Source organism: Electrophorus electricus, chromosome 4 (assembly GCF_013358815.1).
Source record: "Electrophorus electricus isolate fEleEle1 chromosome 4, fEleEle1.pri, whole genome shotgun sequence".
Classification (NCBI taxonomy): domain Eukaryota; kingdom Metazoa; phylum Chordata; class Actinopteri; order Gymnotiformes; family Gymnotidae; genus Electrophorus; species Electrophorus electricus.
The window spans coordinates 21423138-21558888 of record NC_049538.1 but is presented as its reverse complement, the minus strand read 5'-3'; the positions used below and the strand labels follow the sequence as shown (position 1 = coordinate 21558888).

Sequence of the window (135751 nt, the reverse complement as noted above, 5' to 3'; positions counted from 1 at the left end):
CTGCAGTCTGCTTAAACATGTTAAAACATGTATAGCTAGCTGTGCAATATAGCAAATACATGTCAATAATAAATAATAATAATAAATTATTATACCTTACTGAAATGTTAGAATTCTCTGGTATCCTTAGTGTTTTTAGGTCAAGCTAATAAACAATAGCTTTTTTTTTTTTTTTGCTCATATTTACTAAGAGTAACAATAATTCTGTATAGGACACTGTACATGTATGTAATACCAATACACACACAGAGGAATAGCAGATTCGCCTTGGCACAGTGCAACAGACAGAGGTAGTGCTTGTGACACCCAGAACATCTGAAGGTGTGCAAGGCAGATCTAAGAAGCTGCCCTTCCCCCATGGCCCATCAGCACTACATATCAGCTAACCTACACTACAATAACGGTCCATTAAACATTGTATTCCTCTTCCTAGTGATACAAAATGATCATTTATATATATTTTTGATGTTGTCTAATGTTTTTAGATGCTGTTTGACAAATTGAAGCAAAATGTATGCTAACATTTACATTTATTTAAAGTTCTATTATCCAGACTGATGTATATAGGCTACTAGACATCATTGCAGCCCTTAAACTACACCTGCACTCAGAAAAGGCCTTGTGGCTAGTTTAAGTTTTCACCTTAAGTTAGAGCTAATGGGGAAAGGAAGAAGTGGCTAGCAGATATTAATACATAAGACTTCTTAAATGTCTTCTACAAAAGTGTAATTACTCCCAACTAGAAATTCTAAAATACTCATTACTGTATTAAATGATTAATTTCCTGCTCATCACTGCATTTATTGTTCTTAATATATCCAGACTTAATTCTATTTATTCTACAAAAACAGGATTCAAAAATTCTTATGGACCATATCCCCCAACATTTACAGAAAGAACTGACAAGAATATTTCTCCCGGATTATGTACTGCCCTCCACTGGACACAGCCACAATTGCTCCTAACCTTTCCAAGTTCCTCAACTAGTGACTGTAAACAACGATGAATACTACAGCAAAGTAACTTTTTTTTTTTTAATTAATTAAAAAGATTCTCATAGCAAACTGTCAAATTAGATTTAATTGCTACTGCATAGAAATCCTCAATACTGTTACAGCAGACATAAAAATGGAACATATGGGTCTTTAACAGTAAATTCCCATAAAACGTAAAAATGTCTTCAAATGTACAATTTTGTTCATTCTGCTATAATTTCCACTTAGTTTTCTTGAAAGCAGGGCTTTTTCATATAAACCTTTTTTTTTTTTTTGGTACAAATGCTTGGTTGGAAACAAAACAATTATATATATATTTTTTAAATCACTGAATACAAATCATAAATGCTTTAGATGTGGACAGCAAGAACATCAACAGACAATACAAAATAGTAGAGCTTACAAAAGTTTATATATATATATATATATATATATATATATATATATATATATATATATATATATTTATATTTATATATATATATATATATAAAAACATAGCTACACCCTCAACCTCAAACTGCATTTGTGTGTCAAATGTAAGAAAAAGGAAAAATAGTCAAGTGTTAGTTCTGGACATGTACCAACACTGCAAGTTTCTGTCTAACTTTCCAGCATATTTTTTGTGATGGATGATTCCTTAGACCAAATGTGTGTGTCTACATGTATAGTGTGTTAGGGAATGGCAACCCAGGCCGAAGCAGTTTTTGCTTTCCAGCAAACCATAATCCCCATTCCTACTGATAGAGAACGACTACAGCCAACATGCTGCTCTTCAGAAGGAGAACAATGGCTGGGGGAAACAAGTTATTCCCCAAAAAGCTGAGTTTTAACCACATATACAAAAGCAGTATAGCGGGATTTAAAAAACACAGCAAGAGTGGAAGAAGTGGTTGTAAACACTTGTAGGCTCTAGGAAAGACTATTCTGATATATGTAAAGTGCAGGGCACAGCTGGTGCTGAAGGAAAATGAAAGCAGAGAGAAGACTGAACTAGAGGAAACTTCCTGTCCTCCTTTAAACAGTGTAAATACAAGTGTTCATAAAACGTAATATGAAAATACTGCAGGCTGAAATACTGTCATCTACTGAGATTAAAGGCACTGGACCTTGGCCATCATTACCTCATCATACCCTAGAGTTAATCATTAACAATCTACACATCTTCCCTCAAGTTGAAATCAGGGGGGGGGGGGGGGCTTTGCTGGGTTGTGGTAATCTTTTACACAGGCTGTTTGGGTGTTTCCCAAACAGCAGGCAGGGATTTGATATACTTAAAGTTTTCCAAATTAGACATTTGGCAGACAAGAAGGAATTGTGTAACAAGGAAAAAGTTAAGATAGCAGTGGGACATCACATCAAACTACGACCTGCAGAACCTCTTTCCATTTTATTCCCAAAAGACCCAAAGCTATAGTTCTAATTTGTCACACTGAAATGGCATATCATTATGATTTTTGAAAATTCAGAGAAAAGACAACACAAATGGAAATCTTTTTTTTCTCCAAACAAACAATCAAACAAACAAATACAAAAAAGTCTGTTCATACCATGTCATGCTTTTAAATAACTTCCACTCCAGTGCATCTTTGGAATTGTAATCAGTATTGAGTTACACAGTATAACAGCTACTGGGCAATATAACTTAAACAAGTAAATGGAGTTTTATAGATAAAGGCCAGTGCTGAGCCAAAAGGCCAAAACACTGGTAAATGCGATGCTGGATCATTTAGCAAGGTACCTGAATGCAGTCACTGACAAAGCAAACCCAGTCACACTAGGGACTATGGGATGCACACTCGGTTAACGCTCATGTCTACCCATCAGTCCCATAATGACTGTACTCAATGTACACTGAATACAGTGCCCCGTAATACCTCACCCTCGCCTCTCTCATGTCTCTCCCTCTAGAGGTCAGGGGGGTTGCATATACACAACAGTAACACCCTCATTAAGTGCTCTATCTAATTTTCCAAGTGTCCTGGAGATCCCAGACCACCATGTAATTGTGATTTCCAGGATTTTCTCACCGACACATGATACTGGCTTATCATACTTTTGACAAAGATATGCTTAAGGAGGCTTTTACGTTCTCTGTAGGAAAGAAAACAGAAAAAAAAAACACAAGAATAAAAAAAAATAAGAGGATAAAAAGACAACAAAAAGGAATGCAATAAAGCACACTAAGAAGAAACCATAACACACCAATACAATGTTTTTTTTTTCTTCAATTAACAAAAGGTTCAAATACCAAAAGAGACACACAGGACAGGGTGTAATACCAATAATTAAAACCAGGAGGGCCATAATATAAAGAATGACTGAACTGTTTAAAATACTCGACTGCTGTGGTGAATGTATTTATTGGCGTGTGTGTGTCTGTATGTACGCTTGTGTGCGTGTGTGGTCTTTGTTCTCAGTATCTGGGGACTTTGGTGTAGTCCTCCTGGTGGACACGCTTGCACAGGCACATTGATAGAATCATACCGAGGAGCTGTAAGAAAAAAAAGCTGTGATTAGTGATGCTCACACCCCCTCTCTCACACTCACACTCCAACAAAGGAACCAAAGTTTGCCATAAGCTAAAGTTTTCTAATAAAGTGGTTCGTGAATGTATATAAAAATATTTTCTTCATGTATTGACGAGCTGTAGTTAAGCTGAAGGTAAAACACACAAATGCACTACACAAGGTGCTGTTGATGCTGAGGATCCAGTTAGAACTTGAGTTTCTACCTCAATCACTGCCACGCCGACACACAACCCCAAAATAACGCCAGAGTTGTTCAGGAACCAGTCCTCCACACTGGATATGCAACCCTGGACACAAAGAATGGAGAGAGTAACATAGCTGAAGTAAAAAAGCATGAAAAACAGAGGTGATCCTGAACGAAAAGAGGAGAAGCTTCTCTAGAAAGACCAGTGGTTTCAGGACAGGAGCAAAACAAGAGCACAGAAAGGGAAAATGTCAGGAGAAAGATATGAAAAAAGCTCAGTGGTACAATATAAAGACTTTTGGTTAAATTACACAAACAGGCTGTAGACATGGTTGAAAAGATCAAAGAACATCTACTTATTTAATAGTCAGGCTTACAGCATTTGGTGGGTGTCTGATTTCAGCATGAGCCGTCCGTGAGAATGCGTACCTTGGTGTAGACAGGCCACTCAGAAGCTAGACTGTTGCACAGACCCATCTTCTGCATTTCCGTACCAGGAATGGACTCGTTCCTACAGGAGCATGGATACATGGCCTGTGTGGTGTTCTTAATCAATACATTTTCAGTCCAGTTAGATGGTCCAGTCCAACCACAGCATTGGATCTGAAGAGAGGGAGAGAGAAAGAAAACAGAAAAAGAATGCAATAATTATCCCAAATATAAACCTTAAAACATACAAAAACCAACACAAAAAAATGTAAAATTTGAAAAACTATGTTATACACTCACCATCCAGTTTATTAGGAACACCTGAACATTTGCTCATTCATGTAACTATCCAATCTGCCAGTTATATGTCAACAGTGCAATGCATAATGTCATCTGCGTATACATCGACATTCATTTATGGCCACAGTTTAGTCATCTTATAATGGCTAGGCCTACTACCAGTTTGATAATGCCATGTCACCAAGGACAAGTCCTCTCCAACTGGTTCCATGACCACTGGGGAGGCTACTGCCTCCACAGTCACCAGATTATGGTGTTCCTCATGGTTAGAGAATATGGTGGTTAGAGAATATATGTTCAATTGTATTGGTGGACAACACAGTAAACAAATACCACATATTAGTAAGCAGTAAGATATGCATTCTGTGCTAACAGTCACCCTGTGTCAGGGGTGCCTGTTCATTAATTAGCATAAAATAAAATGAATGAAAAAGAAGGGGAAAAATTCCAGGGTAAGCCACACTCAGTAGCTTGGGAACAGGCATGAAAAGGCTTACCGTTCTCTGGATGTAATCCCATGCACGATCTGTGGTGCTGTTCTGACCTGTATAATTCACTATTATCTTGTTCACAATGCTGGACATCTCATGCTTCAGCTGAGAGAAATGAGATAAATGAAGACAAATAAACAGACATTTCCAAACCTGCTATGGAAGTAATATAGAGAACAGTTTGTCTTTAACAACCATATAACAGCCAATATATTATGTTTTCAGATTTGCATTTAAAAGACACATTCATGTGATCTCATTATGTAATGTTACTTTAGGCTAGTGTGTTCAAATAATTTGAATGTCAAAAACCCCCACAAACATTCAACACCTTCAAACCTCAACAGAACCATTTTTTGAAAATGAGGAAACCTTTCCAGCAGCAGAAAGTGTTGAACTGATTGGTTTAATTAAGCAGGCGTGAATAAACCAATGCTGCACGTTATATTGGAGGGATGAGGTGGCTCCAGATCGGAAGGGGACAGCTAGGAGTCTGTGCAGAGAGGGATGGGAACCTCACCCTGCTGTGGAAGAGCGCTGCACCCTGCCCTTTGGTGAAGCAGAACTTCAGGAACAAGTAACATGCCCAGGCAAAGCGCATCCCTGTGTCATTACTGCAATTGTGGAGGAGCATACACGCCAACTAGCAGGCTCCCGTTAATACAGAATAATCCAAACAGAATAAGCATAATGGAAGGCTAGGCCCTTCCTTAAAGCTTAATGTTTGTAAAGGCTTTCGTTAAAGGGTGCAGAAGCCAAAGTTGGGACTAGAAATACTCACAACAGTTTTCCTCTACCAAGTTGGTAACTGCCAACTTCCAACTACATGTTTGCACTTATATTGGGCTTTTTATTTTTTCTCTCAAATTACCTCACCATATTTATTACTATTTTATTCAAAACCACAATCAAATCACAGCTCTGCCAATTGTACAGACATCAGTTGCCTGAAATGAAAGAAAGCAAAGTTTCCAAAGTAAACCCACCTTTGCCCAAAAATACTAAAAAAAAATACTGTACCTCAGGTTCATCTTTTCACCTCCCCTAACTCTTAGTGCTTGAGCACATGTTGATGATAAGAATAAAAATTGTAATCTCACCATCCTAGCACTTATAGAGGACTCTATCAGGAATGCTCAGTCTTTCCTGTGTGTGGCTGGTATATGGAGGGAAGACCTGGAAGTGACCTCAGTCCGGAAGTGACTCCAAGGTCTTTTGCTTTCATATATTTTTCACACAATATATTCCAGATGATCCATGCCAGAGAAACATGTTCGATCAAGTAATGGAAACTGACAGTTAAGCTATACACCCAAGACAAAAATGTTAGGATGTCTGATTATATAGTGCAATTTCAGATAGGACAGGGTGGGACAGCAGTGTTCATTAAATCTCAGTACAGAGAATATGTAAGAACAAATAGTAGCACTTTGTGCCATAGCACAGATAGTGGTACTGCACAACAAGTTCTACTTAATCTGTGATAGACAGGAGCATTCTATGACTGAAATAAGTAAACATAACTGCACACACCCAACCTTAAAGCAGGGCCTAAGAACCTGTTCAATACAACGGTCCCAATGTGGTCAATAAACCACACATCATTCACATCAAAACGGCTTAGATTACATCATTTCATAACCACTGTTATATGACTCTTGGCTCTTGGAGAAGCATGCCAACAGAATAGCAGAATGGGCCATTACTCCCAGAACACTTACCAAGTCTCGCTGAAAGTAAATGAGCACAGCTGCTGTAACCTGGGCAATGAGGATCAGCAGAAGACACGTGAAGTACTGACAGGTGTAGAAAAGAACACAGAACACATGACGTTAGAACGCATACACATTCATTCAACAATTCCCCATACACCCAATTAATGATGCAATCTGCTTGAGAATAGGTGTGTCTGAATTACAGATGTATTCTTGATATTAATTTAATATATGATTGTATTTCATTAATGGTGAAAGAAATGTTTATCTAGGTGTGCTTCTGTGTGACAGGGGAGAATGGCTGTACAGAATCCCATATACAGCACAAAAAGGCAGGGACAGCTGGCTAACCCAACTTCACATGGTAATTGAATCAAACGGTTCAAAGGCACTCATCAACTCCAATGCTCGTTTAACCCTCTAGAGGGTATGGGTTCTGATGAATCCCCACCGTAAACCTCACCAGCTCATCCCAGTCACCCAAGCTCAGCGAATCCACTGTCATTATCCTCAGAAACCCACTTCACACAACGTCTTTATCATGGTAATAAACATCGGGCTCGGTGACATTTCCGTGCTGGGCTACAGGCCCACTGCTGTACTTGGACATGCTTGGCAAGTGCAGCATTTTGCAAACTAGCATTCTCAATCTAAAGACAATTATGCTGTCCAGTGGCATTGCCGAGCTGAATCATTGTGAAAGAAAAATGATTTCAAAAAGCTTTCTTTAAAAGAGTGCAGAGCTGTTTTATTCCTTGGGCATCTGTGAACAAAATGAGCGTAAAACTAGTAAGGAAAATGGCCTTTAAACTGACTTAGAGGATTGATGCTGCTCGTCTCTGAAGCCATTCTGTAACCTCACCAGTCCTAGTAGGCAGCGAATCTCGTAGATGGCCCCAACGCAGCCCAGGAAGCCCATGAGCATAGAGAGAGATCCCACACCAATCAGAATATAGGATCCAACCTTCAGTGTTGTGGAAGACTCCTCTGTGTAAACATGTGACAGACAACAGGAAGAGGTTGGCTCAGTGGCTCCATGCAACTCCCCCACACACAGCACAATGCCTGCATGACATGCTCAGCTGGTCAGAAGTGTTTGTATATGGAGGCTCTTTTATACAGAGGCACCCTGAATTTGGGGGCTCATCAGAAGGTTGTATACATGAAATGGGTAACTAATAAATACATTACTTTGTTCATTACTGCACTCTGGGTTCTAATCGAAAGATCCTCCCACTATATGCAAAAAGCATGGAGGTCTTTGAGATACTCCACTTTTTCTTTGTTATGTAAAAAATTCCATAGCATTACATTACCGGCTCCTTTCAATTTCATAGGAACAACAAGAGCAAAAATGCATCAGGTATGTTTCTTTTGATGTTCAAGTGCAAGGTTCAAGTGGGTCAAATGGTATTTTCCATTTTTTGACAGCACTTTAACATAGTATAGTATAAGCACATATTTCAGGTTGTGTGTGAATTGTCATCAACCTTTTTGAATCAAGAATAGTAAATGCAGAGAAGTTATCTGGCTCTTAAAATATATTGTTACCTTTACATTCAAACTGCTCATCTTTTGTGCCCCCCCCCCCCCCCCCCCCCAAGTAGTGCAGAATAAGAAAACCACTTCTACCTCAAAACAATTTGCACAAAAAAGTATATTCTTGTGTAGTTTAGAAACTAACTAAAAATTTTAAAAGAAGTAAAAAATGTTTACTTCCCATAAGCTGCGTCTTACCTGGTATCCTAAAACACCAGACAAGGATGACGCCCAATCCAGAAATAAGTAGAAATAAGTGAGGAAGAGGATCATTTTTGAAACAACTGAAAGTGGACTAGTCTTTGATGAAGGTACAATAGGAGGAGAGGCACAGGGACACAAAAGATGCAGGTGTAGTGGGCTTGTTATGCATTCGGGGGCTCATCGGAAGGTTGTATATACACACACAGCAGAGATTTACAGATGGATGTGTTCAACAATAAGACCTACAATTTTTGCATGTAAGCCAATAATTCTTGCATGCAAGAACACTATGGTTATAGATCTTACTTTTAAAACTTTGTTATAGTGCATTAGATTTTAAACTACAGTAATCACTTAACAGAAAAGGGTACATTAAACATTCAGCTAAAATCCAGTATATCCCATGTATTCCTGGACAGCAACACCACCAAAACTAAAGCCAATTCAATTCATAGGACAACAGCAGCACTTTTAGGACGGTTTATATTTCTCTCTGCTTAAGAAACAGCAAGGTTACCTATACAGCAGAACTCCATATAGCCACATCCAAAACACTTCTGTCTCTGTTAAAATATTTAACCTAGAAAGGACACTTAACCAGTGCTATGTATAGCTATATACAAAATCAGAGGCTTTGCAGTAATTAGAGGCAAAGACTGGTACTCAAGAGAACAGGGTCTGTGCAGGCTGGGTGTGTATGAGTTTGGGGTGGGGATATAATTTAAAGGAGAAACAAGTCATCTCTTCACTTGTTCTACTTCTAGTATTCTAATATTAGTAGAGCTCTTTTGGTGCTTGTACAGAACCAAAGAGCAGCAACAAGTGTGGCTCTGCTAAACCACAAACTGACAGTTCTATTTCAGCAGCCCAATGTACACAGACATGCCTAGTATGAAAGTATGCAGAGCAACGCCTCATCTTCAAACCTGCTCGAAGCTTCTGTCCTTACCACATGCCTGTTGGACAAGCTGTCAAAACACAGCTGTGTGTGCAGTAGATTTGCTGTGCTACCTGTTGTGCTGTCACATTATGAAACTTTACTGACAGCCCAAGTAGGAAAACTCAATGGCACACCATCAGTTAGGATTAAATTTCATAAATATTTTTGTTTTTATCAAAATACTTGGCTTAAGAATAAAGTACAGAAAGACATACATGTCCAAAAGGATAGGCAAGAGGAACTATGACACCTTGTTGTTTGGTATAACATTTGTTACATGTTATCTTTGCCCCAAGTGAAACTTGTTTTTCAAGTTAGGTTGCCTTTCAACATATCTGAAAAAGCTATTTGTTAGGCTAAAATTCTTTTAACAGCATGTATTAACTTAACCATCTCACAAATCCTGGACAGAAGATTAAAATGATCAGTAATCAGATAGTATTTACATTCAGCAATTTACTGTAATGGATGTAGATGTTTTTTACCAGTATTAAAACGTTATCAAATCTTTAAATGATATTGCAATTAGTACATTTATTTTGTTGATTATACTGTAAGCATTTTTTTTTAGAAACCACTTTGGACCGTTTTGGAGTTTCCTTTAATCACAACCATTTTACAATTTTTTTTCCTTCTCTAATCTAGCTGTTCCTCTGGAGAGAGCAGCGGATGTGCCACTTGCTCAATGTCAGTAACATGAGGATTTCCTCAGCTTTGGGGCAGCCTTATGATGTTCCCAACCCCATGCTCATGCAGGTCCAAACTTCTGCTTTATTTATGTCGTCAAACCATTATACACTTCGCCTGCACTGTCTTGTATATGTAGACCTGCTTATTTATTGACTCAAGTCTTTACTCCCAGCTTCCATTAAGCTCAGCCAATAACAGGATCTCTGTGTTCAAAGCCTCCACGTAAAGTTTTCTTCCACTGCTTTCAGCCGTACGTTTATTTACAGAGTGCGCAGCAGCCACGCTGGACATAATCTGTGAACTTACTTGTTTTGTTTTATTTATTCAGTCTTTCTACATTTGCTTTTGTCATAAAGGTTTCATGTAATCAAATTTATCAGCATTGCCAGCATCATATATAACATTTGTCCAGAAACATGCTTGAGCTCACTGACGTACAGTGCTTAACCCAAAGGGCCTCTGGAAACTGCGTCGGTGGCTTGAGTGTGAGAAAATGCAGATGTTCAAGACTGTTGTGTAGGAAATAGGCACTGCTGCAAAGACAAGCAAAACACCTTGCCTGATCAATATAGACTCAACATGTAGATTCAACAAGTACATTAAATTACAGATAATATAATGAACAAGTGTAACAATTTAATGTTACCTTAAAAACATCCAAAGGGGATAGAGACCATATTTAATGGAGACCAAAAATTACAAGTTTCTAAGAGTCAGTCAAAAAGCAAATAAAAACTAATCAGACATCCATGAGAACATAGAAGGTAAAAGGCTCTCACACAACTTTAAAACTGGTTAACCTCTTCCAAAACAGTGTTTTGTTAAGCAGTTTATGCTATGTATAGACTTGTGTAAATCTAAAAAAAAAAAAAAAAAAAAAAAAAAAAAAAAAAAAAAAGTCAATGGATGGCTTTTCCTGAGAGAACACCTGATAATGCAGATTTAAAATCACTTCCATAAATGACTCATGCTCCTACAATATGAATTTCCTCAGCAAGAATTAAACAACTGCAAAACACTCATATCTACACATCTGGATTGAAGTGGAGAGTAGATGCTGTCAGAGCAGAGAAACAGAGAGCCACTTCCCATGGAAATATGCACCCAGCTAAAGGCAGCCCTGAACCCAGGAATTGCTTGCGTTTAAAAAAAAAAAGAAAAAAAGAAAAAAGACAGGACAAATAACAAATGAGTGTCACAGTTCTACACAGATCCCAGCAACCTTCTTGCAATTAATACACAGGAAAGGGAACAGAAGCAGGTTGAACAGTGACAAGGACTCTGAGAATTTACTGTCCCCTGCTCATTTAGACTTTAATCATGTCACAAAATATACCCTGACATAGGGTTTAAAGCTGTTGACATATGGTATAAAAACATCTCAGCGTGCTTTGCACTTACGCAGGACTGTGATAAAACTCTTGTTATCCAGCAGAATCCACAGTCCAAAGCCCAAGATGAGAGCTCCAAAAACCTGAAAGATCAAAAGAAAGAGCGAGAGAAAGAGACATTAATGCATGCAATGCTCATTATTACTCAATGCATACGAGTTCATGTTTATGTGACCAGTAGTCATGAGTGGGGAAGGAGAGAAGAAAATAAGAGACACAGAGGCACAGAAGGGGAGGGGAGAGAAAGATTTTCCTTTATGGCCTAAGCCATCCTGCCCTCCACCCTGACCTTGTCCCTTGGGCCCAAATCAAGTTCAGGTTTGGTTTATTTGTCACATACATAGTCATACACAGTATAACTCGCAGTGAAATGGTTTTAGAGTGCTCGGTCCAAACTGAGGGGGGGGGGGGGAGAAAAAAAACCAAAAAAAAAAAAAAAAAACCAAAACAAAACAAAAAAAACACCCACACAGGGGTGCAGAGAGGAGAGAAAAAAAAACACACACATACATACACACAAAATGTTAATGTACATACAATATATGTATGTTTATATACACAATGATCTACAGTCTGATTACAGCGCTTGGCGTCTGAAAGTTCAGTCCATGGAGGTTGCCTCCATGGTTAGGCAGGCAGTAAATTGCTGGCCTGCTGGCTAATTAAAGGGCTCTGCCCTAGCAAGACAGACATCATGCACGCACACACACCATCAGTCTATGGGTAAGGCTGTTCATGAGCTTCTCGGTACATCTTCGTTAGCTTCTGGGTAACATGTCTTTCACACACATCTAATTAGTCCAAGCAGCCCAATTCGCTACTTTACTTTAACTCTACACATCAAGTATCTGGGAGAGAAGTCAAGCTCAGGGTTTTTCCTGCATAGAGAATTACCAGGCGGCCACCTCCAACTCTCAACAAAACTCTGTCTTAAAGAAAACGCTCTTTTCAAGCAAGTGTTGCACTCTGTGGACTATTTTTTGTCCAACAAGTGTTGTATGTCTTCAAAGCAGTTTGAGGCCACAACAACAAGTACAAGGAAGGTGTAATGTGATAACGGATGTTTTTACCAAACTGATAAACCGGTCAAGTATTTCCTCTGCAAGACATCTTTGCTTTTTTTATTCAATAACAATTTGTATAATATTCTTGTTTTAGTCAATAAAATGAAACGCATTATCAGAAAACATTCGTGCTTATATTGTGTTTCTTTGATTATGATTATTTCTGTTCATATCATTACACTGTCTAGTCTCAATCAAAGGAAGACGCATCCACTTTGAGGGAAGTTAGTTCTTGGTTGCTCTTGAGGTTTCTTCCTACAAGCCTCAGTTTTTCTTCAACACTGTCGCCTCTGGCTTGCTCTCTTGGGGCTTGGAACAGGACATGCGTAAAGATGTTATGACCAAGGCTGTTGTAAAAAGGTTTCAAAAAGCTATAGAAATAAACTTTTATTGTGGTGGCCGGGAAACAGCACAAGTGACATTTTGTGAAATGGAAAACTGTTTTTAAAGTCAAAAAGAGACAAGAAATATACAAGTATATTTTAAAAATCAATAATCTTGACAAATGCGGCCATAAAACCTTGTGAACATTTCTTAAATTTATGCTATATATATCTTAAAAAAAAATAAAAGTTGCATTTAATTTTGAACAGGGGACTTAATATACTTGAGCATAATGACTCATCAATTCTCTCATTATTAGAACTCATAAAACAGGCCTGTTGCTTGTAAAAAAAAAAAAAAGTGTTTGAATTAAAGTATTGCTGTTGAAGGCACTGTACGTGTGCAAATATGTAATCAGGATGGTACCACCTCTGCCTCATTTTGAGCCAGGAGTTTTTTAAGACTTTGTTTCATCAGAAAAAATAGACCTGACAGAAAAGTCTTGAATATCAGGTCATTCGCTTTCTATCTTTCCATAAAAAAAAAAGTTCACTTTTACACAGGGCTGTACAGTATATTGCTTGGTAATCAATATTGCACTATTGACCTCTACAATACTGAAAAGGGAAAATGTAATATGTAAATGTGGTGTCCAACACTCCAGCATTTCTTCTTGCTGTGTGTAAGCATCCTGATCGGTCCCAGACAACACTACATCTCTGAGTGTTGTGATGAATCACAGCATTCACAACTAACAAAAAATGGGGACGCTACTGTGTGCTTAATATATAGAGAAGCATATGGAAATCTCATTCTTGTTGTATTAATTACAGACATGCCTGTGTGTCACTACAAGTCCTTCAGTATAATCTAATCCTAGCTGCTGGGAGATGCAAGACACTGACAGAGGAGACTGGGCTAATTGGGGTAGACCAACTGGGCATGGGCTAACTGGGACTAAGCTAAATGGGGCTTGTCAAAGAGGTGGGAGATGGTGTATACTTACAAAGAAAAGGAGGTTGAACAAGAACAGGAAGTATTTGGTGGCTGTAATGCATCCTTTCCCCATAGCTGCAGCTCTGTGTGAGAGAGAGGGAAAACTAAATTAGCACTCAGAGGAAAACAATGGCTGAAAAAAAACATCACAGCAACACTCTTATAGCACTGTGGCATCAGGGAGCATGGCTACAGAACAGCTGTCTGACAAATGTGAAAGCTTAAAATCTTGAGTAGTGCTCAATGCCATCTCACCAGTGAAAATACCTGTGAATTTGTCAGCTTAAAGGCTGCTGTGTTTAACAAGAAAGCCAGATGAAAAGCTGTGATTACTTGATCACTTACTGTAAAAATGACAGGAGAACCACTCTTAAGGAGCATGTGGCCAGGCCAGTGGGCTTGTGACCACTCCACACACTATCAATTCACACACACACACACTTCTGCAGACTCCCTCATTCATTTACATCATCTATGCACAGAGCACTTGATTGTCCCTCTTAAATGAACACCAAGCACAGAAAAGTGAAAATGGTCAAAAAGTCTGAAGCAGTGAGCTCCCTTATCCTTCATTCCTCCATATTTACTCCAAGCATAAGAACTGCGGGTCTGCAAGTTCTAGTAACGAATGCTATATTTTATCTTTGGTTATGTAGACTGACACTATAGCCAAGACACCAGAAAACAAATGTCAAGACTTGATTCATTCTAGAGGTATTTTTACCCTAAAAAAAAAAAAAAAAAAAAAAACCACTAATGGGGAAGAAAAAGTTGCAACACAAACAAGTTTCTTATTTTCCAAATTCTGCTTTCCCCCGAACTGCTTGAGATGCAGAAAATTGAAAACGAGACAAAAGAACATCCACAAGTCCACACCATCGAATCTCTGTCATGACCACTGTTGGCCAAACATACATGGAGAATGTTACCATCCTACTGTCCAAGAGGCACCACATAAGTGCACATCAGTGCAAGCCAGCAGCAGCTGAAAGGGTTTACCCCACAGCTTCTACTTAAACCCGCTTGAGTCAAAGAATGCTCCGTTCTGGATGCAAGGGTGCAAAAGTTAGTGACAAACACCTTTCCTCCCTGCATGGGTACAAAATTAAGCATAATATATAAAATGTGAACACTAAGCATTCACTGTCTGCTATATAAATAAATAAACAAACTAAATCTGACCACCACAAGAACACAGCACATCAACTGATAGCACCAATTTGCATGAAGCAAAGAACAATCCTCCATCAACCCCACTGACTTGTTTTTACTCATAATAGAGTATAGTACCCATTCCGTCCTGTGGGAAGTCCTGTGAGAGTCATGAACTGAAGTGATGGATCCCGAAAGGGAAAAAAAACAACAACATTTCCTCATGTACAACAAAATGATCAAAGGAACACGTTAGTTTTTCAGAAACAAGCAATATGCCTCAATAGGAGTGTCGGCTACAAACAGAAAAACCCCTCACCAAGATGCCTACCTACACTATGGGAATTTCCCTTTAGTTGGGCTTTTATAGGAAATCAGCAAAATGAAAAGTGAATGCAACAGCCAGCCATTTTTGAAAGCAATTAAAAAAAATAAATGAAAACCAAAACATTACGCTATAGCGTTAAGCCATATCTTACAAAATACTTGTTCTACCCCAATTTATGTGCTAGGCAGATTACCTAAGCAAAGTTGACTGATTAATAAATGGATTAATAAAATAAAGGTAGTTTCCCAGAAAAGTAGCGAACAGAGTTGCTGCAGATGCTGAATAAACTAAGATAGGTTAGCGTAAATTTAGTTTCGAGTTGTAAAAGGGATTTTTATTATTGAATTTGGCATGCAAACCATATTTGGCGATCAATTCCGTGGCTCCATTTTTGTTTAAAAAAAAAAAGCCTTATTAAATGGATGACTATTTATTGTTGGTTTTATTTGTATGCATTTTAGAAGGATGAAACTCAGCCTTTCATCGCTGACAAAGATGGAATACAACCTTTTAACTCTGCAATCCAATATCAGATTTATTGTCCCGATTGTGTCCGTGGTAGTCTAGCTAAGTTAAATACATCTTTAAAGCGTCGTTGTCATTCATTGAGGACCACCCAGTCCTACGCAATATGAGATCAGTCCAGTCTAAATGAAATGTAACTAGCTAGAGATAGCTAACGTAAATCATAGGTCTGCGTTACAGTACATAGTCACTTTACAAAGTGCCTGACCCATTTCAAACTGTTGTCATTAACCTAAATATTTTAAAAGACATAGCCTAACTTCAGAAGTACAGTGAACATAACAGCTACCTAGCTAGCTAGTTATACCGCTAATCCTAGATAACCAAACTACAGCTTGCATTAAGACAGCGCATTTTGCGTCTTTAGTTTTTTTTTGGCAAACGCTGATGATTGAATGCTTTGAATATTTTGTCGTAGACACAGACCAGGCATCATCTCATTCGAGTTTAATACCAGATTAGCACATCTCCTCGCCAGCGAAGCCAAAGTTATAACGTCGTCGCAACCAGAAGTAGCAAAATATCCGAGTTAACTTACAACCGCAAATAAATCACTAACTTAGCTAGATTTGGTTAGGTTGGCTAACCAAGACACGCCAGAAAATCAAACCAGCCATGGGCAACGAGCTCCGGTTATAAGATAAACACATCTTCACGAACATTAACGTGAAACACACATTGCTAAGTAAAACGACACACCAGCATACAGGAAATAAAGCTGAAATTTACTAAACTCTAACCTATTTAGCCAGCTAGCTATAGTCTAGCCGTGTATAAATTAACAAACACGGTAACTATGAAACAGCGAACGAGCCCTATATGAACTGAGACAAACTTTCAAGTCTGCGCATAAATCAGGCGAATACCTTCATTTCAATTCTAGAGCAACTACTATGAAGTGAACTCATCCTAAGTAACTAGCTAGCTATACAAGATTAAGAGTGAAGGCTTACCGTTTCAGTTTTAACAAAAAACAGTTTCCACAACTATCAGAGTCTCTGATCTCAGCAAACTGAGCGAGTAAATAGTGCAACTGAGTCTACGCACACCGAGTATCTTCTTCCGATAATTAACTCCTTCACCACCCGAGTAAAACCATGCGGTGGTTTTTTTTATTGTTGTTGTCTTATTTATTGCAGCTGTTTTAAATGTCCGGGCATGAACAAAAGCCAGGCCTCAATCTCTGGAAGTTCATAGCCAAGGGTGGCGCTATACAAAAATTGCTGGCCAACCCACTTGCCCCCTTAGGTTCAGAATTTACTTGTGGTGGTGGTTTAGTTTAAAGGGAGTGTGTGTAACCCGGATATTTTCTGTATCTACAATTTATAAACGTCAGACACTGCTTCTATGAAAATTTGATTATATCTGCCGAATTTATGACTCAAAATGACGCATGAAAAAGCAAATAACTACGTCGAATAGATAAGACGCGTTTTTGTGATTGGTTGAGAGCATGACGCAAAGAAAAATAGTCTCTGCTGGGAGAGGCAGAGAAAAGACTCGATATTCAGATTTATTTCACCCTCTTATCATCCACCCGACAACTCACATTGTTTGCCCTACAGCCAACTTTATTTAAAAAAAAAATAAATACTGTCGGTGAACGTCCCGGGGAAATGTTTTAAATGGTTAAAGATAGTACTGAGAATTTTTTAAACCAGAAAATTGTTTATTGAGGAAACGTCATTTGCAGATTTGAAGGGGTTTATGTGAGTGTTGGTACAAGTCAGAATAATGAAAAGGGAAGTAATAAGCTTAATCAAATTCTTCACAACAGGAAGCTTGCCTTCCTAAAACAACAGCAAAGTAAAGTCATTTAACGCTAGTTATTCAGTTCGGTCCATTAGCCAACATGGCGTAGGAGAGGTGCCTCACGGAGTCCTAACTGCTGTTCCACGGCCATGAAAAGTCTGAATGATTTTACTCGGATAATGTGGCAAGGTGCACAATACTGTCTTCTTCATGGCATGCTAAACCTAGTTGTAAAACCTAGTTATTACCATACATTATGTAATAAGGTCTTTCAGCCTGGCATTACATTGTCACGGTTGCCCCTCTCCTAACGGCGCGGTACCCACGCAGATGCCTGCCATGCGGTCCTAGTATTTCGCTTTTTGCTTGGAGGACCGGTTTCCGTGTAGCAACCATTTTCCCCCAATTCTTTTCACATAGGGAAAGCATGGAATGTTCGAAACCTTCGCATGCACATGGCCACGCTCACTCGAAACTGGTAAACGTGTCATCAGCCTCTTGTAAGTCCATAGTAACCACTTAACCAACTAACAACAACATATAGCAACATAGCCACTACTTACGGTACCATAGCAACCACCAGGCAGGCCATAGCAGTTACCCGGGATACTATGGCAACCACCTAGCAAGACCCTAGCAACCTTTTGGTAGCACCCTGGCAACCACCTGGGATACCATAGCAACCGCTTGGTAACACCCTAGAAACCACCAGGGATACCATAGTGACCACGTAGCAACTACATGGGAATCACTTAAACTGCACAACCACTCTGCATTTACTTCAGGAAATGCACTTTTCTAGTTTCTTTGTACTTATTTCTGGTTTTTGTTTTGCCTTGTTGCTCTTGTTTCATGTTTGCTTTTGTTGTTAGATTGCCTGTTTGTTTTGTTTATTTATACATCTTTCTCATTAAAATGCCTCTCAGTCATCCTGTCTCTCACCCTCGTCACTGGATGACATTACATGTCTAAGCATGTCTCAAAAATGGGTAAAGATGTAAATTATAGAAACAGTTCATATCACAATATATGGCAGATGTTTTTTGAACATTTCTTTACTCCAAAAGAGAACACTGCAAGTCCCCAAAAACTATGCTTTGCACAATAAATTACATACACATTTGAAAATAATAAGCATCCTTGTGATTCTGCCGACACGTGAAAGATGCCGTCTAAAGATAGCAGTAAACCCGAAAATGTTATTTGAATTGGTTGTGTTAGAACGTTCGTTCCTGCAGGAATTAATAACAACCAGAAAGTAAAATTTTCCATGTATAATCACAATCAAAATGCCTTACTCAGAAAACTTACTGAAAATCAAACAAATCAATTCTATCAATAATAGATTAATGTGTATATTTGAGACTGTAACTAGTCATGTATTATTTGTATGTTTTGTAGTCTTATTTATTATTTGTGCTTGTTGGCTGACAGAGAAAAACAACATGCTTGATTTCAGTTTCCCTTAACTGTATTTTTGAAGGAACAACACTGCTCAAAAACTGTGAAATAAATAAGCAATAAGGAAAAAAAGAAAAGGAAAAAAAAAAGAAAAAAAAAACAATTTTCAATTTTAACACAAATATGCAATTCTTTAACAATGTTCAGAGATCCATACATAATATTGGCAATCCACATATGGATATATGAATGCTACTTTAAGGCAATATCAGATTTATAAAGGAAAGTTCTGCTACATTCATAAATAACATGAACCAAATGTCTTTGTGCTACATTGCCCTGAATCTCCAGGGTGTCATTACCAACAAACACACCAAACGTTACCAAACCTACTCTGATCTTTTATAGGCAATCCAGTCTTTAATACTTTAACAATAGTTCTCACACAGGGTTTCAGAAGTTCTCTGTGGTTCTAGTGACAAGATTTATGGGTTTTTTAAAAATTAATTGTATTATTAAAATTCATACAAATTACATTGTCAGAATAACTTATTTTATTCCAATCAGTGAATTAATACTTTTACTTCTTATAGCCATTTTTCATTTCAAAATTTTATTCAGTGTTGACAATAGACATGTGGATTTCCCCTTATATTCTAATGTGGACGTGTCGGAATTAAGTTATATATTTAGCTTAGCAAAGAGGTGTGTTTGTTCCCCTACTTTCAAACATTGGGTGAGTGGATAGGTAAAAAGTGGAACCAGTACATATAAGCTGTGTTAAATGACCATTCTCTGCTTTTTAAATTTGTTATAAACACAAAAGCAGTAAAACACAACTGGTTAACACTGGATCCTTACAACATGTTATGTGCTATAAATTTATCCCTGATAAATCAGTATTCAGGTGAATCATCACCACTGAAAATCAAATTATTTATTAAATGGTCCAGGCAGTCACTCAAATAAATAAGTTACCTTTGGGATCACCCTTTTCTACTCAAGATTACACGAGGGATTTATCTTTTGAAAAGGCCCCAAGAAGGGATTAAATATGTGCTGGTTTTATATAGAGATGTACATAATGAGTTAAGTGGACATCAGTGCCACCTGTAAAAGAGCAAAGCTTAGAACTCAGACTGTATGCATATAACTCAACACTGTCTGCTCTTGAGTGAGAAATTGTCCCATGTCACACAGTTGTCTTTCTCTTTCTCCTTCCTTCTTTCTCTGTCAGAAACAGAACCTTTGGCCCTCAGTGTGTGACAGGAAGCCATGTTTGTAATATTGGGATATATATACACATGCACATACACACATACACACACACCAGCCACTTTAGGTGCATTAGGTACACCTTGCTATTATGTACACCTTCCAGATTGGACCCCCTTTTGCCTTCAGAACTGCCTTAATTCTTCATGGTATAGTTTTGACAAGGTGCTGGAAACATTCATTGGGAGATTTTGGTCCATGTTGACATGACAACATTAAGTAATTGCTGCAGATTTGTCAGCTGCACATCCATAACGTAAATCTCCTGTTCCACCACATTCCAAAGGTGTTATATTAGACAGAGATCTGGTGACTGTGGATGGCATTTGAGTACAGCAAACTCACTGTCTTATTCAAGAAACCAGTTTGAGATTACTTGAACTTTGTGACACAGGGCATTATCCTGCTGAAAGTAGCCATCAGAAGATGGGTACACTGTTGTCATAAAGGGATGGACATGTCTACAACAATACTCAGGTAGGCTGTGTTGTTTAAACGATACTCAATTGGTAATAAAGGGGCCCAACCTAAAGTGTGCCAAGAAAATATCTTCCACACTCTTACACCACCATCACCAGTCAACCAATGATACAAGGCAAGATGGATCTGTGCTTTCATGTTGTTTATGCCAAATTCTGACCCTACGATCTGAATTTTGCAGCAGTAAAATGCAAAGAGACTCATTAGACCATTCAACATCTGCAAAATTTCCTTTGGGCTCAATAAAGTGTTATCTAACCCATCTTATTTTTCCGAACTTCTATTGACCAATTTTGGTGAACCTGTGCAAATTGTAGCCTCAGTTGCCTGTTCCTAGCCAACAGGATTGGTCTGCTGCTGTAGTCCATAATACTTTAAGATTCGACATTTGCATTCAGAGATGCTCTTGTGCATGTTGGTTGTAATGATTAGTTATTTGAGCTACTGTTGCCTTTCTATTAGCTCAAACCAGTCTTGCTATTTTTCTCTGGCATTAACTAGGCATTTTTGCCCAGAGAACTTCCACTCAATGAATATTTTCTCTTTTTCAGACCATTCTCTGTAAACCCTAGAGATGGTTGGGCATGAGCATCCCAGTAGATCAACAGTTTCTGAAATACTAAGACCAGTCCATCTAGCAGCAACAACCATTCAAAGTCACTCAAATCACCATTATCCCCCATTTTGATGTTCGCTTTGAATTTCAGCAAGTCATCTTGACCATGTCTACATGCTTAAATGTATAAATTGCTGCCATGTGGTTGGCTGATTAGATATTTGTGTTTATGAGCCTTTGAACAAGTGTAGCTAATAAAGTGACTGGTGTGTGTTTATTCCATTACTATAGACAATAACGCCAGTATATCAGGCTCAGCTATGGTGTACACTAACTATGATTCTGGAAGGCTACATGGTGGCTGCACAGAGCAGGAAATAAATTATTTACTTTATAACCTTGTAATTATTCCCCAATCAAATATGTACAAAGGATGCATACCAAAGCCACATTTCCATTTGATGTGTATATGTGATGAAAGCATACATTTAGCAGCACAAAGGTGAAACCCAGTGGATGGATTCAGATTTGAATCATTGATGTGCCCCACACCTTCCATTCCCACTGGCCAGAACAGATGGGAAAAAAATGTGAAAAATGGGCCAGATCCATGCCATAATATGTTGATAAAGTTGATCATATCACTGTTAAACCTTCCCACTAAAACTCGAATGAGGTTTCTCCACACAGGTCCACCACTCCTTTAAGGATGGGACCTTCAGATCTTTTTGGGCCGACGGCCAAGGTGGTAGTAGTAGAACAGGGTGATGATGAGAAACAGTATGTGACTGAGGAGGAGGAGGATGGCAGGATTTGATAGCAAACCCAACTCCACAAGGGTGACTGAGGTTACTGAAATACACAGAAGGATTTTAAGACATTGATTAATATACATAAGTATTGAACACTTATGTTAGTAAGGCATCTTATTTGACCACACTGGTCAATAAGTATTGGTAAAGTTCTTGTTACAGTTCTTTTGTACTGTAACACTTTTATAGTACAAAATATATTTTTTAAGGGAAACTATGTTTAAAGACAAAGGCGTGCTGTGGTGTTAAACTGCCACAAGAGGGCAGTGTTGATACAAACAGATACCAGATACGCCAACTTGGCGCCATGCAAACCTCTGAAATAAACACAAAACTAAAAGGCCAACAAACCTATAAACTGGATTGCAAAGTAGCATGCTTCACTGAGCAGTGTCCATTGGATAATGACTTTCTCAGCAGTGTAGAGACCATTCCACATGATAACAGAAAGACCTACAGAAAAATAAGTGTTTGTAAAGAACAGAAAATGATAGAGTATGCCAGCTACTTTCAGAGAAAACATCTGGTGCAATAGAGGTAAAATATACACTCTAAGGAATTTGGATTTGAAGACATAGACTGAGTTTACCAAATGGCACCATGGTAAAACTGAACAGCAGCCATGCAATAATGCTCCATTACAAAATAAACCAATCAGTAGCTTAAGAGCAAATAACAGTGGCAAAAATGGTAGATCCCATTTCTGAAGAACACAAACCTGAGTGACTCTGATCCATCTTTAGATTTGCATCAGCAGTTCTGGGCTCCTTGATTTCTGACGTTTGAACTAGAAATCTAAACTGCTGTATTAGTTGAACTGCAAAGCTCATCTGTATATCCTCTCCAGTCGTAGTGTAGCAATTTGTGTCACTGAAAGTGCTATTTAACTGTACCTTCGTCTGTTTCATCATTTCACATCTTTACATCATCTATACATACTTTTGCACTGTAACAAACATTTTTGGTAGTCACCTACAAAAATGGGAACATTATTTTGAGAAACCTAATTTTAAAGACAAAGAAAATAGAGCAGGACTTACTCAGTAATGCCCCACCATAAAGACGTATGGAGATACTGATGGCAGTTTGCTCCTGGTCAAATACAACCTCATACATCTGGTTAGGGAAGGCCAAGGCCTACACGTCACAGACAGCAAAGGCAAACATACATCAGTCATAGCAGTTAAAATTCATGTATACATAGAGGGGACCTTAAGAAAAGAATGGGAAACGCCGTCAAATGCTCCAACACTAATTAACACACACACACAGGGCTGGGGGTCACGCAGTTGCCTTCCGTTTACAGCAAACCTAACTACTTTTTCATTACCTACATACCTATTTATTCTCTCCCGTTCTGTACATTCTCTGTCAAGTATTGCCTCTACTCTATTGCGTATACTAAGCGTTTCCCTGTGTATTGTCTTACTGCTAGCTACTGACCTACTTTGGTTTCCCTTGTCTCTTGTATTCACCCGCTTGTTTGGATTTGTTTGCCTTCTGGATATGCTCATTGAATGATTTTTTTTCTGTATTTTTGTTATGCCCCTTGGATTTGTTCACCTGACTGCTCTGGCTTTGATCCTTGCCTGTTTCATTATTACTATTGCTGATCGCGCCACTATAAATAAAACCCCCTTTTATATCTGCAAGTGGTTCGATTACGTCACGGAGGGGGAGTGGAGATTGTGCTCAGTACAAGGTAAACATGGTTGGAATCTATAAAGCATAATGATTATACTAAACATCAATCAATTGAAAATTTGGTAAATATTGAGGATTCTGAGCTTGTAGACAGGACAACGGGAAGTCTATGAGGGGAGAAGGGATTTTTAAAATAAAATTGATTACCTTGACCAAGGTGAAATTGTATCTCATATGAAAGACTGAAATAATACTAAGAAAGATTTTGGTGGTTTGTCATTTTTAGCAGTTAAATAAAGAAATGTTTGACGTTTTATGTGCAAGCAAACAATTTTCTAATGTAATTTTTATTTAAGTGTACAAACTTGCTGTTCTCTGAGTTTTAAACAAAAAAAAATAGATGTTTTATGCATATTGATTTTTAACACAGATCTAATTGTTTGTCACAACTTATAATTTAATTTGGATTCCTCAGAGAGTAAATCTGTCTTGACATTGGCAAATAAAGTCTTATAGCCTACCAAAAGCACTGGACAAATTTTAAATTTAAATTAAATTGTCCCTGTGGGGCAGTACATTTCATGATGATAGAAGAGAGATCCTTTGAAGAATACAAATTGTATTCCTTTTTTAACCACTTAACAACAAAAACCTGTCAATGAGTCCTGAGCTTTTTTAAGGTCAGAGTGTTTGCTAAAATGCCATTATATTAAAGGGATACAATTATATTAAGATATATAAAATTATATTAAAGAGATAAAATTATAACATAGATCTTTCAAGCTATTTTCTAGGAGACCTAGAAAGTGCTTGAAATTTCAAATAATCCATTGGATTTTGCAAATGAATGCCTACCAAATTATCAAATATACTACAAAAACTGTAGCATATGTAATCAACAAATTTCATCCCAAACTATCCAAACCATCCAAACCAAAACATTAACAATTGGCTTGAATATTTCCTGTTCTGACTTACCATTAAGGCCATCAGAGTGAAGACCACAGCAGAGAAAAGGATCCAAATCCTGCATCAGAAGAAAAATTTTGAAAGTCAGAGGGAAAAAAAAAAGAAGAAAAAAGACAACTGGCATACCAGCTCTGGCAGGATTCAAAAGATATCAACCATTGGGTGCCTTGGGTAGTACAGACTTCTTGGTGCACTTTTATTTTTTTTATTCCATGGTGGCTGGGGGCATAATAACACTTCCGTGCTTCCTTATGAAAAATCTGGAGAAACTGCCCAGAGAGTTACCAAATTATACCTAATAATGTATATTTCTGCACTGCAATACTTGTAACTCTTAACTTTTTGCAACTGTTGCTAAATGTATATCCAAGCATCATTTAAATCATCTGAACAAAAATGTTCATGTACAAATATAAGTAATATGGCATTACAATAAAAACTGCATTGTTGAAATATAAATTTTACATCAAAATGACACAAAATGTAATATGTTAAGGCAAAATCTCCAAACACTCAAAAAACATCATATAAACCAGTTAAAATGTACAATTAAAAACATTTCCTTTAAAATGTTCTTTTTAAATTTGCCTCAAGTGCACGCGCGCGTGTATGTGTGTACTTGCAAAAAACTGTGGCACATTTTTGAGAACATGCATTGTTGTCTTACCTCAAACCCACAGGCTCACGCATGGCAAATTTGATCTCATTCCCCAGCATTTGACTGATCTGATAGAGACATGTGGATTGGAAGTGAGATAGAGAGAAAGACAGAGAAAGAACGAGAGTGAGACAGTATGAAAGCAAGAAGGAAAATGTTAAAATATAAGACAACAAGAAAAGAAAAAAATACATAAGAAATTGTTAAATTCAAAAATATATTTTGAATAAATTCAAAATATAGAATGAAAATATCAAATGTAACTAATTCAACAATTAAAATGAGTGTGATGTGTGTCTTGATCGTGGCAAGATAATTATGTGTGGGTGCTAGTGACAGAATGTCTAAAGACATTCTTGAGAGATTAAGCAGAACCTGACTGATTTGCATCAAAGCAACCATTACTAAGGTCTGAAAGTTATGGGTGGAATAATAAAATGTCTTTATTTAGCATAAAACCCAATTTGGCAACTACTAGCCTCTATAGCTAACCACCCACACTAGTCACTGCTGAATCACACATTTACAACGAAGTGTGCAGATAACACTCTGTATAGCCACCTACACTGCCTACAATTTCAAGATAGCAAAAACATGTGACTTCAGTTACTGTTTAATAAGATTTTCACACCAGTACACACTGATATATTTTACCTTTCTGTACACATATATTTGGTATGAAATGAGCAGGTCACCTCAATTTAATGACAATCCTACTCTGTGAGATTCTGTGCCAATTATTTGCCATCAATCTCTTTTTATTTATTTATTTGTTTGTTTAGCATATTTCACACATTTGTCTTGTTATTTTCACAGTGGTGCAGACAAGAGTAGAAAGAAAAACACAACCTAATTTTAGTGTGCAAGGTAATTAAATATAGCAACCTTTGCTATGATAAAGCAGTAGCCTTGTCTCATTAAATCAAACCAGTTGTAGATGCAATGCTGATCTTTTGAAGCCACTTTTGAAACCAATAATTTCTGAAATAATACCTGGTACTTAAAAAGTTAGTGTTAGTAAATTATCTCAGTCCTTGTCATGGTCTGGTATGTTCCCCCAACTGTCCAAAACACAATGTAAAAATAAATACTGAATCTCCATAGAGTCATCAGTTCTGCCAAAATATCCAACCCTGGACCTAATAAAAAGGTGATTCAACAAACTAACTCATATAGAGAGTGTGTAGTGGGTCAGCATCAAAGCAGACTGGCTGTTTTAAAGACCAAATTGGGCAAACAGGTCATAACTGATCAAGTGCAGTAGTTTTCTTTCCTATTTGATATTGCACAATAGCCATGTTTATTATATAACAGAGATGTTAGAGACTGAAGTGCACCCTCTCCATATCACCTAGCTCTTTGTAAGTGGACGTTTTAGCCTACCAATGATAGAAAAACTACTCCTTGTATCTCAGAGTGCCTCTTTGATCACATGTTAGTCAAATGACTAGTATTCACTAATGTGAAGAAGGAGACTGGTCTCCTCTCTGTGCTCAGCAGGTAGATGGAAAGTTCAAAGTTTATTTGTCACATACATAGTCATACACAATAGAACTGGCAGTGAAATATGTAGTTATTGACCGCAGCAGTGTATTCTGTCCTAAGTCATAAATAAAAAGAGGGGATTGAGGGTGGGGGGTGTTGTCAGATAATTTTTCCACAAGTACTACTGTAAGATTGAGTAAAAACACAATACACACAATAATATGTACACAAACACACACTAAAAAAAATCAACTGCACTATCAAATATAAATAGATGATATTTGAATCATATTACACCATTACACCAAACAGCTAAATTAAAAACCACATATGCACAAAAGAATAATTACTAGATTCCAGCTGTATGTGCATTCACACACATGCGTACACACAGGCATGCTCACAGATGCACTCAAAAACAGAATATAACCTAGTTCTTCTAGAGCATATGCTTCAATCATAGGAAGGGGATTTTGCTTAAAAAGTAATTAAAGGATGCGGAGGCAAGAGAGAAAAACAGCAGCCAAAAAAAAAAAAAAAAAGCAAAAAAGCCTAACATTGCTTTATGATTGACAATGCCAACACAACCAGGGAAAATCTATTTTATGCATGAGGATGCACAAAAATGGAGTTACTGTACTATAAACATTCTCCTGCAAGGGTGTACCCACTTAAAGAGCTGTTCAGTGCGTCACACTAAAATTGGGATTGAGGTTTAACAGGTGGGAGTCTTATCGGCCCGACAGGTGGTGTTGATGTTGAGAGGCCTTCTCACCTTCTCACATGCATTACATTAGAAGTCAGTCAAGTGGATGACAGAATGGCGTAGGTAATGTTACACTATGCACATGCTCTTCAGTTCTGTCTGGCAGCAATAATGCATAACAGTATGCTGTGACTTGTATGGGAGGGGAGAAGTCTTCTTACTTTGCGCAAAGTACTGAGCAAACTTAAAGCAACAATAAAAGAGGATGTCTCCACAGCTGTTGAAATACAGTAGGTGTTAATTAAACAAATTCAGCTGGATAATGGTTAGAAGTTCAAATGCTCAAAATGATGTGTAAAAACTAAACAAAGCTTTCACTATGAGCATTTTTGTGCCTAAAAAAAATTAATTACAAGTATTTAACACTTAATTTACTACCATGATGCCCCTCTACTTGCCAAGCATACACCAGTTATACCAGTTAAACAAAGACCTTAGTAGGAGTATCAAAGCACAAATGAGCATAAACACCATTTATACTTAGATATCAGTAGGAGAAGAAGGAACTGGCAGGAAGTGGACTGTGCGCTGGTCTTAAGAAGCGGAAGAGAGTCATTGCTGAAAAAAATAAAGCGAAGGCTCATTGTTTAAAACAATACAAGAGAACATGACTGAATTACCCTTACAAAAGGGTGTTGATTACTGCTGGCTTTGACCTCCGTAGCTAGATAGAGATCATCATAAAGACACATGTCTAGAGAATACATATCAAGAAATAGCCAGAGAAAATTTTTTAAATATCTATATTTTTAAAATTTGTTGGCAAAACTTTGACTACTGCTCAATAGCTACTTGCTTTTACATTTAAATTATATTTACTGTATTTAACAGACACTTGTATCCAACATACAGGACAGAACATTGCACAATGAACAAGGTTTTTTTAATGAATACTAAGTGCAGGATTAGTGATCAGTCAAGTAGCTACCTTTAAGTGCCTATGGGTTGTTCAAGTGCCTTTTGAAGTGGTAGGCCTTTGGTCTACCACAGCATGGGACTCCATCATACAGGTAGGTGACAGACATTCATTCCACCACTTGGGTGATTGTACAGAGAAGATTCTTTAGGCTTATTTCCCTGTCCTTTGACGAGCAGTGTAACGTGAGGAGGCAGAGCAGGATGCGGGGACGAGTTGCAGAACACAGAACATATGTTTATTAATACACACCACAATGACAACGTAGCTCGCAGGCTATCAGGGTCAAACACATACAACAGTCACAATCAAACATGAGACTCATATACATGCATACTAATGATACATAATGAGAAGCAGGTGTGAAACACAAGGGGGGTGCATGGCAATACAGACACACAGACACACACAGAGACATTTGGGAGGAGGGGCCGTACCAGGACAGAGCCCCTCCGCAACAACGTGACTCCTGGCGCACCAGCCTATCAGACTGAGCGTCCCGACATGGGCCAGCGCGAGCAAGACAGAGGGTAGGGAGACAGGGACGAGGACGACAACAGACACAGGGATGGACATACTGACAGGTACAGACACAGACACAAAGAGTGTCGGACATTTTAAGTGTGACTGAGACTGGCACAGTGACCGGGACAGGTACATGAATATAATTAGACAAAGAGTTTTGAATAAGTCCGGGGAAGCTAGAAGGAGCCCCAGCCTGTCCCCCACTTGTCGGCTGGGTTGGAGTCTGACTAGCTGGAGCGGAATTGTCCTTCGCCGGCTTGGGTGGCAGCTGCTCAGGCTTTGGCACAGGCGTCTCGGGAAGCGCACCAGCTGTTTTGCCTATTTTTTGGGCAGGCACTGGTGCTGCTGCCTTCTTGCCTCTACGAGGCTTAAGCGTAGGCACATGTGCTCTGGGGCTATTTGCTTTAGGGGGAGGAGTGTCTTCCTCAGACGACAACGACGCTTATTTGAAAGTCACCTGGGGCAGCTTGCTTGCTCCAGAGTGGCACGCCTTGGGTGCTGGAGGCTCGTCGCTCTCGGAGTCTGCAGTGTCGCTAATAGAGCTCAACCTCCACTGATGGGTCCTCCTCACGATCGGACTCGGAGGCCGACTGCAGACTAACGTCGTTGTACTCCCCAGTCGTTCCATAATCTTCATAACCCTCTCGGTAGTCCTCATACAGATAAAAGGACCCTGCGGAGTCCGTACCTGGATACTGGTCGTATTCGTACCAGTTCCGGTAGTATGTTGAGGGTCTGTCCTGTGCAATACACAGGGTCCCCCCCAAAGTTTCCAGGAGCACTCTCTCCTGTTGTCCCAGTATGGAGAGTGTCTAAGACTATGGGGGGGGGGGGGGCGGGGGGTTCTCAGTAAGGGCTGGGGAGGAATGATTACGCGCTTTCTTCCCCTTCTTCGTCTTCTTGCTCCTCTTCCCTGGCATCCTTAGGCGGTCTGTAACATGAGGAGGCAGAGCAGGATGCAGGGATAAGTTGTGGAATACAGAACATATGTTTATTAATACACACCACAATGACGACGTAGCTCGCAGTCTATCAGAGTCAAACACGGACAAAATTCGCACTCAAACACAAGACTCATACACATGCATACTAACAATACACAACGGGGGGGGGGGGGGGGGGGGGGGGGCATACAGACGAACACACACACACACACACAAGGAAATAAGGAGGGGCCGTACCTTGACACGTAGTGGTTCCAGATGAGCAGTACAGAGTGTGGTGTGACCAGTTCTTTAAGGTAGGTGTTGGCTGGTCCATTTTTCTTTTTGTAAATCTGATTCTGGCGACTACATAACATGACTGAACATAACACAGCAGTAGAGTGATATGGGAGAATTTGGAGAGATTGCTGTGCAGCTTCATTCTTGATCAGACTGTTGTGCAACTCCATTCTGGATCAAATGTAAAAGTCTAGTGGAATGTATAGGATTAATGGCCAAAAGTGAGTTGCAAAAATCCAGTCTTGAGATGAGAAGGGTTAGAACAAGCAACTGAATGTAATAGAATTCCCTCAGAATAAATGGCCAAATTCTCCTGATGTAATTAGAATCCTGCATGTCCAGGTCATGTTAAGAACACGAGCAAAGATTGCTGGTTGTCCAAGACTTGTACAGATGGGAGTTCTCTGTGCAGATGGGAGTTCTCTGTACAGATGGGAGTTCTCTGTACAGATAACTAATTCATGGCATGGACACGTTTCATCATGAATATTCAAGAGCTCTGTCTTGCAAGGGTCTTGTTAGGATTCAGATATATATACTTGAAGCAGGAAATATTACAATTCCTAGCCTATGTATATACATTTTCAACCAGAATAAAGTAAATTGAATACTGGTTTCTGGACATTATAAAGTTAGTAAAGTTGGTGATAACAACAAGCTAAGCAAATCTCATGTATTTCTTCTCTATAAACATCCTGTTTAGGGCTATAAAACAAGAGAAAACAATAACATGAAATACAACATGATAAATAGTAAATTCTATGACTATAGCCAATTTCATGCCTCTTAAACACCTACTCTAATGACAGAATGGGCCAAATATCACTTTACACTACTGGTAAAAAGTTTCAATGCAATTGTTGGAAAGTCTTTTTCCATAAATTTGGGGATTTTATTATATGCAGACTCCTTTTTAGTTTCAGCATTTAAATGAAACTGTAGACATGTCTACATAATTTAAATAGTGTGAACTCAAACCTTTGACAGGAAGTGTGCATTCTGTTTATACACTGTCCCCATTATCTTACAAAACAAGAGTGGGCCTTTGCAGAGAGCAGTGAATCCTCACAAACAACATATGACTATTATTTCAGTCTTCAAGCCCAGTTGTCTGCTAGTGTAACCATCTGCAGGGACTATGTCTTACAGACTACTCCAGCTCTCAGAATGAACCTCCATGGAAAAGGCCAGACATTAACAAGTTAATACCCGGTGACTATTTACTGTCTTCAGCATTCTCAGAGATCTCTGACATTAAAGAAGGTGTGTTCATTACAAGAGGAAATGGAGAGATTAGAGAGAAATGCATCATGGGGGAAATGTGAAGATTTTCTCTTCATTTTCCTCTCCTGCTTTCACAATAATCTTGGTATCTGGGTTCTCATTTGCGAGGATGTGAGTTTAATTAAGTTTTAGCTCTATCTGTTCAAAATCAATGTTTAATCCATAAAGTGTGCATGTGTGGTGTGTGTGTGTGGCGTGTTCTGCTCCCAAATTTTGCCTCTGGCAATTGTGCTTATGTTACTGACTCAGTATTTAGGCGAGCTGTTGTTCACAGGAACAGAAGCTGAGCTCATAGCACAAATGACACACAAATTTAGTAGAATGAATGAGGCAGACCTCTACAGAGATCTCTACAAATTTAGCATGGTGAGGCAGACCTACAGACAAAGAGGCAGATTTAGGGGAGGATGGCACACCTAAAAAGAGAGGTGTAAATTTAGCTGAGGTAGCCTCACTACCGGGAGGGGGCAAATTTGACAGGGTATCAGGGAGGGCGAGAGGGGAGATTGGAGGCAGGAGAAGGCAGGAATTTAAAAAAAAGCTGTTTTGGAGGGAACAATGAGGCGTGCTTAATTGCCAACCTGCTCATCCATCACACACTGGCGCAAACATGCAGGGACAAAGCCTTTTACGATTGGAAGCGTTCATACGTGAGGAGGGTGGAAAACAATGGAGGAAAACGCATATTGTGAGATCATGCTGTTTAGACTTTTTGTTCAAACCTGTAATGCTGCTGCATGCTTTATTATTCAGGTGGAACTGAATAATAAATATTTACAGTGGTGGAACTGAATAATAAATATTTACAGTGATAGAGGGAAGGCAAAGAAATGCTTAATATGTTATACTAAAAGGATCCTGAAGCACAAAGTGTAAAGCAGCATAAATCTTCATGACAAGGCCTCCATTAAACCCCTACAGAATCCAAAATTTTCAGTTCATAAATGAAACTCACATGTATTAGAGGATCAATGTGCCCACTCAGAGAAAACACATTTTCCACCCCCCCCCCCCCCCCCCCCCCGAGTCTTTCTCCAGCAAGAAAGGAAAGGGTGATGGCTGAAACAGGCATGTCTGAGCTCATGGCAAGGAAAAGCCAGTATTTCACTTGGTCTAGCTCAATAGAGTTAAAGTAAGTTACAATCTTTAGTTACAATTGTACTTTTTTTTTTTAAGTAAGTGTGTGTGTGTGTGTGTGTGTGTGTGTGTGTGTGTGTGTGGTGGTAGGGGGGGGGATACAACATCACAGGATCTACATAATAGCTTTGTATGAGTCATAGAAAGCAGAGTATAACTAGAATAACATATACCAGGAAAAAATGTAGGACCAAATGTAAGCACTTAGACTTACATTTCTAGACCTTTATACATACAAACTAGGTTATAGCTCTATTGTTCCTTCTATATCAGAATTGCCCCTTTATTAATTATCACTTTATTATTTTACCCATTATTTATTAATTGTCCTTCATAATGAATTGGTCATTCTAAATAATTAGAGATCTTTCCAAAAGATTTGCCCAGAAATCCTTGACCTTTTTACTTATGGCTGACACTTAACAACATGTAGCATGTCACAAGTGTCTCATTTAACGTTAATGTTTTATGGTAGCTAAATTAATAAGCATTAAGTGCACCAGAAATATATACATAGCTAGAAAAGATGTAGAAGATTTCTGGAGTAATCATAGCACCCATAGTAATCTGAGTACTAGGGGCTGTATATATCTTTGAATATTCTAGGTGAGTAACTGCAGTGTACTGTAGTAAAATAGTAAAAGATGTAGAGATAGACAAAATTGTAATGAACTATACAAGGTTCCAGAGAAACAGGATCATTCAGACAGAGCTCCTTTATGAGCTGGGCAAAGTGCTTCAGAATTTGTAAGAGGAAACAGTTTATATTTGAAGTAGATAAAGTAGATGTTTAAATCATAACGTTCATCCCATGGGGTTCTAAATTTCCAGGAGTGTAGATCAGTTCTTTTTCTTTGAGTTTCCTAATTTAATTACTGCCATAGCAACAACTGGCAATGCAAAAAGAGATGTCATTAATGATCACATCCTTTTTTAAGGATCCTCCACTAATCTCCAACAGACAAGACAAAAACATCATACATGCTTGTAGATAGATAGATAGATAGATAGATAGATAGATAGATAGATAGATAGATAGATAGATAGATAGATAGATAGATAGATAGATAGATAGATAGATAGATAGATAGATAGATAGATAGATAGATAGAGTCTTTGTTGCCACATCTTTCCCATGTGTCACACCTGCGCCTTGTTATCTCACTTGTTAGCATATGTATTTAAGGTCCTGTTTAGTTGTTAGCCTTTGTCGGTATTTAACCTTATGTATGTATAGAGTCCTGTTTAGCACTTACAACATTTTGTCTTGTTACATGTACTATTAGTGATTGTGATTTGTTTTCTGTTTTTGCAAAGGCTTGGGAGCTTGAGGGTCCTGTAAAGTATCTTAGCTGTTCCTAGGATTGCATTCTTATGGATGGACATCCCATATGTTGATCCTGGGATCTGCTAGAACCACTCTCCCAGTACGTGGGTCACAGCTGCTAGTGCTCTGATTACCACTGGAACCACTGTTGCCTTCACCTGCCACATCTTTTCTAGCTCTTCTTTCAGCCCTGGGTATTTCTCAAGCTTCTCGTGTTCCTTGTTTTTGATGTTGCTAATCACTTTGGATTGCTACATCCATCACTATGGCCCTCTTCTGAGGTTTGTCCATCACTACCATGTCCATCTGTATCTAGAAGTCCCACAGAATCTTAGCTTGTTATAATTTAGACAGACACACACACACACACACACACACACACACACACACACACACACACACACACACACACACACACACACAGAGTATATATAACTTTGAAGTGAGAAATTATTAAAGGTGATTTCTCATTCTCATTCTAAGTTTCTGGGTTCTGGTGCAGTGACAAGTGCTCATCAATTTGCACTTTAATATGATATAAATGTGCTGTGAAAAAAATGCTGAAGTGCTGTTGAAAAAAAACCCTAAATATTTTAGCTGAGTATAAATTTAAGAGAGTATAAATGAGTGCTTTAAATCGGTGGCAAACCTCATGTTTCAAAGTCTAATGAGTAACTGCACCAGTGTCTGTTCCAGGAGGATGTTATTAGGGAGTGCAAGGTGTGACACAGTGACTTCTAGCTGTACAGCAAAAACACAAAAAAAATGCCGACCTTTGACCTGTGCACCTCCCCATCGTCATCCTCTCCACCAACTCCTAGTATCTTGCGGGTCTTCAGTCGGCTAACTAGATCAGTCTGGCTGTGCTTCTTCATCAGCGGTGGATGAGGTTTGGCAGTCATGCTGAAACTCTGGATGGGGCAAGGGTAGAAAGAAAGGGGAGGAGTGTGATTTGTATAGTGTTAAAGTGAGATTTGAAAAAATAATTATAAATTCTTAAACAATAAGAATTCCACTACGCTGCACACAGCCTGGCATGAAACACAGCATAAAGCATAGTAAACATGCCAGTATGTTTATGACACTAATGCATTCCAGGGTTTACACCACAATAACTCATCAGTAACTGCAACTGCAAACCTTCCATTACTTAAATAAGTAAGCAAAATGAACTACTCCATACAGCCAAAACTACACAAATTCCACATCATGTATTTCTTCCTGCTCTTCCAAAGCTTGCAGGCAGATTTAGTTGAGAACCCCACAGTACTGTCTTCCATCTCTAATGCTCATATAGGGATTGCCTTTCTCTGCACGTCCAAAGGTGTTCTGCACCAGAGCAGTCTGCTGGTCTCTTCTCATCATGGGGAAACAGAAGTACCATGTCCAAAATCAATAAAGGAGAGGAGGCAAGATTTGATGCCCTAATGCCTGGAGGAAATGTGAGGCAAGACACATTTTCTGAATTCCTACCACAGAGTAGCACTACAGACTACCTACCTACTATCTATGGCTGTATTTCTGCATACACATGTAGGTACAGTACCACAGTACATTTACATTTATGGCATTTATCTGATGCTTTTATCAAAAGTGACTTATAATTATGACTGAGTACAACTTGAGCAACTAAGGGTTAAAGGCCTTGTTCGGGGGCCAAACAGCAGCAACTTGGCAGTGGTGGGGCATGAACCAGCAACCAATCCAATAACAAGTCAAGTACCTTAACCACTGAGCTACCATTGCCATAATCACCATAATGTGGCTGTGTCAGACCCATGTGAAGTAAATATTTTAGCACAAAGTAAAACAAGTACTGGTAACTGGACTTCCCACCACCTTGTGACAATAGACAGTATCCTTGAACCTGGCATCATTAAATAAAAATGTCATTTTGAGTGTCTTTGCCTCTGTGGCAAGACTTGCCAAGGAGGTGTAAAAGCTGAAGAGAATGAAAATTGCACCTCACAAGCTTATAGCTTATCCAGGCTGTACTGCCAACGAGAAAGCCAGGCTATTACATGCTCGAAAGCGTCAAACAGCTGTTTACTCAGTCGTCCTAGAAAAGAACATGATGAGGAGTCTAAAGCCATTGTTGATTGTGGAGGTTGTGATCTGGAAAACTGACACATATTTAAGGTTTCTTGCCTATAACCTGGCAAACAGTCAGTTAAAAAATGCACCGCCTCTTCCCATTTAAAAAAAAAATAAAATAAAAAATAAAAAATAATAATAATACAGGCTCCCTCTTTAAAAATGGGAAGACAGACTGCATGCTGATTTAGCTAAAATCAAGATAAAATGTAGTCTAATTCATCCCTGCTGGAGCAATAACTCTAGATGGGTTTGTTTTTGTTTTTTTTTTTTGGGGGGGGGGGGGGGGGTTATTGTTGTTGTTGTTGTTTTTTAAACAGAAATAAGTGATGGCACCACATTTCTAATCATTCCCCATTTAATTATTCTGTGTACTTTTCAAGAACAACTTAAAAACCAGCCTAATTTGCTGTAAGGCCACTCTGCAAATTATAGTTAGTTCTTCCTTTGCTCATCCACTTGTGGCTGTTCTTTCTCTCAGCCCTCCTTTGATAAAGCTCTATGCTGTATAATTAGAAAGACACTTCCTTTCTGTCTTTCAAGACCTTCAGTGGCATTATAAGGAACTCCCTCCCACATAAGCAAGCATACAAACAAAGTGGAAATACCTTATACAACACACCATACCACTGACTGTTCCTCTGTGCTCACCTCAGATCACATAAATACCACCCCACCTTGTAAGGCAAAATAAATGAAGAAAATAAAAATTAAACTAAACCATGTTTGCTAAACCCAGGGAACTGCTTGCAAATTCAAACAAAAAATGATCTGTATTCAGATTTATGAGATTTTCAGATTTATGAAATTTCTCCCCAGCTAGATCCTCCATGGTCATCTGTAACTGCTACTCTAAAATGTCAAGGAGCAACAACAGTTGAGCGACGAAGCAGTAGACAATGGAAATTCACATAATGGAGCAGCAGACTGCTAAAGCATCTTGTAAATAGATTGGGAAAGGCCCTTTCCTGTTCTTGCATGACTCTGCCCTTGTGAACAAAGTGATGTCCTACAAGCTCATACACGTGTGCTGATCAGCTGTCCACATACTTTTACTTATTACAGCATATGAGGAATTTCTATTTGCCAGATATGTTGTCAAGTGTAGAGAAATAAAATATATAATTGGGAAATGTATGCCATCAGTGTTGATAGAAAACATGTGTAAGGTGCAAATTACTTATAATCTTATGTATCATTTTAAATTAATTTATTAGATTATCAATTCAATAAGTTATTCTGCAAAAACATATAGCCAGTACTTGACCACTAATGCCTGTCCCCTTGAGCTTTTACTCAAGTGTCATTAACAGATGGCTGTGTCAGACAGCTGGCTTGCTCTGAAGAGGAACCAGGCTCAAAGGAATCCTTCACCTATGATACACTAAGCCCACATCAGTTAACCCACAGATGCTCATCATACAGCATTAGTGATGGTGTCACTCATAATTCACTCCACTAAGCCATGCAGGGCCACATTTCCAGCTGTGCTTCACAGCCTCTGTGTAACCAAGTTATCACAGATGTGAGAGATCCAATACGGGTATGCTTCAATCAATGTGCTGCAAAATCGCATTCCACAGCCATTCGGATGCCTATTCAACAGCATAGCACCAATCTGTTTCTCGCCTGCTGGTGTGATGCTGATGCAGTTGCCTAGCAACCCCAGACTACATCTGACAGTCTCTCATTATTCAAAGTATATTCCTTGGTGATGCTCCTTTCCTGTGGATGATGCTCTCTTCCCTTGTTATCATACTAGTAGTTGTAAATGATGCTTTTAAGGACACTTAATTGACCACTCATTATTACAATTTCACTGTTGGGATATGTCTGGTCATTGAAAAGTGTCATTAGGAACTCAATGTCACTGAAAAAGAAAATATGAAGGTCAGGCTATCTGAATTTCTTTGATCTGTTCAAAGAATGAGAGATTTGTTTTCCCATCATAGAACCTCAGGCCAAATAACCTCAGTCCAGCCCACAGACCCACTGAGAAATATTCAAAGACTCAGTCTTTACACTGAGGTGTTCTGATAACAAAAACAGACAAATTGCATCAATTATTAATAATTGGCTGCAGATGCAGGAAACCTAATGGCAGGAAATCCATGAACAGAAGAACTGAAAAAGTTCTTCCACACAAGTGTTCAGAGCTGGCCTGAGGGCATTGTCTTGGTTATCGTTCTCAGATAGACTGTAACCCCTCAGACTCACCAGCCACAGATGACATGACATGTAACCTCAAACTAACAACACACAGTGACAAGGGTTGAATTCTCTGTACCCACCTATTAGTAGGCTGTTCACTCTTGCATATTCAGCATGGTCAGTATTGAAGTACATACCAGTGGTAAACATAAACATAAGTAAAGGACATATGTTTCAAAATTCCTTATCATACTGTGTTTAGAAATAATAACAGCGCATACTAAAAAAAACAGGCATTAATAAGTTATGTAAACAGTTCTGTTTAGTTCATGATTTTATGTGTTTCGACTACATCAAAGCACCAATAGCAGGTATTAGAATCTATGAGGCTTTTAATTACAGTTCATAATGAAAATGAGTCATGAAAGTGGTTGGTCAAGAAAAAGAAAAAAATGTTAGGAAATATATATGCACTATATGAGTCATCATGCTTAATTACAATGCATAATTGAACATATGAACAAATTAATAAAAAGCTATTATTCTAATTGATAAGGACAACACTACACACTTAGGACTTCACACACTTCATAATTAGTCGATGTGGGTGTGTAACACCTCTCCCCTGTTTTTCCTGGTTTGTTTGTTTTGTTTTGTTTTTTGTTTTTGTTTTTTACATCCAAGCAGAGATGCTTGGGCTACATGTCCTGAAATTTGCCCACTGACACTGACTAAACACACTGAGACTCTTCTACAAAATAAAATGTTTCTGCATCCAAATAAGCTTCTGTAGTGCTTTGAAAGCTAGCTCTATACAATCCTGAACTGATTAGCATTAGCACAATTAACTATATACTGGAAAAAAACACCTATGTTCTAAAGAAACAATTTTGATGGTCACAAAAGAAACACAATTTTGATAGTCACAAGCTTCACTTACAATTAAACACATTAGTTAATACTAGTTGGAAAATTCCATTACTGAAATGAACCAGCATTCCTCCTCAGAACCTCTCACAGGAAACCAGTTCATTTGGCCCTGAAAGATATACTAATTGAAACCATGTACGACAACTAAAAATTAAAGATGATCATTTGCTCTGGGAAACAAGGGCAGCTACCATGAAAAGTATTTGGAATTTGCATGAAACTAAATTAATGCATGTTATGTAGCAGATAAATCCACAGCTTTACCACACAGTGCACTTTCTGAAGCCAATGCAATCAGTTGGGAAGGATCTAGAATTGGACAAATACTCTTTTCCAGAGCATATTATTATATTACATATTATCAAGTATGACAATATATGTGCTCCCTCAGGAATCAAACCCATGACCTTATTCTACTTGCTCTATCAGGTGAGCTACAGCAGCAAAAATTGCTTTTGCATTATAATTCCCACAGCAGTTTCTTCAGGTTTTGACTAAATGTTCAAAAAGAAAACTACACTTTGTGTTGTCCTGGACTGTTAATAACAACATAATCCACTACTTTTTGATGTGTCCTTCTCTGTAACACATATAAGGGGGGGCTCAAGCAGACAAATTTACTTTTAATCATTAAACCCAGTCATTTTAATATACTCTAGTTAAAATGTGTAGGCTAATGGATAGGTTCCTTGCAGGCAAAACCTGAAGAGCAAAGAAAAGAAATATGTGAGATGTTGCTCCATTGCCTGAGCAGTATCTCTGGGGATGGTATCATTCAGTTATATTATCTGCAGTTGTTTTACAATTACTGAATTGCCTTATCTTGTTAATGTTAAAAGAATTAGCAAACAGCCTGTCACCAGTGCTGAAGACAATACTTATGACCACAACAATGCAACAACATTAAGAGTCACAAGAAGTTCCCAGGTGGACATGTTGTATATACATTAACCCTTGATCGGTCTTTTATGCTGTCTGAATCAAACAATTGCTATTTTTAAACCAAGCCTCATCAAAATACCTTTGAGTACTAATGCACTAACTTGTTTATATTCTGTGACAAAATAGGTGATTTACACTAAAGGTGAACTGACTCATCCAGTAATGCCAAATGGACTTTAGCTTTTTGCAATAGAAATTGTCTTCAGACTAACACTGCTAACAATAGGATCCCTTAAGCTATTTGATTATAACCCTAAAATTGATTAAGACAATTGAGACCTTTCCCTGATTCATTTCCTTACCTTCAGATGATGCATGTCTGAAATGATTAGTTTTCCCCTTGAATCAATCACTAGTTTTCCAAACAGTAATGCCAATGAATGACATATGTTCGGCTGCACATCAGGGGCTTCAGCCAGTTAAGCAAGAATGTAGCCAGCTGCCAGTAACAGGTCTTGACTAGACCTGTTGCAAACTAGATGTCAGTGTAATGACAACATGGCATTTGGGAGCTCTTGCTGTCCTAATCCAAGTTACTGCTGTCGTCATTCCTGTTGCCCACTGGAGCACCGTGAGCACTGGAGGAGTGGGGAAGCACGTTCAACAGCCCAGCAGAAACAAAACTATTAAAACAGCCTGTGACAGTTTTCATTAAACACAAGACAAAAAGCACAGCTGGAGGATTCTCCTCTTGATGTTGGCCAGGCACAAGTGCTGGCACTGGGACAGCAGAATAGAGATGCCACAGAGATACCATGATGCAGATCTGGCTTCTGTTTCCTTTACTTTCCAAATGGAAAATGAGGCTGAGAGCCAGGGCTCTGCTATGCTCTCTGCTCCCCTAAGATTATGAATGTTTAGTCACATGCTAATCTTAGGCTTTTTATAAATCAACAAACAGATGCTGTTAGTTCTCCAGAGTAAAATATTTGTTATTTTGGTACCTGATATTTTTGGTTGTACTTTTAGCCTTTGAAAAGATTTAGTTGCTTTTCTACCACTACCCTTAGTTTGCATATCATAAAAAAGAGCACATTATTAAACACACTCCAGAGAATTAACTCTTCCCTTTCTCTGAAATGTAAAAATGCTTTATCATATTCATAGGCATGTTTTTTTATAAGATATTCTCTGTTTTCCATAGATAAAACATAGGCTTCATGCTTTAAGAGAGGCCCTGTTCATTTTTATGTTCTGCTAGTAGGTTATTATTATTTGGATTTGCTTTTTTCTGCAAGGAACAATGTTCAGATATACCAAACATTATGAGTGCAGTTTAACATTGAACAGCAACCAAAGAATTTACAAAGGCAACAGGAATGAATGAACATTTAACATAACCTATTTCAACTTGGGAGGAAGCTGATTCCAGAGCCTCATTTACACTGATATAAGAATATATTGGAAAGTACAGAAATGTTATATGGCAAAAAACATACAGCAAATATAACCAATATACTGCATATATTGAAATAGAACAGTGCTATAAAAAGCTTAAATATTATTCTAAAATGGTCAGCAAACACTGAACTGCTCTGAACTGGCTCAAAGGCTCCAAAGGTCAAAAACTTAGCCATATTTTGAACTCTCTTCAGTGGTTAAGATATCATTTGTTTTATTAAAGCAGGTTCAAATACTGATCACTTAGAGAAAGAGTCCCTTCCTTTATAAAATATGTCTCATATATGGACATATATGACTCCATCTTCTAGTCTAATCATTTATGTAATTTCTCAAATACCTAGTTAATCATTAGCACAAAAGACCAACAACAAAATAATGTACGTCAACGCAATGTACATCTTTAAAATACACATCAACTCAGTCATCCTATAATCCCATAATCCCAAACCTAAAAATATTGGGTTAGAATCACAACGACTGAGATATCCTTGTCTTGTAAAGATATTGTATAAAAAAAACAAAACAACAACAACATAGAATCAGAATTTAATAAACAAAAACATTTACAATACAAACATTTACAACACTAAACGCTTAAATTCAGTCCTTGTAGGCTGCCATCATACCTGAAAGCAAGAGGACACCAGCTGTGTATCAGCTGTCACAATGCAGGTGAATGGGGCATGGGGCTGGTGTGTCTATTAATGGAACAAACACAATTGCACCTGTCAGCCTACTTCATTATTCCCTGGATAAATTGCTTTGGTCACAATTCAAATCACTTCTCCTCAGACGGTGACAGTACCTATTGACCAAATGTTCAAAGCTTGTGGATCCATTTTCCCCACAGTTGAATGAGAAGATACACAAATGTGCAAGAAAGCCATGTGCTGCAAGTTTGTATATCTATCTCCGATGAGTATAAAAAAACAACTTTCCGTCTATTATTGAACAACTAGAATTTTATGTTATGTTAATAAAAGTCAACATGCGTATACTCTAGCAGGTAACCACAAAAGCAGGTAACCATGAAACACTATGCAAGAGTGAAGGATGAGAGAAGAATCCTCTTGTATTTCTTCACTGGGACAGTAAAAATTCCTAGAGTCATGGAAAAAGATTAGACTCCTTAAATAAGATCTTAATAATACAGCACAAAAAGGATCAGTGAGAGACATGGAGACAACAGTGTGGAATCTCCATTAAGGAGAAAAACAAACTGTTTAATAATTCCTGTCTCACCCTTCCAGTGGGTGGTCATATCGTTTTTCTTTATAATTGGGCCTTCTATTAAAGGCCTAAGAGTTTGAGGCTGTAGCACAATATTTTCACTGTTTCTAGAACTGTATTCGTTTGGACTGAGATTCATCTCATTCCAAGGATCTGCTGGAGCCATTTTACCAGCTAAGGGACACAGCCACTAGTCACTACTGGGACAACCTTGGCTTTAGCCTTCCGCATTTCGTTTCCTTTTTAAATCCATGATATTTTCTCAACTTTTTAAATTGCTTTCGTTTGATGTTCCCATCATTTGGGACTGCCACACCTTTTACCACTATTTTTTTTCTGCATCTAAACTATCACGATGTCTGGTTGGTTCATTACTACTTGCTTATGTTATGCTCTGCTGTTTGTGTTTTGGATGTTGTGTGTTCTTAGTTCTGTCTTTTCTTTTCAAGTCCTCTAGGTCCTGCAGCTCTGAACCCTTTACTCCTTTTTTGTTTGTTTGTTTGTTGTGATTTTTGTAATACTGCTTTACGTGTCATTTGGATTTAGTTTGGTTTGCCCCTTTTTCATACCTTTGCTGAGTTTGCAAATAGTCTTGTCATCCATGCTAACTTTGTATATATGCCTTTTGTATGATTACTGTACAGTATATAGTAACACTCAAGTGTAAGGTTGTGTTGGGAGGGGGTTTCATATATGTGTATGTGTAAATAGGAAGTTAGGGAAGTGGCTGTCTTGTTTATATTTTTTTTCAGTAGCTGGTAAAACTTAGTTAACATTGATGTGTGCTTGTTGATCTGTGTAGTGTTCCCATTTTCAGTGTCTGTGTCTATTCAATTTCTCTTTTCTCTCTTCATCCCACTTAACCTTAGCTTTAGCCATTGTTAGTCATACAGTTAATCTAGCAATACACCTCCATTATGTTATGGCTCAAAGCCAAGACTTGTTCATAACACTTATGTGTCTGGATCTGGAGGTCCCACAGGATCTCAGACTTGTTTCTTCACCACGCTCTATGGATTCTACATTCAGGACTTGGAGTGTCCAGGTCATATGCCTTGCATATGTTTATTTATATAATCACTGACACATGCTTTCCCTGCCAGCATCTTGCACATTGGGTTCTGGATAGTGTAATACACCCTTGCTTCGACTGAGCTACTGCTTGACCTCATTGTTGTCCTCCAGTTCTACTTTTTCAAGCCATTGGTAGGATTGTCTTACATCAACCACCTCTGCTATCTGTTGGTGTTACATTCCATGGAGAGGTTTATCCTTCTAAGGCACCTCCTCTGCTTCCATGGTGACCATGTCCCCCATATGTCTGAGGCATTCCCTCATCAGCTCAGCCTTGGAAGCCATGTCTTGGATGTATATATAGATGTTGCACGTCTTAACTTGGACAGTGGATCTTACACTTTGTAGGCCCCTTCCTCCCTCTTTCTGGCTGGGGTACAGTCTTTGGATGTTGGATCTTGGGCGGAGTGTCCAATGTACTGTGAGGAGTTTTCTTTACATCAACAGCTTCCAGCTCTTCTCTTTGCCAGCTTGTTGTGCCTGCTGGGTATCTGATGACTGGCAGTGCTCACATATTATTCCCCATTCATCTGGCACATGAAGACCTGCTTTACCCTATGGAGGTACTTAGATGTTGCTATCCTCATTTCTGTCTTATGGTTCCTGTGTGGCTGCAGATTCCCTAGTTATTTGTAGCTAGTTATTATCTTCCAGCTCTGTTAATCAGCCTTGTGATGGGGGGAACTGAACTATGTCCATCTGCCCGCTTCCTCTTTTTAACATCAGTCAACCACATTTTTCCTGCCCAAATGACATTCCTGTGCTCTTGCTGTAGATCCTGGTCAGATGGTTGTGAATGTCCCTTTCCCTTTCAGTGTATAGCTTGATGTTATTCATATACAAGAGGTGGCTGATAGTACAGTATTCACATTTTATACAGTATATGTGTGTCATATATATATATATATATATATATATATATATATATATATATATATATATATATATATATATATATAATTTATAGACCTGCCTTACCACATGGAGGTACACACACACACACACACACACACACACACACACACACACACACACACACACATATATACACACACACATATTTATTTATTTACTTACTTATTTATTTATGGACCTGCCTTATCACATGGAGGTATGTGTGTGTGTGTGTGTGTGTGTGTGTGTGTGTGTGTGTGTGTGTGTGTGTGTGTGTGTATATATACATGCACAGTAACCCAGGAGCAAATACTATCAAAATTAGAAAAAAGAAAAAGAAATACTTTGCTATTTTAAAATCTAAAGAATATACTTTTGAAAGTTATTAAACAGTCCCAAATAAACACAAACAAAACAAGGAGGGTCAGCGAATCAGCACTTTAAAAGACTAAAGAACTAAAAAGACAATCAGCAAACAGCAAAGGAAAAAAGGACATTCCCTACTGGTTAAAAATAAACACAAAAATATTTGCTAAGTATATGTGATTGCCCTTAACACAATATCAAAATAGTAAACTACCATTTTATTGCACTCCACATCCTAGCCTCTTTTGTCTGACCATGATGATCTATGATTATAGAAAGCATTTTAACCTGCTGCCTACCACTACTACAAATGTCAGCAAAAGCAAAGAAGCACAGCATACTCCCATGGCCTATGTGAAAATTCCTCACTTCAAGTTATTGTTTTGTTTTAGTACACATAAAGTAAAATTAATTTCTATTATCTGAAACGAATGCATAATAATAAACTACACAACACTATTTAAAAAATTATAATAAATCTAATTCTAGTCCAAAGCAATATGTCTTCGGTGTTCAGAGATCAATCTCTGATCTCTCATTATGAAGCTCACCAGAACAGGCATGACAGGCTCGGCCTCTGGTTTAGTGGTTTACTGGTTTTCTGTGTAACAGCTGTTCAGAGGAGATCAGAGGACTCTTTTCCATGATCACAAGACAACAATGTAATTTAACCTGTCTTCTTCCTCACAATGTGTTTACTGCTTATTTACTGCATGGTTTAAATACTGATAACATTTGTTTAATCGGGTAATGTTTACAGTTCAAGAGGTCATGTTGATAAATCAATAAAATATAATTATTCCATAATAGTTCAATCATCGCTATTCTAGAAACATAAGCATCCAGAATTATTTTCAGTGGCTATGTTACAAAACGTATTACAGAGCTTTTTTTCACCAGTGATTTAAATGGCCAATGTAGGAATAATGCCCAGACGTTCCACTGAAGTGAAGTTTGGAAGCTGAGCTGTTAGTAGCAACTCAAAACAAGTAAGCTTGTGCACACATTTATCATTTAAGTGAACTGGCACTAGAGGATTGGACACATCAGATGGGCTGGGCCTACTGTATAGGATCAGAGTTTTCCTGTGTTGGGCTTGCTGTATAGGATCAGAGTATTTAAGCCATGTTATGGTCTGTCCCAGGAGCTTACTATGAGTGACAGGCCAAAGATTGGAAAAGTCCTGGACACCAGCTGAGTATGCCCCCACACAGTACAACACTACAGGAGAGCTACTTGCCAGTGTGCACACACAGTCTGAGGGCCAAATGCAAATAAAAATAAATATGTTAAAATGAAATGGCCAATAAAATGCATGTTGAAAAGCTAATGATTAAATCAAAAGTCTGATGCACAAAAGGTTTTGCTGTTTTAGCCAAAACACTTGATTCAAACAATGTGGCAGATACTTTTCAAATAATTCAGAAAAACTATAAAAACATCTCCTTCAGTTCAACTTTTTCATACTCGATAATAATATGCAGAAATTGGATTTCCATATACAAGTAATATTAAATAGCAAACACAATATTCCAGGATTAGGGTAAGAATATCTATTTTTGCACAGTACCCTTGATAGATAGGTACATGTTAACTGACAGATAGTGATACACTAAAAGTAACAGCTCAATTAGTCTCACATTTGCCAGACTTTACATCAATGAGTGCATTTATATGCACTTAATAATCCGTTAACTGCAGAAATCAGATTTTGCCAGTAATCCGATCAACGCGTTTGCATGTACTTGGATATTCAGATAATGGGAAAACTCCAGGAATTACTGGATTTCTACTATGCAACAAGACAATAATCTCAGACATGGATTCACTTTAGCAGCAAATATGGATATTGGGGAGGGGGGGGGTTATTTGGTTATCAAATTTTTTTATGGTAATTAATATAGTGTGCAATGCTGCCCTTTTTACAGCCTTCCCTATATTGATGCAAAGACAGATACAAGCTCCCCCCCACCCCCCCCAAAGAGTGGGTGCTGCATTTAATTCTGCTAGCTGCTTCTGAGACAACTCTACGTTCTATCTGGTTGCGTTTGCATGCAAGCACAGATTGAGAAATCTGAAACAAATATGAGTAATTGTATACATGTTCGGAGAAATCAGATTACTGAGCTAAAATCCATCTCTCTTTATTGGATTTCTTAATTTGATTTCTAGGCCATATCCCAGTCTAAGAAATAGGAGTATGCTGTTTATATGACCACTTGAATAATCAGATAGCTGGAGAAATCCGATTGTGATCGGATTATTAAATGCATGTAAATGCACTCTATGTGTGTGTCTGTGGCTGAGTCTGCATCTTAGTAAAACAGGTGCTCCATGATCAAAATGCACTTCTGAGTGAATGACCTTTTGACATTTTAGTAGGACCCAAAAGCCTTTCTAAGATCAACACCTTTACAATGTTATAATTGTAATGTCGTCAAAATTGTAATGTCGTCAAAAATGCCGTTTTGACTGATTCATATTTATACCTCTAAAATTTGCATACACCAGTCCATGTGCTACCCCAGGTAATATTAAAATGGACCTGCACAGGCAAAACTTCCAGTTCTGCAGGTATTGTGAAGAAGAAAACAATAACAACAGAGCAACGAGCATGAATGACGTTCATAACACGATCCCAAACAATTTGTTAGTTTACGCTGCACATTTCACTCTGAACAGTTTCTCAAACCATATTGGAAGGCTTTGCTCAGCCTTTGACACTGAAAAGAGGGACAGTTCCAACTTCATTGGTGTAACAAAGAAGATACTTATACAGAGGTGGGATCCATTTGCAGGTGAACCTTACTGACAAAAGGTAAAAAGAGACAGAGGCAGTATACTGAAACCTGGGCAGGCAAGATTTGATAACCAGAAACATGATAGGAAGCAGTACCAAAGGGGATGACAGTCAACAAACACAAAGATTAAACAGAGGGTCATACACAGAGAGATCCAGAGAAAACAACTGCTTGGTATGCAGACTAGAGGTAGACTGGCAATGCTTCACAATGGTTGGATGTTGACATGGGTATTATTCAGTGGACTATGGTAGAGCAGTGAGTAGGTGAGGTGAGTATGATTACTATCCATAGGGACGTTCAGAACTCTGAATGAAGACCTCTGGTGGTCAATGGTGGGATTTCCTAGTTCAGCTCTGACAAGTGGCATCAGAGGCCTGACCTGTAAGTGGCTAACTGGCCATGCAATGTGATTTTGTCCACTTTTTGTTGATGGAAGCCAGAATATCTTTTTTTCAAATATTTTGTAGTGAGCTAACAAGTTTATTTTGTGGTGCTGTTGAGACTGAAAACAAGCAGCTACTATAGGTAAGGTTAACTACTAGCTAGCTCTAAGTAACTGGCTAGGTATTTAATAGTATAACGAATTGAATGTTAATTTTCCTTCCTGATCCTCTTTCAAAGAAATAGCCCATGTTGTCACATGAGTTTACAATACAAGTTATTTGTTGAGAACTGAAAGGTCCTCCAGTGCAGACTCAAGCATATACAGCTTGATGCCTAAACGCTCAATGGTTAACCTCTGGTTCACAGTTAACTAACAATTGGTTTTGACTTGTAGGGCCAAATCACAGCATTTGAGAATGGGCATGTAAAACCACGTGTGGGCAATTTTTGTCCCAACCACGTTAGGGAGGCGAGGCAGGATGCACAGACTAGCCTTGTTCATCACATACAGACATTTATTAGCATGTACAAAATGGAAAGCAAAACACAAAACAGTGACACTACGTATAAATGAGACAAAAAAAAAAAACAACAAAAAAAACCGCACCACGCGATAAACACTACTACAAGCATTACTATATGGCTCGTAACTTTATGCTACTATAAAGATAGATGTTAAATGATGACTAACAAGGGACAGGTGTATCACACAACCAACTAACAAGGGAGGGGCGTGACACAAACACACACACACACACACACACACACACACACACACAGGGGTCGCAGTTGTGGGGGCTGTGCCGTGACACCAAACTCCAATTTTAATCATAGAAAATGTATATAGACATCAGAGAACAATTTAAAAATACAGAATATGTGCATTTTCACCTTAAACTGGAAGTTAGACTTGCCTTACATTTTTCTGACAAGATTAAACTCAATATTTTTGAATGTTTTTGCTGATCTAATAAGGATCCTAACGATTTATCCAATATACTAAGAAATAATATAGAAAGATGGCATGTATAGAATATAGAATAGAATCTATCTATATAAATTTTTTTTTTCTTTCATAAAAATAGTATCTGAGTAGCTATATTAGGTTTGATATCTCTCAGTCATGACTATGATTAACACAGGCTGGGTTTCTATAATGCACTGGAGATGAGTGCAGATGAGGGAATAATGAATTCTTTAAAAAAAAAACAAAAAAACAAACAAACAGACATCCAACAATATGGCATGCCACCATTTATCCAACAAGAGCAACAACCAGCAGAAAGGTATTGACCATCATCAGCTACATCCACAACATGAACATGCAGATTACATGCTCTAAAGAAAACACATTACCAGTAAGACCCCCTAGTTAAAGAGTTAAAGTAAGGCAGCCAGCTTGAGGACCACTCAGGAGAACAGCTTTTGCAAGAAACCACTATAAACAGCTGTAAAATTGGATTTTCTTTTCACAAATTCCTAACACAAACTATCAAAAATGATTGAAGAAGGCTGATCAGAGTGAATGACTGTAATCCTATCATAGTCTATCTTATTACAATCCTTCTAGAGTTTGGGCTTTCTGGAACAAATCTGATTGTACTCATGATATAATTATCTTTTTATTAGTTTAATAAACCATGTTGGATCCAAGAAAAGAGAAAACTATCTAACAATTCTCTTTGTCATATTCCCAGCAAAATTGAAAGGAATTGCCACAATCAGATGACTCTTGTGAGTGTGGCGACTGCCTGAGAGGTCTTATCTTGCGCTGCAGCAAGTGATTAATACAGCTGCTGTGGTTTAAAGTGAGTGACAGTAGGTCCCTGGAGTCTAGATGACATTATACCTCACACCACTGGGAAAATTATCATTGCCACCATCACCCGCCTTCCCTGCAGGATCACTGACAGACAGCCCATCACAAGCAGGCTGAGAAATGTCCCATTTCTGATGACTGTGCATGTTTGTCCTACTATGAGGACTCTTTTTGTCTCGGCAGTCACCCAGAGAAAAAGAACTGAGTGAGTCTTATCAAGACTTTGGGAACTTCCAGATTAGAACTGCAAGTTAAAAACAAAAACAAAAAACATTTCACACATGGTCTTTTCAATATATGAATTAGTCGGGCTAGTAATATTCCTGTTTCTCAAAAATCCACAAAGCCAACAACATGCGAGTACTGAGAAACAGAATAATATCACATAATGCATTGAACACCCTCTGTGTGGTGTGAAAGTCACATGGGTATCTGCAATTTAGAGTTCTGGTCCTTGCTAATCCAACAACCAAGTTGTTTTATTCACAACCTCCATGTCAATTTCACAACTCACTGTACCATCATCCGTCCCTGCACTCACTGTCATTCTACCTGGTTACTAAGCAGCCACATGGTTGACAGACAACAAAGCAGTGGGATGCCTGTCACCTGGGGGCACTCCTCAGCAGAGTGATTAATTGCTTGATAAAGGTCAAAGACGTGGCTCCAAGACAATCTGCCTTGTTCTTATTCTAGAAAGGGTTCTTGGCAAGTGCAAGCATCCTTTGCCTACTGCGCAAAGAGCATATAATTTCCAATTCAAAGCCCCGTCCTGCTTTCCTAAAGGAGGCAGCAATGTTTTCTAGCATTTCAGCAGAAGCAAATACAGTTGCTCTGTATTTATCTTATTCATATCAGACATACCACTGGAGGCCTGAGCAAACAAGATATCATATCCATTGGACTGTCATTCAGAGAGTCTTTCTGAACCTTGCAGCTCACACCACAGTTAGAAGGAGGCAGCATAGTGATACAAATCTAAATTTACAAAACCGCCAATAATAAACACCTACTGAGGAAAAGAAATACACCAAATCCTTATAAGCAAAGACAGGCTTTTGGGAACACCCAACTTCTAGGAACAACAATGCCACTACCATGTCAGTGATAATGCCATGTTGAGAATGGAATGCTACACATAATATCCGGTTAGCAGGGGTTCTGTAGTCTGAATATGACCAGATTTGAATGGGGCTGAGGGGGGCTATAGTCTTTTTTTTATTAAAAAAAAAAAAAGTTAAAATTCTGTCGTCCGGTGTAATAGATTTAGTAATTGTATATTACTTGTATAGCACAAGAGATATTGAACAATGTACAATGGTAGCTATGCTTTCTTTGTCAAGTCTCCTAGTTGACTAGGATAAGAATTTGATTAATTAAAAGCAGCTTTTTATTATATAAACATTTTTAAACAGGTAATGGGCTAGTATGTTCTCTAAGTTTTGGTATGATAACACTTTATTGATCCAGAAGGAAATTGTACGCTTCACTGTTAAGGCTTTAATTATCCTATACCATTACTAAATGTATTAATTACAGCTAAATGCATTTGTCTCCAATGATATTTGTACTCCTGTAGCAGCTGTGGACAAGCTTCTCCAGCTCAGACTGAAAATCTGGCATATTGGCATATTGACCAGTTCTATTCTATCATGACCTTACTTCCTAACACACATACACACACTCACACTCACAGACGCACATGCGCACACAGAGATGCAATTGGTCCCTTGTTACTTACAGTGCAATAAATTGAAATCAGAAAGATTTCAGTTTCCCTGGCCAGTACAATCTGATATAATTCAAAATGGCTTTACATTAGAATGTACACAGTACCTTTTCTTGTACACTTAACAGCCTTAGCAAATCTGTACACACCAACACATCTAGTTATTCCTCAGAAGGATGACTGTAGGACTTCTGGAGTTTCCTGCTTCTGCATGAATATTCTCAGCCATTCTGTATTTGGGGGAGTGGAGGGTTGGAGATTACATTACATAATCTGAGTTCTGCAGAGTTCAGATTCAAACAGCAGATTCTCCTCTGGGATCCCATCAGGGAAATGTTGTATCCAAAGAGGAGGCAGACTTGCTTTGAAACAGTGTGCAGAAGGTCTACAGTGCATTTCCGTATCTCCTTTCTCCATGTTATTTGCGAGATGAGCAACATTACCACCCCTATTAGCTACCAGTGTTCACTGAGTGGCCTTATGAGTATTTTCTTTAAATATGGAATGTGAGCATTCACCTAGACATACAAAGAGACCTGAAGATGAGCTGAAGTATTACAAAGACAGTGTCACTCTTCAGCAACATGTTGGTGCAATGGGGCAAGTACTAAAGGCTTCAAAAACCAAGATAAACCATGTCTTCAAAAATGGGAACTGTCAATATTTAAAGACAACTCTGTATATTTTATGTTTATGCAGAACATGTTTTAGATAACAGCTGGTCTTCATGTCACTTTTTTTGGAACTGTTTAGAACTGATGCAGAATGTCCCTACTATCTGTAAATTACAACACAAAAACAACAAAACCCTTACAGTCAGTATATTATGTGTCTTTGTTTTAAGTAGAAGGTCTAAAGGTACATATGGCTGCACTGCAATTTCTTGCCTTTTAAAAGGAACTTTATATGCGTTTTTGTGAAGGATTAAACAATTGCCACTTTCTGGACTATGCTTCAGTCAAATGGGAAGCTAGAGGAGTGAAAAGATTCTTGGTGGTAAAGCTAACAGTTAACTTATGCCATGCATGATTATGCCATTACAAATACTGGGCCAGAAAAAAAAAAATGGAAGCAAGAACCGTAGGTGTGTGTAATAACGGAACAGCTGCATAAGAGCACAACTTGAGTATAATGGTTGCATTGCATCTAGTTCTACTCATTTGTATAATAAAATCATATACACAATGATTTTCTTTGAAGTTAACAGGTGAGGTGTGTACATATGTGTACATGAATGTTTGCACGTGTCTATGTGCTCATTGTGATATAGTTTTCCACAAGTGGATCCACACAGCCCAACCTTTTTATTAGTAGCTATCATTTTTTTTAATATGAATCAACTTTTTTGGATAGGGCAAGTAGCAAGGCAGTCACATTAGCTACAAACTATCTACATTCAACCAAAAACTCTTAAGTAAGACGCATTTTAGGTTAAAATTGTTTCAAATCAAATTCATTTTTCTGGGAGCACTTTGCTGTCTACACAGTAAAATAAATCAAAATGAAAAAATGCACTAATATGATTCAATAAAGTCACTGATTGTAATGGCATGGCATGGCATGGCATGGCATAACACACACCATGCTCCCCCAAGGTATAGGATATATTATATATATATAGGATATATATATTATTTAAAATTACATTAACAGAAAGGAACATTTCCAAGGGCAACTTAAGAAATACTCATTTTCTTACACAGAGAGAAACCTTATGGTGCAAAAAAATCAAAATGTATAGGACCCCTTAATGCCTCTCAATTCATTAAAATTTTATCAGTCTTTCATGAGCATGGAATACATGGATGAGGTTAAAGCAGCAAGAGGAAAGTCTGTAAATCAAAGCCCTTCAGAAGCAGCCTAAAGTAGGCCTAGAAGCCCTCACCATCCCCGTCAGATGCATGCAGGTGTCTTTCATTTAGGACTCTCCTTTAGAACTCTCAGTGTTTTGCCTCCCTTTCCTCATTTACATAGCTCACATCTTTTCTGTTAAATAAATGGTCTTTTGCCCAAAAGTTTAAATATGAATAAATAATGTAACTTTGTAACTAGTTGATTTGAAGGTACATAGTAACATGTGGACTGCTTGTTAGGCTACATTCACATACTTATGTTCAGATTTCCTCCAATTTATTCAGATGTGCTACAATTGTTAAAAGACAGTTGAAATAAATGCATTTAAAAAAAAACAAAAAAAAACATTATAGGTCAGAGTAAGGCTTTTATGTTTAGCATACTGAGGTATATACATTGTCTCATTCAAGTGAGAAAGACCACACTGGTGGAAGACATTAATGCTGATAGACTTCTGGCATACTGAATGCTCAGGAGGAGTATTCAAGAGAGATGAAAAGTTAGGGCTCAGGGAGTGTATGAATTACCGATACCACTGACTGAAGAGACATGTTACAATCCCTAGATTTAAACTGGCCAGTGAAATTGTTCTAATAAATAAATAAATAAATAGATAGATAAATACTGCTCCGTGGCTATTTGTCCAGAGAAATGTCCAACTCCATTGAGGAAATTATTTTTTTTTTAATAAAAAAAATAATAATAATAAATCAACAGAGAGAGAATGTGTGACATGGTTCTTTCTATTCCTCAGGACTTTCACACCTAAAACAGGCTACAGATGTAGCTTGGTTGGTCAACAGCACTTTGTGATCTTTACAAGGATGTATGTGTAAACTGTGTCAGGAAACTGACTGCATTCCTCCAAGCTTACTGTATGGATAAACAGGAAAGAGAAGGGTTCCACCAGCGTATGGAGAAATGGGAAGAAGACCCTCTGCCAACAGATCAGATTAAAAAAAGTTTCTTAAATTACACATCACTGCAACAGTATATTTATAAAGAATGGTTAGGCATTAGCCTTATACACAGAAATGTTTTCCTTTATGGATTAACATTTTGGTTTGGAGGAACATGTGAGTTTTTTAGGCCTCAGCCTTCATCTTGAATCCATCTTTATCCAAACAAAAGATTTACTAAATAAACACATAAGTAAAATATAAAGTTGATTTAGTCAATCATACTACAAGTAATTTTTCTAATTGTAATGTTAAAAGGTCTCCACAATCTGGTGAAAACCAGATGATGTGTATTTTTGCTAGCACCTATACTTACGAATGCGATTGCAATGTTTTCAAGCAAGCAAAATGCAGTTTTAATAGTGCCTGCACTACCTAGGGATTGTAATCTAGCCCAAGAAATCCAGGGGAGGACATCTGCTCCACATTGAGGCAGAGTGGTGCCCTGCTGACACACAAACAGCATAGGAAATTAAACTGGAAACTACAGAGATATATAGCTTCCAGCTTCCAGCTCCTCCACCCTGCTCTCTGCCTGAGCTCTGTAAACCGAATAAGGGCAAGATCAAAGCTCACAAAGCTGGTGATTAAGCAGGGGCCAAGCAATTAGTTTAAACTATTCTGTCTATGTTTCGAGTAGAAAATACACTGCTTATGATTTAAAAAAAACAAAAAAAATTATTTTAAAAAATATCTAAAATATTTCCAGTACTGCTCTATTTTGGACAGATATCTCAGATGTTGTTCCTGGGACCTGATGGAGTCACTCTCCCAGCTTGGGGGTCACAGCCCCTAGTGCTCCAACTACCACTGTTGCCTTCTCCTTATATTTTTTCTAGCTTTCTGCTGCTGGTTATTTCTTGAGCTTTTCTTGTTCCTTATGTTGCCATCACTTGGGCTCTATACATCAATCACTACAGCCATCTTCTGATGTCTCTCCATCACTACTATGTCCAGTTGGTTAACCATTGCCATTTTGTTATTCTGTTAAGTCCCATATGATCTTAGCTTGGTCATTCTCCAACACCTTTGGTATATTGGAGTATCCCGCTTTGACCTTGGCACAAATGTTTCTGTATACTATGCCAGCCACTTGGTTATGGTGTTCCATGTACGCTCTGCCTGCTAGCATCTTGCATCCTGCTGTTATGTACTGGATTGTCTCAGGAGCATCTTTGCACTGCCTGCATCTGACGTCCTGTCTGGTGTGGCAGATCCCAGCTTCTATTGAACTTGTTCATTATTAAGAGATTGTTCATGTGCTGCCATGATTAGTGCCTCCGTGCTGTCTTTCAATCCAGCCTTTTCCAGCCAGTGGCAAGATATCTTAATATAAGCCACTTCCAATATTTGCTGGTGATACATACCATGCAGAGATTTATCCTCCCATGATGGTTCCCGCTCCTCCTCATTCCCATCCTCCTTGGGTTTTGCTGTCTAAGGTACTCACTAAGCACTTCTTCACTTGATGCCAATTTCCTAGTGTACTTCTGGATCTTGGTTGTTTCATCCTGGATAGTGGCTCTGACACCCACTAGTCCTCACCCCCTCCTTCTGCTTAGTGTACAGAGTGCTAGATGTGGGATTAAATCCCCCACGTACTGTGAGGAGTTTCCTTATCTTGATGTCAGTGGCTTCTATCTCCCCCTTTAGCTAACTTATTATGCCAGCGGGGAATCTGGTGACTAGTAGAGCATAGGTGTTGATAGCCCAGACCTTGTTCTTCCCATTCTTCTCAAGACTTGCCTCACTCTTTGTAGGTATTTGGCTGTAGCTGCTTTCCTTCTGGCCTCTTCATGATTCCCATTTGCCTGTGGGATTTCAAGGTACTTACAGCTGTCCTCAACATCTTCTATGTTACCTTCTGGTAGTATGATCTACCCAGTTCTGGCTACCTTTCCTCTCCTCGTAACCATCTGACACTTATCCAGTCCGAATGACATTCCGATGTCATTACTGTATATCCTGTTCAGATGCATTAGTGAGTGGATGTCTCATGCACTTCATGTATTCAGCTTGATGTCATCCATGTAGAGGAGGTGGCTGATGGCTCATTGTTTAAGATGTACAAAATACATAAGGTCTTTCTAGGTAACAGCATTGATCCCTGTATTCTACAGTATTCTAGTGCACTGGTATGTTGGACTCTAACCTACTGTACTAGGATATTCTATGAGTAAATGACAAAGCACTTTTGTAAGTCAGTGCATGAGCGTCTGCTAAATGCCATAAATGTAATTGTAAATGATGGTTGCCATTCCATAGCCGGTATCCATAGCCAGTCTTGGTGATCTCAGGGAGTTCAGGCCTATGTAGAAGAGCAGCAGGGAAAGGGCATCTCTGTGGTAAATCCCATATTTGATGGTGACTCATGCTATTGGTTTGAAGTTGCACTCTAGGGTTGCCTTCCACAGCACCATTTAGTTCTTAATGAAGGCCCTTTGAGTCCTGTTGATGTTATACAGCCTCAAGCATTCCAGGATCCATGTGTGGGGCACTGAATCATAAACATTCTCATAGTCAATCCAGGTGGTGCACAGGTTGGTCTGGCTGATCCTACAGTCTCAAGTGACCGTTTCATCCACCAGAAGCTGCTGCTCGTCTCCTCTGGTATTCTTGCCAATGCCTTTCTGGGCTCACTCAATTTATTGAGTCATGTGATGCTTGGCAGGAGCGTCCATATTTTGCAGAGGCAGGTTATCGGCCGATACTTGGAAGGAACTGCCCCTTTCTGAAGGTCCTTCAGGATCAGGACTGTCCAGGCCTCAGTTAACGTTTCAGGGTGGAATCCATCCATTAGCAGCTTGTTCATATATGCTGCCAGGTGCTCATGGAGTGCAGTTAGCTTCTTCAGCCAGAAAATACAGGAAATTTGTATGCAGCATTAAAAACAGAAAAACATCAGAAGAAAAAAAACGAATTAATTATATAGGCTACAGTGACAAGCATTTATTATTGACCTCTCCTTACACTTGAGCAATAGCAGGAACCTGGCTTTCTTAAACCTGAATGGAATGGTAACACAAGATTACCTCAGAAAACTTCAGGATAGTCTCCCAAAAAGTGTTCAAGATGTACTTAATACCAAGGGAGTTCACAATAAATACTGACTTTTGCCTTACAGAAGCCATAAATAGACTGAGAAATAATTATATAACCATTGCAAAAACAACAAATCTAATGTCGTCCTGAATGAATGCGTATGTATGCATGTGTGTGTGTGCGTGCGTGTGTTCACGCATACACACTCAGACACACATTCAAGAATAAGCCACCACTGATTCACAACTACTGTTAATGATCAAAAAATAATGCAGCATTGAAGAGTAATCCAGAAGTGAAGAATACTGAAGTGTAATTTGGCAGTGAACACCAATCCAGCGTCGAAGAGCAATCCAGCACTGAATCGCATCTTGTTATGTTCCTGCTAAAGTAAATATGACATGAATGTAGATGCTACTTGTTTCACACACACCACAAGGTTATACTCAGGAATCCATTCTCACCAGGAAGACTTCAGTTTCCAGACAAATGCTGAAGAGAGCCTTAGATAAAGTACCTTAGATATAGTATGAATTCTATGAGAATCAGTTTAGCGTATGTCACTCTACTGAAAAACAGAGGGCTTCTAGGATGAACATTTGATGAACTCCATGAGGAATTAAGACAGGACAGAAAGCAGGTCACCATCTGCTCACACTGCCCAGAATGTGGTGCTCTTTGCAACCAGTGCAGAGCTGTGTCTCTTAATGCTAATCATCATTACCATCATCCCTGCAAGATTTGCTTCAGACATGAAATTAAAATGATGAAAATGTCTAAGAAGCTAACACAGGTTCCTCTACTGAACCATAATTTTCCACTGCAATATGGCTTACATTTTGGTAAAGCATGACAGGGGACATTTAATAGGTCATGCTTAAATGTAAGACACCCTTAAATTTCCTTTCCTAAAGAATATGGCTTTTAAAACAAATAATGATTGTGTTTTGTAATTTGGAGGTTGCATCCATGCATTTGGAAACAACTGAAACTTGTCATAAGAATTATGTTTCAACATCGACATAAGACATCTACCCATGATAAGACAGAGGATGGGAAAAGGAGAGGCACAACAGATTCCATCCCTCCAGTAGCTTGACCAACAGTAATTGGATGAGTGGGGGCATCTAATAACTGAGCTCTGTATAATTGAAGCCATTACAATTCTGTGTCCAATGCTGAATGCACGAGGGACACCCTTACCAAGGTGAATACTCAGTCTAATAACGAGCATCCCAAGTGATGCGATAAATGACGAACTCAAGAAAATGGTTCACACTCCTGCATGAAAACATCTCTTGGAATGAATCAGCTCCTGGCCTCTCCAACTGAGAGTGCATAATCAGCCTGTGGGACCTTGAATGCCTAGAAGCACTGCAGATATGTGCCACGGAGTGCCTGGTAAGTGCGTTCTCACAAACCCTGCATATCAGACCAAATATTAAGCCTTGCAGGAAGTGCACTATAGTTTTCTTTTTAATGCCCGTGTCCCATACATCCTTACATAGTTTCCATTGTCCTCCCATATGCACTTTAAGGGAGTGCCTGACAATCTTTATAATAAAGGCAACTTTCACTGATTTTCAATTGCACTGTATAGCAGAGTCCAAAGATAGCCAATTGCTTCTCCGTTTTTGCTAACATAACCCTCCCTCCATTCCTTGGCCTCTTAGCAGGAGGCTGATGAGAACACGTAGCAGCTACTACTGTGATAATTATGCTTTGATATTAAACAAGTCAGCCCCTGAAGTAGGTGCTGAGGAGGACTAGCCTCTTTGCCGAGATGCAAGTCAAGCCTGGTGTGTGATAACGAATAGGCTAAAAGATAACAGCTTGCATTAGCTGCTCAGTGAGTGTTTTAGCTGTTTAAGCCCAAGAAAATGTTATGGGTAATCAGATCGAACTGACCCTCCTATAGGGGAAGAAAAAAAATGGTATGAAAGCTTTTACCTTTGTAAAAAAAAAAATTGTTTGTTTTTAAATAGTAACATTTTTTTTTTACCTTCATCAACACAAAACTGAAGTGTGTGAATACAAGAAGATTCACTGATTTCCTGCAGAATTACAGATATGAAGCCGAGTTCATGTCCAAATACTTGTGCTTCACATGTGTTAGCTACTGTATGGCACTTGTTTTAATTTCCGGTGAATGGAATATGAGGTATTTCATGAATTGCGTGGTAACAAGTAATCGTGCACATGTGAAATGCAACTATAACATAGGTGTACCTGATAAAGTGGCCAGTATATAATCAGGTTATATAAATGGGTGGAGAGTGTACGTCAACATAATCTTTGTAGCCTTTAGCTGAAGGAATTAGTGTGGAGACTTGAGAAATGCAAGAACTCTGCAGGCTCTGTGGCATACCCTACCTTTCAAACATTTCATGACTGAAAGTCGAGGTTTCTTAAATCCATTTCAAGTGCGACTGACCATGCTCTAGAAGATACTTGTGTTCTTGTAAATAAGGTTTAACAAACCTAGGAAATAACACTCAGTTTAAGAAAACCCATTATGATACCATCAAGCGCTAGAAAAACGCAGCAGCATACAGGATACTTATGGCTAAACCCTAAATAAATTTTAGAAGCTAACAGAACTGACTGTGTTAAGAAAGGCTGGAGAGAAACGAAAATGTCGCGCTTTTTCATAAAATCTACAACAATAAGATGCACATATAAAAAGTGTAAGCAGCAGCCGAATGGATACTAGAATGTACTAGGATGTTTCTTCGGGGAAGAAAGACCTACTGTCACTCGGTACCCACAGAAACCAAACAGTCAAGGCTGTCTAACCATGCAGTAATGATAGTGATAAAAGATTACAAACACCCCATGATCGAAAGCAGGTTTTTTTTTAACTTACATTCCGGATCGCCTCGTTATATTTTAACGACCTGATTGGCAACTTTTCTTACATGACGTTAAATCATTAACGTTCCGCCGTGTATTGTGTGACGCGCGCACAATAAAAAAGTACCGACAGTTCAGTAAGTTCTATGACCAATGCATCAGTTTTTAATACATAAATTTGCATAGATCAATTTCAGTATCAAACTGAATTTCTCGTCTGGCACACAAAACTCAATGTTGTTTAAAAAAACAAGAAGAATAAGAAAACGGACTACCTTGCGTTGACTCCTAATGAAGCTCAAAATAAGACAGACTAGGGGGAAAACTCTCGTCTAACTACGTGATCAAAGTGACACAGATGAAATGCAAAATTATGCACCTTGTAAAACTGGCAAAAACATGTCTTACCGATTTTGTGGAGAGAGTGATCTATCCTGGCAGTTTTCCTTCTCTGCGTATTTTATTTATTTATTTATTTATTTATTTATTTATTTTGGACGATCGTTAGCGAATGCTATTGAGAAATTTACCTCGCAATATTCTTTCCGTTTGCAAACGGGCAAGACTCCAACAGAAGTATAAATTTACCGTAATGTACTAAAGACAATACAGACGCAAGTTTCTTACCGTAATATGTGTAATAGCTCTTACCACTTGGTTCCCTTGAGATGCTAGTAGGCCTATTACCATGAAATGTCAACGTGGCCGGTATTGGCGCCGGTACTATTTTTCAGTCTCCGACTAGGCGAAGCTGAAAGATTATAATGTAGTAGCTCACAATTCGGTTACATAATATGAAATTTTTATACATTTACATTACAAAAAATCAACTGTTGAGATTCTATTCTTTAATGGAGCATAATAATAATAATAATAATAATAATAATAATAATAATAATAATAAAAATTTTCATTATTTATTTATTTTTAATTGTTATTATTCCTATATTTAGCCAACTGATAAAAAGCCACATGCATTTAAGAAAACAACAAAAATAGATCAAGAAGTTATGGCAGCAATATGCTACAGAGTGATGAAGCTACAGAGTGATGGCAGTAATATGTCAGTTATGTAGCTCTGCAGTGTAATTTAGATTGCATTAAAGCATCAAGGAAGAGAATGGGAAAGCGATAAGGTGAAACTCTGTGTCATCAAGTATTTAAACATCAGTTTTTGATAGCATGAAACGTCAGAAAGAGTATGTATCTACAGTCAGTTGAGTTTGAAAAAAGAGGTATAAGCTCTATAAATCTAAACAATTACAGAAACAAAATACCGCTGGCATGTTGTGGATTTGGATGCTCTTCCACACTTCATCTCATGCAGGAGGAGACACTTTACACCACAGGAACAGCAGTCACACAATCAATGAAGATTCATTAGTCTAAAAGGTTTAATTTGCAGAACATGGGCAATAAACCTTTATGTACTAACATACTGTTTTGGGTGTTTTGGTAAGAGAGCACCTCATCAGCAAGCAGATGTGAAAATAAAAACTAATACCAATTAACAGGAAAGGTGAATGCTGCTATGAGTTCTTGTAAAGAGAAGGAGCCAATTTCTCAATAACTGCTAAATATATGAACCACTTCTGCGCTTTAGATTTTATAGCTTGTGCAGCAAGCTATAAATGAGGTGCCTCAATGAGGTGTAAATTTATTGAAAAGAATGGGATCCACTAGAGATCAGACATCCACCTCTCTGACTGTCAAATCACCTCTTTCATTAGAACTCTATAAAGAATGATGGTCCTCCCTTCAAAAATATTTTATAAAAGGAGAATCTTAACAATGACAAGCTTGGAAATGATGAATCTCCTTAAATCTAATTCAGTCACAAGAATTAAGATTTATACTTCTTCAACTTGAAGACTACCAATCAGCCTGTGGCAAGGTTCTAAAGCAAAGCTCAGCAAGAAAGTCATCTTTGTATTGCTTTTACAGAAATGAAATAGCACAGACCAACATGTCTGTTTAATGTGAGTCATCATTTCTTTGAAAGATGACATCCAGACAAAAGGAAACCTTACTCGGGGGGACTGAATATTTCTTCAGCATTTAAAGAGAACACTACTATTGGTCATGCTTTAAAGAATATACATAAACTTACAGACTCCCTGTGGCAAGTCTGCATTTCTTTTTTTTGTACCAGAGTTTGAGGTTGTAGTGCGGAATTTCTCCAGTCCTAGGATAACGCTGATGCAGAACCTTTGCTGTTTCTCTGGAAACTCTGCATACTTTACTACAATTTTGAATACCTCTACACACATACATACATGGGCTTTTGAGAGAGGCTCACCTACTTGTGACTGGTCGTGCTCATTACTATAATATATCTCATATATTCTAAAGTCTCATTGCTCTGAAGTCAGCATTGCCACTTTTTCCATTCAGTGACTCTTATCATCAAACTTTCATTATGAGTTGGATGATGCTTTTTAAATGAAATGACACCAGTACATTGCACTCCCTGGCCCCAGCACTTCTTACTGTGGACTGTCTACACAACTGTTGTCTATACAACAGAATAATAAGATGCAAAATGAATAGGCAGGCTAGACATGAAATCAGTCCACCTACACTTTAATATCTAGAGACATTAACCCACTCACACTTTCCATCAGGCTATGTTAAATATTTCAATATTCTGCAGAGAACACCAGCACCAGCAGGGAATGTTCCCAGGGAAGTGTGTATAAATAATGTGACCCTCAAACTGGGTGAGTGGCTTCAATATATATTCAATATATATATTCAATATATATATATATTGAAGCCACATATATATATATATATATATATATATATATATATATATATATATTGAAGCCACATATATATATATTGAAGCCACATATTGGAGCCACTCACGCAGTTTGAGGGTCATAATATATATATATATATACACACACACACACACACACACACACACACTGCAGAAAAGCATTATGAAGCTGTCCATACCTGAGGCCTTGGAGGTTGCCAAGAGGTACACAGGATGTTCTTCCATTCAAAGTAGGTACTCTCAGTACTCTCAGACTGAACAATACTAGAAAAGCATATGGGAGAAGGAGGCACCACAACAACAATTCCCAGTTGATATCTGATGTCAGGTTGGTGAACCTGAGAGCATTCCAGAGCAACCTCCCTGAACAAGATCCAGTAACCATCATGCTAGCAGACATCCAAGAAGATCTGAACAGCTTCAGGCCCTGACATAGTGAATGCCTGCAGAATGGCTAAAGAAGCTAACTGCACTCCGTGAATGCCTGGGAGCACAAATGAACCAGCTGCTAATGGATGGAACCCACGCTGAATGGTTAACCCTCCGGTTGTCCAAATATTCTGTCCCAACATACTGCTTGTCTTAAGGGTCAAAATGGTCTGCCTTCACTAAACCCCTAAAAAAGCTTAATTGAATTTTAAACATGTTTTTTTCCCTCTGTGCAAAAAGAATGTATTTAATCTTTAATTGTTTTAATTTTTTTCATCATATTTCTTATTAGAACACACCTGTCCTGTTTTATTTAAGAAAGTTGAGGACTTAATAATAAGGTGTAAACATTCATTTTTGCAAAGAGATGAGGTTTAGCTTAATTTGCCATTTATGAATGTTAAAAATATATACATCAGAATGGAAAATGTGGAGCTCACTCAGAAACATTGCACTTGTATAGCCTACAAAAGTAGTAGAATTGTATAAAAAGTAGTTCTGAATGCATTTTTTGAAGGGAAACAATAGCATCATCATCAGTCATCTGGAAATATTTCTTTTGGGCACATACTGCATACGGCATACTGATTTGGGGCTCAATCAGTACGCAAGTAGTATGTACTAGGCTATTTCAAACTCAGGCATACTGTATTCTTACAGTATATACTGTACAAGGAGGAATTCAACTATAAAATATTAGTCTTCTCCCATTTTTTGAACCATTGCACCCACCCACAACATGTATAAACAACAATAAATAAGAATAAAACAACAGATACAAAACAAAAACATGAACATTGTTATGTCCATGTTTGTGTGCGTTTCTTTTCTCCAGGTGTATTCAAGATCCAGTGCCAGATTTCCTCTCCCTTTCTGACCTTGACTCTGCTCAGTTCCTCTCCAGATCTACTGGCCCGCTGGCCCCTCCTACATAAAGGCCCCTCCCAGAAGCAGAAGAGAGTGGGGGGCAGTAAGGCATGGAGGAAATGGTTGTTGGTTGTTGCAGAGGTTGGTTTTGGCTTTTGTTTGGAATTCGTGTGATTTGTATATGACCTTGTTTCACCCATTTGGACCTAGAATTTAGCTTCATCCCTCCTACTTTGGTTTGTTGTAAATGCTGTTGTTTTGTGTATGGTACTTTGGTGTTGGATACTGGTGGTAGGGAATGGCTGCAATTTTTGTTAGGTGTGGGTTTTGCCTCTGTTTATGTGTCAGGTAGTTAGGATAAACACAAAGGCACAGAGTACAAAAGACACAACCATTCAAATAAACATGCAATGAACAGCAAAGACACCAGGAACACGACAGGGTTTAAATACTCGAACTTAACAAGGTAGAAACGAGAGACAGGTGTAAGCAATCAAACAAGGGTTGGAGAAAACAAAACTATGGCATAGAACTAAAATAACACAAGACAAGGAAAACATGGAACACAGAACCTGGGAGGGACTAATCATGACACATTCCGGGTAAAATGCCAGGTAAAAATGACCTGAAGACAATCTTTGTACCCCAAACTTGTACAGCTTTCTTGAAAATATTTTATAAAGTAATTTTTTATTTTTTAATTTCAGGAAAAGTTATCGAATTTCATGCAGAAAGAAAATTCTTTAGGTTGTTAAAAGGCACTGTTAAAAGGCAGAACTGGTTACTTAACTGAAAATAAGACATTCCTGATCCTGAAGGACCCACAGAAAGGGGCAGTTTCATCCAACCACCGACCGATAATATGCCTCCACAAAACATGGAAGCTCCTGTTATCAGGCATCATTACAGCTAACATGAGTAGGAACAAGTTCAATACATGAGCGGAGCCCAGAAAGGCATTGGCAAGAACACCACTGGAGCCAATCACCAGCTACTGGTGGATAAACCAGTCACTCAAGATTGTAAGATCCCCCTCTGTATATGTGTGTGTGTGTGGTCTATACAAAAACCAAGCCATAAAGTTCAAGGAAGGTAGAGAACCATGAAGATGAAAGATGGAGCCATCTATGCAGTGCTCCACTGTTCAATAAATGGCCTATGTCAGCCCACTTGGAGTTTGCTAAATGACATGCAAAGGACTCTGGCATGATGCCTGGCGAAGAACAGGCACTGCACATCACTAGGCTAATAGCATTCCTATGGTAAAACATGTTGTTTGTTGCAGCATACTATGGGGATACTTATCAGCAGGGACAGGGAGACTGGTAACAAGGGACAGACGAATGCAGCCAAATGCAAGAACATTCTTGAAGAAAATGTCCTCCAAAGAGCACACAAATTCAGACTGAGATTACAGTTCACCTTTCAATACAACACAGACCCAAAGTATACATCCAATATTTGGCCAAAGTAGCTGAAGTCGCCAGCTTGGAATATGGCCCATGGGAGCTTGGAATAGCCTACCCACACTTTCAAAGATTGTTCATTCTACACAGCATCACACTCTGCCAGTACAAATCCAAATAAATTCTCATGAGATTAAATTATTATTTATATTATTTATTATTATTATGAGACTAATAACATGCAACCATAACTATGCAAGTTTTAGGAAATGTGATTTTTTATTTACTTACAACTACACTTGGGTGGCCATCTGTAACGTCGGAGGCTAGGCAGGACACAGGAATGAGCCGAGTGGGACAAAAATTCTATTTATTAACACGAGACAACAGACAACATAACACATAGGCTAATGCAAGATTATTCACAGACAACATCCACTACTAAACTAGAGACTTATATACATGCACAATAATGACACAAAACGAGGAGCAGGTGTGAAACACGGGGTTGGCATGGCCATACAAACGAACACACACACAGAGAGAGACATCAGGGAGGAGGGGCCGTACCATGTGAGCATCAGAGAGATCTGCTCTGCTCTTCTCTCATTTTCACGTCTTGACTTCTTCTTTCCCTCTTCCCTTATTCCTCTTCTTCTTCTACTATATTCTAATCTCCTTTCTAATCATATATTGTCTTTCCTCTCCCCTGATCTCTCCTGTTCTCCAATCATCTTTTCTCAGTTCTCCATGTCTTTCCTCTTCTCCTCTGGGGACTATCTTCTCTTTTCCTCTCATCTATTCCTTGTCTCATTTCTTTTTTGTTATGTATTTAATTGTTGTTGTTGTTGTTGTTTTGTTTTTTTGTTTTTTTACAACCTGCTGGGGGACCACTTTATTAGTCTTAATGTTTTTATTTTTAATTAGGACTGTTCTTGATTATTTATATTTAGTTTATATCTATTTATTATTATTATTAACTTCTTGTTACTGTCATTATTTGGTCTACACTATCAATATTTGCTCCTTTCCTCACTCTTCCTCTTGCTCAAGACTTACTATGAATGAAAGTTGACAAACCTGACTAATAAAAAACTGCTTTCACTTTAATCAAACAATATTAATGCCATTTTAAGCAAGTACAGCTACACTGTATGATACTGTATGAATATACAATAAATTAAAGCTGCTACTCTCTTACATTACTATGATGATTGACACTTTACGGAAACAAGTAGGATTTCTAACTAATATAACGAAATATAAAAATATTAACGTTAGCTGAATATTCCCGAGACCACTGTTGGAAGCTGCAAGAATGTTTGACCAATTGCACGTCAACTTTACAGGAAACTTATCTATCATAGCTAACGTCAGAACTAATGGTCCGTTCATTTAGCATTCGCAAATTGGCCCATTTTCACCAAAAAATGTCTATTCCCACTTCATAAAATGACTGATACTTTTTAGTAAAATATTATTAAATTCTACAACTACAGTTTCATCGCAGAATGATGTACTGATGTTAAGGTTACCTTTTCTTACAAATCAGAGACGTTAGCTAGCCAGCCAGCAGTGGTGGGTTACAATAACAAGTGTCTCGTCAACAACAGATGGAAACACTGACGGATCCTAACTGCAGTGAACGCTCTCTCTCTCTCTCTCTCTCTCTCTCTCTCTCTCTCTCTCTCTCTCTCTCTCTCTCTCTCTCTCTCTCTCTCTCTCCCCCAATATGTATTGTGACTATGGCCTTGTTTTCAGACATTCGTATTTTCTCCCCGTCACCTACAAGCAGTTATCTCCAGGTGTGGTACAAACGCATGAACAAGTTGCAAGTTAATATGGATAATTAATTTGTCATATTAATGCAATAATGGAGAATGAGTCTGGGGAGACTTATTATTTATTACTTAAATATATTATTTTATCAAAGGTCTCCATTGTAGCGCATTTTTGAGAAGATGAGTTGGATGCACTCTTATTAGAATCCTACATGAAGAGCACAGAAGAGCCATTTAATACAGAATGTGTCCTACAATCTTGAAACCTCTCATGAAAAGAGTGGAATTCTTTGAGTAGATACTACTGCAACACCAGCATTTGTGCTGTGCTTGACGTTTCAAAAACTGACTAAACTCTGCCTCCCTGGATTGTGGTGAGCACTGAGGTGATGTTCATGCAGATTTTTTTCCCCCTGCATATGACACAGATTACTTTTACACAGCAATAATCTAAATGTGAAGCTGTGAAGAGGTTACAAGGAGATATTTAGAAAAAATAGATTTATGTAGTTTATATCAATACTGTTGTCTCTAAGGCACATTGTATAAAAATAACTAGATAGTGCTCCATGACAAAACAGTACACAGGAAAATGAATTCTTTTACTCTCCAACAAACCCTGTTGTAGTACCAACATAGCAATTCATGAAGGACTGCAAAACTGCCTGCTGATTTTTTCATATGTACATAGGAGGGAAACAATAGATACGCAATGAAAAATGTGCACAGGACTTGAATTGTAAAACACTAATTGTTGATCAACACATTTAGCCTACCCTAGCAATAATTTTGTTCACTCATATTTATAAAAAAGAAAGAGATTGTTTGCCACACAATACCTTGCAAAGACTTATATTAATGACATGTAATCCCATGAAACAATTAATGGATAGGCTATTGTCCATCATAGAACAAATATGTTTATCATTTAGTCTTCTGAAGATATAACAGAATGTTTAAAGCACATGCCATTTTTTCTTTCTTCAGAGGACGTGTTTCAGTAATGATAACTTCTAGGGCTAGTGAAGTGAAGTCAAATTTATTTATATAGCACTTTTTACAACAGCAGCAAAGCATCTTTACACATATCTGAGTCCAAGCCCCCAGTAAGCAAGCCAAAGGCAACAGTGGCAAGGAAAAACCTAGAGCATAAGGAAAAAACCTTGAGAGGAACCAAGACTCAAAGTGTGGGTCCATCCTTCTCTGGCCGACAACAGACACTACAATAGCAACAATATAAACAAAAAGGGCAACATAAGCAGTGAGAGAAAATATTAACAATAAAAATAAAGAAATAAGCGATGAATATCTATTTCAGTTTTCTAGAAGTCCTAGTCTTGGATTGACGGTGTCACGAAACCCATCTAGCATGAAAATGTCTGTCAAGGGCAATGGGGAAGTAGTTGGCTAGGGTGGAGGGGGGTGGGCTACAGCAGGGGGGCATCAGGGGTTTTTGGGAGGAGCCATGGCAGCTGAGATGGGTTAAGGCTCAGAAATAACATGACATCAGTAGTAGGTATACCTCGACAGAAAGAGAGAATAGATTATTAGGCATGTCAAAGTACAAAGGTGTGTAAATTAGGGAAATATAATATGCAAAGATGGACTCTATCGATCTATCTATGGCAGTATAGCTAAAATGATAGAGCCAGAAGGAAATGCAGGCATGAAGATCCCTGGAATATCAGCACTCTGCCGCTCTCAGTCAACAAATGAGTGATAAAAAAAGAGGTGGTGACAGTATCATAACATCCCAGTTTACCATAACTCAATGGACCCAGAGTACACCTTTATCTAAGATTGGAAGTATTTAATAAAATGCCTGTCTATACAGAAAGGCTTTCAGTCTAGTCTTCAATATTAAGACTTTCTGAGTCTCGAACATTTACAGGAAGGTTCCATAGTGTGGGAGCTACATTTGTTAAACATTTAAAAAGGTTTAGGACACTGAAATTACAAACGAAATTAATTAAAGGAAGAAACAGAGGGTTAATGAGTGCAGTAAATTCCACAAAACATTAACATTCAATAAGTTTGTTTATTGTAACTATCCTCCAGAAATGAATGAAAACACAACCAAAAGCAGAGCTAGGAAAAGAACCTGCATAAGGATGGCCTTTAATATATCTGATATGAAAGACTTAATTTTATCTTCATTTCAGATTAAAAAAAAAAATCAAAGAATAGAATTTGAGCGCTGCAATTTTTGATAATTTGAGAACGCCTGATTGAGCTTCACTCAGATTCACTGCTCATGTGAGGGATTAAAATAAACTGCCATTAATTCTTAATCTGATTTACCAGAAACAATAGGTCCTTTCTATGAGTCAGAACCCAGTTTCCCCATTTTAAAAGTGCAAAGCAGCTACAGCTGCTATATGAGCATGCTGCCTCTTGTTTACCATCATAATAAACTAATACAATATGTTACTTTAGTTTTAAAATAGTTTAGCTTCATCTCAGAAGTGAGCCTCTCAGATTACTTTGATGACTTCCTACCACATGTGGGGTGTCTTTTAATTTCATCACGGTTGATAATCTCAGTATTTTAATTTCAGTGTTGTAATAGTGGACATTCTTAAAGAGAGCACATGCAAGGAAAAATGTACTTTATAATGTAGTGATGTCTAGAGGATGACCCAGATAAAATCACTTATGCACCTGCAAAAACACCTCAGAAAATCAATTCTAACCGCTGGCTTTTATTAAAAGACAAATCAACAGCGTGCTAAATCTAATCAAACTAAGGGCAATCATTACTCACACAAGATTGCTTCCCTCTGTCACCCTCATGATCTTCACCTTTCTGGTGTCAGGCTGTAATGAGTGAAGAAGATAAATGAGCTAGCAGACTTTTCCTTGCTTCCCATATATTATACTGCATTGAGTGCATGTCTGTTTATTTGTTTATAATTACATGTTAGAAAGCACCCAAATGCATTTCAGCATATAGTGATACAACCACACAATGCTTACACTGTCATATAGACAATTTACTCCTAAACATTGCAACATGATGAATGTGATTACCTACATTCTTCCTCTTTTAATATGGCACCCATGTATGGCAGTACTTTTGTTTACTAGGCCAAACACCTGTCTCATTAAGGTAGGCTATGGTAGACTAACTACTGGCTTTGTCTCTTTTTGTGTTGTGTCAAGTCTTGCCAGGTTTGCTAGCAATACTGAGATGTGTTCCTAGTTCCAATCATGATTGCTTGCCTTTTTCTTACATTTTACTGGTTATGATTTTGTCATTCATCATACTGTCTGCCCAATTATTTAACCATTCTGCCTGTACCACTGATTCCAGGAAAAGCTTCATTAAAACTACCATGCTTTAAACTTCTTGACTCATGCATTCTGCATCAGAGTCTTTCCCAGAGCCCTTTGCTTTCACATCAAATATCAAGTTAGTGTTACCAGGCAGTACCATTTCAGTGCTATCCCAATACACTGACCTGAACTTGTCAATTGGCATTTTGTGGAGTGAAAAAGGTCAAAGGGCTGTGGAGAGCTGTGCTTTTAAAATGCTACTGGTGGCCCTGAGGAACACACACAATTAGCTGAAATTAGGAGAGGCCAGTAGTCTGTAGATAATGCCGACTACAAAAAAATTAGGTTAATTATCAGTTGAAGTTTCAGGAAACAAAGCACACAGAAAGCATTTATCCTCAAAGAATATATTTGGATTATTACATCTTAATTTTTTTGTTCCTTTGTTATAAAGTCAGTGCATACAATTGCAAGAGCACACAAATACATGATTATTGGAATAATAACCCCTATATTCATTATTATCATTTTAAAAAATGCAGTCAAGGTTAATGAGAGTCGCTTTTCTGCCTTCAGAGTTCAGTAAATAGAAACATATCACCAAACCAACATCAGGAAAACAGAGCTGCAGAATCCTAGAAATGCTAAACAGAAGCGGACCATGTTCACATTGTGACAGGAGGGGGTCAAGGGGAAGATGGATGAGAGAATAATATGTAATGTTGCACTGTCAGACATTACAGTGGAAGATGTTCCCCTGGACAGCAACTGTCAACACTGGGGAAAGTTAAATGGCATAAGTGAACTCTTGCAAAAGTCTAATTTATCACCGTGTATAATTTCAGTATTACAGGCAGTGGTTCTATGTAAATGTTGTTATGAGCTAGGTCGCAATGATAGAATAGCAGGGTAAAAAGTAAAATACTGCTGTCGGGAATAATTTCATCACCATTATCTTATATATGGAGTTTAATTTCATCATCATTGTCAGATTACTTTCAGCAGTTCAAACAGGTAAAATTCATTACTTCATAGTTTCTTTTATTTGGGGAACAATATAAATGTCTAATATAACAGGTCTGGACCACTTGTAAATTTTGTTCGTACCTAAGATAAAAGTCTAAATATACAAAATATTTGAATGAAGGAAGTGATCTTGAATTGAAAATCAAATCTGGCATGGCTTTTGCATGAGGCCCTTTGTCCAACACTTATTTATATATGTCCTACACTTCATATTAATGTCCCCTCAGGTGGCTGTCTATCAGAGACCCTTTCTCACACAGACATGTCCGTGGTCATGTGTTTTTTTGTCATTAAGGTGGCCATGGATCTGGGCAGTAAAGTTCAGCTGAGTGGGTGTTTGTTCACTTTGGCAAAAGCCTAGGGGGAGTTAGATCCTTGAAGTGTGCCATGATTCCCTAATACCTTCAAACTGCCACCCACACTGCTGAGTGGAGACTTCAAACATGACCATCCTATGGGGCATGAAAACAGCCTGGCAGGTTGCTGGTGAATGAGTGGTAGTGCTCTGGCAGACTCCCCCAGAACTCCACTCATCTGGAACAAACTGAGACCAGTGGCGAAGTGAATCCAGCATCAATGCAGCCATGTGAGAAGGAATGTCAGTGAAGAGTCTGGTCTTACAACATGAACAGGGTAGTGGCAAGAAGTCTCTTACTGGGAAAGAGTTTTTTCAAAACAGTGAAAGACACACATTGTTGTACTGTACAGGCTGTATATCTTCTACTAAATATATTTTTGGCATACTCTCTATGTCACAATACACCAGCCAACTGAATATCTTGTTTTTGCAAGATGGACTTAAATTAAACAATTTCACTCTTTTTTTTTACAGTAAAACACAGTCCAGTGTGCTTATTGAAACACAAAAAAAACCTTTTTATATTTTTAACTATATAAAAACCTGTCGCTCCCATTGTAAAGGCAAGGACATTTTAGGGGTGTTGATTTGGTATGCTGTTGACCACTGTTCTCATTGGCTCATAGGCAGGAAGGGTAGACATTGTGCAGCAGTAGAGAGCTCTGCCCTAATTACAAAAGCAAATTTAAATGGTAACTTGATAGTGGGTGTTTATTTGTGGTGGCGGATTGCTCAGTAGGACATTACAATTGGACAGCAAATCCAAGCAACTTGGAAAACTGCATGTTTTCAATAAGAAGAAAAATATTTAAACTATGTGTGTGAGTAATATTTTAAATGTGTGTACACGCATGTGGGTGGATAGTTCATACAAATGAGGAGTTATTTAGCTTTAATCAGATATGAACCCATCAGCTCGAGGTCATTTCTGGCATATTGAGCCATAGTGAAAAACAGTATTTCATTAACTCTGCAGACACACTCTGAGCTGAACTCGATTAAACAACAGGATGATTCAACAGAGAGGACACTATAGGTTATCTAAAACAGGAACAATTGATATTAATTTAAAATAGCAAGCAGAATTATAAAATAGTAATTAGAAGCATCTATGTCTTGTTCTTTAAGGAAGAAGCTCTCTTTATCTTCAAGGCCCTCATTTAATCCGGATCAAGTTCCAGGCAAAAAAATATATATATATATATATATATATATATATATATATATATATATATATATATATATATATATATATATATATACACACACACACACACACACACACACACACACACACAGTGTGTGTATGTGAACAAACCATTACTGATAACAGATAGGTAAACAAAGATGTGCTTCCACCCAAATCATTCTGTTTTGTGTCCTAGTGAGAATTTCTTGAGGCAGCTCCCACGGTTTACTGTCTTTGGTCACGAATCAGGCCAGGGAAGAAAATGCCAGATTTTTAGACAGTACCTTCCTCATCTTTCCTGAAGGGAATAAAAGATTTCAGAGAACAGGTCAACAAAACCACTGATAGGAAATCAAAAGGTTCAGAAGCCTGCTCAGCAGTGGGGGACTGTAGAGATGTTTGTATGAAAAGATAACCATGACTGCCAGGCTATAATGTAAAAGTGAATTTCACAAGTGACAAGCACAAGTGTGTCTTTTAAAAATTAGACCTTTCATTAAAACCATATTAAGTAATTAAATGTTGAAAATTATGTATAAGTAGTCCTATTTATAAGTCTGTGTGAGACAGTGAGAGAGCAAGCAAAAAAGAAAGAGAGACAGAGAAACAGAAACTCAAAACATTAGATGTTGTCTCTGGTCACTAGTGGACAGGGATAATGACCTACCATGCACACAAGTTGTATCCATATCAGCTGAGGGAAAACAAAGTGAACACCCACCCTCCAATTACTATACACCACACAGGCAATCACAACAGCCCACGCTATCTCAGCTGCAAGAGGACATGTCTAAAAGGCACTTGCAATTTTGCAAACAGAGAAAGATGCACGGAATATACAGTAAAATACAAACATGAGGGTGTGGTGATAAATTAGTATTTTTATAGTCAATCATATACTTATTTCATACATTTTAAACAGCTGCAATGAAAATGGTTCATTAAGAAAGGCAACACCAAAAGCACTTCACAGCAAGATAACACAGATGCATTAATATATTGTATTACTCTAGTAAACCACAGCAAAATGACAAGTCAAAATTAAGTGTTGGAAATGCAAAAGATTTCATTAGAAATAGCACATCTTCTCTATGATATTGCTATTGAGCTACATCATAAAGAAGTCAATTTTAAAATGGTTAGTAATCATGTAGGTCGATCAGCAGTAAAAATGTTTGCATGATATTTCTGCAACAAAAAATGCATTGCTCTACAACTTGCATATAAATAAACCTCTATATAACATTTTTAGCATGACTCTGCTCAACACAACAATCTCATTGCCTTCTCTGCACTCTTTTCAGTTTAGATAATGTGTGTCAGTATGGTGACACGAACAGAGCCCTCCCCTAGTGCAACTGAGCTCATAAATAACAATAGACATAATAGACCCAGTTAGTGGGTAATTAAAATATGCACCATGGTGACAAACTGTAATTAGCCACAGGGGTTTACTCTGGCAAATAGTTCTAAAGAGCTGAGCTGTTACTTTCAATGAGTGATATGACCCGCAGACTTAATAAGTCATCTGCATCCTACTGTACTCAGTACTGCAGCTACAGCACATAGCAGAGGTGGAGGAATCCCCAACCACAGCATTCCACTGCACCCAAAGATCAATCACCAAAGCAAAGAAAAACACAATACTAAAGAGTAAAAGCACAGTGAAGGATAGCTTTGTGAAGGGAGTGGTTGATGCATTCCTCCACCAGAAGCTGGACATTCATTAAGCTAATACTAGTAAGCACTATCTGATACCAAAAGAAGAGTGGTAATGAATAGGAATGAGTGGGATAATTAAAGTAGACAGTGATACAGAATGATAAAGTGGCAGTGTGGGAGTAAAGGTCAATAGATGTAAGGCTGTGCTGTGACAAATGGAAAATGTAGAAAATGAGAATGACCATGAGCTCTGTGTATATACCTCACTAATATGCCCACCAGTGTATTGTTACTGGGATGTGATACTCATCAAGTGCTGCCATCACATGGTAGGTAGGTAGTGTCTTTACCACCACGCATATGCATGGGGCCCCAGAGATCTTTCAAGCCCCAGAGCATCTTTCAGGCCACAGACAGTTAGCTGAAAAAAATGACTAAATAGATTCAAGATAACATAATACACCATCTAGCTCACAAACATTTATCTGATGCTTTTTTCCAAAGCAACTTACAATTATGAATGAATACAACTTGAGAGTTAAGGGTCTTTCTCAGGGGCCCAACAGTGGCAAGTTGGCAGTGGTGGGGCTTAAATAAGCAACCTTCCTATTACCAAGCAAGTACCTTAACCACTCAGCTACCAGTGCCCCAAACATGAAGCACTTGTGTCGCAGCGGTGGCCCAAAACAATGAAAATTAAGGAACAGAAGTCTAACACAGAACGTTTACCAAAACTCACCAGTTTCTTCGCATCAGCACCAGCATCAGCAAGAAATGAAGTCCGATGAGGAGGGGATGTTGGACACAACTAAGAAGATGCACTTGTGGCTGATGTCGCTAGTCCTACCTAGATGAGGTGGTAAACAAAACTAACATTACCACACTTTCTGAAAACCTGCCACTTTGGCCAGAAACATAGACTGACCAACAGCAATGTGAAATTGTCCAATGTGGGCCAGTTCAAATAAACAATTCAAATTTTCAGCAAAATTAAGACAAAGTTCCTAGTCGAACTCTCGTCGACAGTTACCAAATGAGAATTAAAAATGATGAGAGAATAAGCCTATATCGAATTTGGACAGATTATTTACTGAGCAGCGATTCTGTGTTCTGCTTCTGTTGCAGTCTTTCTCTTATAAGTGGTGGATCAATATTCATAGCCATTTAAGAGAGCACAAAAAAGCAGAGTGCAGCATGCAAGTTCTGTATGCAGACAGAGAACATGGACATTAGTATGGTACAGGTGGAACAAATGCTACAAATTCAGTAATATTTACACAATTTCAAGTAAGCTCTAAATATATTTCACATAGGACACAGCTGAACTATATCTGTACACCTGCCTGATTACTGCATCAAGGTAAAACAGTATGAAATTATTCAGTCACAGAGATTTGTATGAACATCACAGGACCACATAGCATTTTCCCAAATGTAGGAAATAAACAAGCTGGGTTATATTTAGTATAAATGAATGGTCCAGTCACCCACAGTATGTTCTGGATCTACTGTATTGTAGACAAATGAAGCTTAATTTTTATAGGACATTTAACTTTGTAGCTGTAAACAAACTCCCTACACAAAGAGCAAGCTACTGACATGGTGATAACAGCCAGAACACATTCTACCACAAATTAAGCATAACATACTAAGTAAAATAATGTTGTGCTAAAATGCTGTAACTTTATGACAGATTATATTTAGAATTGCCAGCAATCACTGCCGAAGAACAGGTCAAGAATAGCAGGCAACAGATGCATGAAGATAAAGAGCTTGTTGTGTTGCTGGCATCAATAGGGATGTGATTATGAAGTGTGATATGGCTGTTTGGATTACAATGAATGTTGCCTTGGTAAAGAGTTGCCAGTGACATTTAGCCCAATTCATTGTACATTGACTGACAACACAATTAGGAGAAATGGACATTCTGTGTCACTAATGTTGATACTGCTGTTTGTGAATGCAAGAGAAGACATGTTGCTGTTGGTGCAGTTGTAATGGCCATTATGGATCCTGCCAAGTAAATATTTCTGCCTATTGAGCTGTCCTCTAGACAGTCTTGTGATGTCATACATTCTCTTGACATTGTGGAATTCTTTGTTTCCTGCATCACTTTTACATCAGCTCGAATTAGTGCTATGAGTCTGCTCCACTGAAGAGAGGTTCTGAAGGCCCATCCTCTGGGAGAGCTATTGAAATACAATACTATAGGTGCAATAGCCAGTTGGATGAGTGCTGCCTGTTATCAACCAACAGAGACTGAATCGATATCCATAGGGAAACAGATGACTAGTAAAAGAGTTGAGTTCAGTTCTTCATTTAATGCTCAAGCTTATTCCAATGGAAAATGTATTCCTATTTTAAAAGTTTTATTCTGACTTTACAAAAATGTTTAACAACTGTTGTACACAAAATATAGATCAAAAATTCACATACTGTTTACTACTTGCCAAAAATAGAGACAAAAATAGGATTTTGTGTATACATACTTTACTTGTGGAGTGAAGAGAACATTGAGACTTGCAGCAAGTCATTCCCTAGTGGTGTATAAAAAGGCCCAGTTAGGGTTGGCTCAAATTCCCAGATACTTTAAAGGAGACATTATTACTGCCACCTTAATGGATGTGCCTGGGGGCTTTAGGCAAGGAGGTGGCTGGAGAGGCCTGCTGCATGCCTGTCAGTCAGCCTTGCTAAAATATCCTGATAGTGCAGTCTCACAAGGTTGTAAGCAGACTGAAATGAATAGCGACCTCCCATCAGCCCAGCTGGCAGCTCAGCTGTCAAGCCGGCAGCCTTTTCTCCTTCACCGTTGAAATTTTATTTAGATGTAAAAGTAAGTCAGTACCTGGATAGGCTTTTGATCTTCGCCTCTTCAACAAACTCCTTCAGAAATTAAAATTTTCTCCCCTGGCAAAAAAAAAACAAAAAGAAAAACAAAAAAAACAAATGTGGGCCTGGCATGGGCAACACCTCTCTTTGTTGTTGGCAGACCCAGAAACTTTTCCATACTGTTCTGTATTCCAGCTTCTGGATGTCCACAGTGGGCAAGGCACCTCAGCATTTTCCCTATACACCAGTGGAGGCTGGGGTTCTATGTAAAGGAAGGAGACCTTTTTGAATTATTACATCAGCTACAATAGCAACCTTTAAGGTGAATAAATCCAGGATTAGGATATGACCTTTTCAGTAATACCCTCTATCATACATAGCCAGCACGCAGGACTCACTCTCATCTTGATCAAACTTAACATAAAATATGACCTGCAATTCACATAGCAAAGGGCCTAGTGTTGAGGATTATATTAATGTAAACAATTTAGGAGTTAATTCATTAATTAGGATTAGAAGTTATTTCAATTAATTGTTGATGGCAATCCAGTATTTTTAGGGATCTGTAAATAGAAGCCATATCTGTTATTGTATGTGGAAAATGACAGTTTGTCAGTACTGTCGAAGAAGAAGGGACGTAGAATTTGCATGACCTAGCTTTACCAACATATTGAACACTATTCTTACCTTTAAACAAAATAAGTATAATGCACACAGTCAGCAGCTGAAATATAAGTAAGAGTGTGGAACCCATCCTTGATTGAGACACCAGTTAGGAGAAATGGACATTCTCTGCCACTAATGTTGATTATCACATCATTATAAATATAAAGAGTAATCTTACACATTATTAGCATAATATCTGACTACCTAGAAGCATTTCAGTTCACCCACCATGTTAATAAATCATTGGCTAATATTCTCCCTTTCCATACTGCATTAAATATTTAAATATTACTAAAGTAGAGGAAACCCTTTTTACTACTATATAACCAATAGAATGTAGAATGTCGGTTCTGAGAACCAGTGTTCTGCATTATAAATATTTGTCTGGTAGCTAACAAACCAAGCCCCTTGAAAATCAGTCGAAAAAATGGATGCCATCAGGAACAAGTGCCTTGCATGCATGAGCTATCGATCCTGAAGGATCTGCACAAATGAGGCAAGAGATGATTAGTGCGCAGCTGTCATAGCCCAATAGTAGTTTCTTTGCTTGCTGTTTCTGTGTTGCTTTCCTCAAATCGAGTGTAGGAGTTTAGCTCATCTAGTAGTGAGGCAGATAGTCCCATATAGCAGATTTTCCCACCTTTGTGGTCTGTGATAGAGCTCAAGTCATTCTAAATATGCTTGAGGTCAAACCCTTGGTAGTATGACTAAATCTTGTTCCTGCAGCTTCCTTTTGCCATCATGATGGCCCTTGAAGACCCAAAATGTAAAAACTAATTGTTTTGCATCTATAATTAGCAAAAGGTCTTTCAGTGCATATTATTCTGTTATTTACAATTATATAGTTATGTTCACAATTATATACTGAAGGGAACAACTCTCTGTTTTTGCCAGGAATGGGGGAATGAGGATGCCCCCACACCCCCGTAATTTCCACCCCTGGACACAAGTACTGTGGAGAGGCTCTCTGCCAGCATTTCAGTCTGGTGTGTGTGTCGGGACAATATTCCACAACAACAGGGCCATACAGCAGATTGGGAGAACTACTATAACTGCCCTTGCCAGCTATGAACAATGTTGATATATCTGTTACAATAAGGCCAAAATAATAATAAAGTACCCAGTCCACTAAAGTGACACACTGCTGTCCCCTTAGGCACTGGCAGAAGATACCAAAGCATCAAAGCATGTGCCACAAGATTTAAGGATCATTTTATCCTTGGACAGTGTACATCTTGAGCAGCTTTATGCAAACGATGGCCACATTCTGAAAACTGTTTATATTACTGTTTACATAGGTAAATAGGTGGAGTTTGTTTTACTAATTAGAATGCGTTATATTTTATTGTATGGCTGTAGTTGAATACTTTGTGCTGACAGAATTTATTTTAGTTATGTTTGGCCAAATTCATAAATACCCGGATTTTACGTGACGTTAACCTAAAATCGGATCGTTTCCTCATTCGTAAATGTGGATTACCTGTGTATATTATCGTTTGTGTTATATATGCTTATTTGCATACCACGTTAGCAGTTCATAATGGAACACAGCTCCGCAAAAAAACAAGAACAACAAAAAAAAATCTTGGCTGACGGTAAATAAGGTTAATAAGGTTATGTAGATTGGATGTTATTTTCTCTAAATTTGTTTGGTCACACATGCAAGTTATCCACAAAATTCTGCACATGCATTTTAGCTGTTTAGCTAATCGACAAATTTAAAAGGCACGTTTCTGGTCGATTTGGAGTGAGCATGATCGTGAATTTAAGAGGGAGGTAACTTGTAGGATCTCAGATTGTCAGGAACCTTTTCCATAAGAAATGCAAATTTAAGTAGGCCTATTAGACATGAAGAAACTAGAAACAGATATAGGCTGATGAGAGTTACAATTTTGCTTCTAACATGATTTAGAAGAAACACAGAAGTCCTCAATCCAGCCCCACTATGCAGTTCCCGTCTCGGTGAGTTATGTATAACACTTTTATGTAACTGGCAGTTTTCATCGTACGACTGTTCTCACGACTATTTCACCTTGTGCACAGGTGAATTTAGCGCAGCGGCAAGTTGGCACCCGTGCGCTAATTATTGTCAGTGTAATTTTATGAAAGTGAATTAAAAAGGCCCACTGTCTCGCACATTTTGCTTGACCGAAATGTTTTATGAATCTGGAATTGTGTCTCCTTATATTGCTGTTTTATTATCTAGATGTAGGGATCCAAATACATATTTCTCTTGGTCAGTGAAACTATTCTGAATCTTGTATCTGTAATTACATAAAGTATTAGCTAACCAGCGACAGCAGAACAATGTATTGGTGCATCATTCAAATCACGTTATAATATGCATTATAAGTATAGGAAAATTGTGATAGGTGGGAAGGCATTTATAATTAAATATTAAATATTTGTTTATGGCTGTACTGCTATAATGCATTGGATTGCCCAAAACCACAACAAACTGCAGCTCATTTAAGCCCAAACATTAACACATACAAGGCAATGATCCAAAACATTACATCTGTTTTTGCATCATTGCACTGTGTCTGTTTCTTTTAGAAGTGATTTTAAGAACAGGTTTTAAGACCGCCAAGTTCTGAATTATAGAACTTAGTAAAAAAGAAGAACAAAAAGACTAATCAATTAGCAGTCTTTGGCTGTTATGCATGAACGAATTGGAGCTCCCTATATTTAAAATCTTTTCAGGCACCCTCCACTGAGTTCTAAAAAAACAGCTAATAATACATTTATTTAGTTTAGCTTTTGTTAGTACCTACTTTTGATTTATAATTGTTATTTTGTTATATTTACATTCTCATGTTTTATGTTAATAATCATTATTCCATTACTCTTCTAATTTAATACATTTATAAGATTTACATTTTAGTCCATACTTTTATTACTATTATTAAACAGATGGCATGTTTATTTACTTTTGTTTAGTGTTTGGACTTACACTATTTTTTTTTCCTTATCCCATTCATACTGTTTCATTCATAGTTTACTGATTATTGCTCATAATACTGTAATACTAATTATCACATATGTTGTAAAGTACTATGTATTACAGGTGCTATATAAATTTAGTATTATTATTTATATTACATCTGCTTTTGTCAAGATTTTTTAAAGCAGTTTTCTCCCAGTTTAAATTATTTCTAATTCCCAACCTGTTATTCCCCTTTTTGCAGTGTAGCTACCAGCTTGGGAGAGTAAGGGCTTATGTGCTTCCTCCAAACCATGTGAGGCTTTCTGCTGTCCTTTTTAAAATATTGCTGACACATCACAGCACAGCTGCATGCACTTGGAGGAGAGCACTAACTACCCAGTTCTACACGTGACCCAATAGACATGAGATGGGCTAGTGTCACTGAAGTAAACAGAGAGAGAAGGGTGATAATGCAGGGCCAGTTGCACTTCTGGACTCATGGTACTCTTGTCAAGACTGGCAGTAGGTGGAGGCGTAAGTAACATGTTAGAAAACATCTAGTAAGTAAAAGCAGTATTCCTGGCAACAGTCGCAGAGTGAACATTTAAACTTGAATTTGGATTGAAAATGAGCTTAAATATAGATGCTTTACTTAATAAGAACCAAACAGTGTTTTTGAATCTTGGGAATGGAGTTTCATCCTCATGGGAAGACAGAACACTTTGCACATGTATGATTAGTGGTCAGAAGCCCATTAGAGAGCTCACTGATTTATTCAGACTATTAAAATGACTCAAAGAGACAGTTGTGCCCCTGTTCATGGCTTTACTCAAAACAAACAGCTGGGAGCAAAATGGGTTCTCCTAAAGGAGAACTCTGTACGACCCAGGCACAGCAGGGCTGCAGGTGGGAAGTTGTTGCCATGGCACTATACCTGCTGTGCCTTGGGGAACTTTAAAGATGTCCAAAAAAAAAAAAAAGCATGACTCAATGACTGCGATTTGAAAACTGATGTGGGAGGGAAACTGTTGTGCAGGAAATGCCAGTGAGTTGTAAGATACAATCAGGTGAATAATCATTAAAAAATGGAAACGTCAGTGGAAAATTTCTTTCATGAACAACTGTATAAACAAACATAATGTACAGGGAACATTTAATGTATAAAATATTTAAAATGTAATCAAAGATTGTGACCATATGCCATCTAGACTAGTCATTTAATAATTGTGACTGGATACTTACAAAGTTCAACTCAATCAGGTGGGAGTTCTACCATCTCCATCACTGTTTGCAGTGGAGCAGAACAGAAATAAAAGGAGGAGGTGTGATGATAAACTGCCATGGACAGTTTTTCAATGAAGCTGAGAAATGTAAATATAACAATGTAGTGTTTCATTTTTATAAGAACCCAATAGAAAATACTCTATATCACTGGAAATTTAATGTAAACAGCTGGGAAGAGTTTTGAAAACTGACCAGCTCTCATGAAAGCCAACCAAGCAGATCTTGCATCCAAATTTAATTTCTCTGTCATACCCAATATTTGCAGTAGCATATCATTCTGAAAGTAACTGAAATGTCTAATTTTCATTATTTTATTGGTTTGACTGTACACGAACGTAAAGCTATAATAGTAAGGAAACAAAAAGATCATAGCTAGAAACTGACCTCTGGTGTTTATGTGTATGTGTATGTAATAACAGCAACCTCAAATGTTAGTTTTTTAGTAAATATTTCATTTTGTGTGAAACCAATGTGTCCAGCATGCCAAAATTCATATTTATACTGTCATCAGGGGCCCCCACAAAAAAGAGCAACATGAAAATACACAAGCACTAAGAAGAGAATGTGCAAATCCTTCTTTCTCCTTAACCCATCTAATCAGAATAGTTAAATAGACAGGCAGGAAGATGCACAAAAAGCTTTCATGAAAAGAAATTCAAAACATTCACTAATAGTGAATTAGACAAGTCAAATATCATATTATATAAGTACTAATTTAAGAATAATGTCAATAAAAGTTCAGCATTTTAATACTTTAGGTTTAGCCCTTCTAGAACAAATCAGAATTCCATCTGAACTTTGATGAAAAAGAACAGCCATCAAAATTATGAACATTTTCCAGTCAGTTATTACAGAATTGCACAATGTATCTACTAACGGCTACAGTGTCTGCAGGCATTTTATTCTAACATTGCATACCACTTGTTCTTAACAAAGGGAATGTGATTGGTGAACTCTGGCACTCAGTCAGGCCAGCTGGATACCCATACCTAAATATAACAGCACCTAGCCTTTCACTTTCATCAGCATTCTTCCTTTGCAGGTGACCAAATGCATAAATCCTGTGCATTGCTTTAAGATATTGTGCTATGGAAAGTGTATTACTTTAGAATACTCTACAGAACATGCTATATGTCTGCTGCACTCTTTGTTAGTCCTTCAGTTCATCAGTGAATCTGGGTGCTGAATAATTTGCAGTGTAAAAGACAGTGTTTTTCTTGGCCCATAAATAAAGTGACTCTGTGCATGAACAGTGCCATTTGTTTTAAAACTCTCAGCCAATAAAAAGTAGCAGTGTGAGACATCTACAAGTGATTTGTGCAGATAGTGTTGTGCATTTAAAACATACAGATAGGGTTGTGCTGTTGTTTACATACTCCAAACCTTTTACATTTTCTAAACTTGCAGATGGGTAGAAAGAGTATACAATCACCTCACTCCACTACTTTATGCCAAATCAAATTCAAGCTTGAACAATAAGCAAGAATGGTTTGTGTGAATTGTTTATACTGAGCTGGGCTGGGTGACAGAGTGTGTGCTGTTATACTCTGTTCATAGTAAAAGGGTCTTGCTCAGCAACTTCACCAGTGAGCTTGTAAACAGTGTCGGGCAATTGGACAGCAGTTATATAAATCAGCATTTGAACAAGTTATATAAATCATCATATACTGTGTAGTACAAAATAGTGGTTTCAAGAGAACAGCTATCGAGTGCTTTATTGCAGTTTTCTGCATAGAAGGGGTTTTGTTAGCTTAATCACCTATTTTGCTGCTCTGTTCATATAGGATTCTGATTTGCTACATCTATAGATGTAGACATAACCAATGTCAATACTGCTCTCTGCAGGAAAACACCAGTACAATTAATACAAAAAAAGCTCTTCAAATTATGTCCACTAAACAGTGAACAGCAGAGTTATTCTTCTTTATAAAGCAAATAGACACAAAGCACAGCTAACTGAATATTTATTTTATAGTACTACAAAGGACTATTTTTTGAGAAAAAAAAAACTTTACAAAATATATGTTGTGATAGTGTAGCAAAATTGTGCCTTAATCCATTTTTACCCCACAAATTAGAATCAATATTTATTACACACTATAAAACAGCATAGCATTCGGTATGGCCGGCCCATATTGTAACCTGAATCACATACAAATTTATTAACCTAATATTTGTGTCAAATTAGCTTCCAGCCTGAATCAGAGGGCAAAATATAAACATGTACTAACAAAATGTTTAAAAATATAAATGAAATACATATAATAAGTGGAATGACTGGTTCTTATACTGTTAGACCTCACCTACCCGAGTTTCACGTTTACTAAATTTAATTTGAATATGAAAATTAGACAAAATATAAAAATGGTTTGATGATTTTCATATAAAGATGCAATGTATTTACAATTATAAATGTTTACAGAATACTCACTGGAAACTATGTAAAGATACATTACACTCATAAGCATAATTTGCTGGGGATGTAGCTAGTGGGACATCCCCACCAATTTTTGAAACAGCTATTTTTGTCCCCCAAAACATTTGAAAGTGTATTCTGTAAATATTAGTGTTTCCTTTGTGATTACTTTACTAAATAATAATTTGCAAAATAATATGAATGTTTTAGTCAATAAACCACAATGTATTATGTTCTTAATGACAAAATATGTTCGTGCTGATATTTTTTGTCACAAGATGCCAAGATAATAACTGACATTTTGTGTAAGGAAACATTTTTAATCAAAGTAAATAGAAAACTATTGTACTACAAAGATATTTTAAACCATAGTGCTGATACTTGTATTGTTCATTGTGAATAGGCTTGATAAATGTGCCAATAAAACCTTTACTGAACCTCTTCCTTTTGGTTCCAGCGCTAATTTCTTTTCAGTGAACATGTATGGCAAAGGACCTGATTTCTTAAAAGGAATGCGAATTTGAGGAGCAGCTGAATCGAGGGTGATCCACGTGTTTTCCCCAGCATTTTTCAAAACAAAGTTGTTCCGATGATTATTCTACTATAAAATTTCACAATTTTTGCCAAATGAAACTTTAGTCTGTGGTGTGTCTAGCAAACAGATCACAGATAGAGAGCTGGGTTTTAGAGACAGCCAGAGCAGGGTAGAGTGGCTTAGAAAACGCATGCTTAAAACTATACAGCAAGTTAAGAGTGCCTTCTACAGACACACTGTAGAATGTCAGGCAGCCCTCCTCAAAATCCAGGAGCACCCCAACCTTCTGGAGCCCAGTGGCACACACTGGCGAGGTCACCTTGTCATGAAGGACTTCCACTTTGCCTTTATCGTACACTAGGCACCAGGAGTTTGGGTAGAAGCCAATCCGGCAACTGTCCTTCTGCCCCTTCCTGGCAATCTGCCCGTCACAGACACCCACCTTCCAACGGCCCTCATCCAGAGAGACCTCCACCTCCCAGTAATAGCGACCCTGGCACAGGGCCTTGGAAGCCAATACTTGGGGGAAGACAGAGAAGCGAGCCCCATGCTCAGGGTAGGCCTGCTGGGCCTCACTGTACTCCACCCTTCTTTTGTCTTCAGTAAGGAGCAGCTTCGGATGAGCCGTGTCAAGATCCAGAGTTGGACTTAAGCCATCTGAAGAAGGTGCAGATGGAAAAGTAGATCTTAAATTATCACAGAGTAAAGCTGACTTTAAATTCTCATGATTATTCTATCACAGATGGCAATCAATTTGTGAAATAATTTTTTTAGCCTTGAATGTGACTCCATGTAGTGAAGTATGTGTGACTCGTGTAGTGTGACACTTCACGGCAACCAGTTTATTGCCTCTTGTTGGTCTTGGTGTGTGTTTGTTTGTGTTTGTTTCTCTTCATTGCCATGCTCTTGTTAACCCATCCATGTGTCACACCTGACCCTTGTTAACACCCTTGTTAATGTGTGTATTTAAAGTCCTGTTTTATTATTGTCAGTGTTTGACCCTGCGTATGCTGCGTTTTAGCTGCCCTAGTGTGTTATCGTAATGTTTATTGCTTGTCTTGTTCTCGCTCAGTGTTGTTCTTCGTGTTTTGGTTTCGTTTTCTGTTGAATAAACGCCTGTCTGTTCAAATGATGGATCACTTTTACATCCTACCTTGCCACCAAAGTCACACAATGTTATAATGCAAAGTAATAACAACACTGCTACAAAACTTGGTGGTGATTCATTTCAGTTAACAGGTGGGAGGAAATAACAGCGAATGTTTTGACATCTAGGTCAACTGTAACATCCTTAGAATAACTATGTATCAAGTTATTTAGTGATTTTAATACACATTTGCATAGTGTTCAGGTACTATGTAAGCCTACAGTACTGCAAACCTAATCATCTAATACATATCTTGAAATGTATTTATGGAAAAGTAAGTAATGAAGGACTCACAGAGTAGTCTGAATGGGTCTCTGTGAGGCATGGATATTATTACAGTGTTGAGTCTTCTCTCTGTCCAGTCTTGCAGGCTATCCAATCTGCTGTGATTGACTTCTTCGACAGACTCCATGTTCTCTATAGGGTCTGACAGCTCATTCAAACTAGAGATGTTTGGGAACAAAAGCAGTTGTTTTTGGTGGTATAACCTTATTCACTGACTAAACAGACATCAGCAATTATCTTCAACACACAAATTTCTGCTGTTTATTCTGTATCTGTACTACAGTAGATACAAGGAATAATTAGCATCCTAAGAGCATGAACAAGCATAATTTGTGACTAAGTGATTTACTATGGTATCTCATAGTAATGTATAACAAACAATTAAAAATGGATAAAAAAAGAAACAATGTATTTACCATTCAGCTATCTTTCTGTACTCCTGGAAAGTAAGCCAGAGTTTTGTATTAAACAACTGATAAAGAAATATGTCTACATCACCAATGCTTAGAAATGTTCTCCTTCAGCTTTTTGAGCTAGTCCTACCATGATGAAGATCTGGTCTTGAGCTTGTGATGTATCTCCTAGACTCTGCAATGAGGTGAAAGTGCTCTGAATGGTTGTGAGGGCCTGCTTTAGCAAGTGGAGCCGCTCTGCAATGCTCCCCAGAACTCTGCTTGCCTCCTGGGTGACACAGCTTATCGCCTGCTGCTCCTCCATCTCGAAGGCCTTCCGCATGGCCTGGTACTGCTGCAGAACCGCAGCCCTCTTGCCCTCCAATACCTCCTACAAGAATCAGAGAGATGGCAAATGTAAGGTGTGCTGCAGTCAGATTGATAGTGTTTGCTATTTTTTTTATTAGTGCAAACACTAAACAGACCTGGGATGTGTGCACCATTGTATCTCGATGACTTATTTTGCTGCTCTGTTCATATAGGATGTCTGCCATATAAGTCCAAACTGTTAATAGCTACTGTTTAGCACAGTGGTACATTTTACATCTCATTAAAGGCCCAGACTGTCTGCAGACCCATTTATCTATCTATCGATAATGCCTCTGATTAGGACTCTATAGGGACATGACAGACTACGGTCACCTGAGGATAGATCGGAACTATGAGCCAAACATGTTGTTTATGTTCTCTCCATTAGCAAATTGCATTTGCAAATGAATCGTATTTCGATCAATCTGTAAGTGTTGCTGCAATCTAATTGGACACCATATCCAGCATAACACAATGTTAATAAAATTTTACTGTGTTTTCTGTGAGAGTTTCATTAAATCTGCTCAGCACAGGTAATATGTTGCATCAATAGATTCATTAGAAGCCAGCAACAAAAATGATAGAAAATTAATTTAAACCCAGGACTGAATATAAATTACCTTAAATGGGTAATTGGTTAACAACATATTTTTCAAGCACTAAAGCTAAACTAAAGGACACAACCTAAGACTAGTCAAGTGCCTCCTGAAGTGAATTATTAGGACAATTCTATTCCAATTCTGGAATCTCTTTTGGGATAGGGAATGAAGACTATGCACAATTGCACTGATATTAATAAAAGCACTTACCTGTACACTCTGCTGTTTCTCTTTGAGCTGAGTGACCCTGTTCAGGACTGCAGTTTCCTTTATCTGGATCTTTTTCAATTCACTTTTCAAGGTGGTCTGAAACATTGACAAATGAGAGTTAAGAAAGAAAAAAGGGGGAAAACAGTTTAGTTACATTTAGCTTCCTGGCCACAACTGTAAAGGAGATAACTTTCAGCTACAATTAAAGGAGCTATGGACAAAATTAGCTACAATGCATCATTATTATTGCTCAAATTGAAGGGGGTCATAAGGTTATAATTAACTGTGTATGATGTCAGATTCAATGTGTCTGTGTCTACATACCCTGAGTTCTTGCTCAGCCTCTTTGATGCTGATGCAGGCATGTTCCTTGTGTGAGCCTATAAGTGTGCACACGGTGCAAACACACACCCCACAAGGGCGGCAGTAGATGCGGTTCATCTCCTGGTGTTCCTGGCACCTCCAAGCAGACATGTTCTCCACTGCAGGCACAAGTGGATGGCTCTGGAACACAGGTGAGTTCAAGTGGATCTGAAGGTGCTCCGAACACATTGAGGCGCAGCACACAAGGCAGCTCTTCACTGCAGACCTCTGCTTGGAGCTGGAGCAATAGTGGCAGAGGACAGAGTTGCAAGCAGACGTCGACTCCATGGAAGCATCAGAAGTCTCACCAAATTCTGGAGGCTTGTCATTGGCATGTGGGACTGTTCTGCTCTGGTGGTCAGGACTGTTGGAGGAGTATGCATCTTTCGGGGAGAACTCTTTGGTATCGGTCCAGGCTGGTGCTGCTGGCTCTGGTTGTGGCATATTTATTCTGCTACTGGATGTCTTTTTAAGTTGTTCATCTTTAGTGTGATTGTCCAGAGATGGTTCAGTGGTTGAAGTCGCATTCATTTTGGATGGTGTTCTATTTGCCAGTGTTGTGGCTTGCATTGAGGATGTCGCTTCTACAGGGGACATTCTGTGGCCTCCTGATGAAGGGATTTCAACAGTCATTTTCTTTTTTGGAGGTGTGTCATCATCAAAGGAGTCATCAACAGTGACTGTGGTGTCTTTGGGCAAAGCTGTGCCGAGTCTGTATCCTCCACTGTTGTGAGTGAGGGCAGTTGAACTAAAATTCCTTTTCCCAAGCACTTTTTTGGGGGAATAGCGTTCAGAGAGCCTCTTCCCAAGAGTCCAGTCTATAAAAACAATAGGGACAGCACAGTCAACTACATGAAAACCTGTCCTTTTACAATCAGCAGACACAAACTAATGAACCAGCTGAGAATGAACAAAAGGAACTGATAAACTAAATTTACCAGTCCATACAATATAGATGGTTCTATATTTAGTGCAATTTAATGTTTTCCAGTTTTAAGATACTTGACTTGAATAATCAGAAATATAAATGAATCTCTTCATTAGCCAGTATATTAGAGACAGAAAGCAGTAAACTGCAATGATCTAGAACTGCAAATCTTACTTATGTACAAATTACCTTTTTTCTAACATTTTAATTTTAGGGAAAAAAATGCCTTTGAGTATTGCCTGGAAATTATCAGACTGCAAACCTTTGAACACAGCCTTATTTTGGTTAAGATGATCCATTTCAAAGGTACATTTGAATTTTTTTTTTTGCATATTACTATATGTATATATATTATTATTATTACAGTTAATATACTCTTTTATCTACAGGATTTTCCATTTAAGAAAGTCATTACAAGCTGAAAGGATGAGAATATGTAATAGTACATCTGACTTATCACTAATAAAATGAATATCGCAGTAACTCCTGAGACACAATTTTGGCAGGAAATATGAATGGATACGTGACAACCTCGGCGCGGTTAACAATTGAATACGACTCGAAATGTTTGTGATTGTACTAAATGTGGCAAAAGTCAAGATGAAGTTATGACAAATTTTGCGAAAATCACAACCGCCTATAAATTGCCAAAAGCTGACGAGGTAGTTAACGTTATGATCGCCTCATTTCAAACCCACCTATCCACAAGGAAGAGATCGGCCAACCCTACTACGAACGTATCAAGATCGACAGCTATTCGCTATGAGATTATCTATGGCATACTCAGTAGCTTCTACGTAAACATAGGAAGACAACAAACGTATAGAAATTGGCAAACTAAGTCAATGTACTTATGCCTGCAGATGTTGACGCTCCATCTGTTCCACCTAAGTCTGGTAGCTTCCTGTGTTCATAATTGCATTCGGGGCAATAATAAGGACCGGTTGACGACCCGCTCCACAATTCGCCAATGCATCCCTGACAAAAACTATGGTTGCATCCTAGTGTAATCCGATTTCGACACTCGTGATGACATAATGGACAAATGGGTTGTGGGCCAGCTGTTTTATCAAGATTTGACCCCATCTGAATATGTCTTCCAGTACCGCGCGGGAACAACAAGGAAACAGCGCGGTAGTCACAAAGAAACGAAACTGTAAATATAGTGGGTGGATACATTACTCTTAAAGCTACAACGCATCAAAATAGCCTGTGTCTGCTGTGTTTGACCATTACCTCGTCACAAACATCACAAAATGAAATAATAAAAATTATTTTATGAGCTAAATGATTTCTACAAAGTGGCGCAAAACTGTTTTTGCAGATTTCTGGAAAATTTAAGTCCAAAAACATGTTCCGGGGGAGGTCCTCCAGTCTGCTATATGAAATGGTTTCTGTGTAATTTCTCCTGCAGAGAACCCTGATTAGATAACTACAAATTGTTATACTGTGTGCAAACGTTATTGCCCACTATCTAGTGTTAGCTTGAGGAGGATGGGTTTTTGACTTCTCTGAAGATTTCTGCCTGGTGCCAGTCATCTTTATTGAGCTCATATTTAACATTTCTTGAAAGCTTTGTCTGTTGTAAAATGCACTATAGCCTACAAATATCTTAATTGTTAAAAAAAAAAAAAAAAAAAAAAAAAGATTTTTGGCATTTAGCATTATCATTTTGGCATTATTAGCATTTAGCTACTGTTCAGTTTCATTCTTATTTTACTGGTTACTTGGCTAAATGGCCAATACTAAAATAAAAAGAATAGTATATATGAAAACAAAATAAAGTAGATATTGGGTTTCCTGTGTAGTACATTATGAATATAGAAAACAGCTTTATTTGGACACAGCTCCACTATCTACATTTGGGGTGGTCTTTTTCAACACACAAATTTGGATTTCATCTCAAAGGACTGAAAGCATCCATAATTCTTTGCATAATTATTTTCTCTCTCTCTCTCTCTCTCTCTCGCTCTCTCTCTCTCTCTCTCTCTCTCTCTAGCTCTCTCTCTCTCTCTCTCTCACACACACAACACACACACACACACACACACACACACACACACACACACACACACACACACACACACACACACACACACACAGAGTACACCAGCCTAAAGATAAGTGCTATTGTTACATCTTGCACCTTCACCTTGTCATGACTACAATGGACATTGCTGAAAGAATGAAACTTGAACACTTAGTCTTTTAGGCATCTAAAAAAAAAACACATTCAGTTTAAGAAATCTGGAAAAGAACCAAATTTTATTCTATTGAGCCTATTGCCTATCACATTATCACAAAATTGAACTCTCTAAGGTAAGAGTTAGACAAGTGAAAAATTAAATCAGATTTGTTTTCCTTTTTTTATACTACATTTGCAGGTTTGCTATTAATATTTATTGGAATGACTACATCAGTGTGATACCAACTGAAACTGAAAAGATCATGTAACAGTGTAGTTGTTAAGAAAAATAAATAAAACATAAAAATCAAATATATAGAGAGAGAGTACATGAAAATCTAATAGGACTGGTTGTCTGAACAAAGTCTAAAACACAGATTTCAATGCCTAAAATACAATATAATAGAAAAATAGGACACAGTGAAGTTGAATTTATTCTTTTTTGTCACTGGCTGGAGTCTTTTGAAGTTGCATGCTCAAATTAATAGTCAGTATATCCCTCAGTATGCTGCGGCAGCATTACGAATTGCACAGCAAAGGACCATAGTGAAGATCATCTCAAAGACCTGCAAGCACAAAAGAAAGAATTTAAACAAAGTAGAGATGAGTAGAGAAAACTTTAATTTCTGTAAAGAATCAGTCAGTCTTCATGTAGTGAGAATGTTCTCACCATGATGACTGCAATGGCAAGGGCAGCCAGACCAACCACATGGAGTTTCTCAGTGAATAGGTCCCTCAACTTTATATGGCAACTCTGAGAGAGACAGAGAGAGAGAGATTCTTCATAGCCTAGGACCACAATGGGGCTTAGTCCAGCCCTGAATGTGACAACAATTAGCTGACCATTAGTTTGTTATTTTTGCTATGAGAGCAGGGACATAATTACTTACTGACATCGAAAAGCAATTTAGGGTCCATTTGTTTTACATGAACATACATACTTCAAGAACCCATCAGGTTTGAAGAAAATTTCCCATATGCATTCCCAAAATCATTGTCTATCATAATGTCTGAGCAGTTGATGATGTACCTGAGACTCTTCTTTTTTATTAGGACAAAGAGAGGCCTGAACATTCAAAAACAATGGATTATCATCTTCTTTACCACAGCACTCGAGCTGAGACAAAAACAGAGAAACAATAAAGGGGAGTCGATTTCACAATTCTATTATTGCATTCAATGTGCCAATACTGTATTATGAATTCACTGTTTCATAAAATTTATGAAACTAAAAAAAGAAATCTATATCAAAGGAATAGTACCGCTGCTACATGTAACAGGGGTACATGTTTAGTCAAAATACATTTTTAAAACATGCACTCAAAAAAGGCAACCTTATTGAACATTCAATTTGGATGATCTTGGTGACTCACTGTGTTATGGAAGGCTACCATAATCTTTGAAGCAGCCTGTCGGGTGGGTGTATCTACTGGATCCACAGCTTTGATGTAGGCTGCATCATAAAAGTTGATAAGCTCTGTGGAGATCTGGAGAGAGAAAATACCAGATAGCTTCTTACGGGGAACTACAGGAAGCACATGTATGAGTGTGTGGGGGTCAGTGAGGCTGCACTATGTCATTTTTCTGTTGTCCTGTACCGTGTCCCTGTTGATGAAACCCCATATTCCTGCTGCCACCTCACAGGCAAACAAGACCACTAAACATGTGAAAAACTGAAAAAGGGAAGGGTACAGAAAGAAGGGAGAGGGGCACAAAGAAAGAGAAACCATTAGTGGTACTACAGCAAATAAGAGAATTATCAACCATGTTGCACAGGGGCCATACAAAGGAGCAAAACATCAGATTATTTGGTTACAAAACATGCAGTGTGACCTTTCAGTTACTTCAAAGTAACTTCTAGCTGGCCTGCTCATGCTCCAGAAGCATGGATGTTTTACAGTTAATACCTTGAGCCTATCTAGCAGAACCCACTGTTTGCAGCACCACTCCCACAGAACAGTCCAGAGGATCAGATATAACCTCTCCCCTACATTGTGAAGGAGAGGTCAGTGTGATTGAGACCATTGCTCCCTGAAGGAGAGGGTAGTGTGACAGAAAAGACCCACACTGGGCATAGCTACCTTTTGCATTGGCTACATACATGTATAAACTTTCCAAATAGTGAGGAACCATCACAACATAATGCATGTGTGCTATCACTCTTGTTTGTTAGTCATAAAGTTGTTTATTTAGCTAGATTGCAGTCACCCAATTTAGTAACATCAATTAGAAAGCAGCAACAGTTTGGAGTAACAGGAGCTCCTGAACTATCATTTTACTAGTGGGTAAATATGAGTCTGAAATCATGGTTAAAAGTCTGAAGTCTGCAGTTTTATCAAAAGCTCAATAGTACTCACTGTTCCAAGGAGGCACTGAGACTCTTGGATGGCACCATAACAACCAAGGAATCCAACACACATCATTACAGCTCCAACAGCTATCAGGACATACACACCTACAAGAGTGGCAAAATGTTACCAACATGAGGGATACATTTCAAAAGCTTAATTTTGATTTCCTTGTCTGTGAGCGGGTACCAATACATCAGTGCTATTCTACACTGAAGTTTTATTTAGCCCTTTCAGATTCTGTGCAAAGAGAGATGAGATGTATCTCAGCCCTTTTGAGTTGGGGTCTGTTCCTTTTCAGCACATTCAGTTTGGTTTTATTTCTTTCAGTACAGTGAATAATCTGAAATTTAATTCACAGTAAAAATTTTAATACATGGTTAGTTGCTTGTGCTTTTGCTCTAACAGATGTGTACACAAATAATGTAAGTGTGAGGTTTAACAATGTGCTACAGTCAATCTCCAATCTTTATTGTCCATTCCAGCCAGCCCGTTCGACAACCCTTCTTTATGATACACCAGCCCACCCCAACAAAGTCTTGTCTTCCTTCATTCTTTTTGCTAAAAGATGCATGTTTCCCTAGAGGATGATAACCTTCAGACAATCTGCTTTTTTGTTGCTCCCTTTATCAACACATCAACAGCCAGGATGCTGTGTAAGGATATGCCTGATGTCCAGTTAAAGAGTAGCTCTGCCTGAAGCAGGGGCAGCAATTACACCACAGGAAAAGCTAGACTAAACAGGAACCCACCACTTTACAGAGACAGTGGTAATCTGTGCAGTATTGAACTGGCCTGAGCCAAAAATGTGGAAGACTCTGCTGTAGAATCTTAATTAACTCCCAGAGTCTCACTCATTTTCACTCAGACAGGCATGTGTTTGTTTGTTTATCCATGTGCAATTCTAATGTTATATACCTGCACCTACTTGATGAGTGACAGTAGCCAAAAAGTCGGTATTAAACATGCAGCCAGGCAAGGCTGGAAATTTTTATAAATGCCGAAATAAATTGAATGGGTGGCTGTTTTGCTGTTAACCAACAGAGAAGCTATAGTGTTCTGTGTTGATTAAAGTTTGCTGATGGATAACTAATGGACAATCTACAGATGGATTGGAATGATTAAGGATTCCAGCACATCCAATGTGATATGAGAATTCTTAAAACATATTGCCTACAGCAACTTGAACATTCTGAAACAACAATGTTAAAAAAAACAACAACACACATACACACAGGGAGCACATGCATGTCTCCTCAAACACATGCATAGAGCAATACACACACACATACATGCCCACACCTGCACAAACATGCACATGCTCAAAAACACACATACAAACACTCCAGCTATTTAAGACTTCACAATAATGCTTCATTCTTTATGTTGAGGAAGCTTGTCTAAGATGAAACTACTACCAAATGCTCATTGACGCTACTCAAACAGATGGTTAAAGGTGCTATTGTGATGTTCAATGTTGAGAAATTGTAGTTGTTTCAGTCTGGACTGAGCAGAAGAGAAAGAAAAGAACAAAAAAGAATGGAGTGCTACTAGGACAGAAGAACAAGCATGCATAAGGTAACCATGGCTCTGTTTAAGACATGTTTGAGATGAGACTTCAAACTTCAGCTTTTGAACATAGCTAAATTGTTATGATTTGTGCTACACACAGCGCAAGGCATATTTCTGAAACTATTTAACCAGTAGGTACAGAATCCAGCATACTAAAAACATCCACTGCACATTCTAATTTGTGGAGTAATGAGCACATGGGTAGGGTTCCTTGAATTATGCATGGGTGTGCAGTGGAAGCCCAGAGAAGGCTTGAAGGGTTGAAGGAAAAAAAACCACTGATGCTTTACTTCGTTCCTTGGGTGGGCCAAACCAGCTGCACAGACACTTAAAATCAAGAGAGTGTGTTGGCGCTATAAAAAGCAAAGGGTGGAGGGAACTGCAGGGAACTCTCCTTGTAGTTAAACCAAATAGAAGGAGACAAGCCAACAGTCCTGCACAAATTAATGGCTGCATGTTAGAGGCCATAGCAAGACAAGCAGCATGACTTGATGAACTTTATGTGAATCCTCAGCAGGATCAGTCTCTGTGTTGAATCGGGATTGTGTGATTGTGTGTGTGTGTGTGTGTGTGTGTGTGTGTGTGTGTGTGTGTGTGTGTGTGTGTGTGTGTGTGTAAGGGTGTAGCTTGAACACACCCTGTGGTAACATTTTGGTTCTCTCTGGTCTGTTTAAAGTTAGGGTCACTCTCCACCATAAGGGTGTGGTCCCATAAACAGTTATATATGAAAGGGTAGACAGTAGGGTAGTGTGGAAGACATTTTTTTAAATGTACATATTTAGAGAGAAATTACGCAGACATTTTCAAAATGACAGAAGATATCTTCAGTGTAGCTCCCTAAAACATCTTTGTTTATTTCTGGGGTACTAGATACAATAAGTAAGCTTGAAAAATCTTTTCTTTTTTTTTTACCTTAAGGTTCCTCATAATCTGAAAGCTACAGCAACATGCTGAGCTAATGCAGCCACTCTAGACCTGGGACATGAGGTATAACTGAGGTATAATCCTTCATTTTCATAGCCAGAAAGATCATGAGTGTGAGTCACTCAATTTAAATGTCAACATTTTTGGGGTTTAACAGCAATATTTTTTTCTTTTTACTTGTTTGAATCACATGTTGCTAGTTGTTTAGATATTTCCTGGGAAGTAACACAACCTAAGTATATATGTCAATAAAAACCATTTACCCTGAGGAAAAACAAAGTATTTTTTATGTCCTTGTGTTTTTAATAGGACCACAAACTGGATAATGGCTTTATTCTTCCAAATCGATTATAATCTATAAAAACCTCAAATCTAAATGCAATGCCAACAAAAAACAAAACAAAAATATCTGTTAAGAATGATCAGCTATGAATCACATGTATAATAAACGAATTTAATTGCTCAAAGTCAATCAACTGTGATAATGGTCTAGAGCTACATGTCCTGAGAGCAAGGGTGAACAACATTTATTGTATATTAGCCGATCTAGATCCTGCTTTACCTACATTCATCCCCATTATAAAACACTGTATATTCACTCCCATTACAATAACATTTTGAAGCTTTTCAGGCAAAGTCACTGAGGTTAAATTGAAAATGTGCAAAACCCTATAAGAGGTTCTAGTACTACACCACAGGTATATAAAACCACAGATTTTAAATTGTGAATTCTAAAATAAATCTCACTTTGGAAGGAATGTGATGGGCCCATGGACTTCATTATTTACAGTCATGACAAGACATGGTATTTCATTTGGCAGCCAAAACCCCTGCTGCACCTAACTCAAAACTGCTGACCAAAGACTCTAAACTGCAGACCAAAATGAACTAATACACATATAAAGGATAATAAATAATTTATATCTCACACACAGACAAACACACACATACACATCACACACACCACACGCATACTATGACCCAATGGTCCATCCACCCATGAACTTAGTCCAAAGGATGTACGTAGTTCCTGTTTCCTCTCTCTCTCTCTCTCTCTCTCTCGCTCTCTCTCTCTCTCTCTCTCTCTCTCTCACTCTCACACACACACAGTTATGGTTTTTGGGGGTCATTATTTACCACAGCTCACCACAAGGGACTACTACAAAGACAACCATGCCACTGATAACTAGAATAATCAAATGCATCGACCACAGAATTAATAAACACATGAGACAAACATGTCTTTTCAGAAAAAATAAATGTTTTCATAAGAACAAAAACCAGCTAGGCTTATTCTGATGAGTAAAGACTGCAAATTCCTAATTACATTGTACAGCAACAAAGCAACACATACAGAGCTAAGTCAGGTGCATGAGGATGTACAGGGGTGTGCAGTAAAAGAATAGGAGCTGAATAGTTGAATAGGAAATAGCTAATTATATATATTACACTACTAACTATACAGTAGACATTTATTATAATTACTATTTCACATTACTGGAAATTAATTTACTGGTGTATATTTACAAAATTGGAATAAAACTTTATAATGCTTTATGACTTACTGATGTAAAAAGTTCCTGGAGCTTGGTTCCCTTCAAAGTTAAGCATCAGCAGGTTGCTGGTTTGTGTATCATGGCGGAGCCACAGAGCTATACCTAAAATAAACACCCCCCAGCCAGCTAGAAGAAAGAGAGAAAAACATACAGTATACTTTACAATATAAATAGACAGTTCTTCAGGGGATAAACCATGATTTGATTAATGATCATTTTCAGAGGTCACTTCTTCCACAAATAATAGGACCGGATGTTTTTTGTCTCATATCCGTTTTTTGTGCAACATTTGTGCAATCTCTATTGGGTGAACAAGGGGCATCTTGGTGTCAGGATGTCAGCTGTTTATAATAGCACATCACAAATCTCCATTCAATTGTCTGCCAAAGAGCAGGAACCAAAAGCTCCAGTGAGAGAGACAAGGAAGCAAGACAAGAATATTTTTGCTGTGACACTGAAAATCAACCAGTGGTGCATAATAAGAGGAAAATATATGAGGTCAAACTGTCAAACATGAAGTTTGAAATGTGGATTCTGCTTTCCAGTGCTGAGTAAATAAAAAGGCGTGATCTACAATTGACTGAAATTACAAAGTTAAAATGCTCCGAGATGATAACATTAGTGAATGAATGTCAATAGAAAATTGACAGGTGAAAGACAAGATGCAGAGCCCCACAGTTTCTATTATTATTGCATTTCATTTAATTTCGCCAAAGTATCCATGAGTAAGGAATCAGCTTGTTTTGTGTTATAAGAGGCCACATGAAAACACCATCACTGTGTTAGGGTTTAGGGAGCCATTCAGCCATTCAGTTAACCAAACTACTTTTAATCATCAAACCAACATTATTGCAAGGTTTATCCTTTCATCAAGTTATTATGAGAAGTTAAATATTCCAAATAATAGTATAAAAACAACAATAAATAAATAATGACAAAAATGGATTATATAATTAGAATGCATCCATTATTATGGAAAATAAAGCATTACATATCTGCCTTCATAATTATTGAGATCATGTTTTAAGAAGCCATAGTTTATATGCATTTATGGTTATATAAAAATGCAGCATAGAAACCACTCTCCTTACATGTTAAAATGAACTGGAGCCAGAAATAAACACACACACTCCATGGGCGATGTAAGAATCACACACGTACACATTTGGCATGCACCCTTCTGTTCTGGCAAGACTTTGTTCCTGTTCTTAGAATGTCCCCGCTGTGTATAAACTCGAATATAGCCACGTAGCTTTGACAAAAAAAAAAAAGTATAGGAGAAAATAAAATACCAGTTTCTAATGTTAACATATTCACCTGCTTTTTGTGGCATTGTTTAAATTAATACCAGATTGATACAATATTGCCCAGTTACACTGGATGTGTTTGTTATTCGAGAAAAGCCTTTGGAGAAATCGTACAGAAATTATAAAATATTCTAAGTTACACCATTCTCTCGGAACAACACATAAAAAAATATAAGAATTTGTGTTCGTCACCGGATTCTGCGAGCAAAATTAAATATTGTTTTTGTTTAAAAGTTGTCTTAATGAATACGAATAAACTCACCCAAAAACAAGAGAACTCACCCAAAAAATGAAATTGAAGAAAAATAGCGTGTACTTAATGCAGAGAGAACAGCCTGTAATAGCCATGATTAGATGAGCTGCGTCAAAACGTTGCTGGGTTCAGTCTTTGAGAAGCGCATCCACTGTTTTGACGCTATCTACAGTAGCATCTACGGTTTCCATCCAAGAATGGGCAATGTGATTTTGGAAGGATATGATACAGAATATTCATCATGTAAACAGGACATGACTAATTACAGGCGAAAACTGAGACCGTGAGACGGCCCACTACTTGATGCGTCCATACGAATGCAATGAGGCAGACACGTTCTTTTTTATGCGACTTTGCTCTTGAATTCTGTTAGGTTTTTAAAAAAGTGATACTTGAAGTTTAATTTCAAAGAGAAATTAGTTAGTTTGTTTTTTTTAATTAAATGATATTCACCAGACAGAAAATCGCATCAGCATGTCAAGTCTTACTTTTTAAAGGGTTTTAAAGGGTTTTTAAAACAGTGCTGTAGTTAGATTACATTACTTCTTAGCAAGGAATGATTTCACATGTATGATTTCAAATTCTAATCGCATTCACATTGTCTGAGATATATCTGAGATAGTCTCTTATTTTATGACTATTCAAATTGCATGTTATGGACATATAAAATAATTTGTGTGACTGGGTGTCATAAAATCCGAAGATTCCAGGTGAGTAACTGCCGTGTACTGTAGAAAGAGAAGTAGGAATATTCAAAATTGTCCATCTTAGGCTTCAATCGGGATAACGTGTTTAGCCAGCTACATGAACTACATGTTAACATTAATTAGCTCACGTTAGTTAAATAATTATCTGGTCTGAAGATAAATCGCTTTAAAGCCAGTGCTAACCTATCTAGTTAAAGCTTTTCTCTGGAAATTGAATCCCCCCTTCACATATATGAGACCTTGTTGACACATGCAGACCCTGGTGAAGTCTGAGCCGATGTTACTCACATTGTTAGTGAGGTTGACAGGTAGCATGAAGGATCATACTGGATAATCTGGTTGGGACTCAACCCCCCTGACTGCCTGTATAGAAGGCAGTGGTGTAACCCGCTGAGCTATATACAGCTACTATAGTGAGACTGTACACTGAGCAGAAGGAGGGGGCAGAGGACTAATGAGCGTTAGACACACTATCAAGGATGAAACAACCAAAATCCCAACCTCCTCTAATCAAGAATGTGCCTTTTGCTTACTTCTTTTTAGACTCTTAATAAAGACTTTGAAACAAAGAAAGCAAAAGTGCCATTCTTTAGTGGACATCATCTTTACACTAAATGAAATGTGCAGCTTTAAAAGAGTATAGGGATGTCCATTATTTTACTTTCACCTTGCAAAACCAATAAAGAATGAGGTGTGACTCAAAATCTGTGCAGGGGTTTGTACTTCCACTTGTGAATCCAAGCTATCCAAATGCAAGTAAAAACCAATCACCAGCATCTGCTTGTATTCTGAAAGCATAATTGATTTGGACTGCCAATATGTGCAGTCAGTCGACCCCAGCCTTTGTGTCAGGATAACACAGTCTAAAGTGAACTGAGATGAATTATGGCAGACTGGACCTGGTGTGATACCCTTGCAAATGGGCGGATTAGAGATAAAAATGTGCCGGCCCACATGGACTCCTACAACAAAATGTTTGTCGCCTGTAAGTGCTGACGTAAGTGTTCCCTGCTCCATGGCCTACAATAAATGTATAATCTCAGATGAACCGCAATAATTGTGCGGCATATTTGTTGTACAGGCTCTCCTAGGCCTCTTGTGTTGTGTTCAAAATTATTTTTATTGAACAAGTTGCGTTTCCCGTGTAGTGGTCACGTAATTTCATCCTAAATTTGTAGGTGCAGTAATGATTTAGACACTTATTTCATGTTTGAGTTCACCCGCCGTTTTGGCTGCAACGTTCTGTGACGTTTTACTACTAGCTCAATGTGACCAGGTTTACTACAGAAGCGACCCATGCAAGCGTTTGTCCGAGGGGACTGGTATGTTTGTCTGGTCGTGAGAGTTCTTGGTGATGTAAAATGAGTTCTTCAGATGAACGGTGTCAGGGGACAAAACGACCGGCATCTCCAAGTGAAGTATGTTAGATACTTGTGTATAAATGGTCATATAACGTAACTATTGTAGTCTACCAAAGTGGCCAGCCATTCAAGCTAGCTAACACTGCTAGCTGTTGTTAGCTAGCTAGCTACCCAAGACAGCCTCCTTATATCAGCGATTTATCGAGACTGGCTAGCTACGAAAATATTGCAGATTGGCTAGCTAGCTAGCTAACTGCTTAGCTGTCATAGTTAACTATTTGGCATTGTTTGTCTTGCATGTTAACACTAGCTACATTGTTTTGACATCAGATTTGCTCATATCTATATAGTTAGATAGCTAACGCTATATAACAGTATCTGTCTAATTAGCCAAGTAGCTAGCTTGTTAGCTAAATAGGTTAGCATTAGATTCATGAACTGGTTTTGCCGCGAGTTATCGTCACAACAGTTAATTACTTAACTAACGTGAGCCAATTAAAATGAACCGAACAATTCAGGAAGAATTGCACGATAGATTGGCTGGCTAAACATGTTATCCAGATTGAAGCCTGAGTTAACCTACTTGACGACTGTGTAATTGTCCATGCTAGCAGCTAGCTAGCTCCTTACTAAGATGTAGCTAGCTGCTGTGTAGTATCTTACATTGGTATTTAAAGGGCCATAGTTAGCGTTAGAGCTTGAATTAAATTAGGTAGACAGCTAGCTAGTTTATATGTATGAGAGAGAGAGCTAGCAAGCAAAATTACACTTAACATCACATTTAATCTTTCACAGTCAGGATCCACACAATGGGAATCAGCAGATTTAGGGACGGACGAAAGGAAACAGAAGTTTTTGAGGCTTATGGGAGCCGGAAAGGTAACACAGAACTTCAGTAAAAAGATCGGAAGAATACCCGCTTTGCTAACACTTGGGGGGGGAAAAAAGATAATTAAGATACTGGTTTTGTCGAAAGCTGTTAAAATGTGTCTTTTTGGATTTACTAGAAAGAGCACACTGGGCGTCTTGTTATTGGAGACCACAAATCAACATCCAAGTTTCGCACTGGTTAGTAAACACAACACAGCCGCATTGAAAGACATATTTGAATTGCTCCCACACTGCATTTACTTGGCATTCATGTGTAATGTTGATACTTTATGAACATTGTGGATTTAATTCAGACCACACTAAGACAACATGGGAAATCTAGGACGTCTTGTTTACAGTGCTTACAAACAGGATTATCTAATTAGTACTATGAAGTATACTATATAGCCAGAACTCTCTGGATACCTGATCATCACAAATATTTGAGCTTCTTGGATATCCTATTCCAAATCCATTGGCAATAATATGGAGTTGGCCCTGTTAATGTAGTCATAATAGACTTCACTCTTGTGGGAAGGCATTTCACAATATTTTGCAGTATGTTTGTTGGACTTTAATGCCCATTCAGTCAAAGGAACATTTTACAGTCAGGCACTGATGTTGAATGAGAAGGCCTAGCTTGCAGTTGATGTTCAAATTCATCCAATTGGGGTTGAGGTCAAGGGTCTGTGCAGGCCACTGGGTTTCTTCTACACCTTCTCAAAACTGTTGCCACAAAGCAACAGCATACAGTTGGCTACAATGGCTTTGCATGCTGTACTATTAACATTACCCTTTACTGCAACTAAGGGGCATAGCCCAAACCCTGAAAAGCAGACCATTATTTATATTTACATTTGCGGCATTTAGCAGATGCTCTTATCCAGAGCGACATACAAAAGTGCTTTGTCATTTACCTATAGAATACATCCTAGCCAGTAGAGTAGGTTAGAGTCCAATATACTAATGATCTAGAATACTGTAGAAATACAGGAATCATTGCTGATGCCTAGAAGTACAAATTGCATACATAATATACATAATACATCCCTTTGCCACTAAACTTTATTGCTGGCACAATGCATAACAGGAAAGGTATCATCCTGGTAAACACAGATCTGTCAGACCTCCAGATAATGTAGTGTGATTTATCATTCCAGAGAACACATTTGGACTGCTCCATAATCTAGTAGCACTATGCTTTGCACCATTTCAGCCAATGCACGTCATCTTTCATAGTGATCTTAAACTTCTGGGCAGCCTGAAGCTCCCAAAACATGGTTCCTGAGCTGATGTTGCTTCCATAGACAGTTTGAACTTCTAGTGAGTAATGCAAAAGAGGATGGTGATTTTTATGCACTATGACCTAAAGCACTCAGCAGCCCTGCTGTGATTCTGCATGTTTTACCACTTTGTAGTTGAGCTGCTGTTGGTCCTAGATGATTCCTTTTGACAATTGAGTTTTCCATTGACCAGGGCAGAGATTTCAGGAACTGACTTGTGGCAAAGGTGAAAACCTATGACAATATGAGACATTCTGCTACCAGTGTTTGTCTGTGGAGGTGCATGGCTATATGATTGATTTTTATACACCTGTTAGCAATGGGTAAAATGAACACTACAACTCAATAATTAGGAGGGATCTCTGCATACTTTTGGGCATGTAGTGTATGTACTTCTGTGTACACAAAATGCCACCAAAGACAGTGAATTGGAATGAATGAAAGATTGCCAGTCCCTTATGTGATTAATTCTAAAAATCACTATGCTGAGATGCTTCTTAGTAATATAGTAAGCAGTGCTTTCACAGTGTGTATCTGTCACACCAGGTGCAGAAGATCAGAAAATAAACTCTGAGCTAGAGCACCAGTACCAGCAAGGTTTAGATGGAAAGCTCTCTGGCCGGAACAGAAGACACTGTGGCTTGGGATTCAGTGAGGTAAGAGTCTGTCAAGTCAGCCTGTCACTAGAAATTTATCTTTGGAAGAGAAAGTCTACCTGATTTTAAAAATTTCATAAGCATGTCTTCAACTCAAAGATCATGTGGGTGAGAGATGTTTGGAGCTTTGGAGTAAATGGATGGACATTTTGTTGCAGCCACAGGACAGAAAATAACTTGCCTGAAATTGCTTGGTGTAATTTGTTATAGTTTGTAATTTGTCTTTCTTACAGCCTGATCCCCAATCTGAGAGTCAGAGCACTGTTGAGTTTGAAAGGCCAGGAAGCCCAGACAAGAACTCTGAGAAGACACATGAGCAACAGCAGGAGCAAGAAAAGTCACATTCAGCCAATACAGAGGTTGAAAAAGAGGAACAGTCTGACACACACTCAAAGGAGGACAAGAAAAAGACTTTAAAAATGTCATTTGTCAAGGCATCATAAAACAAGAAGAAATTGCTTGAATGTCTTCAGATTTTTGTATTGCTCACTCAAAAAAACCCTGTAATGGTTCTCATTTACAGGATAACCCCCTCAAAAAAACCCCACAAAACTGAAGGCATGAATTCAAAATTAATTTTTTTTCCTGTGCCAAGCAATTTGGAGCTTGATGGGTAGCAAGACTTTCCCCATTTCTTATCATGTATGTAGACAAAAATAATTGTGGTCTGTGGTGTTGTATAGAAATTTGCAGTATTACATGTATGCAAATACTTTGCTCAATATCAATAAAAAGAACAAAAAAGAGATTTTGATTTATACAACTGGGCATGCCATGTTGAAATATATAAATAACAGGTCTGTAATGATGCCACCAGTTGAGGGTGATCCAAAGATCCTGGAAGTCAAGGGCTATAGAAAGAAGTTCATAAAAAATTGCTGAAAAAACAGCTCGGTAATGATAGGTAAAATGAGCTATTGACATGAACACAAAAGCTGTTTTTGCTTTGAATTGGAAGAAAAATATATAGTATTTAAAATATTTAAGGAATCATTTTGAGCACAGAAAATACACAAATATATATGTTTTTAATGCATAGGCATTTATTGGTGACAGACAAATGTGATAATGTCAAGGCACTCAAATTTATTTTTAAAAAAGCAGGGTCAGTGTTCATAAAAATAGCAAATCAAAAAGTAAGCAAAATTCAACCAAAGCTGCATTTTATAACCCACTTGTATCTATGGGTAGTGTACAAAGAAACAAATATACATATCTTGAATGTATAGCAGGTAAACCATTGAGTTCTGAAGGTGGGTGGGGGTAATTCCTGTGGGAGTCATTAGGTCTGATGACTGGTCCGCACACTTGTATACTTGTATGAGAATTATGAAGCCATTTTACAGGACTGGGAGCTGTGAAGTAGGTGCAGGTGCAAACATTTATCTCATGATTCCAAGGTGATCATTGTTCCACACACACTGATTGAACACTTTCGTGTGTGGCCATGAACACCAGGACACCAGTAAAAAACTCTGCATAGCCTCTCCTATTTCCAGATGTAGATGTCACTCAAACAAATTGGATGATGCGTAGCACAGTAGATTTCTACATGAATCCCTCAAGGAATGAATGTCTTCCACTGATACCAGGATATCTCCACTATCCTACTCCCACTATTCTGAAATTATATGGCAGCATTTCAAGGACTGAAGGCAAAGGGGAACCCTACTCTATTAATTTACTCCCAAGAGAGTAATTGCTTTAGCAAATTGTAAATCTTTTTTCAGTCTATAAAATACAGCACACAAGTGCAAAAGCATGCCAAAATACAAGCACAGCAATTTAAAGTGCATCATTATGTATTAATTAAATTTTAAAATATTAAAAATACATTTAAACTAGTCAGTAATAAACTAATTGGCAACTTCAGATATATCTATAAACCTAGTGTACATGAAAAATCATAGATGATCAAACATCAGCAATTCTATACTATATCCTGTACAATTATTAATTAAACACTATGTCCAGTCTTCATATATGAGCCTTTAAATGCAGCTTGTGCTAAAAGGAAGAACAGAAATCAAAATCAGAATAAGTTTAATTAACTAACAAATGCAGTTAATATACAGTTTCTACAGATATCTCAACTTCAGGAGATAAGGCTGCTGAATTAGAATCAAAATAAGGTGAATTGATTAATGATACCTATGCTTGTGGCTAAATGTATGAGGATCTAATAATTATTAAATAAAATATGTAAAATGTAAACAAATGACAAAAAAAAGTAATCAGAGAAGCAATATGCAATATGGCTAAGGAGTCTGAAGGACCAAAAAAAAAAAAAAAACGTTTTAACTTTCAGGCACTGATACTTGACCTGCATGTTTCACCTTTCATTTTACACCTTGGCTGTTTCTGAGTTATGATGGCAAGCTCCATATTTCCTCTCTGAACTGAGACACACCTTGGCTCACCTTCAACCTGCCTGCTCCCGAGGGAGATCTCCAAGGCTTGAATGTGAGGCATGCCCATGATCTGTTCCTGCTGCTGAAGAACATGGTCCAGCTCTGAGAAGTCCAGCTGCTCTGAAGCGATTGGGAGCATGACAGGAGCAAGGGCACTTGACTTAGCCAAAAGGCTCTTGATCTTATTCATGCTGCGGCTGTGGGCCTGCTTCTGCTCCTGACTGAGAGGCTCCTGTATGCGCTTTGGGATGGGTAGCTTCTTAGGAATGGAAAGCTAGAGGAAACAGATCCAAGTAAATCAACGTAAGTGCTCTACATATCGCTAAGGAAGATTCAATGAAGTCTTATGGAAGAATACTATCATTATTAAATGCCTGTTATGGCTGTTGACACTACAAACATTAAGCATTAGATTAAATTTTTAATTTTTTTTGAAGTAGCCATACTTATGAGGCTTTTCTCTATGGGATTATGACAACCCAACTGCTAAGAGCAAGTAGACTTTACCCATTATTCCTTCCCTTCCCCCTTTCCAGAAAATATTAATTTATGATTGTAAATATGCAAATATACAGGATATTAAGAAAACTAAAATATACTTCTTGACCAATGTCCACGTCAAAGTCCACAGGTTCCAGGTCTTGCACTTGCAGAGGTTTGGCCATAACTGTGAGCCATTCATCTGATAAAGGTATCTGCCATGATTCAGTGTTTGGGGTCTGCTCCTCCCTGCCTCGACTCTCAGCTATGTGAAGTTCCTCCCACTGCAGAGGGCTCTCCAAAAGCTGTAAATCAAAGCCCTCCTCCCATCTCAGCTATGACAAACAACATACAGCAGAGGGCATCAGTCTATACATTAGAACTTATCTTTACTAATATAGGCAATAGCGGTACCAATATCAGTTTGAAACAAATTCCAAATTGTATAGAGAATAATTATTTAAGGTATAAAGTATAAAAGCAATACAATACAATTATCTTGCATCAAGACAAAAATGTCACGTTTTAAGTGGAGGGGATTTACACTATTTATGTGATTTAAGTGGTGTGCTGTATCATATGTTTGAGGACTTTTTATGCAATAGGCATTTAGACATTAGTGGTAACATAATATGGACCACAGGCTAGCAACTGCCTTATCCAGTGTTATTCATATGGAACTTCTAAGGACAGTCAGAATACTCACATGAATTAGAGACTGAAGACAAGTCCCAGTTATTACCCACATATTACCCAGTATGGAATCTTCATAACCAGTACACATTGTGGAATTTAATTAGTGGAAAACCCATCACCACACCATGTCATGCTTGCTTAAGAGATGCCAAAATGTAATAGACAGACATGTATATTTCAAGTCAGTAATTCCCAGCAAATTGTACAGTTTTATCCATGCACATTATGGAACACTCAAAACTGGGGAGTGTGTGTCTTTATAAGATTTTGCTACAAGCTCATTTGACTGCGTTTGTGGCAGACATGCAAGGAATTATTTGCTTGCTCATTAACCCACTCACATGCTTCTAAAACAAACAACAGCATAACTGAGCTTCTGTACATATAGACAATGTACTTGCGTCTTAACAGAACAGTTCAGACACTCTTAGTACTTCTATAGCAATGACAAGTTCAAGTTAGTTTTAAAGTTTAAATTTTATTAATATCTATAGTGCAAAGCTCTACATTAGAAAATAAAGTGACTAAGGAGTTTCTGAGTTGTAATTGCTCTAGTGGTAATCCCTATGGCAAGTGCCTAAAATCAGTTTAAGTCCCTATGGAACAGTTTCGCAGCCAGAATTTATGCCTAGTTTTGAGCTAAATTGTACAGGTGAATAACAGCCTATAGGTTTAAGGTGAGGATCTGAAAACTAACCTAGAGGGCATGAAGTCTGCTGCTTTTCAGTTCAAAACTAGGCTATCTGGTAAATGGCTGCGCGTGTTACAGCTGTTAATGGCATAATGAAGAATATTATTGTAAATCCCAGTATAGGTTACAGTGATCTCACTGCTTAATGACTGGCTATTAGCAGTAAGGAGGTTAACAGAGCGAAGGTGGAATAAGATTGTGTGTTCAAGCACATTAGAGCAGAACACCCATGACTTTGGTGTACAATGGAAAAATTATTAGAAACTCCACTGGTGTTTCTTTTGTTATAAGTTAAATGTTGATTGAAATATATATACTAGATTTAAGATTATATTTAGCACTCATGATGAAGGTCAACATAGTACCGAGTGGAGAATACAGCAAGTCACAAACACAATCATCTATCGGATTATCAGCGACCATGGTCCGCAGTCTGACCCATAAAGGGTGAGTAGTGTGGGTCCATGTGAAAGAACAGCAACAGATCAAATTTTGATCAGTATTGCCTGGCTGATCACATGGTACTTCAATCAGTCTTCAATAAAGACTGTGTGTAACTAACAGAAATATTTTTACAACTTTTATATGCCAGGACTTCATCATGCAAGTGTTACCATAAGTACCATATAGCATAATTACTAGTCTAGCTGCTATATTCTAACCCAACCGAAACAATCTGTCAATAAAATAAAGGTGAGCTATATTACTTATGCAGTATATCTTTGCAGTATCTTTTAAACAGACCATGGAAGTAACATTCTTATGCTTGATAAAAGGACATTTACCAATTAGACTCCTTTTACCAAAGACAACCACATTAAAACTGTGGATCACAAAGACATCATCAGGAGGAAATCAATGTGGCAAGTAGTAAATGCAAGCTGCAGCAGTGGAGTTAGTTGTGATCAAATAGGCAATAGACCATCATGATTCACTAAAAGATTTAGCATGTGCAAAAATTGTTCACTGGTACAAGGTGTGTGCGAGAGCTTGTGACTAGAAATCTGTACATGGTTCCAATCATGTTACTGATATTGCACATAACGACAATTGTAACAGGTACCAAATTTGGTGCATCTGGCCCCTAATCTAAAAAGCAGCATGACTAAATGAACAGAGTAAAGGTCAGGCATATCAGGGAAAGAGGAGGCACTTTGCTGATTTTGTCAGCTATGGGGAAATTATGCACAAGAATGATTTCACATACGAAAACTATCTTTGTTCCCAGTTGATCACCAACAATTACTAAATAACATTTACTCTACTTCATGAAGCAGAAGGATAGAATTTCTCTGACCATATTAAATCTGTACAAAATATATGCTTAAAAACGTGTCAAAATATATTAAGATGATTTTATAAATAACTGTCAATGAACATTAGAGAAAATGTACCTTAAAAAAAATCTATTTTAAAACTACTGTGGGAGAGAGAGTTACCATAGCAGATTATGTCTTATTCACAATTGTGTACATTCACAAGTCAGTGGTCCAGAGGTTGCGTGCAGACACCTGACACCTCTTATTGCTCATCTGTGTCCCCACTCACAGCAACACAGCAGACAAGCAGCCTTTCCAGTCAATCCCTGTACTCGCAGCATGGCCCAGTTCCACCCACAACATGTTAAAAGTGCAGAGGTACCAGCGCCATTTGTTAATCTCGTGAGGAGACGTGTGTTAGCATGTTAGCGTTCTGAATCTCAGGCTCTATGAGGGAGGGGCACAGCAAGGGCTCCTGTGTCTGTGGGGGAGTGGGTAACGTACTGGTCCCAGGTTGGAGGAGACGGCACGGGAGGAACCCCGAGGGACAGATGACTGCCGCTCAGCATGACTTAGGTTGCGCTTGCGCTCGCGCACCAGCGCCCTCTGGTGTCTCTTCATCCTGTCCAGTTGCTCCTCCACACTCATCCTGCCACGATGGTGGGGCTGCCCAGGCTCCCCAGAGTACAGCTGCTCTGAGGCACTCTTTAGTCTTTCCTGTGGTAGGGGCAGAGGGTAAAGCAGAGACTGAGCTCATCCTTAGTTCTACACAGCAGATATGAGCTACACTTCTGTTCAACAGGAGGACTAGAGCATCTGCAGGCACTGTGTCCATCCTCCAGCAGAGTCTGTTCGCTCACCATTGTTGCTGAGTCTTCTCTCAGAGTGCTGTTATAGGAAACGCTTGGCTGGTTCAGACTGAATGAGGGTACCAATACACCTGCAGTGCAGAAAGAGACTCTTCACAGTCAACACTATCATGATATGATATAACTCTTCCTAAAAGCTTTGGAGAAAAGTTAACATACTCAGCTGAGAGTCCCTTATACAGAGAGCAGCAGACATGATACCATCCAAACATGCTTCAAAAGCTCGGAGGAGAGGCATCAGCAATGTTGCGGATGAATGCATTTGCGACATTTTGGCAAGTAGGAGCGAAACGCAAGTGCAAAACTCAAAATGTTTATTTGCAGAATGCAGACTGCACAAAAGGAAAACAGCTTCAAAGACAGAAGCTGAGAATCAAGCTTGCACAGTCTCTGGAATGTTAGGTACATGCAATGCGAAGCACTAAAATCAGACACATGTGGTTTAAACAGTAGTGCAAACGAATGAGGACCAGGTGATGGTGATGATTCAATAATGTGGGTGATGTGGACTGGCAGAGTGGCTGAGTGCTGTGATTGACGTTTGTGTTGTGTGCGCTGTGTAAATGTTGGCTGGATACCGGCCAGGGTGTAACAGCATTTTTCATAATACAGCACTGTGGTGCTTTCTGCACTTCACTGTAAATGGAAAAATCAGGACCTTAAATATTTGTTTAATATGGAAAAAAAATTGTAAATGGTATCACTTCCACTAGAGCTCTCATTATCTTTCTGGAAAAGTCACTTTGAGAAACATGAAAAAGTGCAATGCTTATGGAGGTTTTGACCGCCCAAAGACTCCTGTCTGAAATGTTGAACATTTTACTGAATTAATGACAAACCAGGACACTGGACTGAACATAGATGGGAAAAGCACCTCTGTTTGGGAGTGTGGGGGAGCCTCCCTCTAATTGCTCCAGCATGGACCTGATCCCCCGTAGCTCTGGTTCACTTAAGTAAGAGCGTAACTCTGCCTGCATGTGTGCACACAGACACAGACACACATACACACATGCATCAATGAAAATCTTTATTGTGCCCATTTAAACTATAAAGTTTAATAGGATGTGGATTCATTGTAGTACATTTGCATTTAGCTGATGCTTTTATCCAAAGCAACGTACAATTATGACTGAGTACAACTTGAGCAATTGAGGGTTAAGGGTGTTGCTTAGGGTCCCAACAATGGAAGGGCTTGAACCAGCAACCTTCCAATTACAAGTCAAGTACCATAACCGCATAAGCCACTGCCCTGTATGATGAGCAAAATTAATGTTGTATGTAGTATGATGAGTAAAATTAACTGCCCTTTTTTGTGTGTGGAAGACTCAGTTCTACTGACCCTGCAGTCTCCATTAACATAGCCACTCTCTCTGTCTCGCTTCCTCTCATCCGACTGCCTCTTGAGACCGCGCACAGACATATGCCTGATGACAGATGTCTCTTTAGGGAGGGGTGGAACTGCAGGGGGTGTATCCTCATCATAGAGAAGGGGCAAAGGAGGTCTTGGTGGGGCGGAGTCTTCTTCCTATAAATTGTGAATGCACATTTCCAAAATTCAACAAATAATACAAATGCTGAAGTATGAATGTTTTTTTTAGATTGCTTAGTCTCTTTGAGTCACCAAATGAGCTTCAGTAGATTATCAGATGGTATGATTGCAATAGGTGACAGTGTCCACTGTACATACCCACGTTGGCACATGCTGGGGCAGCTGGGCAGAGTTTTCAGAGGGCAATGGCACAGGGCTAGAAATGAGACTATGCTGGGGGCTCTGTATGTCTGCTGTGGTCACACACCTTGAAGGCACTGACAACTCTTTAACTGAAGGCACAAGTTTCCTCTCTGCAAAAACACACACACAGGCAAACATTTATTGGCTTAATAGAATTGATAGTTATGTAAAACAGCAGCAAACTAGTTCCCTTACCTGGGTTCTGCACTGAGTCCACTGTGATTTTAAAGGTATCTTTGGTGGAGCTAAGGCCAGCCATCACATCTTCAATCCTCCAGAGCTCCCTCTTCAACTGAGTTTTCTCCTAAACACACCCACCCACAGACACACACACACACACACACAAACACACACAAACACACACACAACCATAACCACACATGACCACACAATATATTAGAACTTCCTGTATCCAGTATCAGGTGTGATCACAATTGCTGGCATGCTTTAATGAGAGTAAGTGAGTGAGTGAGTGAGTGAGTGAGTGAGAGAGACCTGAGGCACTGTACAGATATTCATCTGGATTTGCAGTGCCTCCCTCAGCTGTTCCACAGATTGCTCCAGCCTGCCATACTCCTCCCATGCTCTCTGCATCTCCTGCACAACACACATAAACAAGTACATTTCCTGTCACAACAGGCACAATTCCCACAGATGAGAGCATAGCACACAAAGGCAGAAGTGCACAAAAAAGCTCTTTTCCAATAGCATTACTGTAACCAGTTACCCAATTTATTAATTTACCCAATAAAGCGAGCCCAAGCCCAGAGCAGATGGGCCATGACATGCGTCAGCAAACTCAGGTCTGTGCTGCACACCCCAGTGCTCACACTCACCGTGGCCACTCGGGATATGTCAGCACGGATGTGCACCAGGTCCTCCTGGAGGAGCCGCTGCTGGTAGGCAATCTTCTCGGCATGGGTCGGCTGCTCCTGGTACTGTTCCATCTGCTGGTGGGAAACATCCAACACCGACTCCAACTTATCCTGCAGTCAAGAGAAGGGAGAGAAGCGGAAAGAGAGCGAGAGAAAGAAAGAAAGAAAGAAAGAAAGAAAGAAAGAAAGAAAGAAAGAAAGAAATGTTTTAACAAATTAAAATTATCTTATTACACAAAACAAATGTTTTTGTTCATGTATTCTTATCTTTCAGTTTCAGCCTATATGGAAATTTCATTCAATATGCATGTTTTGTTCTTTTATTCTACTATGTACAGCTAATTTTGATTCCTCTGAACATTTGTCCTCTAAATATCACTAAACTGTTGAACACTGTCTATTTAAGGTCTAAGATGGTACTGTAAATATACACTACCTTATCCTCCTTTAGTGTGCTGAGTCTGAGACCAAGTTCCTGCAGTATTTTGTCCTGTTCACATAGACGACTCAGTTTTACCTGCAGAGGGTGACAGAGACTGATGTTGGCAAACGGCCTGCCTTATCTCCCTAGACCAACAAGAGAGGACCAAGGACTTCATTATAAATAAAGGAATGGCTCTTCCATGCATTTTCTTATTTTTGGATTAAGGCAATACAATTGCACCAGAATACATTTAAAGACATTACAAGACCTTTCTAAAAGAAAGTAATGTTTATCAGAAAAGTGGGGGGTTCTGCGCTTTCTAGTCACACATTGCTTATAATGTATTTATATTCTTTCTTCTTATTATATATATAATAATATATATTATATTATTTCTCTACACAAAACAAAAGGCCTACAATTTCAATATCCGAATCATTCAGAATCATAATATTTCAAATAAAAAAGGACTATGATTTCAAAATAATTACAACATACAATATAATTATCCGTACATATATTGATGGTATTTAACAGAATAAAAGCTGCAGCAGTTCCCTTTACTAGAACATTCTGGAGAACATTAGAAAATTCTTATTATTATTAAACCATTTAAGTGTTATGAATTGAGATGTTGATGATAAATTGGAAAACAAATTCTCTATATCCACATATTCTAAGAAACTTTTCTGTTAAATAATTCAATGACTTATTCTCTTTGTGTTAGCATTCTTTATTTCCATTAGATATTCCCAGCTGATAAAAATATGCCACCTTGGAAATGAAACACTGGGAATTAAATGTTGTTTGAGCCACAGTGAAATGAGCAACTTGCATGAAGAAAAATCTGCTCTTTTAAAGTCAAAAGCACACAGAAAACACTGCTTATTCTAACATAGTGAATAAAAGTGGACACAGATAATGGCCCAAAATGTCTCAAAGTCCACATCAACCAGTTAATCTTAGAGGACTGTTAGTAAAAAGAGATCTAAATTCTTTAAAAATCCATGAAATAAAGCATATAAAAGCACTCCTGGAGCACTGTTTCATACTCCATACTCACATCCACATCACTCTCTGCCACCTTCACTGGTTTGGCTGGCCGTCCTTTCAGAGTTTCACTCCCAGTCATCTATAGGAGAGCCCCAAAAAAAACAAAATTCTCTCTTGGGTCCCCAATGTTTGAAATAAAGCACAATTCAGATATTGCTAAACAGCCCAACACAGATATTCGCATTACCAAATATCACCATGAAGAAAGAATCACAAAGGTTTTTCAAATGAACATAGGTATGAACTGCATTTACTCTTTGAAACCCAGGTATCAAAACATGCTAACAAAATAACTTCACACAAAAATAACAAAATGCACAGAGTAAAATAAGCCTATCCCCCAGACAAATACTGCATGGATATTCTAATGAGCCTAAGCCACAATAAACAAAGGATGGACACTGCATAACATGCTGCTTTTTCAACTGTTTTACTGTTGGTATATTACTTGGGTTTACTCCTTCAAATGAAAACAGCAGAGGACAAGAAAAAGAGGGAGAGGGAAGAAATGAGGAGTAAAGCCAACAGACCAGACAGAGCAGGAGGGACGCTGGTAACCACACTTTATGCCTTATACATGCATGTGGCCTCCTCTTTATCATCTACGTGCCAATCAATCATCCAACCAATCACAAAGTAACAATCGCATATGTCTGGGGGTGGAGGGGGGTGGGGTCAGCAGTGCAGGTGTATCAAAAGGCTCAAGCCAACACAAAGCGCTGGGCACACCTCACATTGTTAAGCAGTGAGGGGATGGTGATGCCCTGGAGGCCGGCAGTGCTTACGTTCCACAGTGGTGCCAAAGCGCCAGCACTGCAGGTCTGTAACACACCGTGCACCATAAGGATCAACGGCTCTACGCTTTTCATCTGCGTTAAATGAAGAAAAACATCAAGACTGCTTCAGAGGCACCACTGTTGTGTTAACAATTTCAGCACCACTCTTCGAGTTCAATGATCAACTAACGAATAAGGATGTTTGACTAATGAATAAGGAAGTTTTTAATTATTTGGCTTGATGACCGTGCACTGAGACAATTCCCAGAGCAGTGTGAGTGTGCTTGGGAAGCGCAGAGGAGACATTTCACTAAGCCCCACCTTCAGGTCCAGATAGTCCAGGTCCTTCTTCAGCTGGACATAGGTGTCATCAGCCTTCAGGAGAAGACATACAAAACACAATAACATACTTAATGTCTACGTTTCACTGCCTGAAAATATAACTGTAGAGCAACATCCAGTCCCATTGAATGCATTGCTTTATAAATTCAGTCTCAAATAGCTCTCTGTGAAACCCTTTGTGTTTATGTCACAATTGAGAGGTGTCAGAAGAAACAGATTAATTCACTTCTCTGATTTCTCTATCCTGGATGGTGCCAAAGTCTGGTCGTGGAAGGCCACTGGGTTAATACTGCTACACCATTCCCAATTAAACTTCTGTAGGGCTTTGCCATTAGCCAATAAGGTAAATAAGGAGAAACAGTAAGCTTATCAATGCTGATGCCTGGTACCCCTGCTCTAACAAACAGAAAGATAAGGGTTTGCCCTGACCAAACATGCTTTGAATCATGTAGCGTGTCTCTGCATCTACATTTTGCATTACTTCAGTGTGGAAGGCAAGGCCAGACTGCATCATGGGGAGAGGTAAACACAGACAGTTGCAGGATGAGTAGCCAGCGGTTCTGCCATCAAAGACTCATCAACGCAATGACTGATGCATCTTGTTAGCATGATCATTTATGTGCATTGTAATTATATACAGATTACATGCTACATATGCAGAACATTCTAGCTGTGTTAAGAACAGAGACTGATAGTGAGGATGACTGTTTTTATAAGGCTTCTAACACCATTATACTTACTTCCCATAAGCTACAGGTTAAAATTTGACATTTAATAAAATTGCTTTTAACAGCATCTGTTAAAAGTCAGTTTTAAATGGTAATTTCAAGTCTATACCTCTTTCATGCAGACACAAATAACAGTGGACAGCTATGAAGCTCTGGAATGAGAAACCGGCCTTCAACTGACGCAGTAAGCCAACAACAAGCTGGGTGTCGGGCTGACAACAGCAATCCATGGTTGCAGGACCAGAGGCAGCCATTCACTTGTTATGCCACGACAATCTACAGCACTATGCAACACAGCTATGGCAGCCACACAGTGTGTTGGGCAGTGGGGATGGGCGTGGCCTGTAGCAGATGCGCCAAGGCCTGACCTGCACGTGGGACAGCTGCCGTAGATGGGCCAGGGTCTGGCTGCGCACCCCCGCCATCATGGCCTGGTGCCTTCGGAGCTGGATGAGCAGGAGGGTAAGCTCCTCTGGCTAATGGTGCAGGCACAGGCCGGGGGCAGAGAAACAGGTGTTCCGATTACTGCTTGCCCACCCACAGCTCTGACAGATTGGGGTCAGTGGAGAATTGACTCCACTAAGAAACTGCCTCACCTTCTTGACCATGCAGGTTAACCTGCTATTCTATTTGTCAAGGCTCATTTATTTCATAATAATCCATCACTCCTGGGAAAAGTAAGAGTTCTGTGGATCTTACCGTTTTTCCATGGAGGCTAGGAGCACTGAAGGTGTGAGTGATGTAGCCCGATGGGGGCACGGAGCGTCTTTCTATTGTGGCAGACTTTAAAACCACAAACAGAAACAGATACTAAATGCAACTGGATAAACACACCCAAAGTAAAGTTAGCTACATATTGTGCCACAGTACTTAGAAGTTGTTAGAAGACAATGATATGATGGCTTATAACAATGTTTCCTTAATAAAATGTGCTATTGATTCAACTAAAGATGACATGTTTGATCTCAGCCTGGGGCTGGGTGGGTCTGCTCATTGTTTCAGTGCACAGAACAGAACCATCATGGCATTTTAAAACTTCACCCCTTGAAGTGAATCTGCTTTACTCTGTAGTTTGGTACCTTTTGGCAACGTATTTGGCGGGGAGATATGGACAGTGGCACTTCCATTGCAGGCCTGTCCTCCAGGGGCCTGACAGTCACACGCTCAGCTGGTGTGTGGGGCCTCCGTGGGGATAGCAGCCTGGGCCCTGAAGGGCCAGGTGGAGGGAGGTCTGCAGGGGCGGGGGGCACAGAGACTGAGCGGGCCACATCTGGGTTGGTCCTGGCCGAGGACACGGCAGTGGAGTAGTCCGGAGCTGGGACGTAAATGGGGGCAGTCGGACTGGCATGCCGGTACTGCTGCCTCTGCTGCCACTCATACAGCTGCCAGACAGTGGCATCTCGTGAGGTCGATTGGGAAGGCTGGCCTTGGACTGCCCACAAGTGGCTGAGACGGTCCTGTGCGTATTTGTAGTCACTGGGTAGCTGGTGGTTGACGGTTGGCAGACTTGTGAGAGCACTGGGCTGGGCTTGGAGGGCTACTTCAACCATGGGATGCGCTGGTGAAGTTTGCCGTCGGAGGGTTCCTTCATTGGGGAGTGCACTAGCATTGAAGCAGGTCTTAATTATTTCTGTGTCAGTGTCACTTTTACAAAGAAAAATTTGAAGGCTGACCTCTGAAGTGCTGTTACACACCACCAGTGGATGAAGTTATTTTTACCATGTCATTTTTACAGTGTGTTAATTGTGGGTAAAGAAACGAACAAGCATGCAGAGTGGCTCGTTGATCTTTATAAACATGTATACCTGTGGTTGGACTCACCCTCTGTGATCTCCTTTCTGCACTTTGACCCAGTTCTCCACCTGTTCAAGTGTGGTCCTCCGTTGAGCTTTTGTGGGTGAGTTAGTCTGAGGGGTGGGGCCCCTCTGGTAGATGCCCACCCCGTTCTGCTCCAGCACCACTCCATTACGAAAAGAAGCAGGCAGGGTCGCTGCAGACCTAGAAGGGACTCGGGAGGGGGCCTGGGTAGGTGGTGGTGCTTCTGGTGATAATACCTCCACCTCCAGTGCTCTGAGTCCAGGTGACTTCCCTCTGGCCAGTTCCATTTCGGGGAGGGAACTTCCTTCCTCTCTAAGCTTTGGCAGGTGTACCTCATCAGTGTGAGGACCTTCTGCTAGAGGAAGCATGCAGCTGTTGATGCGGTTGATCTCGGGAACAGTGTGATGTTTCTCACATGCATCCAAGCAGTGTGCACAATCCAACTCTTCCGAGACTCTGTACAGAAAATTTAGAAGAGGTTTGGTTTACTGCTCTGCTAATTCATGTGGCATTTAAGTGATATATCTGTACAGCATTCCACTTCTGATATTTTTATACACGCTGTTATATTCTGAACAATACAATGTGGACATCAAGACAAACAAGTTGAAATCAGAATTAGGATTAGACCTGTTCTGGGGCCTTCAAATTGAAAGGCTTAATTAAGTCAAGTCGAGTCAAGATGCCATTATTGGCATGAATGTACAAAGTACAATATTGCCAAAGGTGTGTGTGCGTCCACGTCTTTGTGTGGGAAGTAGGAATTAGGAGAGGGGAGGTTGTCACTGACTCTCTCTCAGGCGATGACATCACGCTACATATTTTGCAGCAAGGGCCAATGTGTGCTCTGCTCCAAAAAACTGTCAAAATGCAAAAATAACCTTAACCTGTCCGACCTGTTTGCGAGACTACCCGAGTGGGGTAGTACATGCCATGAAAGAATTCCACATCATGAGAAAGTGAAGAAACACGAATCCCTCATTCACTGGCCTTTCTATGGTAGCTTTATGACGCATAGCACATGCATGCCGACATGCATCCATCCGCATTTCTGACTTTGCACATCAGCTGAACAGACAGAAAGGGCTTCATTGATTAAGGGGCTCATGGTATGAGAATACAGACATTGCACTGGAGAGATTCGTTAATTGCGTGACGCTATACTTTTTGAAAACTCTACCTTTGCAATTATGCAAAAATGCAATTATGGATTTCCTTGCAGTATTAATTTAAATGTGAGCAGGAAATGAACTGATGGGAGTGGTGCAGTTATTTTGTAATGTCAGTCTTTGAAACATACTATATTACAATAATAAGGACCTTTTTAAAAGACTCATGAATTTGTCATTTGTAATTAGGCAAAGCAGGAATTAGGCAAAACAGGCTCTGCGTCCAGGTGTGACGCAAGAGGTTGGGTCGGGAAGTCCCTTCGAAGTCACAATTTTTTAATGTAATTTTCATGTTGGGTCATATTACTGAAATATGGGATTATGTTTTGTAATTTTAATGTGAAATTGTCACATATGTTTTCAAAGAAACTGCATCTATGTCTCAGCCTCACCTGTCATGCAATGATCACATATTCTTTCCTCTTTTGGCAGCCAGGTCTGTCTGTGTCTGCCCTTTTCTACAGCTACACTGTGGTCACTGAGCCTGTACTTAGATAGGCTCTGTCTCTGCTTTGTATCTCTGATGGTAAGGAGATTCTAGCTGTTACAGGGTTATTGTGCCTCAGAAGCAGCTAACTGAGGACTCTTTTAGGGTTCAATTCTTGGGTTGTTGTGCCTTAAAATGCAGTGTTTCTTGGAGACTGGTCATTAAGTTCTTCAAAAAATGTAAGGATCTTTTTGTATGTTTATTGATATTGGAAATCAAGCCTCATGCTAGTCACATGAGGGAAAAAGAGATCTACATTTGGCTACATGGAAGATGAAAACTAGATGAGAGTCTCACCTAGACTCATAGGCAAGGAAACTGCTATAACTAAAACCAAGCACCTCAGGTGGCCCCACACACTCAGGCATCAGACTAAAACTGCAGGAGAGAGAATCTCCAACCATTTGCATTTTGATGCATTAATAATGAATATGTGCGGCTGAAGGCTGCAGCATCTGTGGCATACTGAGATGCAAGAGTGGCAAAAATAAATAAATCAATCAGAGGGAGGTGGGATATATCTAGCCTTGTACACAACAGCCTTGACAACTTGACCTCTCACAGAAAAAAGAACAAACAAGAAAATCAACGAAAGCATTCTCTCAGAAACTAAGTACATATCATACTTGTACAACACACTTAATGAAGAATACATATTTTCACCACAAAAATTAAGGGATATTAAGTGTTGCTGGTTTATGAATTAGGGGCACAAAATGCAGGACCAGGTGTCTCAGAACCAAGAATTAGAAAAAAAGACAAAATTTTAAGTTTATCAAGTTCATAATTCAAAAATGTTCATAACTGATAAATCTTTCACTGCAACCATCAGACGCTTCTCACTATGAGTACTGGGGTTGGACAGCACCACCACTCCTCTGTCCAGATATCTCATAGCAGAGCGTAGAATACAAATACAGATAGGAAGCAGAATGAACAGGAATAATTCTGCCCCAAATACAATTCCGCCCCAAATACATGCTTCATTTTCCTGCCGTTGAAAAGCAATACATAACATGTTCAGCATTAGGAAATACTATTATCTAGAGCAGCGTACATATTTATCAGTTTCAGTATGGGAATTGAACCTATGACTTTGGTGTTAAAACCATGCTATACCAACTGTGCCACATGCTGACATAGTAGAGAGCCCCAGTGATTAGTGAGAATAGCTTCTGTAGGGAAGTGCAATGTGTGTGTTGTGGATTAGGAAAAAGTGAGGCCAACATCTATTAAAGGCAGCTTGAGTATCTGCAGAAGACATTGTTATTTGTATCCTTAAGATATGACTTACTGAGGGCACAAGTCTGAATTGCCTAATTACTTTGAACACGTATTTGGATTATGTTATGAGCATTGTATTTTATACGTTAATCCAAATAAAGTATTTAAGTGTGTGTGTGTGTGTGTGTGTGTGTGTGTGTGTGTGTGTGTGTGTGTGTGTGTGTGTGTGTGTGTGTGTGTGGGTACTAACCTTTTCATTGTGAAGTTCTGCATAAGTGCAGCCTGATTCATGGCCCTCACCCAGCTGTTCATGTCGTCCTGTGTGTCTGCACTGAAATAGTATGTCCTCATGCCACTATGTTCTGCCTGCGAGCCAATCACAGAGCTCTGTTTGTAAATGTAGGAGCGCATCCCTGTATGACTGGCCTGTGAATAGAGAGCACAGCCACCAGTTAGCACAGACAATCAGCGCCACTGCTGCCTTGGGACAACTGGACGACACAAGTGCCAGCCAATAGGGCAACAGTGGAATGGACAACCGAGTGCATTTACATGTACTTAATAATCCGATTACTGCAGAAAATCAGATTTTAGATCAACACATTTACATACACTTGAGTAATCATATTATGGGAAAACTCCGGGTTTACATGAGTTACTCCGGGTTTACATGAGCAATAATCGGATTCTTCTTTGTAACCAACCAGTAATCTTACAGAATGATGTGACGTAAACTTCAAACTTCCTACTCTATGTACATTGTCTCCCCAGAAGTGTTTAATAGCCATTTCATGGGTGCTGCATATAATTCTGCTAGCTGCTTCTGGGACAGCTCTGGTTACATTTGTGAGAATGCGCAGACTGAGAAATCAGAGTAAGGGTATACACACATTGAGAAATCAGATTACTGAGCTAAAATCCAGCTCTCTTTGTTGGAATTCTTAATCTTAATTTCTGGGCCAAACTTTGATCTAAGAAATCAGAGTATGCTGTTTACATGTCCACTTGAATAATCAGATTACTGGAGAAATCATATTATTTACATATTATTAAATGCATGTTAACACACTCATTGACACCTATAAACCAGTGCTGGAAAACAAGATGACAAAGATGACAAATCTAGCAAATCAAATGGCACAAATGGCTGATGCCGCCTGGAGAAGAAGAGGTCATGAATAATCTAAATGCAGATTAGTCAGTCTGAGGACTGCCCGTCTTTCACCAGATGGTGAGCATAGATACCAAATGAACATGCTAAGGAAAATATAAAAAATACACCACACTGCTCCAAAACATTTTCAATTGCTGAATATCACTAAAAACATGAAAGCAAAGAAAGCAAAAAAGAGCAACCAGAGCCATACAAAGTATACAAAGTAGAGTAGAGCTCATTTACATCGGCCCTACAGAAGGACCAGCCCACACGCACCAATAACTTACACCTCTCATTTCTTCATTGTTAACACTGATATCTAACAGACTACATTAGCTATAATATATCCTTAAACTATTAAAAACACCATACACACAATGGTCATTTTCTGAACACAGAACCAGAACAGTAATTCTGAAACACTAATACTAGCTCACCACCCACAAGCACACCACAACTATAGCTGGATCAATGCTGTGTTGAGAATGGTCCAATAATACCTGTTCAGACATTTTACAGTGCTCAGAAAATGACCAGTGATGAATGGGATAATGGGTAGGTGACAGATTGTGCATGACAACAGATATACTATATTATGTACATGTAGAATAAAAGTACCTTTAAATTAGGGTTACCTAACATGGTGGCCAGTGTAGCTACAAGGTAAGTGATTCTAATAAAGTAGGTGGTAAGTGTTTATAAGTGGTGGAGAGAGACACAGAGAGAGACAACTTAAAGGTCTAACAATAGACCTTACAATAGTCTAACTTGTTTCCCCCTCTCTGGTTGCCATTAGCCTATCAGATTAGCCCTTAATCCTCCACAAACAAAACAAATCAGTTTGAATTTGCAGTGTTGTACCGTACAGAAAAACTGCTTCAAAGACAAATGGACAAAGAAAAGCACTTACATATTCCAACATAAATTCAGTGGGCAAAATGGCAAGCTGTGTAGACTGATGCAGTGTGTTTGGTACACTCTGAAAGTCAGTTACACTGGAGAGGAGCCACACTAGCAATGGCAGGGGGGTACCTAGAGTTACTGTAGCGAGGCCCAGTCTCCGCAGTTCTCCGGGCTGTCACTCTCACGTCACAGGCAGGCAGCCCACCAATCAGAACAAAAGGAAGACACAGTTCAGCAAACAGAGCACGACTGATTTGGTCACCACCTCCCCATTCAAGCTCCACCCACAGGCTATAAGTACAAACCCTGGGAAAATGCGAGGGTAATGTAAGAACCAAAGCACCGGCGTCACAGTGATGAGAGGGGGGGACAGCAGGAGCTGTAGCACACGAGCAATCCGAACCAAACACATATGAACACCAACACAACACAACACAACACATCCTTAGACAGAGGACAGGAAAAGCCAGGGGAGGAAAACTTCTAACATTTTCATGCTGACATCTACTCATGTCATTCTGTTATGGAGATAATGTTGCCAAGAGGTATCCTATGTGAACACCATAATTTTATGATTCGCAAGACTACAGTCAGTTTTATCAGTTATCTGTAACTTGTCTTTAACTGAAATTTTGCAAATTTGGGAGTTAAGTTTTTCATCAAGTTCAGGTTTTTCAGACTTTTATTTTCTGTGTATAGTTTTGGCAATTTGCTTTCGCAACTTACAGAAGTCTACTTGGAAATAGATGGCTTGCTATTGGGTAACTTTCAGGTTATTTTTAGTTTGGGCCAAGTGCCCTCAGCTCCCTAGAGCAATCCCTAAGACACCCAGGGCCACCTACTTTAACTTTCTTAAATCATTACAGTAGTGGTAGATTCCTGTTAAAATCCTGAAGTCCCAATTGTGTGCTTTGGCAGCACAACTAGTAATTTTTAATGGAAATGTTGTTAGTGTGTCAATGTAATCTATATTTGCACCATTAACACTGCAGAATTAAGAACAGTATGCGCATTTTTTGAAGTTACCGACATCTATTTACAAAACTGATTATGAAATTCCAAACGCTAAAATGCAGTCTTTGTTGAATTTCTGTAATCTGTAACTAACTCCATATTTTCTGCCCACAGCATGTCAAACAGGTTTTGCGAGATCAAGCAAAATGGACCACAATCAGATATCTCTTTGATAAGGGATTAGGAGAGATTAGAGTCCCACATTTGACCATCCAATCCAGTCCACTACTAAATATCCAGCGGGATTTGCCTACACACATTTCCCCTACACTCTAAGCCTATGGCAAACATCTCACTGCGCAGTGAAAGTGTTTGTGGAATCATGAAGGCTTTTAATGTTCACTACAGTGTCTGCAGAATTGCTGGTTACACCGTGGGTTAACATAAGTAGACAGTGAATCAAGGCAAACAAATGTGAGACAAATCTGAGGCAAGAAATAAACAAACATGAAGGAGCTGACCTGTTACTGACTCTTAGACAAGATGTATTGGGGATAGCCTCAAATGTGAGGACCTTAAATACCCTTTTCAATGGACTCCCTGTGATTTAGCTAAGGCTGAGGAGTGAGGAGTGAGAGAAGAGCTCAATAGAAAACAGGGGCAGAGAGGAGAACAGAACAAGCTTTCCATTGTAGGGTGTTTCCTGCTTCCTATAGCCTCTGTGCAACACCACACTGACTTGCTAGGAAAAGCACGAGAAACTGCACTGCTGCTGGCAGATGAAACTATTTGGATAACATATATACAGTACATACACGTATACATGGACAGTGTATGGTAGTACACCACATGGACAGTGGTAATGCTACACTTACAGTCTGCTGACAGATCAGCCCATAGTATATCCATGTCCATAAAAACAAAACAAAAAAAGCAGACCCTCAGTCACGTACTAGCGAGCAAGCCATAGAAACATTCCCACAGTAGAGCCCCCAAGCAAACACAATATTACCAGCAAATCCACACTGAAGCACAAAAGGCAAACCATTTGGAGACAAGAAGCAGACACTATCCAATGAGAAGCAGGGCTAAGTAGTCATTGATGGAGCAATGTCAAGCAATGAGTGTGCAAATGCTTATACTGGCAGTGTGATTTACCCTGCTGCAGTTCCAAAGACATAACCAGAGCAGCCGAACTCTTAGGACTCAATAATAAAGAATGGCAGGAACCAACACTACTTAAAAGCATGCTTATTAACACCATGGTAAATAATTACTGTCCCACCAGTGGCCACCATTGAGGTGCATGCTAACACCTTACCCTGAAGGCATATTTGCGGCTGATGTGGTCCTCAGGTCCCACAGGAGAGATGGTGTAGCTGGGCAGAGGGATGCTCCCCAGGACGTTCTCCTCTCGGCTGTCTGTAGAAAACAGGAAGCTGGGAGTTCAGCTGCAGCCACTCTGCAATGAAAACACAGCAGGCCCCCTCCACAAGCCCTCTCTATCCCCCTCCCTCCCTCTCTCCTCCCCTCCATGTCTCGCTGTGTCTCTTCTTCTGCAGCCACTAACTACTTAGTTGCAGAAGATGTAGCTGTCAGTATGTCAGTACCTTCCTGTATGCCTATGTGTGTGAGAAAGAGAGAGACAGAGAATGAGTGTATGGTTGTGTGTCTGAGACAGAGGTCAGTAGGGGTAGTGAGTAGTGGTAGTGCGGTGATAAGTGATAAGGACAGATGGATTAGGATGCATGGGTTAAAAAAGTCTTCAAGGCATTCAAGGTCATTTGAAGGAGATTTACTCCCACATGTACCCGACACTTTAATCTAAAGGAGCTGCCTGGTCCTGGCAGAGAAGACTGGCTGGCAAATGAGGATAGATTATGCACTGTAGTGATGAACATGTGTGCATACACACATGTACATGTTCAGTGATAACTGAGGAATCAGCAATTTGTTATCAAGTGAGGTTCAAATGAGAATTTTAATCTGAACTATAATGAACACCTGAAAAGGAAACTGAGAAGTCATGAGGGAAATACTGTATAAATATATCATCCTGGCTGACAAAAGCCTCACAAAGGAGATAAGACCATGTAAGTAGCAGGTAATACAGCAGAACACAAAGCAGCAGAACAGAAACACTGGAGCACTATAGAGGTTTTACCAGGTAGAGGTTTGTGCTAACAATAGAGATAATTGGCCAACAAAATTGAGAATAGAGGTGTCCTACTGAATGATGCTGGGATTAAAATGACTCACCTTTGTAGTAAAAAAGGCAGTAGTCAGCCAGCACGAACCACTTCCGCCTCCAGAGCCTCATGCCTGAGCTGTCCTGGAAGCCAAATCACACACACACACACACACACACACACACACACACACACACACACACACACACACACACACACACACACACACACAAACACAGGCATTCTATTCAAATACTCAGTTAAGCAGGAGAGAAGTATGACTGTTCAAGCTCTCTCTGAGGCATGGCTAATCTCATCTTGCTACTAGTACAGGCACTACATTTACTGTCAGTTTAGTTAAAGGGCCATATGTGTATATGTGATATATGTGTATTTTTTTGTTAGTGTGTACAGTAGGTGTGTAGATTACCATGAATTCTGGACCCAGCAACTGTTTCTGGGCTCAAAAATTATATATATATATATAAAATCAATTACTGCCAATATACTAAAGTCATACATCATATAGATTAAATCTGCTTACTTTCATGGAAAAAAAAAAAGAATTTAAGGATAAGAAATGACTATTCTGTAAACCTGACAAAAACACAAGGATGATACCAGAGTCCCTACTATCTCTGTTTGTGAGATGACAACTGACAAATGATGACAACTTAGAACTCTCCTGGAGAGGCATCAGCCAGGACATGTAAAGTCAAAATGACGGGACGCAACAGTACACCAAAATACCAAAACAGCAAAACAACATTTTCTTAGACAACCACTTATCCTTCACAATATTGATCCTTCCATGATATCTGTAGTGATTTTACACTACCACTTCCCCTCACCATTGACCAGTGTGAGCAGTTGATCAGTGTAGTGGAAAATCTAATGTCAAATACTGTGGGCAAAAGGATCACCTAAATGATTAACCCAAATGATGTTAAATGGTTCACCCTCTAGATCTCTAGATCTCACAGCATTTTAACTAACCCACTACATTTGAAATGACTACTGCTCTAAATCTGAAACTATTCATCACTAAGCTTCCATAAAAACTATTAATTTCCACATTTCACACCCACACATGTGAAACTGTATTTTTTGGAAGGTCTGCACTGGTATTTTACTCTTGTTGCAGGTGGTGAATGTACAATGCACAGTGTACAAGAGGAAGAACATGTGGAGATCCTCACCTGCTTGAAGAGCCATCCACGCACCACAACCTCTACATTTGGATTCCTCTTTATGGCATTGTCCCGCTTTCCAAAGCTATGCACCCTCCCACTATATCTGGAACTCTGTCACACACACACACACACACACACACACGCACACACACGCACGCACACGCACGCACACGCACGCACACGCACACATGCGCACGCACACACACACAGAGAGATGGAGACCAGAACGCACATTTATCAGTCATCAGTATATGTGTATCAGGCTTGTGTAGTTTAGTACAGATCTTCACTGCTTGCACAGCCAAGCCGCTGTTCTTCGCACTACTACCGTATGCCAAACCAGTAATACAACTCTTACATCATGCCCATGTGCCATCGCTGTCCTGAGCTCTGAGCATGGGCAGTCTGCTCCATTCATTCATGCTAGTCAAAACATAAGTGGGAGACACCTACTGGTATAAGCCCACTACAATGGAAGCTCAGAAAGCAGACAGCTCTGAGAGTGGCAGGCTTAGGCTTGAGTTGGCCTACTTGCACATGCAGTCACACCCACTTCTTGATGAAATCCCTCAGGAGTTTTAATTCTCATTAACTTTCTGTTTTTCTTTATAAGACAATCTATGACTGAAGGTGTGCATTCCCTTCTGTCTTGTTAAAGGTAAGAGTAAACAGCTGTCACTTAGCCATGTTCCCTTGGATGAGTAATATATGCCAGAGAGTGTATGCCATGAGATGATAATGACTATGATAAAAAAAACTTTAATCAAGAGGTCCTCATATCACATCAATTACGCATGATCACTGTGTGAGAGAAATCTGAATATTCGTACATTTTCAGTGTGCCAGCCATGGAATAAATTGATTTTAGGAGATAAAGAGGTGAATCACTGCGAGCAGTGCAGACACTATAATTATAAATCCATTACATTAATAGAAAGAGTTTTGCAGATCCTTTTCATGACTTCTATAAAAGAAAATCAATCCCATTTCAGTGGTATTATTGCAATATGCAAAGTAAGGATTCAGACTCTACTGAATATACTTTTTTACTAGGTTACCCATAGCAGATTAGCAATGGACTTCTGAGCACATGAGAAGTCATATGAAAACTCTCCACTTAGCATCATTAACATATTCCAAAAGTGAAATACGAGGAAATAAGGAAAGCAATGGTTTATGCACCTGTTTATGCACTCCCTGACTTGTTAAATATTTTTAAGACACATCTGACATAAATTAATGATGATAAAGTTTATTATGATGGGGACATTAAGTGTGGATAATGGGTGTTTTACATCCATTCTCATAGAGCATTAGAAATGTTGGACGTTTTAGAATTAGCCTTCATCTGGCAGTTCATGTCAAACCACACTGCTCCAGAAATGCTGACAAAGTCTGTGAACTTTCTGCTCCTTGATGTCAGGGGAGTAAACAGATGAATTAGCAAAATTGCAACTAAACACACATGGTGGATCTTTTGCCCGGAGCGGCTGTCAAAGCTAACTCTTTCGTTTCAATTTGCAGAGCTTTGTACACAGGAAGCCTCTTTCCAGCTAATCAGTGGAGATATTACACAACAAATTATCTTTGTTTTTGTCATATCTGGGTAAAAGAAAGAATGACCAGTTAGTTACTAACAGGATGTTTCAACAAAATCTGCATGACATGCTGCCTGCACTGGTGGATTTGCAAAAATCATCCTTCAGATGATATGGCAGTAAAGGCTCTGATCTCTGTCAAAATAGGAAATGTGCTTTCAAGCAAAAAGGGTGCCCAAAAATTAGGCACATTTAAAACATCACCACCAGCAAGCACTCAAACATAAATGACCAGAATATTGCCAGAATAAATGATCCGACCTGTCAGAATGGTCCAGAGCTTTTCAAGCCTTCATTTTGTTTTAAAAAGGAACATTAGATGGGTTCAGAGCTATAGCATCTCCTTCTGGTTAAAATCCTCAAAGGGTGTTTTTTACTGTGTAGTGGTGGTTTTATGCAGTGATACCTATGACATAGCTTCAGTTTGATACCACCTGAACATACTGATTATATGTACTCTCATATATCAATGCCCCATACATGTAGTTGTCTGGAAGATGCTATTTGGCAAGGTGGATGTAAAGAGAATAGATGGGAAAGATTAGGGGCAGAGAATAGCTATTCCAGTGTTTCTACATGTAAGACAATGTCATACTTCCTTATTAGCTTCTGTTGCAGAACAACGAACAGTTATAGAAAGTGCTTGCTGAATGCATTTCAAAGAATCAGTGGTATTCTACTTACTGGGGGGTGTCATCCATTAAACACAATAAACCAATATTTCCTGTTGATGTTACTCAGAGACTGCAATCAGCCTGGGCAATCTAAAAAAAACTGCCTCTGAAATCTCAGTCATGGAGATCACCACACACTGTGTAACACATAAATCCCTACACACCTCCTAAGCCTGACTCATTTATTTCTGTCAAGTTTCAATCTGAGGAACCAAGGACCTTGGATATTAAATACCATAGCATTTTTCAAGTTCCTCCTCTCTGACTCCTTCACCATGCTAATCAACCACTTGTAATTAAACAGGCCATGTGAGAGCGATGTGGTGAGCTTTCAACACACAGGTGTTTGCTCAACCACCCATAGCTGTTCTAGTCATTCATCACCCTCCCACCTACCCATGGGTGAGAAGAAAGAAATGTATGCTCACAAGGTCTTTCTCCAAATCATTAAAAACGAACACTCCATAATAATAGGAAATGCCTCCTATCAACCATGTTCAGGTTACAGAACAATGCTAGGAGGTGAGAGGAGCACTTGGAAAACTTGCCATCTTCTGCTGATCTGCAAGCAACAGGATTTTCATGTTATTCATCATCAGAAAAGAAGGATAGAATTGTGCCTGTTAAAGTACAACACTTGGAACATTTATTTTATGTCATTTCCAAGGGACCAGAAATGTAATGGCAGCCACATTTGTTCTTATAATGTGTTTAATGTATTTACAGTTAAATAAGTGAAACAAAATTGTGGCACTAGCAGAGCTGATTAACATCAGAGTAAAGCATCCTCACCTTAGAGGCAGGTGTGATGTCCACAGTGGAGCTGTTGACTGTGGTAGAGGCTTCGCTGACAGTGCTGGAAGGGCAGACAGTTGTCTGCGGTTTGGGCATGCGTCCACTTGGCCTGGGTGGGGGGAGGAGTGATCATGAAGAGGGTGGGGTTAGAGGCTTTTCTTTACTTCAGAGAGCATTTTTTGTGTATGTTTAACGGGTCTGTGTTGAGGTGCCTTCTGAGGTGAGGCTGCTGTTGTGCTGTAAGAAGCAAAAGGGCAGACAGACTCTCCTTGAATACCCTATTCCTTTCTTTCTCTCTCTCTCTCTATCCATCTATCTATCTACTTCACTGAGACCATGTAAACAAAACCAAGCACACCCGTCTTGTATCAGGATGTGTTGGAATGAGATATGGGTCTTACTATAAAATTCATACCAAGTTTGAGCAGGAACGTGTAACTTGCATATGGGAAAGAACAGAAGTCCTGCACAGGTGTCATATCACCTCAGTGAATATGGGGAGTATAAGTGTGCTACAATCATTGGGTATGGTCTACTGGAGATAGCAGATATATGTATGGTGCAGTGAAAAAAGCAGACACAGTGTGTATACACTATAGTGTAGGTAGCAGGTATGTACACTACATTGCTAAAAGTATTTGCTCATCTGCCTTCACATGCATATAAACTTGAGTGACATCCCAATCTTAATCAATAGGATTTAATATGATGTCGGCCCACCCTTTGCAGCTATAACAGCTTCAACTCTTCTGGGAAGGGATTCCACAAGGTTTAGGAGTGCGTTTATGGGAATTTTGACCATTCTTCTAGAAGCGCATTTGTGAGGTCAGACACTGATGTTGGACGAGAAGGCCCAGCTCGTAGTCTCTGCTCTGATTCATCCCAAAGGTATTCAATCGGGTTGAGGTCAAGTTCTTCCAAACTAAACCTGCTCATCCATATCTTTATGGACCTTGCTTTGTGCACTGGTGCGCAGTCATGTTGGAACAGGAAGGGGCCATCCCCAAAATGTTCCCACAAACTTGGGAGCGGGAAATTGTCTAAAATCCCTTGGTATGCTGAAGCATTAACAGTTCCTTTCACTGGAACTAAAGGGCTGAGCCCAACTCCTGAAAAACAACCCCACACCATAATCCCCCCTCCACCAAACTTTACACTTAAATGCAGTCAGACAAGTACCGTTCTGGCAACTGCCAAACCCAGACTCATCCATCGGATTGCCAGACGAAGAAGCATGATTCATCACTACAGCTTCCACTGCTCTAGAGTCCAGTGGTGGCATGCTTTACACCACTGCATCCGACGCTTTGCATTGCGCTTGGTGATGTAAGGCTTGGATGCAGCTGTTCAGCCATGGAAACCCATTCCATGAAGTTGTCTACACACTGTTCTTAAGCTAATTTGAAGGCCACATGAAGTTTGGAGGTCTGTAGCGATTGACTCTGCAGAAAGTTGGCGACCTCTGCACACTATGCGCCTCAGCATCCGCTCACCCTGCTCTGTCATTTTACATGGCCTACCACTTTGTGGCTGAGTTGCTGTGGTTCCCAATCACTTCCACTTTGTTATAACACCACTGACAGTTGACAGTGGAATATTTAGTAGCGAGGAAATTTCACGACTGGACTTGTTGCACAGGTGCCATCCTATCACGATACCATGCTGGAATTCACTGAGCTCCTGAGAGCAACCCATTCTTTCACAAATGTTTGTAGAAACAGTCTGCATGCCTAGGTGCTTGGTTTTATACACCTGTGGCCATGGAAGTGATTGGAACACCTGAATTCAATGATTTGGATGGGTTTCAGCAACTGAACATGACACTGACACTTCAGTACTGCTGATCCAGAGAACAGCCAGAGAATAGAGAAGTCAAACACAAATGCAGTTCTGAATGTGCTCCTTCCATCATTAGCATAGTTGAATTCTTTCAATTCTTGAGATCATAATATAGGAAAAAATTATTTAAATCCCCAGTGTGAAGTATGGTGGAGGTTTTTTGATGTTGTGGGACCATTTGTCTTCCATCACTTGGGCATATGACATCATGGACTCGAGCAAATAAGACACTTTAGATTAAAATCTGTCTCTCAGACAGAAGATTAACCCTGGCTCACTTCTGCTGGACCATGACCATGAAGTATTCCTCCAAGTCCAACCAAAATGGCCATCCTAGTCCCCTGAGGTAAAGCCATTTGAAAACCTGCATGGTGATCTGAAGAGGACAGTACATAGGCAAGAACCAAACACGATGGAGAGATGTTTTGTGGAGGACTGGTTTCATATCCCTTTGTGTTTGTCCTTCCACCTCATCCTCTAGTAGCAGTTATGTTGGCAAACAAGGGTGCCACAAAGTACTAAATGCAGGGTGGTAATAATTCAAGATTTTTTTCGCTGAGAAAGTGTTCTTCAAACTTCAGAGTTCTCTCATATTGCGATTTTTCAAATTAAGCAATAACATCAAACAACACACTTACAACCTGTGTTCCTCATTGCTCTCTACAGATTAATACATACTATGTAGCTAGAAGCAATAAGCACCCAAACATTTGATGTATACTCTAGAGTTTGATTGACATCTCTACCTATGACAGTTGCTATCATTGACACTGGCACCTGCATCCATAATATGGCCTGTGCAATTTAGAGTGTGGATGCTACAAATTTTTAATCTCAAAAGCTCTCTTCAAAAATACCTCTGTAAGATTTGCTAACAGGTGCAATTCCCTGCAGTTCCAACAGTCTGTTATGTGTTGAAGGTACACATTTGTTTTAATATTTGTCTGGTATGACTCAGACCAGGGTGCTCAGGCTGGTTTTCTTTAAAATGACAAACTGACCGCTCTGTCACAGGGTACTCATGGGTTGTGCCCTCCTGCCAAACTAGGTCATCACTCATGAGAACTAAGTCAACACAGACTTAGTGAAGGGCCCATTACAAGCAAACCAGTCACCAGGCCAGAAGTGTGTTTATTTTAATGTTTATGGATATGTTCATTCTATGAGTCTTTACAGATACTAGTTACATCAAATTCAAGCTGATCTTCACATTTAACTTAGAGCACAAGACTACATTAAAAGATAACTGTTTTTTTATCTCTTCTGATAATGAACACACTGAAATGTTGAATCATTCGTTGACTTCCAGTACACAGAGAGGATGTACTGCACATGGAAAAATGAAAATGTCCTTAAAATGAATATATTGTTCTTATTTGTTATTTACTGTGAAAGGAAATGTCAACCTTAGCTCCAGCTCATAAAAGAAAGGAGCTGTCCAGATACAGCAGCTTTTGATTAAAAGAATAAAAAAAATCAATTTTGCTCATTGACAGTGAAGGTCAACTTCTGTATAAATAGTTAACTGCTTTTAGATGCTGACGTTGGGTATGTCAAAGCTCTCCCCCACTGCTATAAATGGTGGAGTCATTGGTGATTGTTGGGCAAACAAAAGATCTTGTTTTTTTTAAATCAGTTTAACAGCCGTTAAACCAAAGCTAGATGATGCATTTCTGTTGGCTTTGCTAATACAAATAGATTGACAAAATTACATCTGGAAAGCCAATGTTGTTAGCCCTGCCATTAGTCTCCAGTGGTAATGGACTCCTCTACTTGTTAAGGTGCACCACAGAGCTTCTCAACACTAGTCATGGCAATTCTCAGCTATAATGAGCTCTGGTGACAGTTGGATTGGGACAATTTCCCAGTGTAATTGAAGAGACCCAAATACTGTTTTTGTGCACCACACATTATAGAAGGCTGCAAGTCTTATCTTATCACAGATTTGGGGTTGCTTCTCAGTAAAAAGAACATGATGGATGTGCACTGGAGGCACTTCCCTTTCACAAATGGGGTGATTCCAGAACCATGGCTCTGTTTGGTATCATTCATGTGTAAATTTGGACTTTTTTTCCATGAGTACCAAAGATGGACTATGGATTTTTGGTCCACAAAAGAAAAGGGTGCTG

At 38.8% G+C, this 135751-nt stretch overlaps 6 protein-coding genes across 9 annotated transcripts in view; 1 reads left to right on the top strand and 5 right to left on the bottom strand.

The window, feature by feature from the left end:
* Positions 1-1926: 1926 nt before the first annotated feature.
* cd82b (CD82 molecule b) lies at positions 1927-17022 on the bottom strand. 2 transcript variants are annotated; one of them, XM_027008803.2, is made up of 9 exons: positions 16752-17022; positions 13804-13876; positions 11420-11492; positions 7508-7632; positions 6652-6726; positions 4937-5035; positions 4140-4313; positions 3730-3813; positions 1927-3489 (listed from the first exon to the last, which is right to left on the bottom strand). In XM_027008803.2, exons 2-9 carry the CDS (start codon positions 13864-13866, stop codon positions 3412-3414), a joined length of 771 nt encoding a protein of 256 aa, XP_026864604.1. In that variant the 5' UTR covers positions 13867-13876; positions 16752-17022; the 3' UTR covers positions 1927-3411. The 2 variants fall into 2 exon arrangements, with proteins under 2 accessions (XP_026864604.1, XP_026864605.1); XM_027008804.2 differs by lacking the exon at positions 16752-17022 and adding an exon at positions 14139-14163.
* Positions 17023-20965: 3943 nt separating this feature from the next.
* tp53i11b (tumor protein p53 inducible protein 11b) lies at positions 20966-61243 on the bottom strand. Of its 2 annotated transcripts, none has more exons than XM_027008816.2 (7): positions 61165-61243; positions 34782-34919; positions 25355-25413; positions 24697-24745; positions 23115-23211; positions 22426-22527; positions 20966-22114 (listed from the first exon to the last, which is right to left on the bottom strand). In XM_027008816.2, the coding sequence occupies exons 1-7, from the start codon at positions 61225-61227 to the stop codon at positions 21981-21983; spliced, it is 642 nt and encodes a 213-aa protein (XP_026864617.2). In that variant the 5' UTR covers positions 61228-61243; the 3' UTR covers positions 20966-21980. The 2 variants fall into 2 exon arrangements, with proteins under 2 accessions (XP_026864617.2, XP_026864618.2); XM_027008817.2 differs by lacking the exon at positions 61165-61243 and adding an exon at positions 60946-61059.
* A 23463-nt stretch (positions 61244-84706) lies between these two features.
* si:dkey-29p10.4 (E3 ubiquitin/ISG15 ligase TRIM25) lies at positions 84707-91373 on the bottom strand. The gene is made up of 7 exons (XM_027008834.2): positions 91117-91373; positions 89299-90155; positions 88975-89070; positions 87948-88187; positions 87821-87843; positions 87414-87562; positions 84707-86629 (listed from the first exon to the last, which is right to left on the bottom strand). Exons 1-7 carry the CDS (start codon positions 91349-91351, stop codon positions 86073-86075), a joined length of 2157 nt encoding a protein of 718 aa, XP_026864635.2. The 5' UTR covers positions 91352-91373; the 3' UTR covers positions 84707-86072.
* A 1138-nt stretch (positions 91374-92511) lies between these two features.
* cd81b (CD81 molecule b) lies at positions 92512-100670 on the bottom strand. Of its 2 annotated transcripts, none has more exons than XM_035525473.1 (8): positions 100436-100670; positions 98860-98976; positions 94808-94905; positions 94049-94123; positions 93824-93937; positions 93481-93567; positions 93121-93204; positions 92512-93016 (listed from the first exon to the last, which is right to left on the bottom strand). In XM_035525473.1, the coding sequence occupies exons 1-8, from the start codon at positions 100503-100505 to the stop codon at positions 92951-92953; spliced, it is 711 nt and encodes a 236-aa protein (XP_035381366.1). In that variant the 5' UTR covers positions 100506-100670; the 3' UTR covers positions 92512-92950. The 2 variants fall into 2 exon arrangements, with proteins under 2 accessions (XP_035381366.1, XP_026864619.2); XM_027008818.2 differs by having other exon boundaries at positions 100440-100665.
* A 1707-nt stretch (positions 100671-102377) lies between these two features.
* Positions 102378-106035, top strand: c4h11orf58 (chromosome 4 C11orf58 homolog). The gene is made up of 5 exons (XM_027008763.2): positions 102378-102535; positions 103274-103357; positions 103486-103546; positions 105178-105287; positions 105521-106035. Exons 1-5 carry the CDS (start codon positions 102479-102481, stop codon positions 105728-105730), a joined length of 522 nt encoding a protein of 173 aa, XP_026864564.1. The 5' UTR covers positions 102378-102478; the 3' UTR covers positions 105731-106035.
* Positions 106036-107864: 1829 nt separating this feature from the next.
* Positions 107865-135751, bottom strand: part of plekha7a (pleckstrin homology domain containing, family A member 7a) — a 74180-nt gene continuing 46293 nt past the window's right edge. Inside the window, exons 5-27 of the mRNA XM_027008779.2 lie at positions 131781-131892; positions 128723-128827; positions 127594-127666; positions 126656-126756; positions 122572-122747; positions 119445-119897; positions 118703-119225; positions 118323-118406; positions 117992-118099; positions 116875-116928; positions 116563-116646; positions 115788-115856; positions 114737-114817; positions 114262-114411; positions 113921-114022; positions 113621-113729; positions 113381-113535; positions 113033-113218; positions 112568-112664; positions 111685-111764; positions 111329-111541; positions 108306-108513; positions 107865-107972 (exon numbers count right to left, since the gene is read on the bottom strand). Of these exons, the coding sequence (XP_026864580.2) occupies positions 107959-107972; positions 108306-108513; positions 111329-111541; positions 111685-111764; positions 112568-112664; positions 113033-113218; positions 113381-113535; positions 113621-113729; positions 113921-114022; positions 114262-114411; positions 114737-114817; positions 115788-115856; positions 116563-116646; positions 116875-116928; positions 117992-118099; positions 118323-118406; positions 118703-119225; positions 119445-119897; positions 122572-122747; positions 126656-126756; positions 127594-127666; positions 128723-128827; positions 131781-131892 (3337 nt within the window). The 3' untranslated portion in view covers positions 107865-107958. The remainder of the gene's footprint in view (positions 107973-108305; positions 108514-111328; positions 111542-111684; positions 111765-112567; positions 112665-113032; positions 113219-113380; positions 113536-113620; positions 113730-113920; positions 114023-114261; positions 114412-114736; positions 114818-115787; positions 115857-116562; positions 116647-116874; positions 116929-117991; positions 118100-118322; positions 118407-118702; positions 119226-119444; positions 119898-122571; positions 122748-126655; positions 126757-127593; positions 127667-128722; positions 128828-131780; positions 131893-135751) is intronic.

Bases quoted from the DNA above. Each gene is read 5' to 3' on its own strand.
- cd82b (XM_027008803.2), bottom strand. From the start codon at position 13,866: ATGGGGAAAGGATGCATTACAGCCACCAAATACTTCCTGTTCTTGTTC. The intron at 6,727-7,507 runs GTGAGGTTACAG...TACACCTGTCAG, and splicing joins TTCGCTGCCTACTAGGACTG to TACTTCACGTGTCTTCTGCT. The intron at 4,314-4,936 runs GTAAGCCTTTTC...CCCTCTCTTCAG, and splicing joins GGGATTACATCCAGAGAACG to ATCCAATGCTGTGGTTGGAC.
- tp53i11b (XM_027008816.2), bottom strand. From the start codon at position 61,227: ATGGTAATAGGCCTACTAGCATCTCAAGGGAACCAAGTGGTAAGAGCT. The intron at 24,746-25,354 runs GTAAGACAACAA...CTTCTGATGCAG, and splicing joins CGTGAGCCTGTGGGTTTGAG to GATTTGGATCCTTTTCTCTG. The intron at 22,528-23,114 runs GTAAGTCCTGCT...ATTTTTCTGTAG, and splicing joins TTATGGTGGGGCATTACTGA to GTCTTTCTGTTATCATGTGG.
- si:dkey-29p10.4 (XM_027008834.2), bottom strand. From the start codon at position 91,351: ATGGGGTCAAATCTTGATAAAACAGCTGGCCCACAACCCATTTGTCCA. The intron at 89,071-89,298 runs GTATGTAGACAC...TCAATGTTTCAG, and splicing joins AGGCTGAGCAAGAACTCAGG to ACCACCTTGAAAAGTGAATT. The intron at 86,630-87,413 runs GTGAGTCCTTCA...CACCTTCTTCAG, and splicing joins AGACCCATTCAGACTACTCT to ATGGCTTAAGTCCAACTCTG.
- cd81b (XM_035525473.1), bottom strand. From the start codon at position 100,505: ATGGCTATTACAGGCTGTTCTCTCTGCATTAAGTACACGCTATTTTTC. The intron at 98,977-100,435 runs GTTCTCTTGTTT...TCTTTCTTCTAG, and splicing joins CAATTTCATTTTTTGGGTGA to CTGGCTGGGGGGTGTTTATT. The intron at 94,906-98,859 runs GTAAGTCATAAA...CCACTCTTGTAG, and splicing joins TCCAGGAACTTTTTACATCA to GTGTGTATGTCCTGATAGCT.
- c4h11orf58 (XM_027008763.2), top strand. From the start codon at position 102,479: ATGAGTTCTTCAGATGAACGGTGTCAGGGGACAAAACGACCGGCATCT. The intron at 102,536-103,273 runs GTATGTTAGATA...AATCTTTCACAG, and splicing joins GACCGGCATCTCCAAGTGAA to TCAGGATCCACACAATGGGA. The intron at 103,358-103,485 runs GTAACACAGAAC...TGGATTTACTAG, and splicing joins GGCTTATGGGAGCCGGAAAG to AAAGAGCACACTGGGCGTCT.